The sequence below is a fragment of the Cryptomeria japonica genome, chromosome 5 (assembly GCF_030272615.1).
Source record: "Cryptomeria japonica chromosome 5, Sugi_1.0, whole genome shotgun sequence".
Taxonomy (NCBI): domain Eukaryota; kingdom Viridiplantae; phylum Streptophyta; class Pinopsida; order Cupressales; family Cupressaceae; genus Cryptomeria; species Cryptomeria japonica.
Genome location: NC_081409.1, coordinates 305,042,974 through 305,187,152, shown reverse-complemented (window position 1 = coordinate 305,187,152; position 144,179 = coordinate 305,042,974). Strand labels below are relative to the sequence as shown.

At 35.8% G+C, this 144,179-nt stretch overlaps 2 protein-coding genes and 1 pseudogene across 5 annotated transcripts; 2 read left to right on the top strand and 1 right to left on the bottom strand.

Annotated features, from left to right (window-relative positions):
* The first annotated feature begins 50,886 nt into the window (after window positions 1-50,886).
* Window positions 50,887-51,621, top strand: LOC131066545 (putative ripening-related protein 1). The gene has a single exon (XM_058001329.2). The coding sequence runs from the start codon at window positions 50,887-50,889 to the stop codon at window positions 51,619-51,621; it is 735 nt and encodes a 244-aa protein (XP_057857312.2).
* An 18,035-nt stretch (window positions 51,622-69,656) lies between these two features.
* Window positions 69,657-141,219, bottom strand: LOC131066556 (uncharacterized). 4 transcript variants are annotated; one of them, XM_058001350.2, is made up of 16 exons: window positions 140,976-141,219; window positions 137,308-140,662; window positions 137,071-137,199; window positions 136,766-136,951; window positions 136,615-136,667; window positions 122,986-123,704; window positions 122,607-122,840; window positions 122,247-122,321; window positions 122,062-122,160; window positions 107,125-107,321; window positions 106,727-106,942; window positions 106,161-106,436; window positions 105,849-105,996; window positions 105,581-105,714; window positions 70,697-70,783; window positions 69,657-70,600 (listed from the first exon to the last, which is right to left on the bottom strand). In XM_058001350.2, exons 2-16 carry the CDS (start codon window positions 140,224-140,226, stop codon window positions 70,511-70,513), a joined length of 5,562 nt encoding a protein of 1,853 aa, XP_057857333.2. In that variant the 5' UTR covers window positions 140,227-140,662; window positions 140,976-141,219; the 3' UTR covers window positions 69,657-70,510. The 4 variants fall into 4 exon arrangements, with proteins under 4 accessions (XP_057857333.2, XP_057857330.2, XP_057857332.2 ...); XM_058001347.2 differs by having other exon boundaries at window positions 136,760-136,951; window positions 140,976-141,218; XM_058001349.2 differs by having other exon boundaries at window positions 136,760-136,951; window positions 137,308-140,644; window positions 140,976-141,218.
* On the top strand, window positions 90,484-95,088 carry LOC131066557 (small ribosomal subunit protein uS8z/uS8w-like; annotated as a pseudogene).
* Window positions 141,220-144,179: the final 2,960 nt, after the last annotated feature.

The following is a 144,179-nucleotide window of genomic DNA, read 5'->3' as shown; positions in this document are numbered from 1 at the left end:
AACTCGGGCACATACAACACATGTCTCAATCCCATCTCCTCGATGGCAGCTTTGTCCTCAAACAACAACTCAGGTCGCAACCTCTGCGTCGACAGGAATCTCTCCCGTGACTCCAGCATCGGCAAATACTCCTACAGTCAAGCAAATCACTCATGTCAGTCATAGTGGCATTCACTGTTCATCACAAAATGCTACTTTTTATCTAAATGCATATTGCTATCTACCCTAGTGACACTCACTGTTCATCACAAAGTGTTGCTTTTATCCTAGTGGTACTCCCTGTTCATCACAAAGTACTACGTGTGTGACATTCCCTGTTCATCACAAAGTGTTACTCACATTTGCACTCCCTGTTCATCACAAAGTGCTGCTCATACTCTAGTACTCCATGTTTATCACAAAGTACTCTATCTTGGTACTCACTGTTCATCACAAAGTGCCTTGATCTATCCTAGTCTTCCTAGAGGACCTACCTGAGTGTATCCTCTCAGCAGCTTATCCAATCGACAATGTATGTTCATCACAGAACTGCCAATTTGACCTAGAAGATGCAAATTCACACTTTTTTAAAACACAAACGCGATTACCTGACATAAACGCGCTTTCAGACTGCACAGACGTGCCTATGCTCTACACAGACGCGCCTGGGCGACACAGACGTGCCTTCTTGGCACAGACGCAACTAACCATCACAGACGTGGCTGCAATTGACACAGATGTGGGTTCCAACACAGACGTGCCTGGCACAAACACAGACGCGCCTCGCGAGCACAGACGCGCTTGGCACCAACGCAGACGCGCCTAGACATTTTTGACACTTTTTGGACCCTAGTCTAAGCGCATTTATTACCCTATCTAGCATGCATTAATGACAAGAATTAAATGTGTCAAAGTACGAGGAGGTTTGGTGGTACTTACCGGCTCTCCTGCCTCTGCTGGCCTCTGAAATCGACGAACGCGGTCGAATCTAAGTGAAGGCCATCGCTGCTGACTGCTCCTGCTCTATTTTCGCTCTGCAATATGCTCTCGTGGATGTGTAGATGACAATGAGGATGTATTTTCCCCCGTGGTCTATCTTATAGACTACTCCTAGCCCTCGCCTTCGTTTCCCGAGTCAGTCTTCGTTATCCCGTGACTCTGTCACTTTATCCGGTCAGTCCATTCTAGCCTTTCTTTCTTATCGAGAGATTGTCTACAATCTTTTCAGACATTTTCATCCAATCTCTCGAGGGGGCATATCATTCCCATCCTGGGGCAACTCTGTATCAGTTCATCTTATCTTCTTTGAAACAACACGACAAGCCGCATTGTCTCAAAGAGGGGCAAAATGTAGACACCCAAAATTGTCATGTCTAATTAAATAAATATTTTATTTATTTAATTATCTAAGCCTAATTCTTCTATTAATTAAATAAATCTTTATTTATTTAATTCATTCATTTATCCTCTTCTAGCCTTATTTCTCATTTAAATAAATACATTTATTTATTTAAATTATCCTTTTCCTAAATTAAATAAATATTCTTATTTATTTAATTGATCCCACTTCTTCTATTAATTAAATAAATCTTTATTTATTTAATTAATTCATTAACCTTTTCTACCCATGACACATGTCATTCATCTCTTAATTCATACACTACCTGCCCCTTTCATTATTTTATTATTTCTTTTACCTACCCTCTAATCATAGCCTACCTCCTTTTACACCTCTCAATCTTATCCCTCCATTTCTTATAGTGTCTTCTATATAAGGAGATGCTTCCTTCATTATCAAACCCTAATGATGCATCCAAATGACCTAAGTACTGGATTACTTGACTACACTACGATCCTACTTGCAACCACATTTCATTCTTTGTTGAGCTCTTGTGCACATAAAATCTGAGAGCAAATATATCAAGCAAGATCAATGGAGATAGGAAGAATGGAGATCCAAACCCTATTGGACGTATGATGGTATAATCTTTGTGATTTCATTTGATCTACATTGTCTTAGGTAATCTTCATATGTTATGGTGGATCTTTGTTGATTGTTAGGCTAGGGTTTTATGGTTGAATTCATTTAGCCTTTCAATATTGTTATTATTGTTATCCATTTTCACCATATACAGTATCCTGAAAAACCATCCATGAGTGAAAGCATGGCATGTCCTGTCGTTAGGTCTATGATTATGTTGATGTTTGGTAGGGGGAAGTCATCTTTAGGACATGCCTTGTTCAAATCTCTGAAGTCAGTACAGATACGGATCCCCCCATTTGGTTTGCCGACAAGCACAATATTGGATATCCAATCTGCATAATCAATTGGTCGAATGAAACTAACATCCAAGAGTTTCTTAAGTTCTGCTTTGACTAGCACCGCAATCTGGGGATGCATCTTGTGAAGTTTTTGCTTGATAGGTTTGGCTCCTTCTGCGATAGTGAGGTGATGCATGACTAAATCAGGATCAAGCCCAAGCATGTCTGCATATGACCATGCAAAGTTAATCTAGCACTTCTGGAAGAATTATACAAACTTAGACTGTTCCTCTGGAGTTAAAAGAGATGCTAGATGTATGTGGTGAGGAGTTTCAAGAGTCCCCATGTTGTATTCTTTGGTTTCCTTGATAAGAATTGTTGATCGTTCCTGTTGTGTAGTAGAAGGGAGAATGTCAAACCTTTCATCCTCCAGTGCCTCAAAGAGGTTTTCACCATTGGATACGCTCTTTCTTTTTACTTTTGTGGAATCAAACAGTGCCACAGTGTGGTTTTCACTAGAAGATCCATGTTTTATTGTTATATTTTTGTAGCTGAAAGGTTTGGCATCCACCCCAAACTATGTTGCGCTATTAAGTTCAATGGTGAATCTAGATTTGTGATCCTTGCTTGGTATGTTATCCCGTAGTTCCAAGAAGTCAATGAGCGCCTCATCATTTTGGAAATGGTCAAGACATGGGGGATTAGGTTGGTTCCATTTGATGAATTCGGGATGGATAATGGGCATTACCTCATCAATTAGGTTGAGTTCGTTAGATGTGTCAGTGAGGCTTAAGACATTATGGTGAAGGTCATTGATGGTACTCTCCCTGTCAGAATCAGATGTAGCATGTGACATAGGGTCTGTGGAAGAAGTTTCCAGTTCAAGAACCCAAGAGGTCTTTATCTGTGCTTTTCCATAAACAGGGATGTCTTTGTGGGGTGGAGGTGGTGATGTGTCTTCCTCATCTGAAGTGTTAAGCTGCAATGAATCAAATTCCCACTCATGCGAGTTGGTTTCTGAGTCACTTTCTAGGAGCTGATTACTGTACCATACTGGGATATCTTTTGAGTTAAATACTGCAGGTGTGATCGGTTGATGTACTTTTGTAGATGAAATGATCGGCGTTGTAGGAAGAATTATGGGGATCAATGAATCTGATATAGGAAGTATTGGTAGTGATGAATCTACTACTTCTGCTGGAATTGCTAGTGTTGTCAATACTACTGGGAATTCTGATATAGTTGTTGTTGCTAAGGGGACTACTGATGTTATTGCCCCTGCTAATAGTGTTGTTGGTTCGATTGATGGGATGACTGGAGTTGCAAATGGTTTTGCTAGGACTTTTAGCCTTAATGGGGCAATTGCTATGGTTTTGGGTGCTTCTTTTATAATCAAAGGTGGCCTCTTTGTAGTAGGTTGATATAGTGGTTTGTTGGGTTTCCCTTTAAATCTGAGCTTAGGAAGGATCTCCTTTTGAAAGCCTAAGCCTATGTTATCTTTGGGTTTTAATTCCGGCTGTAGTGACTCATGTCACCCTTGCTTACAATGCCCCAAAGCACTTTGACCATCATATCCCATTCTTTGCATAATGAGAAGACCTTTGCCATATTGATATGTGGGAAGCTTAGCTTGCGGAATGTCGGTGGTGATAGGATCTTTATAGATCCATTCTGCTAAGTCTTCATCTCTGGTTTCCTCTTCTTGACTCTTTCTAAGGATGAAAGGTGTCAAAGTACATGTTGGTTGGACCAGTGACATTTGTAGTACCTATTGAGGTTTTCCATGTGTTTTAGGAGAAGTAGGCATTTTCCCAACACAAAAGAGTTGGCTTAGATTGTATTCTCCAGGACCTTCCTCTGCTATTTTAATCTTGAGCTTCTCTTGCTTGGGTATAGTTGTGTTTAAACTGGAAAGAGAGGCTGGACTTATGTATGATGTGGAGGAGATGGCTTCTCTATTGTTGGGAAGGGTAATCTCTAGTTGATGACTTATGTTATGACAATATGCAAAGGGGTTTACATCACCCAGGATCATGATTTCTACACCATTATGCAAGAACTTGATACACTGATGGTAAGTGGATGGGACGGCTTTCATGGCGTGTATCCAAGGTCTTGCCAATAACAAATTGTATGGTAGAGGAAGGTTCAGAACCTGACATATGATGTGTTTCACCACGGGGCCCACTCGGATTGGTAGTACAACAACTCCTTTTGATGAACGCTCTCCATCATCATAAGCTTTGATTGTGATCTTCTTGTGGGGATCCACCGATTCAATTACATATCCCAATGCAGTAACTAATTGTAGTGTACAAATATTTAGGCCTGCTCCATTATTGATCAAGACTCACTTGATCCTATGCTGGTTGATAAACCCTTCAATATGGAGTGAGGCGTTATGAGGTTGCTGGAAGGATGTATTGTCACTTTCAGAGAAAGTGAGACAAGGTGATGACCTTAGATTTCTGACCATGGCTTGGAACTGATCTATATTTAGGTTTGCAGGAACTGACACCTCTTGGAGAGCTTGATCCAAGATTGTTTTATGAGATGGAGATAGGCGCAATAGCTCTAAGATAGATATCAGTGCAGGCATTTTATCTAATTGGTCCACAAGGTTATACTACTTTGGGATAAATGTGATGCCTTGTGGAGCTGCTTTTATGGTAATCTTGTCGCGACGTGTAACAACATTGCAAGTGGAGCTAGGATTTTTTATGGTAATAGTTGCAATTTGTTCACTGGCATCATATAGGTGATTCACAGTGTAATTATACGTGGCTTGTGTATAATCGGTGGTATTTGTGTTTCTCCCTGAAGTGGAAGGACCCCTTTGATCTTGTGATGGAAGTGGATTTTTAAACATGAGATGATCATTGTTTTTTGTATTTGGGTCATGTCCTTCGATTTTGATTTCACCTCGGTCAATAAGATCTTTCAATCTGTGACAATTGCATGTCTTATGTCCTTTCCCTTGATGGAAGTCACAATGCTCAGTATCCCTCCACCATGAAGGTTTGACATGAGGTTCATAATTTGATGTCTTGGGTAAGGTCACTAGATTTTGAGAAACCAACTGACGTAACACTGTTTCAATGGGTTCCCCTAAGGGAGTGTATGTTCATTTAGGTTTAAAATTTTATTGATGTTGTCTGGGTTCCTCATAAGATTTATTGTGTCCTTGACTTGGAGGAGCAATTGTGTTATTCTTGGGTGGGGGGTTTTGTCCTGCAAATCGCACCGCAGGTTGTGTACGTTTGATAGTTCTTGCATCCACAACCCCATCGTTGACGACGTTTTTGTTTTTGTTCCAGAAGTTAGGCTTGTCACTATTGAAGCGTGGGCGAGGGTCATCCTTTGTATCATTATATATTTTGATAAGCCCTTTTTTTATGAGAGCCCGCTCACATTTTAAGCCTTTTGTGATCATGTCATTGAAAGAGTTTGTGTCTTTTACATCTAGGTGAAATTCCATTTCATCATTTAAGTTGGAAATAAATATTTCCACTAGTTCTTGTTCAGCTAACTAAAGAGAACGTCTGCTAGACATTTGACGCTATCCTTGCAGAAAGACTGAAAATAGCTCACTTGGTTTTTGTTTAGTCTTACATAGATCAACCATTGTGATATCACGTTCAATGTTGTGTGAGTAATGTGCCAGGAATTTTTGGATGAGTTCTTCAAATGTCCTAATGCCACCTGGTAATCGAGAAAACCATGATGTGGTTGTTCCTCCCAAGCTTTGGGGAAAAAGTCAGATTAGGTATGTATCCTTGTATGCCACTTCGAGGTAAGCTGAATGAAATTCTCTAACATGATCATGAGGATCTCCTTTTCCTCGGTACTTTTCAAACTTGGGTGTTTCAAACCCTCGCGGAAAAGGTGACATATGAAGATTCCTACCAAAGGGATAGGGACAAATGTCATTAAGTTAAAACTGATTAGTTTTCACATCACTATGAAGTTGTTGGGCAAGATTCTCAACTTGTTGCCGCAACATTTCTATTTCATTTGGAGGAGGAGGAGGTGGGGGATTACCTTGATGAAGGTTGTATCTGATATGTTCTCAACCTCTTTCATCCTCATTACGACTTTGGCATTCTAATGCTTGTCTTAGTTGTGCAACATCAAAGTTAGAGGGTAGTTTAGCCCCCTCTTGAGCAAGTCTTAAAAAGTGAGCATTGGCATTGCCTGTGAGTATTTCATCAAAAATTCTATTAAAGAGAGGGTTGTGTTGTGCCCTTTCTATTGCCGCCAGAGTAGGAGTGCCTAGATTTTCATCATTTATATTTCCTCCTAGGGCTTCTATAAGGAATTTTCTTACAAGCCTAAAAATTTTGGTTTTCAATTACAAGGAATTTTCTTACAACTCTCTGTTACAATAGCTCTACTCTGTGTGAAAACAGAAGCTCTATTTAACACAAAAGAGAAACAGTATAGACAATAGCACTAAAATATCAATTTGTGAACGCACTAAACTGACAACAAAAGCGCAAGAGCATGACCTGTGTGTCAATTAAAACATTCAAAAGTTAGTAGTCTTCAAAATGGTTGCTTTTTGATTCACATCAGGTTCACCAAATGATGCTCTGCAAAAAGGATTAGAAAATATGTTTGATGACAACACACACAAGAGCACAAGAAACAAATGTTAGTGTTAGCAACAAAAGATTATCCTAAATAGGCATATCAAGAGAGATATTAAGCATGAAATAGAAAGCATACAAATATAGAATAGATAAACTATACTCCTCCAAATGCTAATCAAGATGCTCATAGTTTCTCCTCCCTTGTTCCTCTCCTCTCCAAGTTCCACATGAGTGTAGCTCTCAACTTTTAGAACTAGCCATGGATGCCATATGGAGATTCAAGATGGTTGGATGTGATAAACAAATGCTATGCAAGTGTAGATAGTGATGCTATGAAAAAGATCTATGCTAATACTAGTATAACAACAATACTCTAATGCTTCCTTCCTTTGCTTGAGGAGAAGGGTTCTATTTATAGAAGAAATGGGGAAATGAAGGGTTAAGATTGAGCAATCTTAACAAGGGTTAGGATTGAAAGATATTCAATCCATGTGATAATTTCAACCCAATCCCATGTTGACAAGTGTCACCATGAGGAGGCTCGAGAGGAGAGATAAGGAGCATTGAATGCTTGAGGGGACATGATGGTTACCCTAGGGGGTTGGGTTAGGGTTAGGTTAATGGATATTCCTTTTATCCAAGGGATAAATGAATGTGCAAGGGTTAAATGGTTACCTTAGTCAAAGAAATAAATGATTTTAAGAGACCCATGAGTCAAAAGGATGGTTAAGTTAGAGGAAAGTCTCTAACCAAAGGTAAAAGGTGAGTTAACCATAAATGGTTATGTAAGAGCCTTTAATGGTTTGGAAGACTTTAGAGGTTAACCATTTGAAGACATAAAGCCTTAAATGCCTTTCAAAGACTTTGAGGGCTTTGAGAAGTGACTTCAAGTTGCTTAGGAATGTGACAATATTTAGGGGATGGATTGGGCTAATTAGGAAGGGGTTAGAAGAATCTAGAAGGGAGTTAGGATTGCAAGTGGGTTTTGTAGGAGAATGCAAGTGGGAGGAATTTTGGGATTTTCAATTGAAATAAAATCATTTATTTCAATTAAATGGTGTAATTTGTATTTGGATAGATATTTAAATAAATATTTATTTATTTAAATGTGAATGTGAATTTTGCATTTAAATAAATCTTAATTTATTTACATGAGAAAAAGGAAGATAAAGCATTAAATGCTTGAAGACTTTAAGGGAAACCTTTAAAGGCTTAAGAAGACTCTAGAAGGAAGCCATTAATTTTGAAGACTTTAAAGGAAACCATTAAAGGTTTGAGAAGACTCTAGAAGGAAGCCATTAAGTTTGAAGACTTTAAGGGAAACCATTAAAGGTTTAAGAAGACTCTAGAAGGAAGCCATTAAGTTTGAAGACTTTAAGGGAAACCATTAAAGGTTTCAAGTGGGTGAGGATAAATAGGATTTTAAATTTATTTATTTAAAATAGTTGTGCAACTTGCATTTGTAGGAAATGCAAGTGGGTGGAGGATAAAGGTGATTTAAATAAATGTTAATTTATTTAAATGTGAGAGATGGGATTTGGGGGGATTTAAATAAATATATTTAAATGTGAGAGAAGATTTAATTAAACAAATATGATTTATTTATTTAATTAATGGTTTGAATTTGGTTAAGTGAATTAAATCAAATAAATTGAATAATTTATTTAATTAATAGGAGAAGAGGGTTAAGATGAATTAATTAAATATTAATTTAATTAATTATAGATTCATGGTTAAATAATCAAATAAATACTAAATATTCATTTAATTAAGTGGACAAATTTATGTGACTACATGACCTATTATGCCATGTCATGGTATGATAGGACCAATTATGGAATTATTATGCCATGTCATGGCATAATAGGACCTATTATATCATGTCATGGCATAATATGATCTATTATGCCATGATGGCATAATAAGTCCCATTATGCCATGAACCTACTAAGCCATGACATGATTTTCTTGAATTGCCAACTTCATCATCTAATTCATCTCCAACACTAAAGTACTAATTCAACATGTTTACTTAGTAAATGACCACTTAGAGAGGTTACCATCTAATATATTAGTACTTTTCCAACACAAAGTATTAATTCAACATGTTTACCAAAGTTGTGACTAATTATTTATTATATAAATTAGTTTATATATGTTGATCTTATTTTACTTTTTTTACAAGTTCATGTATGGAATATTTTATATTGATTTTAATAGTTGATGCATTTTACAAGAAATGAATGCATTAAATTGAATATATAATAGATTTATGAAGTTTCAATGAAATTTTTTATTAAGTTTTGTGCGCAAGTTTTATATTTAAAGATTCAATAGTATGTACATTTATATTTTTTTAAGTTCAATATTATATCATATTTCATGTGTATCTCATTTAATAACATAGAAATGCTACTATTTATAAATATTTTTTTCAAAACTAAATTAGATTCTTCTTTGACATAGAGTTGTATATAATTCATGTATATCTTTATATATGCAAGAGCTCTTTGTTAAGATGGATGTGTTTGACATAGATGAATTGTTAGGTGAAAATCCCCCACCGCACTCCCCTCCTCCTCCACCTCCACCACCACCACCACCTTCACCCCTAGATTAGATGAAATTCGTTTAAGAGAAAGAATTAAAGAAAACCTACAAGTTATTGAACAAAATATTACTTCAATCCAAAATGAGCCAATCACCTCCCCTACCCCCCTCCCCCCATCTTCTAGAGTTTGCAAAATCAATGCAAAATATTGTCGATTCAGTTAGATCAATTGATTCTCAATTAGTTCAATTTCATAGACGACAACAAGAGTTGCGTGATTTATATGCTAATGGATTAACTTATAGGCAGGTCACTGATCTTAGAATAACCAAAGCTCATTTATGTCCATATTTTACTAACCCAAAAACAAGAGAACAAATGCAACCTACCCAGAAAATAATTTCAATTAGGTGGTGTGATCATCCAAAAATGGCTAGACACTTTTGGGATAGATGGTGGATGGTTTTTGATTATCCACCACATCGTAATTATGAGGTCCCTTTATATATTTTGAAGAAATTAGACTGTGAGTTTGTATTGCACCAAAAACCAAATTATTTTGATATTATGTCATTCTAGGGTGTTGGTGGTGCAATGCCACAACATAGATTAGGGGCACACAGTAATAATCCCCTACCAGATCCACCCATGGTTCCACTTTTTGCTCGATCGATTCCTGCAGATGTGCAGAATACATCATTCATTTCAACATTAGATGCTTTGACTTCCCTCACAAGTAACCTGAGTGATCAAGCTACACACATGGCATCTTCTCCTCGATTGATGCCACATATGTGTACGAGTTGTCATCAGATGTGTGTAGGTCCTACTGCTGATCCAGGATCCGCTTCAGTTGCAGTTGAGCATGATGCAACAGATGATATTATGATGACATCATATATGGATTTTCTTTGCTCTGATGATCATCTTGAGCAGGTATAGATATATATGTACATGCACAAGTCAAAATATAAATTAAGTGCATGTCTTTTTTTAATACAATCTAATACTTCACTAAATAAATTTGGTTTATGTAGATATGAACTACACCAAATGTTCAAGTCAATATTGCATCTACTCCTACATAGCTTGGCACACCTTTTGGGGTTTAGTATCAATTTCTATCTAGACATTGTACTAGCTTTTTAAGTTAAAATGTTATCATCGTATACTATATAAATTTTCATGTTGATACATTGAATGCTTCTTTCTCCAGGCTTCAGGTCATGAGGGACCCTCTACATCACATCAAGAAGAGGGTGTGACAACTGTGACACCATCTATTGTATGTATCTTAGAATTCATAAATTAAATATGTTCTTACAACATTGTAACTTAACTTGAAATTATTTAATACACATATATATGTTCAATAAATATGACTTCATTAAATGCATGTTTGCGGGTGGACACTACTATCAGGATAGGTTATCCTCATCATTTTTATCATAGCCAATTTGAACGCCCATAAACATCCTTTGAGGTCTTAATATGTAATACTTAATTTGACCTTATTTTGACTCTTAATTTGACATTTAATTGGACACTTTGAATTTGACCTTGTACAGAACTTAGCTAGCACTACATTTGGCATTGATTTCAATGTACATACACGTCAAGGTGCACAAGATACTACTAGAGGAGATGAACAACCTTATGTACGATATTTTATTATATGATTATTTAATCAAATTATAAATGTTCATTTTTATTTAATAAATAAATAAATAAACATGTGTATGTGCTCATGTTCAATATATCATGTTTCTTATCTTGTATACAAGATGGCACAACTCCTAAGCATATAGTACATGCAAAACAAGTTACTAGAGTTGATGTGCACACGCATACGGTAAGTTTGTAACTTAATTTATGAATTCCAACTGTATTTGATAAATGATTATCTTTTAATTGTTAATCAAGTATTTTAATGTTATTATTTCCTTGTATAGCATGAGACGGGCCGATCTGGTCCACGTTTCGGGGAGAAGAGACCACGAGATGTTATCGATGATAGCACTTAGATTTTACTGTTTATTTGGCTTTGATATGATGTACATGTATTATTTTATATGATATGTACTTTTTTATGGACTTTACACATTTGTTTACACGTGTACTTATTTTTTAACATTGTATATATTGTCTTGGACATGCACATACTTTATACATATGGATAGTTGCATAATAGGATTAGATCATATATATTTTTTGGACTACATATATATATGCAGATTAGATATTATGTGGAGTTCATCATATTACCATCCAAATATATATGGATTAGATATTATATGGATTATGAGGACTTGAAATTTTATTTATGGAATTTTATTTAAATAACTTGTGATTAGATAAAATAAAGGTGTACATCATGAACTAACTTTGATGATAAGACCAAAGTATCAAAACATATCTTATAATTATAACATATTTTAAACTAAATCAAAAAGTATTAATCATCATAGATACACAAAATATATAATCAAATATATAATTACCATTACAATAATAATGATGATAAGAAAAAAGTATCAAAACATAGGTTTAAATATATAATTGTCATTTCAATAACAATGATGATAAGAGAAAAGTGTAAGGAACAAAGTAGGTGGTATGGTGGGGTCCAACAAGTAGAACTAGTGTGCTATGTATGAAATTAAATTTACCCCATAGAATATATAATATATTGAATAGAACTTGATTAAAAAATAATCATCTCATTCATAAATTTGACCAATAGTCCCTCATTTATGTATATTACACAAAGTGTAATCAAGCAGACCTATCTAAAATCTTTGACTTCATCTCCTAAGGGACCTGCAAAAAAAAACATATCGTATAAAATACACAATCATAATTCAACATTAAAGTGCAAGAATATTACTTTACTCAAGTAATGTTCAAAAATTTAACCTTAAACATATTTGTAAATGCACAAATAATAGTATTCATTGATGCCATGTACATGTGGAAGACCTGAAATAAAATTAAAAACGGTCTAGATTTAAATTATAATAATAAGGATATATCTCTCAAAATACAACATAAAGTATGCACAAACAATAGTAGTCATTGAGGCCAAGTCTACTCTGAGAGACCTGGAAAAAAAAATACATATGATGTTTTTATAATGAGGATGCATTCAATTTAAAATACAACATAAAGCATATATCATGACTCTTCAAAGGGAGTTGCCTTAAGGTTACAAAACTTTAACTTACTTGTAATTATTCAAAATGAAACATAAAGTATGCACAAATAACTTAGTTTTCATTGATGCCTTCTACTTGTGGTAGACCTGAAACAAAATTACTAGATTAGATTTTATAATTAGGATGCATGATTTAAAATGCTATATAAAATATACATCGCGACTTTTAAAAGGGAGCTGGATTAAGGGTTCAAATTATAGCTTACTTGTATATATTCATTCTTCTATACCATTTGCATCCTCTCTCTTTTGCAAAGCATCTATAGTTGTCATGTGCTCTTCCATAGAGAGAGTCCATAAATGTTAGCAAGTCTGCCATGATATCTATCCAATTTTATATTAGTTGCCACTACCAAATGCGAGTAATGCATAACCTTCTTCTCTAATTCATAATCTTCAAACATGGGCAATCCATTCTTTCTTGTTAGATATTTGCGTAGCCAGTTGCCACCAACAACCACAGATCATGTTGGATATTCACAACCATCATCATCTACTCGAGGAGTGGTTAGCTTATGTTTTGGCTCTACACATTGAGCCAACCAATACTTTGTCCCCTCTTCATTGTCCTCTGGTGCAACAACATCATAGACATGTCCTATGCACAAAACAATTTTATTTTAATAATTAATGAGATATAAAAACAAAAATATACACTGTAAGATTTCATATATGTACTATTTAATAAATCAAAATAAATTTCAAATTTTTTTTTACCTTGTTATATAAGATCTGAAATACGATCATGGCCATTTGATGCAAACATCTAATCCATATCTTCATCAGTTCTTTCATCTGAATCATTTGCATCTATGGGTGTCAATGATCTTTGTTGGCATTCTTCAACCCATTCTTTATTCTCACAAAATTCCCAATCTCTATGTAGACACCTAAAATTGTCCAGTCTAATTAAATAAATATTTTATTTATTTAATTACTTTAGCCTAATTCTTCTATTAATTAAATAAATCTTTATTTATTTAATTAATTCATTTATCCTCTTCTAGCCTTATTTCTCATTTAAATAAATACATTTATTTATTTAAATTATCCTTTTCCTAATTTAAATAAATATCTTATTTATTTAATTGATCCCACTTCCTCTATTAATTAAATAAATATTTATTTATTTAATTAATTCATTAGCCTTTACTACCTATGACACATGTCATTCATCTCTTAATTCATACACTACCTACCCTCTCATTATTTTCTTATTTTCTCTACCTACCCTCTAATCATAGCCGACCATTTATCTTTTACACCTCTCAATCTTATCCCTCCATTTCTTATAGTGTCTTCTATATAAGGAGATGCTTCCTCACTATCAACCCTATGCATTTTTCAACCCCGAGACATATACATTCTAATCAAGCATCCTAGCATTCGATTTTTCATATGCGATCTTACTTGCAACCACATTTCCGTTCTTTGTTGAGCTCTTGTGCACATAAAATCTGAGAGCAAATATATCAAGCAAGATCAATGGAGATAGGAAGAATGGAGATCCAAACCCTATCGGACATGTGATGGTATAATCTTTGTGATTTCATTTGATTTGCATTGTCTTAGGTAATCTTCATATGTTATGGTGGATCTTTGTTGTTGTTAGGCTAGGGTTTTGTGGTTGAATTCATTTAGTCTTTCAACATTGTTGTATCCATTGTTGTATCAACTCCCACTATCTCCTAAGACATTCAGTCGACAGGAACAACCTACAAAAAAATTGCAATGCCAAGGAAATGGGTATGAACCACCTAGTATTGTAGCTACTAAGTCTGAATGCAAAACTCCTCTAGTGGTGCAAGAAGCTCTTGATATCAATAGTCCTAAGAGTGGTTCCAACAAAGAATCTATTGAGCATATCACCAACCCTCTTGAGAACTCACATAGCTTTACCATATCATCCACTCATTCCATTTCCACTCCTCTCCCAGACTTGGATCAACAAGAATCACAAAAGCCCTTACTAATTGGGGATAAAAAATTAAGCCTTGAAAAGAAAAATCTAAAAGTAAAAAATAAAGAAAAGTCCTTTAGTCCGAATCAAAATCAAAAGCTACTGGACTCCACAAAAATCAAAGTCAAGGATAAAAATCCTATGAAGCAAAAAGAGCAAGAGTTGATCTCCCCTAATATCAAAATAACTAGGGGCAAAAGTTCAAGAATTTCAAGTCAAAAATCATACTTGTTGATCCTAAGTCTCCATCATGCTATCCTACTTTCACTTCTTTTCACAATCATAAGCCTTCATCACTCATCCACTTGTTCCACACATCCTTTCCCTTCTGGCGATACATCATGGACCTTTAATGGAGCTTCTTCGAGGGACTTTGTTATCAAGGATGCCCAAACTTCTTTAGGTGACATGCATATGGGCAAACGTATTCCACACACTAGTAATTCTATCCCAGTTCCTTCATCAAGGAAGACAGTCACTCGAGATACACATCATTCAATAAAGGAACGTTGTAGTTACAATCATAAGGTTAAGCCTCACACATTTGAGGTGGGTGCCTTGGTTCTTAGAGAAAATCCTAATAAATAGCAAGACAGAGAGAAGAAGGGCAAGTTCAAACCAAACAAGCTTGGTCCTTACATCATCACAACAGCATATGGATTTGGTGCATATTAGCTCTCAACCATAGAGGGTGAACCTTTGGAGGATCCTATCAACAACATGCACCTTTGTAGGTTTTACACATAGCTCTTCAGAGTATCCTAATTCAAAAATACAAAAAAAATAAGCAATAATAAAATTGAAAAATTGAAAAATTGAAAAATTGAAAAAGTAAAGAAAAACATTTCGTCCAACGGTGAAAACCACTTTGGTGGCGCCCTGGGCAAGTACCATGGTGAAAATTGGGTCACCGGCACCATGTGTAGAGACATTGCTCCTCCCTCCTTCAGGATTCACTTTCATCCCATCTCTTTGCACACACTCACAACCTATCCAGCCATAATAAACTTACCCATTCCCATCATGGCTTGTTATTGATCTACCTAAGATTGGTTTTCTATTCATAATAAATTTCCCTTTCACCCCTTTCCATCCATAATAAATCAGCTCCTATCTGTGGCTAAGGCAAATCCTACGTCTAGTGATGGGTGTGGAACTGAGAACATCACACGTTTTGAGGAGTACAATTTCTTCCAATTTTCTTCAGTCTATCCACACACACTCCATAATAAAGCAACATTTGCATCGCCAGTCCACAATAAAGTTCTGTCTTCTTCACAATAAAGTATCAATTTCATGGATTTAGCCAGTTTCAGATGACACACCGCAGCAACAATGGGCTTCAACAAATCAAATCTTTCAACAAGACTCAGACAACATTATGGTTTAGTGTTATCTATCCTTTTGTGAAAGTAAACATTGTGACCACAATCAAATAGACTTATACAAGTGACAAGAGACACTAAACTTGAGGACTACAGTGGATGTTGGTGTCGAGTCTTTGTTTTCTTTTGACTTTAATTTTCTGGTGACATGTCTTTTAGCTTTTCCAGGATGTCTCTGACTAGAGATTCTATCTCCAAGATGTCTTTGCTTAGAAAGGTGAGGATGGGGTATCATCACCTATTTTCTTTGTTGTTTGTGGATTGTCTCTTAGTAATGCTATGACTTGTCGAAGGATGTGAGGACATTGTGAGTCTAGTGTGAACTGGGGCATTCCTTGTTTGAAACTGTCTTATCTCCATGCAAACAGGTACAATGACTTTCTGGGTCGAACATATACCTCGATTTTCATAACCTACTTGCCATAATAAAGCTCAATGATGATAACACACAAGAAGCTCTTTCACTTTCATATCTTCTATCTTCCATCCCCCTTTCTTGATTGACCTCCATCGCCCTTCCTGAGTCTATGTAGTCCGCTATCACATGACTGAGTATAATGACACACCAAAAATGTTTGCATTTCATGTAGTTGCACCTGCATTCCCACATATTAGTGTTTCATACATACATATAGATATCACAATTGCATCATATCTTGCACATAACACATGTTAGCACATTTTACATTCTCATCATGTCAATAATCATTTGCATTATCATATTCATATAAGCATTTCATACATTTACATTCACATATGCACAACATATTAAAACATAAAAAATAAAAAATATTTCATTGCATCATGTACATATTCACATCCTTATCATAACCATCACATAGAAACATACATCATGAAACATCTCATCACATAGGTACACATGCATATAGCTGCCACAAGGATGAATCTCATATGATGAACTCCCTCCCTCAGAGCCACTTGGCCTCGACGGCGTCTGAGCCCTGGAAGGACCCGCCCCAGGATCATCTCTCCTGTCCCCTCTGTTTGGTGGTGGTGGAGGACCCATGACCCCACCGCTAGATGCTTGTCTCTTGTCCCTCCCACCAGTGGTCATTGTTGTCCATGATGGTCTACAGAAGCTCCTAGCTTGCTGCTCTGGTGGCACGACCCCATAGTATAGGTCTCTCCAGTAACCTATCTCCTCCCCGGCTCGTAGAACATAAGCATATCCATCTCCTATGTCCTTTATCGCCTGCATCCCTGCCCTCAACGTTGTCTCAGCCTCTATATAGAATTGAATAGCCTGATCCCACTCCCGCTCAGTGTCCCTCAGTTGTCTCCTGAGCCTATCCCTCTCCCGCTCGAGATCCTGGATCTCATCTGCTTGTCCTCGGTAGATCTCCCTCAACTCCAGTAGCTCATCCTCCTCCTCTCCCCCCTGTACTTGTGGCTACTCCTATGGCTACCCCTACCCCTTTCCTTGTCCCTGTCCCCCCTATACATGTCTAGGACCCTATGTTGCTGGCACCTGTAAAGGAAATCCACCTCTGCCTCTCACCACGCGAGCCTATCTCTCCTCCCCACCCTCTCTCCGTGGAGCCACTCTCCTCTCTCCTATCACACCTCACCTCCTCCGTCAGCCTCTACCTCTACCATCTCCCTCATCATCCTCATCACCCCTACCATCTCCATCTAGCTGCTCCCCTGGGTCTGTCAGTCGTGGAAATGGATGCTCAACCCAATATGCAGTATACTCTGCATCCATCCTTGCATCCTCTATCTATGGCCACATATCCCAAGGAAAGGGAAGTATCTCTACCAGTTGCATCACTGCCTGATCATATGACAATAACGGCCCGAAGTGTGCCTGATCCCTCATTGTTCAAGCATACATCCCGGAACCCCGTGGCATCCGCTAAATCCTGCCGAACTGCCTGCCAACCCTGTCCACCAACTGCCTCTCCAGTACATAGGGCGTCCACCCAATCAAATACCTACTTCTGAATGGGTATGACATCTCCACTGCATCATCATCCCACTCCTCGCACTCTCGGTATGGTCTCCATACCACAGTGTCAATCTCATCGATGACCCGACGCCAATACTCCAATCTCCTGATCTGCAGCTGAGATGTAATCATATCATATAAGTGCACAAAATTGTGCCCATGGCCCCTGCCTCTGAAATGAATCGGTCGGGCAACCAGCAGATGCTCATAAGCCCATACCTACAATAATGTCACCCTGCAACCCAATCCTATGGATCCATGGTATACAAATTGATGAAGCTCATAGTACAAATGTGCCAGGACGCATGGTCCCCAGGCATATCGGGTATGATGTGTCACTAGTGTCTCCAATGTGCTCCCCCAACCCATAGTCAACCCTCATGTCACCCCGGACACAGAAACCCATTGATCACTCCTGCCAATACTGATGGTAGTGTCAATCTTGTATGTGTCATGGTATCCCAAGCCACGTGTCCTGCTCTCATCTCCAATCCCAAATCCTGAAACACTCGTCTTAGAGCATCCCTGTCTCTGTCTCACTCATAGGGAATCAACTCCCCATCGATCGGTATCCTCAAAATCCTGTAAACATCCTCTAAGGTGACTGTCATCTCACCCATCGGCAAATGGAAACTACAAGTCTCTTAGTGCCATCTCTCAGCTAGCGCAGTCAGCAATCCCATGTTCACCTGAAACTCAGGCACATACAGAATATGTCGCAAGCCCATAACCTCAATAGCTACTCTATCCTCAAATGTCAGCTATGGTTGTAAACTTTTAGTCGATGAGAATCTCTCTCGTGACTTGAGCATAGGTAGGTACTCCTGCATTCAAGCAAATCAACAGTGTCTGTTAAAGTGGCATTCACTGTTCATCACAAAATGATGCTTATTATCCTAGTGCTTATATCTATCATATGGCACTCTATCCTAGTGACACTCACTGTTCATCACAAAGTGTTTTTGTTTATCCTAGTGGTACTCCCTGTTCATCACAAAGTACTACGTGTTTTTGCACTCCCTGTTCATCACAAAGTGTTTCTCATGTTTGCACTCCCTATTCATCACAAAGTGTTGCTCATATTAGTACTCCTTGTTCATCACAAAGTACTATGTCTTGGTACTCACTCTTCATCATAAAGTGCCTTGACCTATCCTATCCTAGGGCCTCTACTTGAGTGTATCCTCTTGAGTAGTTTCCTAATTGGCAACGTATGTTCTATCACAGAATTGTCAATCCTAGCCCTATCTACTATCCTAGTCTTCCCTAGAGGATCTGCTTGAGTGTATCCTCTTAGCAACTTATCCAATCGACAGCGTATGTTCATCACAGAACTGTCGATTCAACCTTCAAGACACAAATGTGCCTGCACAACGTAGACGCATTTGCATTTGACATAGACGCCTTTTCCTACACAGACACACCTGGCACAAACACAGACACACCTAGCTAACCTAGACGCGCCTGGCACCAGCACAGACGCGTCTTGGCATTTTTTTGACCTTGTTTGACATACCTAAACATGCATTTATTGCTATACCTAACATGCATTAATGACAACATTTAATGCGACAAAGCACAAGGAGGTTTTGTGGTACTCACCGACTCTCTTGCATCTGCTAGCCTCTGAAATCAGCGAACGCGATTGAATTTGTGAACTAATGCCATCACTGCTGATTGTTGCTGCTTTATTCTCTCTCTGCACTCTGATCTCTGGGATGTGTGGATGACAATGAGGATTTTTTCCCCTCGTGGTCTATCTTATAGACTACCATAGCCCTAGTCCTAGCCCTAGCCCTCGTTTCCTAAGTCAATCTTCTTTATCCCGTGACTCTATCACTCCATCCGGTCAGTCCATTCTAACCTTTCTTTCTTATCGAGAGATTGTCTGTGATCTTTCCAAACATTTTCATCCAATCTCTTGAGGGGGCATATCATTCCCATCTTGGGGCAACTTTGTATCAATTCATATTATCTTCTTTGAAACAACGCAACAAGCTGCATTGTCTCAAAGAGGGGCAAAATGTAGACACCTAAAATTGTTCGGTCTAATTAAATAAATATTTTATTTATTTAATTACTTTAGCCTAATTCTTCTATTAATTAAATAAATCTTTATTTATTTAATTAATTCATTTATCCTCTTCTAGCCTTATTTCTCATTTAAATAAATACATTTATTTATTTAAATTATCCTTTTCCTAAATTAAATAAATATCTTATTTATTTAATTGATCCCACTTCCTCTATTAATTAAATAAATATTTATTTATTAAATTAATTCATTAGCCTTTTCTACCTATGACACATGTCATTCATCTCTTAATTCATACACTACCTACCCTCTAATTATTTTCTTATTTTCTCTACCTACCCTCTAATCATAGCCGACCATTTATCTTTTACACCTCTCAATCTTATCCCTCCATTTCTTATAGTGTCTTCTATATAAGGAGATGCTTCCTTCATTATCAACCCTATGCATTTTTCAACCCCGGGACATATACATTCTAATCAAGCATCCTAGCATTCGATCTTTCATATGTGATCCTACTTGCAACCACATTTCTGTTCTTTGTTGAACTCTTGTGCACATAAAATCTGAGAGCAAATATATCAGCAAGATCAATGGAGATAGGAAGAGTGGAGATCCAAACCCTATCGGAAATGTGATGGTATAATCTTTGTGATTTCATTTGATTTGCATTGTTTTAGGTAATCTTCATATGTTATGGTGGATCTTTGTTGTTGTTAGGCTAGGGTTTTGTAGTTGAATTCATTTAGTCTTTCAACATTGTTGTATCCATTTTCACCGTATACACTCTGGAAACACAAAACTGACAAAAGCAAGCAAGCTCCCTTGTGAGTATAGTCCATGTGTTTGAATTAGAACTCTTAAATGAATGCCATTTAGCAGATCCAGTGATGTTATTACAATCATGCTGAATAGGAATACTATCTTCCTCTACCAACCAGAAGAAATGTTGAATTGCAGAGTTCTCAGTTGATCCTTTTAACAACTTTGAATTGCACCAATCTACAATTGCACGAGCATCTCTGAATTTCACTGCATCTTCAAATTTCAATTGTTCTCTAGCAAGAGCTCTTTTTACACATGCACCAGCTCCATCGTGTTCCCCCTTACCATGTCTCGCTTCAAAAAAACTCCATAAATGTTTGACATTGGTTTTCTTGTGAACTCTGCATAGCTAATAAAACATTCTTGCATTTTTGAATTGTCCAGTGCAGTTATCTGACCATATCATATGTTGTTTCATGTCAATTTCTCTTTCTTGAAGATTATCATGAAATACCTCAAAGCAATGTTGAACAAACTCTGACGAGTGTAATCGATTATCACTAACATAGAAATGATACTCCCTCAAAAAAATTATGTTATCTTCTGTACTGTCGTGGTCATGTCTATATATAATATGCACAAATATGGCTAGTTGCATTGAGTTGTAGTATTGCGATTGAGTTTCCTCTTCTGGTTTTAGAGTATAATTTTTTGCAAAATCCACAACTGATACTATTGTTCCAACTGGAAATGTGTTCTTGCATATGCAAAACTGTCTATTAAGCCATCAGGCATGTTGGGAATATTTCACATATTTTGGAATAATATGACTTTTAAACTCACTGATACACTATTCTGTTTTGTAATCAATTATAAATGTTTCCCCATCTTTCCATCCTTTAGAGGGTATTCTATATTTTTAAATCTCCTAACATCAACCATTTTTTGTCCAAACTCAGATGAAACATGTTCATGCAAACACTCACCTATCAAAGAATAGTTCCCACATAAATTGCAAAGGCCATAAATGCATGAACTGGAAAGAAATAATTGCTCATTAGGTGGTTTACAAAATAAACTTGCAATAAAATCTTTTATACTTTCAGGTGGAACATAAACACCACAATCCTGCACAAGATCATTACCATGCAACATACAACATATATATTGAAAAAACATCATAATAGTAATGAAACTGAACATGAGTTTTACAACAACAAGATATTCTTTGTTCATTGATTTTAACATACCAGGGTTTGCATTTTTCAAATGATCTTTGACTAATTCGTAAATTCATTAACAAAGATTCATCACTAAATTTTTTAAAGAATTCAGTTTGAGTCATGTCAAGAAGATGTTTTGGATGAGGATCATGAATTTTTTTATCTCACCCTTAACTTTAAAACATCTCTAGTATTTGATGAAACTCTAAAGTTATCATGCCAAAATTTTGCGATTAATTGTTTAGTTTCATCATTTAATTTCATGTTCGACCTTTGAAGTCTACCACTAAAACTCCAACAATGGTTTAGTGGATCAATTTCAATTGTGTCTCTTCTTTTGACCGCTCTTGACAAGGTTCTACAATGTAAGTTTAAATAGCCACTTATATCAATTTACATTCTTTTACTAACAATTGTTTTGTCAACTATAGCAGTTGTTATAACTCTACGTGTCGCATTCTTATCTTTAGATCGACTTGTTTTTCTGATAGAATCGATGGCACTGGCAACAGTAGATACAACTTGCTTATATGATTCATCTTTTCTTTTTGGTTTTGCATAAATATCTATTTTTTTCATGACTTTACACATTTTTAACATTTTTATTAATTGTAGCATTAATTGACATTGGAATCCTAACTTTTTATTATAGAGAAATTGTTTATATAATCTGTTCGCATGTGTTCTGATTTGTCTCCAAGAAACTAACCCATTAAGATTATCTAGCACATTGCTATCAATAGTAAACAAATTACATTCATTTTGTTTCAGAGAGGGTGGTGTAATATTTTCAATTTTTATTTCTTTTTGTATTGGTGTATTAAATTTATATCCAGCTTCAGTTAAATCAGCAATTTGATTGGCATCATAGTCTTGAGGATTTAATAACATACCAGGATTCACATCCACATGAACATTTGTATCAATAGTCATACCCATGTTTGGTTCTACATTTCTTGTGTCCATCATGATCTCTTCAATGGTCTCATCTACAAAGGGCACTGAACTAGATGCTTTGGTTTTCTTCAATTGACGTTGTTGTGATCTCCGATCTCTTTGGTGTTTTGCTTCCTTCTCTCTTTGTGTTTGAATTTCGTTTGTTGTCATTGTCTTCCTTTGTTTCTTTTGATGTTGCTTTGAACCCATCTTTACAAACTCCTCTTCAAAAAATAATATTTATTTTTACCAAGTTCTTCTGAAATTTGTGTAAAAAAGATAAAAAAAAGTAGTGCCAAATGCTGTAAAAAAGGTTTGTCAATACGGATTCCAATGATAATCTGGTAAATTGATGCAATCTGTCCTTTTTTTTATAGTAACGGTAATTTTAAGAACGGGTCCTCGTTTTAAAAACGAGGACCTGTTCTGAAAACCAACAGTTAAAAAAAGGAACGGGCCCCCGTTTTCAAAATGGGGCCCGTTCTATGGAAGTTGATTCCACAAACCACCACTTGTCTCAGGATTAGGTCCAGGATAGGCCTGAGATGGCTACACCTGAGACATGGACCTGCAAATTCAAATCTCCATGAACGAAAGCACAAATATGAACTTCTAAAATAATTTACGTGCCTCTAGTTAGAGAATTTTTATACGAAATTAAAACCCATTTCAGATTATATTGTCTAGATTCTAAATATGTAAATTTATTTAAAAATTGATTATTTTAATTATTTGTCATTTAATTTATACTAAATCGGGTCCATAAACTTGAAATATTAACTAATTTTGTTAATTTAATAACTTTTTTATTTTAATGAATTTTAAAAAAAAAATTATGTCATAAATCTACACAAAATTATTTTCTATTTAAAAAAAAAATGTTAAGTTTACATCAAATTATGTGGGCCGTACATGTCAAATTTTTAAAAAGATAATTATGGTCATTAAAAAATTAATTAAAAAAAAATACAGAAAAATATGCTCATCAATCTTCAGTGTGTTACAAACCATTTCCCAAAACGGTTTGAGAAAATAATTTTAATTTTGTCAAAAAGCACGGGTCGTACACATGCATGGTATGGCCCTGAAACAGACATTTTCAGAACATAGTTTTCAGAACTCCATTCAAAAAGTTATTTTTTATTATGTGGGTATTAAAATAAATTACATATTTGGAAAGTAGACTTAGAGGGTTATCTTTTATATTCCTGACTTTTTCCAAGATTCAATCTCCAAGTGTTTCAAAATTTATGCTCAAATGAGACAAAACCAAAAAAATCGGGGAAGACACTTCCACTTTTTGGCCAAAAAGTGGACTCATCTTCTTGCACTGACCCCCCAGGCTCCCTTAACCTGTAACAAAGTATCCAGCCTTCCAAAAACACAACTAACTCTTAACCAAAAACCACAACTAGCCAGATTGGGCCCTTTAAAATTGCTAGCATCCAACTTGCTTGTGGGAAGAACAAGACTCCCACAACCAGCATACAAGAAAAAGAGAAAAAAATTGAAAGCACAAGCAACAAACAACCAACCTATGGGTTTTACCAGGCTCCCATAACCTGAAAACAAAAATCCAACCAACTGATTCCAAACAAAACTAGGAGGGATTTGAAAGGGTCCCTCAACCCACAAAAAAATCTAGGTAGTAGCTTCGCATAGAGAACCCAGACCTTGCCATGAAGAAACACATGAGAGATATGAAAGGCAACTTCAACCAACAACATGAGCAACAAAATCATCTGAAAAGCCTCCTCACATTATCTCCCCACCTCAATAGGGAAGAGGTCCACCTTGATAGGACAAGAGAGAAGACAAAATATTAGCCCAGAGACCCCTCTAGCAGGACGTTGAAACCCGACCGCTCCCAACCACCGAATCTCCACCTCAATAGGAGAAAGGGCCACCTCAGACAAGAAAGGAGGTGAGCAACCCAAAAGCTCAAACATTTTAGTCATAGTCCAACATAGAAAAAGTCCCTCCACCTCAATAGGAGGACAACCCAGATAGAAAAAAAAATTAAGACACCAGATCTTCCAAAATGAAAACCATAGATGCACCAGATTCGACCCCAAGGGCACAAGGCATCCCAAAGAAAGAGGGAAAATCGAAGACCCACAAAAGAAGAACCTTGAAATTCCACCAGGGTCCCATATAAGAGGAATCACCACCACACCCAAGGAGGGAAGAACCACCAGAACAAGAAACATCCCCTCCCAAGCAGATATGAACCAAGTAGCTCCTCTGCTCCAAGATATGAACAAGGCCGAGGAGAACACACCTCCCTCCACACCACTCACAACCCCCACACTCTACAGACCATGCAGAGCAGCATAGAAGCCATGACAACAAAGAAGGGCCGAAGGGAAGAGCCCCCCACTCTCACCATCTTCTTCGTCGTCCTCGCCTCCAACACCTGAGTCTTTAGGCGTCGAAACCCTCGCCTTCCTCGTTGAAACTCTCCCGCCTCTCCCGCCCATCACCTAAGTCTAATGGGGTAGCCAATGTTGTTTATGGTGCAAAAAAGAGATAAAAATGAAGCTTAATTTCTAAAAAAAAGATTAATATTAATGAAAGGAATCAAAATCTAGAAAGACCTATAAAAAGATAATGTAATTAGAAAATTGTAAAAAAAAACCTAAACTAGTGAAGGTATAAAAAAAATTTAAAAAACTTAGGATGGTGATTGATTAATGACATAAATTAAGTGTAAAGAAATTTTTTTCTTTGGTTATATTTTTAATAACTAATTAAAATTGTGATATACCCATAATATTAGATTTAATGTCTTTAAGTAACAATAATAATGCAAAATTTTAGGTTGAACTTACCTAGGTAGAACTTAGAAATATTTTTTATAAGATTAGAATTGTGTTTAAATGCATATACCACATCTACTAATGTGTACTTCTATATTTTCAATGGCTTTCAAGTTTGAACATCTCCTTGTTACAATTATCATCCTTATTATTAGTTTTTGTTAATACTTTTAAATTTATTTAATTAATCTCTTTAAATAAAGATGTTCAAGTACATACTATTATTTAGGGTTCGTGATGCATCTAGAGTGATATAGGTAAACTGTATGAGCATGCTTTCATGGAGTTATTTATTCTCAAATTTTTTAAAATTTATGAGGTTTTATGTAATATTTCAATTAGCACAATTTGTAATTTAGGAGTTTTTTTCTAGAATGGTGGAATAGATTATGAAGGAAAATAAATAGTTTCAAGTTCATTTAATAAAAAAATATAATTAGGTCTTTGTTAGATTAATTATAAGTGATAAGAACACAAAGAATATGCAAGGGTATGAATGGAGGGATAGAATGAGGGGCATGGTTTACTTTAGTTTCGCTAATGGTGAATATTTCACGTCAACGACCTGGAAAATGACGAATATATTATACCGATCGAGGGTGGCCATGTCGCCTGGACTTTATAAATATTTGTCAAATGTGCGGCCCAATCACCCATTGTTTTATGTAATTAGTTGTATCTCTATCAATATTTCACCAATAGAATCTACATTTTCCACATGGTAAATTCAATATTTTGGCCTACACTTTCTGAGGTTGTCTAAATAGACGACCATAATTCACCAATAGCCATATAAAGATTTATTGTCCAAGAGGACCCAATTTTCCTGGCATTTTACAGAAGCATATCTCAATTCACCCCAATTTTTGCCAACTCTATTATAATTGCCAATTAATTGGACGACCCATAATCGTCTCAAAAATGACATAAGACGTGTTATAGTTAGGTGTGATTCGCCAAATATTTGTATACCATATAAAATTATTGTTGAATTCACCAAATAAGGATTGGTATAAATACAGTCAAAGATAAGATTTATCTCTACACAATTTGGTCGGTTCTGAGCTCTCAATTCGGATCACTAGCGAAGTTTCAGACCTGGAACAACCATTGTTGATGACTGCATTGGCGACGACCTAAAGGTAAGTGATCATATTTTTGAAGTACTATAATATTATTCTGAATTCATCTCTATATGTTTGCACTGTTGAGTTCATTCTTATTCGGTGGGGACTCGTCAGTGGTCACCCAGGAGACCTCAGACATCTAGATTGTAGGTCGTAGGGCCAATGAATCATATAGTCTATTATTACTTATCAACAAGTAGATATATTTTTTGTAGCCTTTATTTCATGGGAGATGTCAAATAGGAAGAAGGGTAGGAATCCTGCATGTGGGGAAGGCCAAGAGAGGCCAACAAAATGCAGAACGTTGTCATCGTACTTTGGCGTTGGCAAAGATTGTGGTGAAAATCAGGAAGGTACATCATCACAAGTACAAGTATAATATTCACAACCTACACTATATATTGAACAAGGTGGTGAACTTGATATCTCAGATCATGATGAACTTGAAGATTTTCTGGTAGATACCCAGAATGATATAATTGACTTGGGTGATAATGCCACAAGTGATAATGCATGGAAGGGGAAAATAAAATCCAAATAAAAAAAGGATCAACCCACATAAAAAAAGGAACGAGAGTGGGATATGTCAGTGAGGAATTTTCAAATTAATTGGGTGTCAAAGTATCCATTAATTGAACCAGTGGAGAATCCAATTGAAGGCGAGCCTCTAATAGAATTCAGGTGTAAGATTTGCACTTGGAAACATAAAAAGGAAAAGAGGTTGCAACTAAAAATTGAGACCATAGAAAAGCATATGGGTAAAGTTTACGAAAAACAAATGATAGATGGAGTTGAAAAATCAGTGATAAGATGGAAAACAAAGGAGGAATGTAAGCATGTGAGGAATGCCGAAGAATTTTATTTTTAGGAGAAAATACAAACAAAGCCTGCTGAAGTTAAAGGTTCTATTGAAACCATTCTTAGAAAAGAAATGCAAATAGAACAACTAGGAAAATATGTTCAGTTAAGTGTTATTTTTTATATTTTCAGTAGAGGGCGTGCTATGATAGACTACCCATCAATGAGTGGTTTATTACACTTTTTGAAAGTTCCTAACTATCCTAATAGTCATTGGTCACTAAACAGTGGATGAGAATGGGCAAGTTGTCTTGTTGAGGTTGAAAAAGAAGATGTAAAGGAAAAAATAAGAGAGTCAAACTTTATTGCATTGTCTTTAGACGAAGTTACAACAATAGATAATACTTCGTGGGTATGCATGCATGTTTATACTGTACAAAATCATGTCTGCCAACCTCATCTATTTTCTATTTATAAAATGAAGGATAGTACGACAATGAAAAATTTATTTCAACTAATAAAGAGTTGTTTAATTGAATATGGAGGTATGGATGATATGACAATTGCTAAAAAGTTGGTGTGTGTTGGAGAAGATGGAGCTTCAGTAATGCAAGGTCACAAGAATGGTCTTTGTACAAAGATGGAAAGTTCTTGTGTACCCTACATTGCTGGCATTCACTGCATGGCCCACATAATGAATATAGCTTTTGGAAATGTGAGCAAGCATGCTCCAATAAAAAAAAATGAACATTTAATCAGAGAGCTCTACTCACACTTATGTCGAAGTCCCAAACGATTTATGGAATTTCAACACTTTGTTGATGGAATAACCAATGGGAACAAGCTTCTTAAGGATAATGATACTAGATGGATCTCTTTGGATGGACCAGTGCGTCGAGTTTTTTCATAATATCCATCCTTGATTGGACTATTTCACACAAATCATGATGAATCAGAGCAACCAAAATTTCCTGACCTGCTTCAGAGGTTAAGTAATATAGAGACACTCTTAACTTTAGTAGCTTTTCTCCCCATGCTAGAGGAAATGAGGAATATTGTGAAAAATCCTAGCAAAGAGCTATGTATATTGCAGAATATGCTAAGCTGCGTAAGATGACATGCCTCGCCCTCGATAATCTCTATGGATCTCAACCAACATTATTTGATGAAAACATTGCTAAGTGGCAGACACTCACAAATTTGAACAACCATGATATCTTTTTACATATCGTTGCAAACAGGGAGTTATGTGCTAGTGTACGCGGAGTTGAGATACCAATGCACTACTTTGCCATGGTCGAGCCCGAGGAACCAGGAAAGCGCCCCAAGAAGCGACTAGCAAGAGTTACAAGGGAAGAGTTTAACAATATTGTTGAGTCTGTAACTGTTTCTATGAAGAAAATTGCCTATGATCTTTCCTCACATATTAGAAGCAGATTCTCTCTTGAGAAACTACTTGAATCCATGTCTATTGTGTTTCCTCAATTTTGGAACCTCAAGAGTCCAGCTGATTTTTGAACTAAGCTACTCACTTTGATAAATCAATTTTGCAAATCCAAAGAATTCAATGGAGTAAGTATAAGTGGAATTTTAAATGAAACTCTTCTTAGAGAGCAATCAACCCATTTTGCATACACTATGAGGGAACAATATGACATAATGGAGAACCCCCACAAAGAGGGATCAATAACAAGGCTTTGGAAAAATCTAGTTCGGAGTGAAGTGACGCGTGATACAATATCAAATTATTTCAAGCTTGCCGATTTATGTCTTACCATGATATTGGGTTCGGTGGAGGATGAGAGAGTTTTCAATGCTTTGGGATTCCTAAAATCAAAGCTAAGAAACAAACTAGACAAGAATTTGGAAAATTGCTTGAGGCTCTATACATCTAGGTATGATGTCCACACTTTTCCTTATAATAGGGCACTGAAAATCTAGAGGTCCAAATGTGAAAGAAGAGGTTTGGGAAACACTTCAAACCAAAGTGGCAGTGAGACGATTGACTCATGTACTGGACCTACTAGTAGCATTGAGATGCAGTTCAGCGGAGGTATGCAGACTCAGAGTGAAGAAAACACAGACAAGAATCAAGGAAGCTCTGAATTTGTTGAGGAGGAATGACAACTTTAAGAGATTTAGCACTAGCAGTTCCTAGGTATTTATTAACCTTATTACTATATCTCATCATTCATATTACAAAAACTTATTATTGTGGTTGATAACTTGATGATATTTTATGTGTCTGTCAACTTTTTGCAATTAAAATTTAATATTGATTTGCAATTGCATTTTTCAACTTTCTAATTTCAGATAGAAAATAGAAAAATAAAACAGTGTAATATGTTTATTGATAGAGTGATGTTTATTTAGACATGTTTATATTTTCATTTAATTCTTTAAAATATATCCATATGATACAATCCATTAAATACACAACTTTGTGTGATTCTCTATGCAAAATAGTACGAAATTTCAGTTACCTTTGCAAATGGCCTTGAATTCCCTTTTATAGAAGCAAGGGAGCAACAAAAACTTTAGGTCTATTTGCAACATGTGAAGAATCAACATCAAAATAAATTACCAAGGCACTAAATCTATTGTCCCATCAATATCACAAACAGTGTACAATTTTACAAGGTTGGCGGTATCTATGACCATCGTAGACCGGATTGGAAATTTAGCAACTGCTACATGGTTCCTCATCCTGTTCAAAAAATAGAGTTCAAACTTAAAACTTAAATCAAGCTATGACAAATTAAATATAGAGAATAATAGTGCACAAAACCTAGAAATCAGAAATAGAGAAAGGCAGAAAAGTTAAAATTTGAGAGAATTTGAGACTAAAAATTTACAAGGCTGAAGGTGTGCATCATAGGCTGGATTAGTAATATTGAGTGCTGCAATTTTCCTATTCATAAAATAGAGTTATTTCAAGCGATGCCAAAAGTAGAAAACCTTGAAATTAAGAGTAAAAGTAGAAAACTATGCAATACATACTATGATTCATGAGATCTTTGTGCCAATTTTTGTAGGGTGCTCCACTCTCCGTTTGATGGAAGTCCAGTTTATTTTAAAGTATAGTAAGTCAACTGCAACTTCGTCAACAATCCATATTTGGAAGAGTGACTTGACTCCATTGTTTCATCCAATATTGCATACAAAGTTTTCAATGGTTTGATGAAATTCAGAAAGTTGTGAGGAGTTGTGTCCTGAGGAAGCAAGTCTAATTCAGACTTCATTTTGTCCTCCATCCTTTTTTTGAAAGCTTCTTTTCCAATGAATTTATTTGATGTGTTCACACTCTTCAGAAAACTGATATTTAACAATTTGGTTGTCTTTTCTTGCAGATTAATTATCTTTTTCCCAGCTTTATTCATAATTTCTTGTGCTTACCTTAGTTTCTAGCATTTTTGAATGATAGATGATGCCTTTACTGAGGCATCAATGCGGATCTTAATTCCCTTGGATGCCAAATAGTTGTCACTAGTACTGGAGACTTCTTGCAAAATCTATTTTGCAATATTCTCCTTTGAATAAACATTTATGTTCTTCTCAATGTAGTCTTTGAGCTTCCAAAAAAATACTCTCAGACTTTCATTCAATTCAAACCATTTAGACAACTTGTCACTCCTCTGCATTATTTGCCCCCAAATGTTTTCTTTTATATACTTCACTTTATTTTTCATATTGTCTTTCGAAGTTTTAATTTTATTATTTGCATTCTGCAACTCTTCTTTCATTTGTGCACATTTTTTAATTTCTTCCTCTGCATTCTTTTCCAAATGTTTTTCTTTTTTGTCTCATGCTCCTATTGGTTTTATAAATTTTTATTTAAGGCAACATCAGACTCCAGGCTTTTATATAATGTTGTTAAAGTGGCTCTTTCATTATCAAAACTTTTAATGCTTCCATCCAAATTTTCCCTCAGTTCCTTCAACTTTGTCTCCATCTGTTCCTACTCTGTAATTGTTGATGTAGAGGCCGAATCTTTATCATTCTATGTAATTCATTACACTTGTTTTCTACTACTTTCCTTTTTTTCTTTTTCATTTTCCAGGTTTGCCTGTAACTTTTCTATTTGTTTCTCTAGCTTATTTTTCTCTCTCCACCTTGAATAGTGAAGTGTAGATCACTTCGTTGGTCTTTTTTGACACACTAATTTGTCCACATTTTTAACTTTGGAAAAATCCATTTGGAGGGTGCTAACATGAAATTCAGAGGAATCTATCTGATTATGTGGTAGATTTTTATCTTTATTTGGGGGCATAACAACCATGAACTCCATCATATCTTTGTTTGGGTCATATGTGGGAATACCCTATTCGATGTAGGTTGTTCCTCTAAAGCTGCAGTAAGGGCACCCCTCTTCAATTTTTTATTTTTTTTAATTCATATTTGTTATAACTTGTGCAAATTTACTAAAGAAATCATTATAATGAAAATTTGGGTTTGCTGAAGCAATTGAATGTTTGAAAGGTGAAATAACACTTGCAGTGATATATGAGGCTCCACCTATGTGTGTGGTTCTAACTAATGCATTTTGAGGAGTACCAAAAGCCATTCCTAATCCTGTCCCACTATCACTTGCAAGTGTAGTTTTTATACTCTTTTGAGGGGTTTGTTCTGAAGGTATTTTTGTATTTGCCATTGTTGTCATAACCTTTTTCTATTCCACATTGCCTTGATCACTAGGATTCTGTATAGTATCTACTACTATTGTCCTCTTGCGAGAGATATCTTGTTGTTGCACTTGATCAAGAAAAATAGTATTAGTACCCATGCCATCCCCACAAATGGCAGTGGCACTTGCTTGAACGCTAATAGGAATACTATCCCAAGATTCCCCATCAGTGGCAGTAGCACTTGATTCACCACCAATAGGAATACCATGTTGTGGTAGTGGTTGTGATTGAATCTGAGTGTCTACACAAGGTGGATTTGAAGCTCTAACAAATTGAAATGGAGATGTAGGGTAATGAGTAGTACCTTTCTGTGACAAATCTGATGAACCAAGTCCAATGAATGGTTTCTCAGGACGTTTTGATTTTGAATTTGATGGAAGTGGTACCTCCAGTGGAAACCAAGGGTCTTCTCCTTTGGGACCTAGACCACCACCTTCAAAACCCATTTTTTCCACAATGTTCGCCCCTTTGCTATATTTTTCTTTCATGGAAGCATCGATTCCACTCAATTTTGCAGAGACTGTAGTAGCTATTCGAGTGACCTCAACCTCATACTCATTTTAATCATTAATTCTCTCATATCCTTCTATGGGATGCTCCATATTCTATAATTTGCTTAACTCAATATCCTCATCCATTTCATCAAAGTCTGTACTGGTCTTTGGTTCTCCGAGATTCTTCCTCATAGTCCAAAAATAATTTATTTTAGTTTGAGTCCAATGTCTGGCTTTATATTCTTGCTATATTTTTTTGGGAATAGATTTGTTAGATGGATTAACAAATTTTTGGTAGAAATTATAGGACCTCCTATTTTCATTTTGATTTTGGATGCCCTGCTATGTTGTTTTCTGTGTGTGCAATGCCATAATTTGTGATGACAATTCTTCCATTGAAATTTTATTGTCAGCGACAATTTTCTCCATCTCTTTTTTTACCTCATCCCAGGAGTCCATGTTTCTAAGCTTTTATATAAATGGTTTACTTTCATGTTGATATAACCTTTTAGAGTTCCCATTTTTCTTAAGCCTTGTTTGAATGATGCTGAGTAGATCATACTGCTAGTGTCCCTCAACACCAAAGCTAAAAATTGTCAAAAAATCATGTGCCACTTTGAATGCTTTTCTATCAATGTGAACCATCCACATGAGAAAGGCAAGGAAGGAAATATTCTCTTCTTTTGTTGACCATGAAAGAGTACATTTGTGCTCTCCAACTTCCGTACATATTCCAATGCAAAACCCCTCTGTCACATGTATTGGAAGTTTGTAGGGTTCTATTTATGATCCATAAAACCTTAACACAGTGTATTCTTCCAGGAAGAAACAGTCAACCAATTATATTTGACTTCCGAGTTGAATGCAATCTCTACAAGACACAAGCAATCTAGGCATTGGAGTGCTTGTAATTTCATTATACATTGGTGCCAAAAAGAAGTCTACAAAATGGTTGTAGTTCTTTCTATTATCATCTATCCTTATCTTAGGTGTCCATTCATATATTGGACACTCTGTTATGTTCTGAGTCTTCTCATCAATCCTATAGACCTCAATGTGAAGCTTGTTGGTCTAAATATTACAAGATAATTTGATAGAAGAAGATAGCACAAGTAGGATGTGAACCTAAATGTCTTACATGAACCTATTTTAATCATTAGTAATTGTGTTTGCATAGATTGAACAATGTGCTCAACAAAATTAAATCTTACTGATTTTGTTACACAATGGATATTAAAAATCATTTTAAGAAGGTTGGCACCCACTTCCCTATCATTTTCAAATCCCAGACAAAATGTTAGCAAGGAAATAGTATCATGAACCCATGGCAAAAAAATATTTTAATCATAAGGAGGCTTATTATTCCGATCCAATCGAGTAGGTCATGCACTATTAGACCTTTGATAAATGAATCTTTCTAATTTGCATCGATTCTGTCATATTCCTCTGCCAGCTTTCCTTGGTCAATTTGGATGTTTGAGTTTTGTGCTTCAAACACTAGGTTCAAAAAATGAGAAAATTATTCCTTAGTTATGGACAAAATTTCCTCTTTAGTATTTTTATTGATAATTGCTTTTCTATCTTCATAATAATTTTGGGCACAGACCATGACAATTTCTAGGCAAGGGAATACTTCAAGGTACTCCATGCTGGGAATTCCAACATACCACGATATAATTTTATTTGTACTTGCATTTAACATTATGTTAAAGACAGTATATTTTGCCCTACTTGGATCTCTCGCCTTATTAGACAATGCATATTTGATTTATGTGATTCACTTTCTACCATGGATAACAGGGTCATATTTATCATGGTATTCATCAGTGAAACTTGCTATTTTAACCAGTTTGGTTAAGTCTATTTTTTATTCACTCGGGTTTTAGCTGTACTATCCGGTTTCCCCATTGTTGGTACTGTTAATGGTTCAAAATAATGCTAACCCTCAAATTGAACCCCTAATTTTATTTCTACAATATAAACGGTAAACCATGAGATTCAAAAATTAAAAACGCGGGATGTAGGTGTTCTAGATTTTACCTGGAATTTCTATTTGAGTAGACTAGCATAGATAGACTCTGTTGCATTCCTCAATCTAGTAGTCATTTCTGAATCTCCCTGGATTTACTAGTTTGTCCAAGAATCGAAATACCAATTGATGCTCTGTGAAATGGGGGAAGGTTAGACTAGAACCTATGGTGGAATAACACACAAAACACAAGAAACAATGATCAAAGTTAGTGTTATTCAATCAAAGACTAATCTAAGCAGGCATATCAAAAGAGACACCAAAAACAAAGTAAAGCATTTAACTACGAAAGTAAATGCAAGAAGACATCTCCAAATGCCTTCTACCATGCTCTTAGCTCCTTCTCCTTTGTTCCTCTCCTCTCCAAGTTCCAAACTAGTGTAGCTCTCAGCAGCTTTTTGCACTATGGATGCTTATGGAGGTTCAAGATTGAAATGTTTATTCTAACATGATATGCAAATGTGAATAAAAGCTAATATTGCTATGATGCTAAAATGATTTATTTTAGGCCAAAATAACAAGATATTAGTGATTTAAGCTAAAATGCTCTCTAGAATTTACTATAACTTAGATGCACACAAGTTTTCAGGATCTGGATTATGAAGAAATGGGCTCTATTTATAGGAAAAAAGGAGCAATGGATGGTTGAGATTGAGTAATCTCAACAAGGGTCAGGATTGAATGATATCAAATCCATGTGAGGACTTTCAACCCAATCCCAGGATGACAAGTGTCAATATGAGATAGGTTGAGAGGAGAAGGAATAAGCAAAATGCTTGACATGACCTGAGGGTTAACTTGGGAGTTAAGTTCAAGGTTGGGTTGAGCAAATAAATTCTTTATTCAAAGAATAAAGCTTTTTATCCAATGGATAAACTCTTGTGCAAAGGTAAAAGGGATAACCATGGTCAAAGCAATAAGTGCTTGAGGAGACACATGAGTGCAAGTTGAATTAACCATAAATGGTTATGTAAGAGCCATTAATGGTCATGTAAGAGCCATTAGTGGTTTTGGAAGACTTTAGAGGTTAATTTGTTGAACACACGAAGCATTTAATGCTTTATAAAGACTTTGAAGTCTTTGAGAAGTGACTCCAAGTTGCTTAGGAATGTGACAATAATTAGGGGATGGATTAGGTTAATTAGGAAGGGTTTAGAAAAATATAGAAGGGGGTTTAGGAGTGCAAGTGGATTTGGTGGGTGAGGGAAAATAGGATTTTAATTAAAATAAATTTAATTCATTTCAACTTGTGGTTGCAAGTTGCATTTGTAGGAAAATGCAAGTGGGGGGATAAATGATTTAAATAAAAGTTTTATTTAATTTATTTAAAATCCTATTTATCCTCACCCACTTGAAACCTTTAATGGTTTCCCTTAAATTCTTCAAACTTAATGGCTTCCTTCTAGAGTCTTCTCAAACCTTTAATGGTTTCCCTAAAGTATTCAGACTTAATGGCTTCATTCTAGAGTCTTCTCAAACCTTTAATGGTTTCCCTTAAAGTCTTCAAACTTAATGGCTTCCTTCTAGAGTCTTCTTAAGCCTTTAAAGGTTTCCCTTAAAGTCTTCAAGCATTTAATGCTTTATCTTCCTTTTTCTCATGTAAATAAATTAAGATTTGTTTAAATCCAAAATTCACATTCACATTTAAATAAATAAATATTTATTTAAATATCTATCCAAATACAAATTACACCATTTAATTGAAATAAATGATTTTATTTCAATTGAAAATCCCAAAATTCCTCCCACTTGCATTCTCCTACAAAACCCACTTGCAATCCTAACCCCCTTCTAGATTCTTCTAACCCCTTCCTAATTAGCCTAATCCATCCCCTAAATATTGTCACATTCCTAAGCAGCTTGGGGTCACTTCTCAAAGCCCTCAAAGTCTTTGAAAGGCATTTAAGGCTTTAATTCTTCAAATGGTTAACCTCTAAAGTCTTCCAAACCATTAAAGGCTCTTACTTAACCATTTATGGTTAACTCACCTTTTACCTTTGGTTAGAGACTTTCCTCTAACTTAACCATCCTTTTGACTCATGGGTCTCTTCAAATCATTTATTTCTTTGACTAAGGTAACCATTTAACCCTTGCACATTCATTTATCCCTTGGATAAAAGGAATATCCATTAACCTAACCTTAACCCAACCCCCTAGGGTAACCATCATGTCCCCTCGAGCATTCAATGCTCCTTATCTCTCCTCTAGAGCCTCCTCATGGTGACACTTGTCAACATGGAATTGGGTTGAAAGTCTCACATGGATTGAATATCTTTCAATCCTAACCCTTGTTAAGATTCCTCAATCTTAACCCTTCATTTCCCCATTTCTTCTATAAATAGAACCCTTCTCCTCAAGAAAAGGAAGGAAGCATTAGAGTATTGTTGTTATACTGGTATTATCATAGAGATTTTTCATAGCATCACTATCTACACTTGCATAGAATTTGTTTATCACATCCAACCATCTTGAATCTCCATATGGCATCCATGGCTAGTGCTAAAAGCTGAGAGCTACACTCATGTGGAACTTGGAGAGGAGAGGAACAAGGGAGGAGCAACTATGAGCATCTTGATTAGCATTTGGAGGAGTATAGTTTATCTATTCTATATTTGTATGCTTTCTATTTCATGCTTAATATCTCTCTTGATATGCCTGTTTAGGATAATCTTTTGTTGCTAACACTAACATGTGTTTCTTGTGCTCTTGTGTGTGTTGCCATCAAACAGATTTTCTAATCCTTTTTGCAGAGCATCGGGTCCTATTATGCCATTACATGATATAATAGGACCAACTATGGACCTATTATGCAATGTCATGGAATAATAGGACATATTATGCCATCATGGCATAATGTGTCCTATTATGCCATGATGTGGCATAATAGGTCCATAATTAGTCCTATCATACCATGGCATGGCATAATAGGACCATAATAGGACCTTTATGCCATGACATGGCATAAACGGTCCTATTGTGTCATTTCATGTCATAATAGGACCTATTATGGCATGTCATGGCATAATAGGACCTATTATGCCATAATCATCCCTTAACCTAGCTACTTGTTCCTTATCATCCTTGTCATTTCAATAACCCACCTTCTAAAAATTGTCATCCTTGCTTCCTTTTTGAGTTGTCAAACATCTCTTCATCTAACACTTATTCAAGTTATGCTTAATTCTCTAGCTATATTGATTCTTTCATTATTTTTTTAAGTCAAACTTTCATCCATCCTCCCACCTTATTTCTCTTTCCTTGATTCCTTCTAAATATTTTGACTTGATAACTTGCTAAATATTTCCCATCAAAGATTGAGAATTAGAATTTCCTTTGAAATGGTACTAGGTATGAATCAAGCCTAAACTTTGATATCTAAAATTTGAAGAGTAATGTTAATTACTTAAGGTTATACATTTGGATTTCCCTCTTCTAAAATTAAGTTTTAGTTACCCCAATGTCCAATAGCTCAAATTGTGGTTTTAATTATAGATTTTATCTAATTCATGAAATTTAAAACATCTTGCCTATTTTTTTGACTTCCCATAACCCACTAGAATAGCCCAAAAGGCCACATGGTCACCTAAAAATGACCCAAGGCACTAGAAAGGTACCAATAACTAATAGTGGTAACTTTTGTATTGCCTAATGAGGATTAAGAACAATTTTGGTACATATGTGATTTAAAGAATTGGAATGGTGGCTTGCTAGAAGTGGTTAAATTTTTTCGTTTATTAATTGAAAGGCCCAATACCTAAAAACAAAAATTCCTATAAATTTTTAACCCAAGTCTCACAAATTCTTTAATTGAAAGATTCAAAGTCCATTTGAAATCTACTATAGTGGATCAAATCTTACTACAAGTAAAGTCTCTTGATGTCTCAGTAGTTTTCACTATGGATTTCATGAATTCATTGACTATCTTGCATGTAGATGGTGATGTGATTGGTGAGGAAACTAACATATCTTAATGGAAAGATCTTGATAGTTCTAGTATGGTTTTTGATGTCGGGTTATATTTTTGAGACAACATGGTGCAACATGCAACATTTTTTATAATGGCATAATAGGTCCATAATTGGTCCTATCATACCATGACATGGCATAATAGGACCTTTATGCCATGAAATGGCATAAAGGGACCTAATATGGCATGTCATGACATAATAGGACCTATTATGGCATGTCATGACATAATAGGACCTATTATGGCATGTCATGACATAATAGGACCTATTATGCCATGATGGCATAATAGGTCCTAATATGCCATGTCATGGTATGACATGACCAACTATGGACCTATTATGCAATTTCATGGCATAATAGGACATATTATACCATCATGAAATAATGTGTCCATGACATGGCATAATAGGTCCATAGTTGGTCCTATCATACCATGACATGGCATAATAGGAACATAATTTTCCATCATGGCATAATGTGTCATGGCATAATAGGACCTACTATATTCCTATTATGCCATGGCATGCCTTAATATGACATGATGGCATAATATGTCCTATTATGCCATGACATGCCATAATAGGTCCATAATTGGTCCTATTGTGTCATATCATGGAATAATAGGAAAATAGTTATCAAATCTATAATAATTTGACTATGTCAATGGCTAATTCTTAATGAATATTCATGTTTTGAAGGTCTCATTAAGAAATTAGAGATATTATACAAGAGGAGAGAATTAAATCCCTCTAATATTGGTGTATAAACTACAAAGCCTTTGATTTACCAAATGGAATATCTAAGTAGGGTCATCATGAATGAGACCCTTGAGGTTTACATTTAGAGCTATGGATGACCTTGAACTTGGTAGCCCACCACTTCCATGTGTAAGAATATATGTGTTAATGTTCAGTTTACACCATTAGGTTGAATTAAGTTACAATGTTAGGACTTTTAACATAGAGGAAGAGCACTTGGTCAAACAAGTTGATAATCATTATAAAGTGAAAGAAAAAAGGAAAAAAAACTATTGAGATTGAGACAGAAACTTTATGATAACTCATACACTAGCGTCTCTTTCATAATATTTAATAGACATGATTATGCATACATCACTTAACATTATCTATGCTCAATAGCATATAGTTCATTTTCTTTATTCGACACATTTGAGAGGTCATAGTTTGACTTTATTATGCCATATCATGGTATAATAGGACATATTATGCCATGATGACATGATATGTCCTATTATGTCATGACATGCCATAATAGGTCCATAATTGGTCCTTTTATGTCATGTCATGGCATAATAGGTCCTATTATGCCATGACATATGCCATGATATTTCATTTTGGTTTTGGTTTTGACACATCCATTTAGTTTCAGTTTGGTTTCGATTTGGTTTTGGTTTTGATTTCCATTTAGTTTTGGTTTTGTTTCGATTTGGTTTTGGTTTTGATTTCCATTTACTTTCGATTTTGTTTCGATTTGGTTTTGATTTTGATGTTTGTGAGATATCTTGTATCTTGTAAATTTGATATTTTGTTTTGTTAACTATCTAGATTTGGTTTTGATTTTTAAATTTGTTGATTTTGGTTTAGGGTTTAGGGTTAACTATTGAAGAATATTTCAAATCAAAATTAAGAATTTACAAATGTAAAAACAAATTTACTTATAGGCTACTTTTAAAAAAAATTAAATAATACCAAAAAAACTTAAATAATACTCAAAAAATAGGAAAAATATACAAGAAAATTAAAAATTTTGAAAATGGATGATCGAATGTGTACCTAAGATAGTGGTGGAGGCTTGAAATGGAATCCATGGCATGGGGGGGGCCATTTTTTATCTCCTTTTCTCACTTCAGTTGTAGGTAAAAATGACAAAATGCACCCGAAAAAATGGGTAAAATCGAATTTAGAAACGAGGGCCCATTTTTAAAAAACGGGCCCCCATTTCATTTCCAAGCGGGGCCCCATTTGAGAAAAAAATGGGGGCCCATTTATTTTCGCCTCAGGCCCCCGTTACTTTTTGCCTCAGGGGTCCGAAGCAAAAACAGGCCCTCGTTTTTTAAAAACGGGACCCTGTTTTTTTTAAAACGGGCCCCCGTTTCTAAGAGTGTGTTTTCCAACACGTGGAATTCTGCCAATATATGACCCATTACCTTGCACTTACCCTGGGAAAACCCTTGTTTGTTGCTTGTGAGAGACAATTTAAAACTCATGATGAAGGCTAAGGGAGCCCTTCAAAACCCCATTTGTCCAGATTGTGAGAATATATTGATTTATTGTAATCTGGTGTTGTTGAAGGTGATGGGTACTTGGAAACACCCATGGAAACATTTGTAGGTTATGGGAGCCTTGCGTAGTGTCATAAATTGTATACCTTTCTAGGGTGGTACAATTTCACACTTAGGTTAGCACCCACCTTAGTGTGTCTTGCATCTTGCATTTCTAATTTTCATTTGAGCATTTAATTAATTGATTTTATTAAATCTAAATTCATGTTTCATCACTTTACATGTTATAAAATTGGGCCCTTTACCCTAAGTGTGACCCTTTTCATTTTATTCCTTCAATAAATCATTTAATCATAAAACCTAATTATGTCCTATTTCGATCTTTAAGGCTCGATTTTGCATATCAAAACACCTCAAAATAGTTGTAACTTTGGGATTCACTCTAATATCATCATATCTAATGGCCCCAAAAATTTGGTAAAAAGTTGGTTGGACCGTGGCGGGAGTGCACATGGTCCTCGACTTTTTTCCCAAAAACTTTAGGAGCATAATTCTATGATATTATAATGCTTAACACCAAAAGATTGGCGGGAAATTCAATTCCTAGGTTGGCCTAAATACGGAATCAAGTTGAAATTAAGATCTAGGGTTTCATACATAAGAGCTTTCTTTCTTCATTTGAAGGGATCTAAAAATCTAAGAGCAGGTTTTTGGAGCATAAGGAGCCTTCTGTGTAGTGAAATAGAAACCTATGTGGAGTCTTCAACAACATTCAACAACATTCAACAATATTTCATCAAGCATTCATCATCAATTAGGATCCTTGAAGACATTGAAGAGTAATAGGAGATATAGTGGCAATATCTATCCCTTGGGGATTAATATGATTTCATGTTATTTTCATGTATTTGTATGAGCTTCTTTACATAAATTTGCACATTTACATTCATGATTTAGATCATTTATTATATTTGGTTTGAAGCATTTTCATTTACATTCACATTTATATTTAGGATTTACTCTCTTGCGTAGGGTAGCTCGAGTTTCTTTCATTTTACGATCTTGCATACACACAAGGTTCTAGCACACACATTTTCAGTATATTATCGGTTATTTGTGGAGATGGAAATCACCTACACAGGGTTTTGACTGAGGCAAAACCCTATATAGCCCCCCAAACCTTCCCTTTTTCAGTTGCAAGTGTAGAAACAGGTACCCGGAAGCGGTTTCAGATCAGGAAAAGGTACAGGAACCACCTAGAAGTCTCAAATCTGCAGAAACTTGTCAAGGACAGGGACGTTGCACCCTATTCCTACCTAGGACAGGGGCTTGGCACCCTGGTCCCCCTCAAAATTAGTCATTTTCAACAGGTTTCAGCTTCAAGACCTTCAAATTCCATCTCTCATGTTACATCTCTCTGTCAGATTCTCAAGGACAGTGGTGTGGCACCCTTGTCCTGGTTAGCTTGGCTCGGTTTGCAGCATCGGGTACACATCCAAAATCCTCCCCCTTTCAGGCTTTCAGTATCTCAGCTTCTGATCTGCAAGTTTCTGCAATTTCAAGTTCATTTATGCTTCATTATCTCCTAGTTTAGTTGATCAATCAAACCCTAGTTTTTCTCATCATTTGCAACAAGAGGAATAGAAACCCTTAGAGGTAATCCTTAGCTCTCTCTTTCTCACAAGAAGTAGCCAAAGTGATCTATCTCCCTAGTCTCTTTCGTATTCCCAATGTGTTGGCAAAAGTGGGATTAGGTCCTAGTCACCCGATCTCGCTTTTCCCACCTCCACATTTTGGTGAACCCGACATGAATCCAACCTTCTTCAATTATGATTTATGTTCTCAGATCTGAGTATTTTTTTCTATTTCAAATTCAAATTTACATTTACAAGTTTCAATTCCTTGCAAATTTCAAAAAAAATAGAGGTCAATTTTGTAAAAAACCCTCTTTTTTTTTTTCAAAATTGAACTTGTGGATAGCTTAATTTGGATCATTAATTTCAGATCTGATTTTGGAACACATTTCACTCACACATTTTTTTCTAAATCAACATTTAGATTGCTTTCATTGGTTAAAATTTAACATTTCTTTCTATTTTGCATATGTTATCATTTGAAAGAGGAAAAATTTTGTCATGATGCATTCATTTCCTAAATGTGATAATGGGTTAGCTTCCCTTGTTTTAATGTTTCCCTCTCTTAAAGAACCCCCTCCTATCTATGACAACATTTTAGTACCTAAAATATTTTTTACCAACCCCTTCAAAACTCTCTCATGCTCTAAGGATGAAAAAATTTGAAGAGTGATCTTGACAAATCTCCTAAAATGTGCCCTTCCCATTTAGCTATCTTAGAGGAAGAGGATGATATAATAAACACATTTCTTAGTGTTACTTTACCTTCTTTATAGTATGCCTCTCTAATTGAAAAGGTATTGATGGACATTGACTTATCATCTCCTAAATTTGGTCTTACCAATGGGGGCATGTTAGTGCAACAAGAGGTTATGAGCACTTCTTTCAAAGATCTCCTTCCTAAGAAAGAATCTTTAGAGAAAGATGTTCATCTCCCTCCTAAATAGCATTCCCCTCATGAATATCATTTTGTGCAATGAGATGGTATTTTCCCTACTTTTCCTAGTGATGGCATTTCCTCTTTTGACTTCAACAAAATTCCCACTAGAGATGATGCATTAATGAGAAATGCTTCTCCTTGCCCTGAAGCTTGTCTTGCCCATAAAGATGCCTTAGAAAAAGAAGATGAAATCATAATCAATTTCCTTAATGCTCTCTCCCCTAAAGATCCTATTGAACACAATTTGAGGCAAGAGGATTATTTAAACACATGTAGTGATGCTCTCCCTCTTAAGGATGAAGAATTAATGAGCAATGTTATCCCTTCTCCCGAAATTGGCAATAACAATCAAGACATCTTTGTGCAAGATCTTCCTTTCAATGACCTCACTATTTGGGATGAACCATTATAAGAAGGTGTTGATTACTCTCTACCCCATGAGAGAATCCTAGCCAAAGGGGATGAAATCATGATTGATAACTTCCTTGATAGCATCTCACCTTCCATGAATCTCAATCATTCTCCCTCTAAAAATAAAGCATCTCCCTCTACTCAACTAGGTTCTACTCATAAGGATATCGTAGTTCAAGGTAAGATTGTTGACATCTCTTTCAAAGGTCTCCCTCTCAAAGGTAAAATTTTAAAGAGTATTTTTTATCCTTCTCCTACAAAGTCTATTCCCCATGTAGATCCTTTGATGATGGAGGATGATATTACCTTTCCTACTAATAATCTTCCTTCTAAAACATCAATGTCTACTTCTAGTCTATCTCCTAACATTGATCTTATCCATGATAACATTTTAGTGCAAGAAGATTCTATCAATAATTCTTCCAACAATGTTGTCTATTATTCTTCTAAAATTCATAAGGACGCCTTTGATATTCCTAAACCATCTTCAATCAATTTGATACATGAGAATGAAACACCTAATAAACCCCTCTTCATAGTTCAAGGTGCTTGTCCTACTCAAAATTCCCAATGTAAGCCTATCTTAGTGGTTCAAGGTGGTTATGTCGATGATTATTTTTGTACTCCTAAGAAACCTATTCTTACTATGCAACGAGGTTATCCTACTAAGAGCCCTTGTGAGTATGCTAAGAAAATCACTGGAGAGACTTATCATACGGTTGCTCATACCTACAACACAAGAAACAATAAGCAACCTAATCCTCCTCTAGTTATCCCAACTTCTCTTCTTGATCCTCAACCTATTCTTCCTCAAGCACCTCGTATATCACAAACTCTTAGTAAGGAGTATGATCTCATTGAACAACTTAAAGCTACTCTTGCCAAGATTTCTATTTGGGATTTGGTTCAAACTTCACCTTCTTATCATGGGATGTTACAAGATGCTTCAAAAAACTTAGATGTCCCACATGCAATGACACCTAATAACATGGCTTCTTTTATTGATCCTACAAACTCACCCAAAGCTCAAATTGTATTCACACAAGATGAGTTACTTTCTCATGAAATTCAAAATCGATATGATCCTCTTATGATTGTGGTTAGTATCCACAATAGTGCTATAAAATAAACCCCTGTGGACAATGGATCTGGCCTTAATGTTTGTGGTGTAGACTTATTGGATAAGATTAAAGTGGATTGTTCTCTCATCAAACCTGCTTCTCTTACTATTTGAGGCTTTGATAATGTTGCTAAACAATGTCTAGGTGTCATAACCTTGCCTGTTAGGGTAGGTCATGTTGTGTTACCTACACCTATTCATGTTATGTCTGGTAATTTGAAATATAATCTTCTATTAGGGAGACCTTGGATTCATAGCATGCAAGTTGTCCCCTCAACTTTGCATAGGCAAGTCAGGTTCATTTATAAAAATATGACATACACCTTATTAGCTGATATCAAACTTCGAGAACCATTAAAACCTGGATATTCTTGTTCAACTACTTCCCATTCTTGTCCCAATCCTCCTACTTCTTCAAATACATCTATTTCCTTTAATGGTTTTTTTCCTTCTAGTACTCCTGATTCTTCTACTCAATCAGAATCTCCTCCCAAGGATATCTTTTCCCCCAAAGGAGTGCTCTTAGATGATGATTAGGGATCTCTAGACTTTACCCCTACTTTTGTAGGAGAGTATAGAGTATCTCAGAAATAATTTAAGACTAAGAAGGAGAAATCTAAGGAGGAACCTAAAGAGAAACCCACTTTGTCTAAACAACTAAGTAACCACTTTGTGGATGCTTCTAATTCAAATGAGTCTTCAAATACTTCCTCTAATTCATATAGCACTGAGACCTATGAGGCACAACCATCTCTTTCTGATTTGGCATCCCTTTATGGTCCTGGTTTTCACATTTTAGCTAAGAGTGGCTATGATGGCAATGGTTGTGGTGCAAATGAACAAGGAAATAAATTTCCTGTAGAACATACCACACACAAAGCTTCATTAATCTCACCAAAGCATGTAAAAAAACATCTCTCAATGTGAATTCTATATTTAGTAGTGATGATAACCTCACCTCAATTAAATCATCTTTTACTTCTTTCAACATGCATATTCCCCCTCATAAGGAAATCTTGGTGATGAACAATTCTCTTTGTGAATCTCCTCAAGAGATTTCTAATCCCACTTGTGATAATTTATCTTCTACTTATTGTAAAATCCCTTCTTCTAGGAATAAGGCTCTAATGAATTACACTTATCCCTCTCCTAATCTTTCTTGTGTGCAAGAAAAGTATCACTTAGTGGCCTATTCTACTACTATAAACTTCTCTCTTTGTAAAGACATTTTAACATTCATCATCTTATACAAGTTTTTAATCTTGCTTATAGTAGAGAATTTAACATGTCATATTCAAATACCTCATTCAATCTATCATGTCTTTAAATAGCATTTATGGCTATTATAATGCCCATCATTATGTGACATTGGTAGCTCACTTACTAGGGGATCATTGTCATTCATGATGGTACAATTTCACATGCAATAATACTTTTGGAAGCAACATAATAGCCTATTTCTATCTCATCTCTTCTCCCTATATATGGGGGGCAAGAGCGATTTCAAACATCTCTCCTTCTTGAGATTAAAATTTCCCCTTTGTGAAGTAGTGTCCTCTATAAGGATTTATTATTGATTTTAGAGGTGTATTCATATTTGAATTCCTTCTCTCATATTGGAACAAGCATCCCTAATGGGGATCTTAAGTACATATCCTTAATTGGGACCTCCTCCTTGGTGTAGGAAGTCTTTGATCATTCATCAATTTCTTTTCTTCATTGAGTAGTATCTTTTATAATAAACCCTTATATTTTGTGCACATGCATATCCCTGATGAGGATCTCTTGTCTTCTTTTAGCAGAGTGTTGCTATAAATAATCTCTCTTTGGTGTCATTTCAATTTCTTTTATGGAGTTGCATTTTTGGATTATATCTCTTGCATTTGTTCCCATTTAAATCTTTCATCTTGTGTTACAGAGCTCTCAAATCCTCACACTCTTTGTTGTGTTGGAATTGAGGCTTAGTTCGCTTTCTTACCAAATGATTCTCCATTAGTTTTTTATCTTGTATCGATTCTTCTTGTGAGCATTTGTCATCAATCTTCTTTCATAATTCGATGTGGTAAACGTGATACCCGATTTCAACTCACTAAAATTAGCAAGCCAAAATAGGGGTGTATATAGCTACCCGTGAATTTCATCACCTTCCTTAGTAAGAATTTAGGTGATTTTTTGATTTTATCTAACATGTGGTTTTGTAGGGTGTGGTTCCTAACTGTGTACCACAGATACCGATGGGGGCTTCGTCCGATAACTTATGGATATATCCTTTTTCATGAATGTTTACTTTTTTGTACTTTAGCTTGCATATACACGTAATGTCGTATGACTGCTAAAGTGGGGGCTAGATGTAGTGTCATAAATTGTACACCCTTGCTAGGGTGGTACAATTTCACACTTAGGTTAGCACCCGCCTTAGTGTGTCTTGCATCTTGCATTTCTAATTTCCTTCTAAGAACTTAATTAATTAATTTAATTAAATCTAAAGTCATGTTTCATCACTTTATATGTTATAAAATTGGTCCCTTTACCCTAAGTGTGCCCCTTTTCATTTTATTCCTTCAATAAATCATTTAATCATAAAACTTAATTATGTCCTATTTCAACCTTTAAGGCCCGATTTCGCATATCAAAACACCTCGAAATCGATTGTAACTTTGGGATTCGCTCAAATATCATCATATCTAACGGCTATAAAAATTTGGTGAAAAGTTGGTCAGACCGCGGCCGGAGTGCACATGGTCCTCGACTTTTTTCCCAAAATTTTGGGAGCATAATTCTATTATATTATAATGCTTAACCCCAATATTGGCGGGAAATTCAATTCCTATGTCGGTCTAAAGACAGAATCAAGTCAAAATTAAGATCTAGGGTTTCATACATAAGAGCTCTCTGTCTTCATTTGAAGGGATCTAAGAATCTAAGAGCAAGTTTTGGAGCGCAAGGAGCCTTCTATGTAGTGAAAGAGAAGCCTATGTGGAGTCTTCAACAACATTCAACTACATTTTATCAAGCATTCATCATCAATTAGGAGCCTTGAAGACATTGAAGAGTAATAGGAGATCTAGTTGCAATATCTCTCCCTTTGGGATTGGTATGATTTCATGTTATTTTCATGTCTTTGTATGAGATTCTTTACATCAATTTGCACATTTGCATTCATGCTTTAGATTATTTATCATATTTGGTTTGAAGCATTGTCATTTACATTCACATTCACATTTAGGGTTTACTCTCATGCATAGGGTAGCTCTAGTTTCTTTCATTTTAGGATCTTGTATACACACAAGGTTCTATCACACATTTTCAGTACATTATCGGTTACTTATGGAGGTAGAAATCACCAACACGGGGGTTTGACTGAGGAAAAACCCTATATAGCCACCCAAACCTTCCCTTTTTCAGTTGCAGGTGCAAAAACAAGTACCCAGAAGTCGTTTCAGATCAGGAAAAGGCACAGGAACCACCCAAAAGTCTCAAATTTGCATAAAATTATCAAGGACAAGGGCGTGGTGCCCTGGTCTCCCTCAAAATCAGTCATTTTTAACAGGTTTCAACTTCAGGACCTTCAAATTTCATCTCTCCAGTTATAGCTCTCTATCAGATTCTCAGGTTCAGTGGTGTGGCACCCTTGTCTTGGTCAATTTGGTTCAATTTGCATCATCAAGTACACATCCAAAATCACCCCCCTTTCATGCTTTCAGTATCTCAACTTCAGATTTGCAAGTTTATGCAATTTCAAGCTCATTTATGCTTCATTCTTCATCTCCTAGTCTAGTTGATCAATCAAACCCTAGTTTTTCTCATCATTTGCAACAAGAGGAATAGAAACCCTAAGATGTAATCCTTGGCTCTCTCTTTCTTATAAGAAGTAGCCAAATTGATCTATCTCCCTAGGCTCTTTCGTATTCCCAATGTGTTGGAAAAAGTGGGATTAGGTCCTAATCACCCGATCTCGCTTTTCTCACCTGCACACCTTGTAAGACCCTTGTTTATGTGTTAGGGGTGATTTTATGTCTATTTTATGGTGTGGTTGTTGGTATGTTGATTCTCTTTTTTTTTAGCAGTGTTATACTGTGGGTTCCAGATCCTGGTAAAATCTGAGGGTTTTGGTTCCCTTCAAAACCTATGGGGTTTTGGGTCCCCTCAAAACCTGTTGTACAAGGTTTCTGGTCCCCTTAAAACCTGTTTACCCTTAATCAAAAACATTGGCTACCCCATTAGAGTTTAATTTGCATATCTAATATACCATTGATTATTTGTCTTTTAAACTTAAATGCTATTTTTCTTAGCTTTACTGTCTTGTCTATTTCTTATGGCATGAGATGCTTGTGATACTAATCTTCTATAAAGAAGGAGTTCTTGTTTAAACTTTAGTTCACGATTACATGTAATACAATCATATGAATATTTGTAATGCTACTTTTATTGAGAATAAACAAGAGAATAATCAAGATTATGCCCGTGGGACTCACCTTATGAACCAACTTTTGAACAAATATTAGTACAATTTTGGTTAATGCTAAAACATTCAACATAACTAGGTTGTATTTCTTAATATTTTCATCAATAACCTATATGGATTATATATTTTACAAGTTGCTAGTGCTGTTTTTTATTCATCTATTATGGCTAATACATCTATCTCCTCTCCCTCTCCCAACATTGATCAACCTTCCAACATCATTCCTTCCACTAGCATTACGTATTCATATGGCACCACCCCTACATCTACATGTTTCCCACCACATATTGTCTTTCCTTCCTCTATATCACCTTCCTTATAGTTATATTCTTAAGATACTTGGGTTTCATATGTTGTATTAAACCTTCATACCTATTTTATGTATAATTAACTAACCTACCACCATTCATGTGAGAAAAGCTACTCCTACATCCACCAATACATCATATGCTATGTTGATCTCTCATTCTATCTATCCATCTATCCATCCATCCATACCCTTGCATACTCTTTCCCTAACTTATCACTTGCAATTAATTTAACAAATAATTAATCCAATTAGACCAAATCATATACATTTGATTGAATGATTCTGGAAGAGTTTATTTTCCTTCATAATAGATTCCGCCATTTTAGAAGAAAAAAAACTCCTAAATTACAAATTGTGCTATTTGAAATCTTACATAAAACCTCGTGAATTTTAAAAAGTCGAGAATAAACAACTCCAAGAAATCATGCTCATACGGTGTATCTATATCACTGTAGATGCATCACGAACCCTAATTCATAGGATGCACTTGAACATCCTTATTTTAAAGAGCTCAATCAAAGAAATTAAATATTAACAAAAACTAATGATGGATTGTCAGGAATCATCAAGAAAATTTAAATATAAATATAAACTAGTGATGGATTGTGGGGACTCGATATAAAAGACGCTGATATTTCAGAATCCTGAGAGCTCTGCAAAACTGCGGGATTAGTGTTCACAGGTAGAACAGATAGCTACTGAACCAGGCATAAATACAACTCGCATGCACATATCGTAAATTTATGCTTACATGTTTATATACGTTGAACCAATGTAAAAAAATATGGGAGACACCGTTCATCAGAACACTGTCCTTGAACGTTCCGAGCATTGAGAATCGAGAACAAAACATTAAAAAACAGTAGCAAATCGGGTGTTGAGCGTTAGCATTGATTTTTTGGCTGACGTAACGAAGGCCAAGTGATGTCTATAAAAGCTTGCAATCCGCCCTGCTTTTCCCACATCTCAAACATGACAAGAAACTTTTCGGTTGCGGTTTTCATATTTTTGATAATATCACAAGCAAATTACACAAATGGCGAGGAAGGAGAAGGATGTGGACAAAGTTGCACAACGCCGGACGACTGCCCCGGTGTATTGATTTGCAGTAACGGCAAGTGCATTGATGACCCCAACGTGGTAAGCCCCATTTGCGGCGGTGGCGGCGAGGGAGAGTGCAAGTCGAAGGGGAGTATGAACGGAAAAAACCCTCCTTCAGAGGATGCTTGTAACACCGACATCGGAGTGGAATGTTGCAGCGCCTCCAAGACTTACCCTATCTTCGACTGCTCCCCCACCGTCTCCTCTGCAACCCCGGGAATACTCACTCTCAATGACTTTTCTGAAGGAGAATACCCCAGCTGTGATGGTAGATTCCACACGAAGAATGAGCACGTGGTGGCGCTTTCCACCGGCTGGTTCGACAAGCGAAGCCGGTGTGGAAAGATGATAAAAATAAGCGGGAACGGGAGGAGCGTGATGGCCAAAGTGGTGGATGAGTGCGATTCCTTGCATGGATGCGACGACGAGCACGGTTATCAGCCGCCATGTCGTAACAACATTGTTGATGCCTCTGCTGCCGTCTGGAAAGCCCTTGGCGTGCCCACTAATCGTCAGGGAGATGATCTTCATATCACCTGGTCCATGTCTTCCTCCTATTCCTTCCTCACTCTTAATCATACCCATGCCCTTTCCTCTGCATCCTAATCACACGCACTTTTATTGTGAGATTTGTGTGCATGCCTTAAATAGATAGTAGTCTCTGAATCTAGTGTGGATATGTTTCTCTTTTGTAGGCATCAGTTTTCAAGTGCCCATGATGCCAGGTTACTGATATGCGGACACTAGCGGCTTGCTTCTTAAAATGAGTTTCTTCTTTTATTGTTGAATTCGTACTAGTTTCCTATTTTTTCAAGTAACTCTTTATTTGTAGGACAGGAGTTTGAAAACTTGTTTGCAAACCCAAAATACTAACACTAATCTCATTCCTAAAGGTTCTCTTAGATATATAAAACACTAATAGACCTTCATTTATTATGTAAACATCTTCGGTTATAAAAGGGAAAGGTTAAAATCTTCTTTGAATTGTTAAGACATAAATTGATTTTTAAAAATAATTAAAAGATATAAAAAACAGTAAACTACAATTTGATACATCACCAAACGAATATTAGTTAGGAAGAGAGAACATTTTTAGTTTTGAAATGTAGGGATGTAATTTTCTATATTATATATATTTTGTTTTCATTGTTAAACAAAATAATTATATTTTATAAAAAATTAGAGTTTTACGTGAGTTTTTTTTATTATAGGTAAATGACCTTTTCTTTAAGACACTATTAAAAGGTTCTCACAAATAAGGAAAAAAATATTTTTTTTATTTTAGAAATTATTTTCAAACTTAAGGAATATTTAAATGTGTATTGGAGAGCAAAGTAATGATTGTGAGTGGGATGGAATTTTATAATCCCCTGCCAATATTAGAAAAATTCTTTAAAATTGTCAAAAAAAAAATAAAACAATATTTTATAGAAATATTTTGACCAATCAATTATGTAATCCAAAGGTTTTTTTTTCATGTCATAAAATCAATCAAGACTATAGTTTAATTTGTAAGATAGGAGCTTGAAACCTTGTTTGCAAATCCAAAATACTAACTCTTATGCCATGCCTAAATGTTCTCTTACATTTATAAAATGCAATGGATAGTGTGAATACCAAATAAATAGAATTATGTTTTGATTATGAAAAATAAGGACTATGTAGGAATCTTTTTCATCTGAATTTATACCTTGTTATTGGAAGTAGAAATTAAACATCTATGTAAGGGTTGCAATCACAATTTTATTTCTGAAACTTTAATTTGAGAACGTAAATAAGACCTTCATCTTAATACAATAATTAAAAGTTATTAATACATACATAACAAGGTTACAATCATATATTTTATTAAATTATCATCAACCCATTTTCTAAGTCTTAACATTTAGTTTTGACTTATAATTTCTTAAAATTTAAAAAGTAGAGTTCTTCCCTCTATATAATGTATATCCCTCTATATAATGTCTATCCCTATGCAAGAAACAAATCTTTAAATGCATTTTTTATTAATGGTAGGTAAAAAGAACTCTAATTTTTATTGATATTAGATAAAAAGAAACTCTAAACAACTTTTTTTACATTTGATTATAACACCAACGAACAATAATCTACATGAAAATTAGCTTGAGTTATCCATCTATGAAATTGCACCCATCTAATTTAATAATTTCATTCTACTCCAACTTCCTAAATTTACATGATAGTGGCATATATATCACATGTTCTTATTAAATTATTTTTCTTTCATATATACTCTCCTTCCTCTTAACATAGATACTAGCTTCTATATACAACATACTTGTGTAGTGACTGTTAATTAGGATAATGCTAAATAATATATTCATTACAATAAAATCTTATTTCTATTCTTTTTAGGAATTTATTGAATCCAATTTATTGAAAAGATGAGATAGAAAAATAAGTATTATAACCATTTGAAAAACAAATCATTTTTGAATTTTTAGGACTTCTTAAAAATGTGAAGTCATATTTAACCATAATTTATAAAAACTTAATTAGAAATTTTATATCTCAATCATCAAATCAACCCTTAACACTTAATAAGGATGATAATTGTAACAGGGAGATGTTCAAACTTGAAAGAGCATAAACATTTATAATCTTATAAAAAGTATTTCTAAGTTCTAAGGTAAGTTCAACCTAAAAAATCACATTATTATTGTTAGTTAAAGACATTAAATCTAACATCACTAAAACTAACATCATAAGTATATTACAATTTAAACTAGTTATAAAAAATATAACCAAGGAATTTTTTTTCTTTACACTTTGTTCATCCCTTTAATCAAGCACCATTGTAAGGTTTTTCTTTAATTTTTATACCTTCACTAATTAAGGGTTTTTTTACATTTTTCTAATTACATTACCTTATTATAGATCTTGCTAGATTTTCATTCCTTTCATTAATATTAATCTTATTTTTAGAAATGAAGCCTCATTTTTATCTCTTTTTCCCACCATACCCAACATTGGCTACTCATTAGAAGATTTTTTTTTTTAACATATCTGATATTTTTAGCTTTTGATTCTAAAAGCTATTTTTTTTAGTTTTATCTTCTTATCTATTTTTTATGGAATGAGATACTTGTGATTCTAATCTTCTATAGAGGAGTACTTGTTTAAACTTTAGTTCATGATTATGTAATGTAATCATATGAATATTTATAAGGCTACTTTTATTGAGAATTACCAAGAGGATAATCAAGATTTTGTCCATGAGACTCACCTTATGAACCAATTTTTGAATAAATATGAGTACAATTTTGGTTAATGCTAAAAAAAATGCAACACATCTAGGTTGCAATTCTTAATTTTTCATCAACAACCCATATGGATTATATATTTTAGAAGTTGCTATTGCTAAATTTGATTCATCTATTATCGTTAATACACCTATCTCCTCACTCTCTTCCAATATTGATCTATCTAGATTATTTCGTTTTCAGTTTATTATTTATTTTTTCTTATTTTTCGTTATCTATGTCTTTGTTTATTGTTTATGATTTTTTATTTTCTTTTCGTTCTCTTTTGTTGCTTTTTAATTTTCTTATTTTTGTTTGTTTTCTATTATTTTTCTTATTTGCATCATTTGGGTTTTTGTCTATTTACGGTGTGTCTTTCTTTCTTTTTCAATTTCTCTTCTTCATGTTCATTTTTAGGTATGGTTTTCTTTTCTTTTCTCATTTCATAGTTAGTATTTTTAAATTATTAGTTTAATATTTTCCACCTGTAAGGTGTGAGAATTAAGGCTTCACCACTTGGATTGATAAAGCTATTGATTTTACTTGGGATCAACCTTACATTGAGGGAAAGAAGTTCAATTCATCCAATTCTAAATAGATTGAATTCGGATCAAGTTAATCCTTCCTTTGTTAGAGTTAAACTAAATAGTAATTAGGGTTAAGTTGCAATGCTAGATCTAGGGCAACCAATGAGAATTGACATAAATCAATAGTAATAAAATATTCCAGATATCATGCAAATCTATGAACTAGGATCTAAGCATGAAAAATAAATCAAAACTTGTGGCAAAAAGATCAGGCTCAATTGTCGGGACTGAGGGGATTAGGTTGTCTTGGTCCTCCAAATGTCAAGGACTAATAGACTCGATATTTTTTGAATAAGCATGATGCACAAAATCCACTATCGGAAGGTCGTCTGAAATTCCCAAGACCAAGGGGAGTTGATCATCCTGGTCCTTCACTTTATGCGCCTTCAAACTCTAAGTCTGATTATCATTGTCTACACTACTGAATTCCTTGCTTCCAACTTCTACGATAATTTACTACACACACAAAAAGAGAAATAGGGTTGTTGATGGGGGTTTTCCTTAGGTCAAACACCAATTTAGGAATTAACCTTAAATTAATTTTAAAATATAATTGAAATATTGAAGTAATCTTGTATTATAATACCTCATATCTGCAATGGTTGATTGAAGATTGATGATACAGTGTTCTTTAGATGTGATCAAAAGTATTGATGCAATAACATGACAACAAATACAAAACTCAAACACAAACATATGCTTGCATGAAAGTTGACATGATTTGCTCCATGATGTTTGAATAATATGGTGGGATGAAATTCTACCTTGAATGCTTGAGAATTCTTGATGATGAATGGTGTGCATACACAAATGCTATGGTATGAAAGTGACATCAAAGTGAATTGATAGATTTCTTTATATAGGATTCCCTAGGTAAACTACCAAGTAGGTGGACCTCCAATGGTCACACTAAGGCACGGGGACCAAAATCCATCAAGAAGGGAGAGTGCCCTTATCTATTTAAATTGGGGCCTATTAAAGGGGGTCCATAGTGCCTAGGATGCCCTAGTCCTAGCAGTGTTGCCCCAAGCACCCTGGTCCCAACAAGGGTGTTTTCCTCCCAAAATAGGACAAACAAGGTGGCAAAATAGAGGGCATGGTCCCAAGATGGGGTCCACTCAACCATGCAGCCAGGTGACATTAGATCTGGACTAAATTATACCAAAATGGGCCTAGGAGAGAACTAAGATGAGACAAACTAAAGTAGGGGCACAAGAATTAGGTGTGAGTTGTGTCGGTTGCAATTTGCAATGCTACACTACCTTTATGTTTCTTCTAGGTATACCAAGTTGTTGTTATCCATATGCTACATATAATCAATTGAGGTTGTCATTTTCTAGTCTTATCGGTTTGTGTATATGGTGAAATTTGGAAGATTAAAAAAAAATATTGTAAAACCAACAAAGATCCAACCACACTTACCCTAGTTCTACAATCAAGAATCCACCATACACCAATGAAGAACCTAAAACATGTAAAACATTAACAAAATAAAAAGATTATACCATTCACATGCTTAGTAGGGTTTGATCTCCATTGCTCTTGATTCAATATGATTGCTCTCATATTTTATGTGTGCACAAGAGCTCAACTAAGAACGGATTGTGGTTGTGAAGTCACTTGATCACTTGAAGATTGATTGATCTCTGATTAGTTAAATTGTTGGATTAGGATTATGAAAGGATGAAGGAATCCTCTTATATAGAGAACACCTTAGAAAATGAAGGGATACAATTAAGAGGTGAAAGGATAAATGGTCGGCTAGGATTATAGGGTAGGTAAGGAAAATAATAAAATAAGGAGGTAGTTAGAGGAAAATTAAGAGATGAATGACAAGTGTCATGGAGAGTAAAAGCTAATGAGTTAATTAAATAAATGAAGATCTATTTAATTAATAGAGGAAGTGGGACCATTAAATAAATAAAATATTTATTTAATTTAGAGAAAGGATAATTTAAATAAATAAAATTATTTATTTAAATAGGGAAAGGCTATAAAAGGCTTAGTGAACTAATTAAATAAATAACCACTATTTAATTAGTAGAAGTTTTAGGATAAAATAATTAAATAAACAAAATATTTATTTAATTAGGCTAGAACACTTTTAGGTGTCTACAGTTTGTTGTATTATTTTTTCTTGTTTTTTTAGTTTAGGTTTTAATTATTTTTAGTGTCTTTTTCTTCCTTCTTTTATCTTACTCTTTAATTTTATCTCATTTTCTTTGTTTGATTTCATTTCTTTTATATGTAGCTTAGGCTTCTTTTTTCTGAGAAAAAATAAATAAATAATATCCTCGATCCTTGTGCCACCCTCACCCTCTAACTAGCTTCTAAATCTTTTTTTATTCTTGGTCTACAACTAATTCATTTCTTCTCCAATAGCACTCTCTCTTCATCTTGAAGAAGGATCACAGACTGTGATTCAAAACATTCATGACAAAAAAAAACTCTACACAATCAATATCCAAAATTTATAAATTTTCATAACTATTATGGATTGAGGAAACTTGATATCATTAATCAATGCCCTACATGGAAGGGAACTAAGTTTCAAAGCCAAATTTTTGGAGTTTCTAAGATCAAACTCTCAAAGAAAGTTGTAGACCTTGATTTATCATGACCTTCACCAAAATCTATCACCCTCGTTGGAGCCACAACACCAAATGCATTTTTTTCTCAAGCCAACCTCTCGCTCCTAAGATCAATTATAAATCCACGAGATGGGTCATCAATCAGTTGAATTTTCCCCTCCTTCTAACTAAGATGCATATAGTAGTGCATCTATCCAGGGAGAGAAATTCAAGACATGTCTTTAGTCCTGGAATGATGTTGTATGTTTCTCTCAGGGGGGAGCATTTGGTTGGTTTGTCGTTGTTGTAAGAAGAATGTTTTGAACTATTACAAAGAGAGATTTTTTTATTTTTTTTGCTGATAAAAGAGGAAGAGAACTATTTTTTATGTTGAAAAGATGTTTGTTTAGTGCAGAATTTGTCCTTGATGTTAAAGGGGAAGAAATGTTACTGATAAGGGGAGGTTATGCAATTATGTTTCCATCAATGAAAAAGGGGCAAATTGTTGGCAATGTGTTGTCATTAATGGCAACCTAATGTCTGACAATGTGTGTTGTCCTTGTAGATGTTAATGTTATTGTTGTTGACATTGTTGATGTACTGATGATGTTACATATGATGTCGGTATGCGGTCATATGTAGACCTTGTACGCAGTTCTGAAGGATAATTTTTGTAATTGCTTTTGGTTGTGGATGTTCACCCTCTTTCGTGTCTGATGTCTACACTTGGTTTGGTTTATTGTATTGTTGTTGGCAAATCTATTGTCTTGGTATAATGAAGATATATTTTGGGTAAAGACTAATGATGATGGTTGAGGATGTGTTCTCATTGGTTTTTACACTCTTTGGTTGGTCAGTGATGTTTTCAAAAGTTTTTGCAATATGGTGAGTTATGATATGTAGGAAAGAGTATTTAATGTCTAGCTGGAAAAATGCTTTGCATTCCTCCGCTATTATGAATTTGGTCCTACATATTTGGACTTAATGTTTATGCTCAATAGAATTTACACTACTATTTTTTCAAGTCCCTAGTTTTGCAACTAAAGTGGACTGTGATGGTTGTTTTTTGACAATTTAGTTGTCTATCAAAAGTGGTTTAACTAGTTTTTAAAATGCTCTACATTATTTTGCATTGATGTTTCACGTGTTATGACTTGGATGACATGTTTCTAATGTTCATGTGTTGTCTTAGTTCCAGTTTTCAAGTGTTGAAGTGTTATGTAAGAAGGTTTATTGATGTTTTGTTCAGCATTGTGTTTCCTGGCAACTCGGTGACGACGTGTTTCGTATCTATTTATATTGTTCCAGCATGTATCAATGTGCCAATGAGAAAGAAGTATTCGGATGTTTTTTTGGATGTTCTATGAATATTCTTTTGTGCTATGAATGGTTTCGTATGTCTAGTTTGGTGTCACATTGTATTTGATGTTGTGTTTCTAGGTAATTATGGTTATTTGGCTAACAGAAGTTTTTCTTGGTTTGTGCTTAATTCCTAATGATATATTCCAAAGTTGGAGAGTTTTTTTATTCATATTTGGATCCTACCTATGGCTTGTAGGTTTCCACATTGAGTTATTTCATTTGGATGATGTATTTTGGGTTGACCGGTTGTGTGCTAGATTGTTTATTTACATGTGTTACCTTGTTGCCAACCTTGGATGATGTGCGCTAGCATGTACATTGTTTGGAGCTACTTAAAGATTTGTAATATGATATATTTTGGTCCTATATATCTCCAGGATTGGACCGCATTCACCATAATTGTGTTTGATGGCCAACTTGATAGGACCCATGTTTGTCCCTTGTTCTGGCCAACCTAATTGATGTTTTTAATGAAGAAGATGATATATATAGAAGATCAAATCAATACGATGTTGACTGAGTTGTGAGGAGAATTTAGTATTGGCGAAGACAATGAAGTAATGAGTGAAGTGTGTCATGTGCAAGTGCTTTCATGGTCATTTCATTTGCGGTGCATTGTGATTGTAAGATAGTGAATGTGGTGGTGATTGTTGTTGGAGTTTGTTGCTTGTACCAGAGGTTCAAGAACAAATTTATAATTGGAGAAAGACTTTGTTTTGATGATTTGGAGATTTGTTGATTCTGTATCTTGCACTGGAGCAATGAAATTCAGCTTGCAAGTCCTTTTGTATCTTACCCTATGATAGTGCATCTTAGTTTGCAAGTCTTCTAGGTGCCAATGTGCTTCCTTGGTAGTGGTTGCCTAAAACAGATTTGTAAAGATTTTATATATATTGTGAGTTGACTCTCACCATGGTTTTTCCCTGTTTAGGGGTTTCCACGTAAATCTAGCGTTATCTTGTGCATTGTGTTTTGCGGTTTCATATTTCATTATTGATGATAAAGTTAAGAATAAGTTGATTATGTTTAAGTTATGCATTAATCATAAATCTATTTCAAACAAAAAATAAATTATTTATTTTATTTAGAAAATATTATTATCATTCAAATCATTTCCCTAATCACAACCTTGCAATGAGGTAGTATGTAGAACTTTATTTTAAAATAGTAAGGTATGAATAAATCTTAAACATAAATAAAACATGGAACAAAATATGTATTTTTTAATTAATATTATTGCACTTCAAGAAGCCTATAAGCTTGATTTTATGGCAAATTTCTTGCTAAAACTAATAAGAGAGAGAAAATAAAATTAATATTTGGACACATTGAAGCACTCTAAATCTCATTAACATAATTTGGTTAATTGAGTTCAAAATGGAGAATGAAATAGGATAATATTATAACTCAAGGAACATAAGATTGTTATAATTTATCTTTTTAGTATTTTTTACTGTTATTTGTTGAGTTATGAATTGTAATTGAAATTTATCATTTTTGTTGGGGAAGTGAGTAGTCCAATGGAAGATATCAAATTATCAACACCAATTAAGATATTTATACTCGTGTAGTTACTCTTTAAATCTTTATTCATCATAATTATTGTGGTTCTTTATTTTATTACAATTTATAATTAGTCAATATTAAAATACTAATCGAAGACTTGATTTTACTTTTGTAGTGTTGTAAATTGTAATCCCTTCATAATTTTAACTACTTTTTGGGCCCTTGCTTTAGTGTGCCCTCGCATAGCTCATTTTCAGCCTATTTTTGGCCTTGTCACTACCAAAACTTTGTCATGTGCTCATTTTGGTGATCAAAGACTAAGTGGTTGAATGGTTGTGAAGGTGTTTCTATGCATCTCCTATGTTTTCAAATTGAATACCTAAATACACATATGACTATGTGGAGTACATTATCAAATTTATTTGAGCAAATTGACGAAATCCAAGGACATTTTGTAGAAAATTAAAGTAGCCATCTATAAGTTTTTGATAATATACAAAACTTATCATCAAAATCAAATCACAAAGATGATAATTGAAAGATTGAAGTTTTGAAAAATCAAGTACAAATAACACTTTGGGAAGTGAATTTAAAATGTCTACCTTTAAGGATTTTGTTATGTCACTCACAAAGAGAAAAATATGCTTATTCAAATGAACACCTTGAAGTCTTCAAAATCACAAGCTTTGCTTGCAAAAGACAAGGACTCTAGCAACAAAGAGAAGAAATAAAACAAGCCTAAAAAGGAAGCTTAGGCACATGCCATAGTAGAATATAAAAAATCTTCTAAAGGAGAATCATCTAAGAAGGAGAAGCCCAAATGTGCATATTGCAAGAAACCTAGTGATGATGAACATTAATGTTATTCAAACAAATTGCCAAATTGAAACATCTTCTAGTACTACAACATTTCTCTTGCATTAATAACTAGGGTCGAGTTAACTCTCATTCCTTTGTCTGCTGTGACTGGTGGGTCGAAGATGGATGTCAATGGGGCTCCTACCGGTGATGCTACGAACGGTGGTGCTCCGCTTTCTGCCATTGGGGTTTTGGTGTCCTCTACTGCAGATCGGGTTGCCTGTGGCTTGGTGTATGTGGTTGTTCCTGTGTGCAACTCCTTGGCTTTCAGGGTGTCTACTGACACTGAAAAGGAGATCATCCATAACTCCTCTGTGTTTGGGTTTCATGGACTGATTTACAGGTTTCGGGGCTTTTGGCCAAGCCTTCCTCAGCTGCACACTTGGGTTTCCCAAAATTGGGAACCGATCGTCAAGGGTACTGTTAACATTTATCCTTTAGCCAAGGGTTTTTTCATTGCTAAATTTGAGCAGGCAAAGGATAGATCAAAAATTTTATGTAACAATCCTTTCAGCTAGGAGGATAAATTTGTATTGATGGCTAAACCCTGGTTCTCGGATTTTAACCCATCCACTGATTCATTTAACAAGATTCCTATTTGGGTTAGGCTCCCTAACCTCCCCCTTCATCTATGGATTGACTCTCTGCTAGAGGAAGTGGGGGAGGCTTTAGGAGACTTCCTAATGATTGATAAGGACTCTTACTATATTTATCATTCTACTTATGCTCAGATTTTGGTTGATACTGATGTTTCTAAAGGGCTCTCTGCTGAGATAAAGATTGACTCTTCTTTGGGAACTTGGGTCTAATCGCCCGACTATGAGGGCATCCCCTTCAGATGTTGAAATTGCTTCCATAATGGCCATGTCACTGCATAGTGTGAGTCAGATAAAAAGAAAAAAAGATTTGTTTCTTGGTGGAAGGGTGCCTCTTCTGAACACTACTTTGTTTGAAAGAAAAGCTTCTCCCGAGTGGTTTCTCAGGTTCCTCCGGCCGATGATGGTGATGGTATTGCGCCTCAGGTTGTTACCCCTGTTATGGCCCTTGTAAATGGAAGTTTTGTTGTTGCTTCGCCTCAGGTGTGTGTGGATGCTTCTCTTTAGCATTCAATTTTAGGGGTCTATCATTGGTGTGGTATAGGGTAGACAGGGGATTGTATGCTCTTTCTTTTTCTCTCTTTTTTGGAGGTGAGAGGGAGGAGAGGGCTATCAAAGTCTTATCGCATAGGATTTCTCCTTCTCATCTTCTAAGGGATATCATTTTGTTCATGGATATCTAACAAGTTTACACATTTGTTAAGACCCATCCACTTATCTTACCTAAGCTATGCTAATGGGAGATTTTGGTGCATTTTTTTTCTTGCATTTAGATAATAAATTCATTGCATATTTGTCCATGAGATTGAATAAATTTGTTTAGGTAGGCATTCACTTAAGCAAGTATTGCATTTGTATCATGCGACTTGTACTTTCTTAGTATAGGAGAGATGTTATGCACACATATGACTACATCTCTTTTATCCCAAACTAATTGTATGATTCATGTCTTGTAGTTGTACATTTTATGAATATCCATCTCATGTACTCTTGTACATCATTTCATTTATATATTTTCAACCTTTGATAGAATAAAATTATTCTGATTTGAAATTTTTTTGTGCTTTCATTGAAGCTACTTGATTTTGGATGTCTTACATTGGTAGTCAAATCTTATAAATTTTAGCTATCACCTGTCTTCAATTGACTAAATCATGAGATTGATTTTTGTTCAAAGAAGGTGATGGTGGCATCTATGTCTTGTGGTGCTTGTACTTCCTTTAGAGGCATTAGTTTGGGGGGGAGGGGGGGGAATTCATAATCTCAATAAGCGATTAGTTATTCTTGATCTTTGTTGTTATTGTTTGTTTGAGGTTAGTGGCTAGTTTAGTTTTTTATGTTTATTATTGACTTTCTATTCACATATTTCAGCCTTTTATACATGGCTATAATGCCACTTTTAATAGTATTTTCTATTTTTTGTGTTTCACGATTTTGAAGGCCCAATATATACCCTTTTTAATCTATCAAAAAAAGAACAGTAATAATAAATGTACAGGAAATGCCTCCACAATCACTAGTCTCATGAAAAATAGTTGGTTGCTTCAAACAAACTTCAATACAAATTCTTAATTTATTTTTTTCGTCTTATTTTTGTAACTCTATACTGTAGTTGGTTTTAAGGTTAGCAAGCTAGAAAGAAATTTAATAGGGAATTAAAGATTTTTTTAATAAAATAGTGCTATCTATTATCAAATTTAACGTAGAGACTATTGATTCTCAAAAAATGTCGATCAGAATGGTATCACGCCTTGAAATCACATATAAACTAGGCCTAGACTAAGAAAAGATCATTATTTTTTTTCATATCATCATTACATTAGAGCGTACAATGTATACACTGGAAATGATACATGAATTAACCACAAAGAACTCGCCTAATCATCAAAATTGGGCAAAATGAAATAAACAGATGCGCACATCTTAACCATGATCAGCCACCAATTCAAAATCAAAAAATTACTTTGCCTTACTCTCCAATTTTCTAACGCTATGGAATTTCTTTCCCTGTCATAATGTTAATTTTGTTATTTTATATGAGCTTTTGAATTGTCTACACAATTGATGTTTAAGTTAGTGAGATGAGATTTCCACAGTCTATGCTAAATTTATATATATGCTTCTGAACTTAGTTGTGTATGAGTTTTTTGCATCAATGTTTTTGGAATCACACTTTGTGATTCATCATCAGGATGAGAACGGTAGGACAAAAATGAATGCAATTATAGACCAATGCAAGATAAAAAAGAGAAGGGGATGAGTGGCACAAATTCCCAAGAGAGGGACACAAAATCCAAGGAGGGAAACACAAAAAAACAAGAACTAAAAAAGAAAAAAAGGCAAGACCAATAAAAATAGAGAGGTGAATGAAGAATGAAAAGGGGAGAAAAAATAACAATAATAAAAACCAAAAAATATATGAATTACTATATATATATATATATATGATGGGGCAATTACATAAAAATAGATAAGAATAAATAAATGAGTAAAAAATAACAAGAAATTAATAAAAGAAGAGTTCATAAATAAGAGTAAAACAAGAGACCAAAAAAAAGAAGAAAATAAAACTAAACAAAAGAAAAGACAAAACTGATATATATATATATATATATATATAGCTTAATCTCTTATAAAATCAATCAAAAAAATTATTTATATATATATAGAGGAATAAAAAATAAATAAATATATACATAAAAGTGGATCTGAATATAAAGAGAAAAAAAAAATTTTAAAAAGAATAAATAAATATATACAAATAAGGGGTGTGAATATATATATATATATAGCTTGATTGATATAAATATCAATCTAGCTTAATCTCTTATAAAATCAATCAAAAAATTATATATATATTAAGAAAAAATAAATTAATTTAAAAATAAATATATACATATATATGGGTGTGAATATAAATATAATCATACTCATATATATGTATATCAACATGAAAAAAAAAAGGAAAAGAGAAAAAGAACAAACTCAAAAACAAGAGAAAGCGAAAATAAAAGAAAAGAGCACAAAGGGTACCCGAGAGAGAGAGAGAGAGAGAGAGAGAGAGAGAGAGAGAGATGACCTAGCTAGACTCGAGGGGACACGACCAGAAGAAAGAGGGAAGAGGGAAACAAATAGGAAAACGAAACATGGAGGAAGAGAGGGAAAGGAAAGAGAGGGGGAAAGGTAGAAAACGGGGGAGCTAGGGAAGAGGAAGGCAAGGGATGAAAGGGAAGAAGAGGGCTAAGGAGGGGGAAGTTGAGGGGATCTAAGATTGGATATGAGAGGATGCCATGATGAGCTTAATGACCATACATCATCACGATTAAAGTTGGAAGGATGGTTATAGATTTCTATGGCTACCTTTAGCTTCCTTTTAAAAAAATTATCCTCAGTGGATAGGACTAGGGTCTTCTCAAGGCAAATGTGGTGTTTGGTGAAAGAAGAATGCTCAGCTAGGGCTGACTTGAGAACACGATCATATTTGATGTCTGCACCATGTTCTTTGATTCTGGTTTTGAACGAACGCCCAATTTCACCTATGTAAGGGATGTTGCATGATCACACAACTTTGTAGACACCAAAATCGGCAAAACAGTCCCTAGGGTCTTTAAGATAAGGGATGTGATTACCCAAGGTGGAACAAGGTTTGAAGGCACAATGAATATTCTTATTAAGGAGGATTTTGGAGATTTTGTTGGAAATGCCTCAAGGTACGAAAGGGTGGCAGAGGGGGTGATGAAGGAGGCAAGAAGCTTGGGTTTGGAGAAGAAGCAAGATTTGGCTTGGTTGAAGGTTCTAGAAATTTGCTTATTACTATAACCATTTAAAAGAAAAACATGACACAGATAAGCTAACTCCTGGTTTAAGTTGTCCTCATCGTAGATACGTAAGGCCCTAGCGGTTAAGCTTTTGAAGACACTAGCCTTTTGGGCAGGGTGGTGGTGAGAAGAGGAGTGAACGTAAAGATCAGTGTGGGTGGATTTGCGAAAAATGGATCGAGCTAAGGTCCCATTAGATTTTTTGGTGAGCAAAATATCGAGGAAGGGGAGTTGGTTATCAGATTCAATCTCTTTGGTGAACGAGATACAAGGGTTCAAGCTATTGAGGTGGTCATGGAATTCTTCAAGTTTATCCAAACCATGCGGCCAACAAACATTGGTATCGTCTACATAACGCTTCCACCACTTGGGATTGAGTGGGAAGGAGAAAAGGGCCGATTCTTCAAATTGTTCCATGAAAAGGTTGGCGATGATGGGAGAAAGTGGGGAACCCATGGCTACCCCATCTACTTGCTCGTAGATAACTCCTTGGAAAGAAAACAATGTGGATCTTAAGCAAAGCTCAACAAATGATGCAATTTCATCATTGGTCTTGCGCTTAACGATTAAGATGGAATCAAGAAGGGGAACTTTGGTGTTTTCTTTTTATACAGGTCAGGTCCACAATAGTGTATCAAGTGTGTTAATGTGTGGTCTATAGAATAAATGGCTAGAGTTTTTCAACCGTAACGTTTCCTAATAGTTATACTTTTCAAATCTAAGATAGGTAATTGAGTTTATGGGAGTATCTTTGTATGCTAATTTCCTACAACACAAAATTAGAAAACACATATGAAGTAATACTTATAAATTGAAACATATACAAATGAATTAGATTGAGTGATACAATTCTTTAATGTATTAATTACCATTAGTATTATACTTGTTAGATAAAATCTGATTGTAAGTTAGTTGTCATTCTTTATTATCCAACTTTTAGTGCATTGGGGTAGGCTAGTTGGACATTGGGGTAGGCTAGTTGGATAGGGTGTCCTAGAGACCCTCCACCCTAAACCCAAGAGTAGATGCTACATCCCTCTTGGCTCCATGTGGTAGGTGTTAAGCATCCATCATGGAATGGCGTACCCGGTGAGGTGTCCTATCATTGTTCCTCCTCATCACAACCACCTTCTCTCTTAAGCCGAAGAGCAAATGCTTCATCCCTCTTGGCTCCATGTGGCAGGGATTAGGCATCCACTACGTAGTGGCGTACCTAAGAGAGGGTAATGGTATGCAGAGAATATTATCAGAAATGTGCACAAAACTTCATACCAGAATATAGTCTTATCTTAACAAAGTTGTAGATTTGTTTTCTTTATTATGTTCACCTCTTCCAGCATTGTTCGATGCCTTTCCTTTGAGTGGTCATTATGTTTTATATAAACCCTCGATTTGCATGGAAAGTTATGTCTTTCCAAACAGTCACTATCCTTGCAAAGGCGGTGACTCCTCATATCATGTCTTTTGCATTCACTAATTAATATATTTCTGATTATTGCACCTGATCAAGGATTATTAATACTACTTGTTAATGTAAACACGGTTCTTATCGTTTCATTAATCCATTTGCTAGCATGCTAATGCAGCATTGACGTATAATAAGATCTTTGCCTGGATAGGTATCACTGCTCCGCAATGATTAAATGCACCTTTTTGTATAGTGCTCGTTGTTTTTAGACCATCATATGCATCAACCTTCTATATGCCTTGGTTTGAGTATGTAGACGTCTATAACTTCATAACAATCTGCTCGATGGTGTACTCTCTGGATGCTTTGATTCATTTCCTTTATATCTCTCAATGAGAGGTTGGGGTCACCTCCCTTCAACAGGGTCACCTCCCTTCAACAGGTATGCCCTTTAGCAAAAGACACCCCCTTTCATCATTTGCGCCCTTTTGAAAGAGTGCAACTCTTAATTATTTCTGCCCTTTGAAAGGGACACAACTTTCCACAATCATATCTGTACTTTTATTAAAATCAGAACTGTACATCTGATTCCCCAAAATTATCCCCCTCAAATGAGGTTCTCTTCTCCCTTTTATATCTCATTTTTTCGAGAGACGCAACTTTTCAGTTCATATATTTTGACCATTCATTAACTTAATTAAAATTTAACAATATTTAATTATATTCTTTTATATTTTTATTTTTATTTTATTATTATTTTTGAATTCTATTTCAAAGTGGGGACATTACATCAACATAACTACTGAAAACTGCAAATGAACATTGACAACTTTTAATCCACAAGACTAATAAAGTTTTTGGTGATGCTTGTAAGAATTATCAATTTCCCAAGACTTGCAAACAGCTATAAACTTTCACAATAAAGAATATGATATTTCACCAATAGATAATGATATTGAGATTGAGATCAAATAAAATGTACATAAGCTCTCCTTATAAGGGAAGAGCCGATTTGAGAGCACCAATAGGTGCGAGGGTAGTTACAACTACTTGCCAACTAATGGCACAAATATTAATGTAGGTAAATAATAAACTTTACCTTCTACCTAGGAAAATGGTATGGCTAAGTAAACTTAAGATTGTGAGTAAATATATAATTTACTCCAACAATGCTCAAGCTTCCGTAAAATAAAATCTCTCGAGACAATTTAAATGCAAATCAAACCACTTAACTTGAGATAGGAAATAGAAATCTAATTGAAATTATCAAAAACATGGTGAATTCATTCTAATTTTGGAGTGATGGAACGAGCAGCTCACATGCTACCAAACTTATTGCGTGCTCATGTTCATAAGTATGGATTAAGGGAACGGAAGAGCTATTGATAATAAGTTGACTCAAGATTAAATAATAAGCTATATTATGAAGGCAGCCACCGACTCAAGATAAAACCCATCATGATAGGCGTATGCTAAAAGCTTGGAGATGAACCAAACCACCATGAGTTTCCCAGTAACTCTAGGTAGTTATCCTATACTATAGTCTGTATTGAATAAAGTGCAGTGTCAAATTTGAAAATTCATTTTTCACGTTTCGGTATTAATGTTAAGCCATTGTGTTCTCTCTATAGAGATCCAGGGCCAAATCCCCAAAATAGCACCTTAGTGCCGCAGCACATGGTGCTAGTGGTAGTCCCACAGTTGGCCCTTAGAGGACAATGTTTGAGATTGTAGATTCCACGGTGTACTTGTTGGTCGTTATTGGACAAATTGTAGACAGTGTGGGCCTGAAAAACAAACCCTCACTAATAAATCTTAAAAAATAATTAATAAATTGAACTGTATAGTCCAAAGAAATTAAAACATCAGAAAAAAAGCGTTTGTGAATAATAGCATGCCATAGCAGATGCAAGCCATGTTTTCAAAAGTAGACAAATAGGCATCCAAAGGGGATTGGCGTTTATAGGCCATCTTGAACCCATCATAAAATAACAATAAAATTTTGACCATGCAGAGGATCGTGCCTGTGAGAGCTCTAACATGTATTAAACTGCTGTTTGACAATTAATGATTCGGGTAGATTTTTCTTTTGAAAGAAGCAACACGCAACTCAAAATTCATTAAAACTCGAAAGACGGAAAAATCTATGCTAGGAGCAAAAATGTTCAAATGAAGGCTGATTTAGGCTGATTTCGTGTTTCAAACTTAAGTGCATGCATGCATTTGCCACTGTTTGAAGCATTGATGAATTAAGAATTTAAGAGTCAATGAAAGGGTGAGATAACCTTTTGTGCTCATATCTGCAGTTATGGGTTGGAAAAATTGTGTGGCTTTAAAAAAGATCCCAAAATGAATATTATTTTGAAGGTATAACATGCGATACTCCAAGTTGGCAATGGATCACCATTTACAATACACAAATTTAAGAACAAGCAAATCTGACCTCTTGCATCTTGTGTCTCCAAACCATGAGAAGACACTCTTCTGGTTCAAAAAAGCAATGACTGACACATTCTGATTAAGAAATTTAGCCATCTCCAAACATGCCAGCATTTCAGTAGAAGTGGATTAATCATATCAAGTAATTTCATTGAATGATGGATGCGAAACTAATTTATATATTTTGAAATTGTACAAATAAAAATTTTGACAAAGCATATTAAGACATTATAATTGATACATGAACACGACTATTGAAAAATTGAAGCACCTCCATGGAGTTTTGGCACAGCTGCATCAGTTTTCCTCATGTGGAAGATGTTACATTCTCATTAAGGTTCTAAGCCAAAAAGTGCAACGTACATACATTAATCATAAGATGCAGAATTAGGTCTGCTGAAACTCAAGTTGAGGTTTGAACGCTTCTGTATTCTGTGTTGATCTATGCAATATGATTCAGTCAAAAAATAGGGTTTAAATATACAGACTCAAAAAGAATGGCTGATATTCTTTATTTTTACTTATGAGAAGAAAAAACCATGGAGCCTCTAAGAAAGAACATGTTACTTTAAACATAAGATCCTCCTGAATGCCTCCTATAAAAGGAGCAATTGCAACCTTCGATGTAACTCCTCTCTCTCGGTACAATTCGTGGCTAGCTTTAAAAAAATTGCTTTGCCATCACCTTTCCTTCCTCCCTACAATTCCCAATTCTATTACAAGAAATTGCTTTGTCATCCATCATGCCAATCTTATTCCAGCTTTGATCAAATCACATAGCAAGTGATACAACTTCTAACTGGTAAAACAATCCCAGTTGAGAATTGTCTTACATAAATATGATATCCATCATGCAGCTTCACTTCAGGGTGCATGTACATTTTAATAACAATGCAACCAGGTAACTAAATATCAATAACTTCTCGTGTTGCCCGCTACACATATACTCTGCTCTGAGATTAAAGCAGAGATCTTCTGTTCAAACCATAATCGCCCAATCACCACCCTCAACATGTAAGTATGAACTTTTGGAGAAGCATATAACAATTTGACAGTATCATGCCTGATACCAATCAGCTTTATCAAAATTAATTATCTGTTGCCTCATAGAAAAGGACTTGCGGTTGTAGATGACCCCTTCGGCATGTGTCGATTACCTCATCCCATCCACCCACCACCTGCATTTAGTGTTCATTTCAAATAGTCAGAAATAATATTTTACAGGAATAACCACCCTTCCCTCTCATTTTCTATTTGTGTACTAATGATGTTACCTTGACAGTCCTGTCATCATACATGACCCATCTTGCATGCTCGAAGCTATAAGCAAAGCAATGATAATGCTGACCATAATAACAAACCTGCCAATGAAATTTAGCATTAAGTAAGCTAGAATAAAATTATTATTTTTTATGATCCTAGCAATGAAAATTTCTCATTCAATTTGCAACATCCACCGATAATAGTACCCCATACTTCAATAGAATCAATACACTTTATAGTGACTATATTGCCAACTCCTATGCGAACAAATTACTACGTTAAAGATTGTAGTTTGTCAAATGTCAGTCTAGCTAACCACAGACTCTAGATCATACCTTGCTTCTAACAGACTATTTAATCTGATGATGATGCCAATTAGGCACTGAGACATTCAAACAAACAAGGTTGTGAAACAATATAAATTGGTTGGATTTAAAAATTAGTTTCACAGCTTCACCTTTTCAAAACATATCAGGAAACACCTAGAAAAATAAATTGGTGCTTTTGTTTAGAAAATATATTGTATTTGCTTTATCTCGCATTCAAGTGTGCACTGGCTTGCTCTTATATTTGTATTTACAGGTTTTTTCTCACATCCAGTAACCTGTCTTTAAAATTACTTGAACACATGCAATAGAAAATGAAACTTACTGACAAAAAAAACAAGTAAAGACAAAAATTTCAAAAAAAAAAAGGCCAAAAACCATTCCCTAGATAATTTTGTGTAGCAATAGAAAAATTAAGAGCACATTGTGCAAGATATTAAATTTTCTTGCACAAATAAAATAAATTAAGGGGTAAAACTACCATACAAGAAGTAAAATGGAAAACTTGAGCACAGTAATTCCATTAAGGATCAAACTTTCCTATCTTGAAATGAAGATTGTAGGTGAACTCCTGTTTGAATAAAGCTAAGTTGCCGATTCGGGTTCCAGAACCCAGTTGGCTGGTTCAGTAAAATTTTGTAAAGGGATTTGGATTCGTTAGTACAAAAACAATGTAAAACTTATATATATAATAATAATAATAATAATATATTATATTATACAATATTATATAAAAATATATTATATATATATATATATATATATATATATATATATAATAGTATATTATTATATTATAAATATAGTATATAATAATATATCTATTATATAATATATTATAAATATAATATAATATAATATATAATAATTATAAATATATTATATTATATTATATTATATTATATTATATTATATATCAATGAATTTCAATTTATAAAAGACCTTATAATTAATAAACCCGTATAGCTACTTTGACCACTGCTGAGATACTTTGACCAAGAGATGCCGCAAATACAGAGACAGAAGCAGGCAGCAGCTGAGACAGACATGAAATGTCAGCAGGAGGAGGCTGAGGAGCTGGAGTTGCCAAACAGAACTTAATACCGAACACGAACCACAAACCACGAACCTTATTTAGGCAATACAGGGGCCTATATAGCCAAACCCGGTAACTTAGGAATAAAGGCTAGAATTTAATGATGAATTTGAGCCTGCAAAGCCAGGGAAGTGAGTTTGCCCAGAAATACCCTTACCACAACCATTTGGCAAGAAAAATTATAGGAGATAGTTGTGAGTATCAAGGCACCCAAAACATAATTGCATCAGATAGCAAGTTGTCTGGATATCATTTTGACACACAATACAAATTAGGCTGGATATAGCAGAATGTACTTCCAGAATTAGGGGGGCATATATAGCAAAAAAATTTAAATAATAGACATTTTTAAAATACCCTAAGAAAAAATAAGAATGTTTTGCATCAATTCAAATACATTAAGGGAAAAAACTCACATCCTGTAGTCAAAGACAAGGAATAGAAGATAGGGAGATAGGGCATAATTGTGGTGTTCCCTGTCAAACATTAAAGACAATAAACGACACGATTCAAAGGATGGAAAAGGAGAACAGTCTGGCCATCCATCAATGCATTCAATCACAGTATGCTGCAGGAGACAGGAAAGGGGACATTTGAGCCATAAAGTAGGAATAGTGACCCTGTCCTGAGCAGAAAAATGGTAGGTGAACAATCAAAATGGCACACAAAACCCAATCCTTCAGGAGGAGAGGAGGGAGAGAGAAAGATTAGATGGAGGAGAAGTTAGGCACAAAATGGATTTGTGGAAAAGGCTTCAAAAACATTCAGACAAATGCAATGGACACATGGAAAGCTATATTCCACAACCTTTGCTAGCAATCTCCTTGCTTACATTTAAATGAAAGCTTTTACAAGCATTAAGGCAGAAAAAGAAGAGGGAGATGGGACATGAGGGAGAAATTTTGTCAGACGTAAAGGAGAAGAATGTAGAGAATGCTGAGAGTGAGGAAGAGGTAAGAGAGGAGAGAAGGGCGTGGTAAGGGCATATTCGCAGGTGTGGAAGAGGCAATTTTCACAACCTTGCTCATATCCTCCTTTCCTGCACTAAAAAGGAACTATCGAACAAGATATGGGCATCCATCAAAGCAGAAAAGAAGGATGAAATTCCCCTGATAAGGCAGAGTGTTTCTGTTTGGGGTTCCAAAGGCGACAAGTTGATCAAAGAAAGATGTCTGGATGAGGAAAAGGTGGTAAAGGGCTTGGGCAGGGAGGTGTGAAGAGGCACACGATGGTCCTGTACGATAGCAATCAAGTTATTACCAAGCTTGTTATCAGGAATTTGGCCAGAACAAGAAGTGTCAAATGCATCAGCTGGCATCAAATGCATCATCGGCCTCATCTATGAAGAGATGTGGAGTATGTCCAAGATCTTCATGGAGAATGTGATATGAGATGTCATCACATACAGTAACCATGCTCTCCATAAGACCATCACTGCCATGCATGCTGTCTACACTCTCGAGAGACAGGGAAGGACTCTCTGTGGCTTCGGTGGTTAAATGGCAAGCAGATAGTATGTTTAGAACGATAATCAGAGGCAAAACAAGAGGCAATATCATATTCCAAAACCTCAATCAATATTATTTCCTTTCCAAAACATATTTTATTTGGAATTATCTACTCAGTTAAAGCCAAGGTAATCAACCTAGATTGACTCTTTCTCATGATTATCATTGATATTGTGGAGGTGTTTGGGCTTACCCTGGCTAATTACATTTGTTTGAGAGCTTTTGGGACCCTTGCTATAAACCACCTCAACTTACTTTGTAAATGAGGCCTTTTTTCTTTGAGACATTTTAACAAACATTCTTGACACCCTGTAAATTTATCAACACATTGTTGTTCAATGATTCGATAGGGGAATCTTAACCTTGAGCTAACCATAAATACAAAAAGGTGGGATATTACGTTCTCATGAATGGATTTCTCACATCATAGTTAAGGATAAATTATTTATTTGCTCCAAGTAGTTCATAACATTATGTTTTACTCCATTACCTTAGTGATGACCCATATCCTAGACATCCTAAAGATAGCCATATAATATGGTTAGGGGATTGTCTCCTTGAAATCTATATTTCTAGTAAGGTCTATATCATAGAACAAGCCAATAGATTTAGTAAGAAGGCATGGTATAACTATACGCAAATCCCACACTTTATGAATGTAAGTTTCAGAATCATAGACAAAGTCTTGAATAAATTATGATATTTATAAGGAAACGCTTTTGTAAATTCAGAGAAAGGGTTTATAAACTTGTATTGTTTCACTATCATGATATTAATTCTCTGATAAATTGTACACCCAATTTATGTTTAAGAAAACGGACACGATACATATATTCCCTTCTTTGGCTACATCGATTCGGCTTACATAACACATGCTTTAAGTCACCTTATTTAGTAAAGAATAATCCTATACTAGTACATTGCATGTTTATTTGAGATATGGGGAGAATGTTGAAAAATTGATTGCTCAAAATAATCAGATTAATTATTCAACGATATACAACCATTTATAAAGAGTTTACAAGACGACATTCTAAATTAAGAACTAGTCGTTTAACTGAAAACTAAAAAGCTAAATAATAAAAAGCTAACTATGCGTCTTTAATAAAGAAGCAATAGTTTCACTTCACACACTAAAAAAGCTAAATGAGTCAACTAAAAAGCTAAATAGCTAAATAAGTCGACAACTAAGATGACCACTAAGAATAGAAGATGACCATTATAGAATAGATATTAATATTATTTTAACAAATGTCACTATGAGGTATCAGAATGTATGGGGTACTATACTTTAGAATTTAAAATATGTTGAGATATCTTAGTATATAATTTGTAGTATAACAACTGGATATGTATACAGTGGACTTGTCTCATAGGAAGTATGCTAAACTATATGTTAGCAATAGTAGGATGCACCTACATTTTGATCATATTAGGTCACTTATGAGTCATTGAGGCCATAATTAATAAAAATGGCACGGTAAAAACATTATCTAGACCATGAACTGGATAAGACCTAAGAAACCAGATTCTCCTGGGCAGGCTTGGATTCGGGTACTGGTTCGCTTCTAGTCCTAGTTCGAACCTGGTCCTCCGTGGATTCCCCCCGGGTTCCACAGAGGACCCAGCCGCCTGGGTGGAACCTGGAGGGAATCCACCGAGGACCCGCGCGGACCAAGGCCCGTGGATTCCCAAAAATGCAGAGCCATTACTGCAAAATCATTAATTCTGGTGAAAAGAATTTGAAATTTGTTTGCAGTAATGCAGTATGTAAGGCAGCTTATGGCTCTTCACACACATGTAGCAAGGTTGAAGTATAATGATCGTTAGTTATATCATAATATAACATTTATCTACAACTCTTAAGAATGTGATTCAAAGATGCCTACATACTGCATTACTGCAAACAATGTTCAAATTCTTTTCACCAGAATAAAGTAACCAATGACTATAATAGACATATGGCAAGATTATATTATAATGACTATGGAGTTATTTACCAGGCTTTCCAAATCTTAAGAATGTTTTAAAAGATTGTCTGCATATGTCACTACAGGCCACCACTGCTCTATGTAACCTCAAAATTTAGGAGAAATTTCAAATACATGAAAATACTTCTTTATCAAAATTAGCAGGTTTAAGGCTTTGGTACATTAGATCCAAAATCATTAATATATACTGCATTAAGGGTTTATAATATATGTATATATATATATATATATATATATATATATATTGCCAATTCCGGGATACCGTACCCGTACCCATACCCAGATCAGTAACTTAGGATAAGAATTATTCAATTGCACCATAACATAAATAAGATCTAATGGTTAAAAATATTATTATTTACATTATTAAAGGTAAATATTCATATGATGATATAAAGAATTACCCATTGGTTTCAAGTATGACTCAAATTTTGATTACCCTCAAAGCAAGTTTGTAACCATTGCCAGTAAAGTGACAAGTATAATTATTCATTTTAAATAATCTGAGTAACGTCTTGTTACTCTATAGAGCGAAATCGACATGCAATTAAACTAGTTTGAGAGGTGGTAATTCATTTCTTTGCATTCCACACTCTAATAGGATGGAATGCTCTTGAGTACCTGTTGACGTGTATTTTGTACACTATCAAACACAGAATAAAATACCCAAGGGTACCTTATCCTCTCTTGAGTAAAGCCTCTGAATGCTGAAGATATCGCGAAAGGATCAATCAGGGTGACTTCAAGGTTCTTCGTTGTAGGATCTCTACGTGTGGATAAGCACCAGCGGTCCTTTTAAATGTTGTTTCTTCAAGGGGTCTTACGCACTTTGAAAGCTGGTCCGTGTTGCTCTCACTCGACTGCAGGAACAGGATTTTTCCTAATACTAACAAATTCTCAAAAAAGATCAAAAGATAGGGGTTTTCAAGAGATGAATTCTAATCTAATCCTAAGAATGACTCAATGTAAGCTAGACTTGGTAAGATTCTACCAATCTCAGTATTGCCAAGGAATTACAACTCTACTGGAATTGATGCGATCTTCTAAGGTGATTAATGATTTTCAAATCATCAAGGATTATAGATACTATCATAAAGATACATATCAATATCTCAATAATGATTGAATGTTCAAGCAATCTCAATATCTCCAGTTGACCACACAAGGCGTCCTTACAATCAGTAAGAAGCTAGTGGTTTGGATACGAATCTCACCAAAGATCAAGCACAACACTTAGTCCTTCAAACTTAAATACTACTTCGACTGAGAATGATTCAAGAAGATAAACAACCATGAAGATAGCCACAAGTATTGCAATAAAACACCATAACTTCAATATTTTATTGATCTCAAAGCCAAATGGACAACAATTGTTCAAAATTCTTTCTTCACTACTCAATCTTGCTACACAATAACTTTCTCTCTAAGCTCCTCTAATTTTTAATATCTTCTTCTAATTTTCTAATCTGATCTAATTGACAAAATGAAAATGAGTGAGGGTATATATAGCATCCTCAATTACAATGAACGGCCCAGATCGAAAGAAGATCAATGGCTGAGATTTTGACACCTAAACCCTAATTAGGGTTTATTACAAAAAGTTCCCCTTTTAGATGAACATTATTAAATGCATAGCCAAATATTTAATTGGCACAAAAGTCGAGGAAACATAGACCAATGATAATTAAGATGCCACATCATCCTATAACAACCTTTCTTCTAGAACCTTGTTCCCTTTCCTATGCTCTTTCTTAGCATATCCAACGAATCTGGACACAATCCCTTCAATCTCAGCAATGGGAATCTCGGGAAGATTCTTCATTCGTTCCTCCAAGTGAATGACCTGATCAAAAGCAGTGAGAAGAGCCGTTTCCCATCCAGGTTCGAGTTCTTTGATCTTCTCAATCAGGAGCATGGTAGTGAACATCAAGTCCCGTTGCTCATCTGTGATGACATTCTCCTCTTTGCAAAAGATGACCTTGACTCTATCCTCCAACTCTTGGATGTCCACATCTGTCTCAATCTCGATCCGTCGGCCAAGGATGGTACACAATACTTCAAAGACTTTATCCTGAATTGGATGGATGACACCTTCAACTTGACTGCATTTGGTGTTGATGTCTTCAAAAAGGACCTCTTTCATCTGGAGCAGAGCTGACCACTGTAGCAGGTTATGAGTTCCCCCATCCATTATCTTTTCTTGTGCTAGGATCTGCCTTGGCGTTTGCCTTATTACTTGCAGGACAGGAATGATAACATCTCTAGTATGAGCGAAAGCGGCTACAGTTATCAATAGATTATGGATAATCTCAAGGACCTGGATAGCTCGATGAATTGTCTTCATCATCCTTGTTACAAATTCAACGGCTACCGTGTGGGATTTATCAATCCAGGAACTCATAAGTTGAACCAAGCTTTTGACCCTTTCTGCTTCGCCAACTGATTCAAGAGGAAGTGCTTGCACAAGAGATACTGTTGGATCCTGACGTCTCAAGGGCTGATTGAGATGACTAAAGTAGCCTCTCCAAGCACCAACCTCTCTCTCAAGCTTCATATTCTTTTCCACCTCTTCCTTGAGTCTGTCCTTAAGTGCTTCAAACGAATTGGTTGCCTCATCCATTGCCTGTTCAATAGTGAGTGGACCAAGCTCAAATGTTTCTATGTCATACTCATTTGCAAGAATTTCACCTCCATACTTGTCCACCACTGGTGTAGCTATTTGCAATTTCCTTGATCCTGCTTCATCTCTTATCACCTTGGACATCCTGGTGGCCTTCTTCTTTTCCGTTATCTCTTGAGAATCCTATAAGGCTCTCCAAATCAATTACATTCTCTTCTTCTTCAATCACAATCACCTTTGTCAGTCTCTCTTTCAACCAATCCGGGATGGCAGATCTTGTTTCTCTAACTTGTATTTCTTTAGGCAGGGGTTCATCTTCTCGGAGAGGAGATGTCGCTTCATCATCATTTCCCTGATCTTCTTGTAGCTCATTAATTCGAGGAGATTGACTTGATGAATGTTGAGGTGTCTGTCCCTGGTCTGGTTTATCATTTTGTACCATGGATTCCATAGATTCATCAACCTCAGGTACCATCTTCCCTTGACCTTCAGCTTGACTTGCCTTCTTTCCATGTCGAGAAGATGTGCTTGATGGGCGATCTCGATTGGCCTCTTGCTTCTTCTTGGAAGATTCTCTTTTCTCAGGTCTTTCTTTCCTCTTTGCACCTCTAGGATGAGAAGTGTCCTCACTTACGCTTGCTTCCCTTCTTCTGGTCTTGCCTCCAAAGTAAAAGTCATTGGTACATTCTGCTCTCTCAACTTCTGATGTTGTACATCCACCCATCTGCGAGTACATGATAAAACCGGAGCCATCAAAGCTCTCAAGTCACAAATCTTAGGCTCGCTCCAATCTATCTTCACTCTTTTATCTTCTTTGTCATAGGACGACTGGAGGTATCTACCATTGTCCTGGGCCTGATCGGCTACTCTGTAAACCTTGCATTTCCTGATGAAATCTAAAGGTAATCTGGAATGCATCTTTCTTTTAACTTCTAAATCACTTGAGAGATTCATCCAAAAGTCTTCCACCTGAAACTCATGTCTGTACTTCCTAGCAACTGTCTCCTCCATATAACCATAAGGATCAAAATTCTCCCACGGGGCAAAGAAGGTGAATGAATACAAGGCTAATTCCTTCTCTGCATCCTTCGAAGCTTGAGTATTAGGACATACCTCAACTGAATTCCCCAATATGATAGGTACGGGAACTCCATTTCCATGCTTGTGTCTGGATACCTTTGCACAAGCTGCCAACTGTCTGGTTACCTTAAGTAGCACTATCATGTTTGTCGGATATCTCGGCAACATGTAGGGAGGTGAAGGATACCCATGAACTCTGATGTATGTAAACTTTTGAAACTGGATGAACCATGCACCATACTTCTTCACAAGCTCTTGTGCATCCAGAGATAATCGATTGTGAATCCCGCCTTGCAATATCCTAGTGATGTTCATCGTGAAGGTATAATTGACTAACTTGTAGTCACTTCTAGGCGGATGATCTAGATGAACATAAGAGTCACAAACTCTCACTTCTCCGGGTCCTCTTCCGATCACTCCTCTGTGAGGTAGCCCTGCATACTCGAAACTCCTGATCAAGGCGTATATAACATATGAGCTCATATGAAATGATTTGGTAGGCCTTAGTCTTCTCAACTGCACATCCAGGCTATTGCTAATAATTCTAGCCCAATGAATCATTCCTTTTCCTTGGACTATCACTTGAATGAAGAAGAAAATCCACTTTTCGAAGTAGAAGGCTTGAGGAGCCCCTGTGACTCGATTGAGTAATGTTATCAAATCTCTGTACTCCTCCTAGAAGTCGATCCTATGTGGTGTGTTGGGAATCTTGTTCAAGCGAGGACGACTTTTGAGCAACCAATTCTTGTTGATGAGGTTCAGACAGGTGTCAGGATCATCTTCATACATTGACTTGGCTCCTTCTAAACTTTTGTAAATCATATCTTTATGCTCTGGAAGATGAAGAGCCTCACTTATAGCCTCCTCTGAAAGGTAAGCTAAGGTGTTCCCTTCCTTGGATACGATCGATCTTGATTGTGAGTCATAATGGCGGGCACACTCGATCATCAGCTCATGACACTGGACTGCTGGAGGGAAACCTGCCGCCTTGATGATGCCACTTTCAATTATCTTCTTCGCAACAGGCGATGGCTTGTCAATGTAGGGGACCTCTCGAAACTTCTTCACATTGAAGTTTCCCAAGTTGGTATCTCCGATATTACTCCATTTGGACACGATCCTGGTCTCCAATTCGTCGTTCTTCTGATCTTCTCTGATGAGAGCTGGACGACTAGTGGATGCTCCTGCCTTTGAAGTCGCCATCTTGACACCTACACAACATTTCACAATTAGTAATATATCTTGAAATGTAGAAATATAGACTTAAAAGGAAGATTTAAGATTTTAATTAGGAAACTTCATGATAAATCTTGAGTTATCATTTCCTAATGGTGTTAAGATGATTTCGCCATACCTCCTCTTGAGTATTAAACTCTAAGAAATGATGCAAAAATAGATGAATTTCGCTAGGCAAAGTGTAGATCAAAGCCTTCTCTTGAATGAATTGCGCCTCCTCTAGTTTGGAAAAGAATAAACTCCACCTCCTTCTAGTCTTCAATACTTGAAAGAAATTCGCTCCAAGCAAACTAGATTTCGCACCTCCAATTAGCTCTCCAATTTCGCACTTAAGGCAATGATTGAATGATTTGAAATGTGAAAAAACTCCTCCCATATATAGAGCGCTCACCCCTTTGCTCCCTCTAGGCCGACTTGGCAAAAAGGAGGTAAAAAATAAATAAAATTCCAAAAAAGGGGGGCCGACTTGGCAAAATAAATCAAAATAGTGCCTTGAGCGCTTTGTATTTAATTTTAATTTAATAAAAATTAATTTTAAATGCCTTCAAAATAGAAGTTCGATTTTCTAAGGCTTAAAATCAATTTATTAAATGCCAAAATGCCTTTAATTTAATGCTAATTTAATTTTAATTTTCCAAATGCCTCAAAATTAGCAATTTTGGCGATCTAATGCAAATTGGAGAATGTTAATTTTTAAAACAAGGTTTGATTAAACTCCATGATGATTTCACCCTGGACCCTCTCTGAGGGTCAGGAGCGATTTTTGAATTTTAGCCTTGAATACTTCGCATCTTGACTTCAAAATCTCCTGGAGGGTAAATTGATATCCAGTTAACGTGTTGCACTTCAAATTTGGCATTTTGTGTGAGGAAAAATAGGTGGAAATGTCAATTTCGCTCTGGACCCTCAGCAAGGGTCAGGAGCGATTTTTCATTTTCTACTCAAGATTAGCATTTTTCAACATCCAAAACCTCTTCAAGACATTTCAACTAGGCCTTCTCACTGACTTGCAAACTTAGCATTATCAAATTTTGGAGAAAAGGTGTGATTTTGAGGTTTTTCGCCCTAGACCCTCAGCAAGGGTCAGGAGCGATTTTTCATTTTTTGACTAAAAGATCTTCATTTCCTCATCAAAACACCTCTCCATCAAGCTAGATCGTGTTAATGCCTTCAAAATAAGCAATAAAATCCTCTTTCAAGGTTTTCGCCCTGGACCCTCTCTGAGGGTCAGGAGCGATTTTTGCAAATTGGGCTTAATTCTCTATCATTTTTCATTGAAACTTCATTCGTCATTAAGCAACATCCTTCCTTTATCCACTCCATCCAAATTTGCTTCGTTGTTGTAAGGAAAAACGAGGATTTTCATCATTTTCGCTCTGGGCCCTCTCTGAGGGTCGGGAGCGATTTTTCACTTTGTGACCAAAATCATCAAGTTTCTAAGGCAAAACAATATTCATCATGTTTTTGTAGGTCTCTTCACCTTAGCCAAACCTTGCCTTAGCACCCTTTTGAAGAAAACATGCAGTTTTTGTGATTTTCGCCTTGGACCCTCAGGAAGGGTCAAGAGCGACTTTTTGGTTTTAGGCATATTTCTCCATCCTTTGGACTCCAAATTGCTTCTAAGGCATAAAACATCATCTCCTCTTCCTATCCACACAAGATTTTGTCTCAATTCCTCAAACAAAGGAGAGAATCCTGGAAAATCGCTATGGGCCCTCTCTGATGGTCAGGAGCGATTTTTGTAATTGCCTTCAAAATACTAACTCTCAACAATCTCTTTTCACTTCAAGGCAATTTAAACATCATTTCGAGCTTATGTCTAGACTTGTCTTTTCTCAAACTTGGATGAAAAAATCATATCTTAGGTTTTTCGCCCAGGGCCCTCTCTGAGGGTCAGGAGCGATTTTTTGATTTTGGGTTGATTTCCTCTTTTGTTGATCATCCAAATTATATTCAACAGGTAGAACATGCTTTCCTTCATCCCTTCCAATCATAAAAATCACTTTGATCTTGCAAGAATAGTGCACTTTTGAAAATCTCGCTCTGGACCCTCTCTGAGGGTCAGGAGCGATTTTTGCTACCTAGACCAAAATGCTTCACTTTTCATCTCAAAATTTCTTTGCTAAAGAAGATGTCATCTTGTTTCATGCTATGAATAAGTTCTCATGTCCAAGAAAGGTCAAAAAATGTGCACACAAAGAAAATCGCTCTAGACCCTCTCTGAGGGTCAAGAGCGACTTTACCTTTCCTGGGCAAAACTCCTTCATCTCATCCTCTTTAATCGAGTCTGGATACTTTATCATGCTCACTTCATCCTCCACCATGCCTTTGACATCTCAAATCGACCAAATAAGGCTAGCAATGACCCCTATAAGATTTTTCGCTCTGGGCCCTCTCTGAGGGTCAAGAGCGATTTTTCTGTTTTCAACAAGGTCCTTCATCATTTCAAGTCAAAACTTCTTCAGGTGGCTGGAGAAAGTCATTTATTTTCCATTCATGATCAAAACTTGGCCTCTTTCCATTGCAAAATGAAGGAAATCAAAATTTCACCCTGGGCCCTCAACAAGGGTCAGGAGCGATTTTTCCTTTAGTCTCCAAAATTCATCAGTTTTCTTGCCTTCAAACCTTCAATTGCCTTTAGTGACGTTCAATCATCCTTCCGGGAGACCCTGCACAAAACACATTAGAAAAGTCAGTGACAAATATGACTTAAACAATATTTTTGCCCTGGACCCTCAGCAAGGGTCAGGAGCGACTTTACCCTCTTTGGCCAAACTGCTTCAAATTTAAGTCTCAAACCACTTCACAAGGCAAAGTCAGGTCATTTTCAAGGCCAGGAACTAGTTAGCAAGTCCATCAAAAATAAGAAATTGCACTTAGGATAAAATTCGCTCTGGAGCAATTTCTCTGTTTCAGGCATCATCTTACTTCAAAAAATTGATCAAAACTCGCCCAGGCAAGAACACACAATTTCTCCTTCAAAAATGCTAACACTTAGTCAAAATTGGATTTCACCTTAAAAACCCCTATTAGACCTAACCTAAGACCTATTTGACTCCCCTGAAAGACTTACCTTATTTCAATCCTCTCAATTCTTCGAGAGGACACTTAACAATTCCCCAAAATTTGACTGGACTTAGCTTGAACGACACCAAAAAGGAACCCCTAAGGTTTAGCCCTAGCCCAGACATACCACTCACTCACTCAAAACCCTAAAACAGAGAGAAGAACAAGCAGAGAGAAAGCAGAAAACGAAGCGAAAAGAGGGGGTCCCCATTTTAATGGGGCGATGTGTGAAATGGTCACAACAGTACCATAACCAACCTTAAAGATTAACAAGGACAAATCCTAACAAAAAATATCTTGTCAACAATACAGTAATATGGCACTAATTTCTTTGAGGGTTGTCATTTCATGCCTAAATGAATGAGATAGCAAACCATACCTACTAGAGTTTGTGTAAAGGTAATTTATCATTTCTGCGCATTATATCCATTAACCCAATTAAACTTTGGAGCTTTGAATAATTGTTGAATTATGAATAATAAAGGTGGTGAGCTCTAATCAAAGATCCTAATGTCCTTGGATGAAGATGTCACAATTTAGGCTTACTAAATTGGGAATAGTATGAAAATTCCCTGCTTATCACTAAGCACTTTTAAATGTTGGGAATCATTTAAGAAAACTCTATTGGAATAAGATATAGTACTTAATGAAACCCTAGTTAATGAAAATTTCTGTGTAATTGTCATTTAAAAAACCTTGTGAGGAGAATTACATGTGACTTTGATCCCATTTCGAAGTGGGTATGTAGGCAGTCCTCGAGCGAAATTGCCCTTGTGACCTCAACTCCGTAGGTGGAGAGTTAGGAGGTGGGGTGAGGTGGGCAACTCCAAGGTTTGGAGTTGTTCCTAACCAGTTTGACCCTCCCTCTTTGATAGGCTTTGATTGGAAGCTGAAAGTAGTATTAGATGGTTATGAATGCATTAAGAAAACTTGATAACATGTATTTAATATATAATGTGCTTCTGAATAGTAAGGTGAACAAAGGGAATGGATTTGACTATTGGTAGTGGGTACATTTTGAGTAGAGGCCATCTCTTGTTGGTTCTAGGTGATTATTTTGTGTTGCGAAAATTAACCTCAAATCTATAGGCTAATAAATTAGTCGTTTGTGATCTACTTATTCCTAATTAGGAATCTCTTTTCCAACTATAGTGCTAAGCAGGGTACAGGTGCTAACTTTTACAGCAACAGATGGAGTAAGGACCCTAGGGACGAATAGGTAGAAGTTTTATACCTCAGATATGTAGGCTTATCCGAGGTGACTAAAAAGCTAAATAGCTGAATAAGTCGAGGTAGAAGTTTTATCCGAGGTGATCGCCAATGGATATATCCTATGACACACTCAAAGATAAGCTTATTGATGCTTGAGATTGATAGTACTCAAAGAGTGTACTATGCTAGAGGACTATTAATCATACCACTTAAATGGCCAAATGAATTCCACCAATATCATGTATGCTTTGGAGGGAGTGGCATGTATTCGATGAATAGCATGTGTTTCTCTAAAGGCTTGAAAAAATTCTGCCAAGAGCATGTGAGCCTTGGGGCCAACGACATGTCATCGATGTATGCTAGAAGGGTTGGATGGTTTTCCGCCAATGGCATGAGGGTCTTAAGGCCAACTGCTTGCCAGCGATGGACCACCTTGTTTGCTTAGCCGTTCGATTGACTACAGAGAAGAGAGTTTCTAATAAATAATAGGTATGTAATAATTGGACCAATTAAGAGCCAAAGTTTTAAGAGAGATCAAGATCTCAAACCAAAAGAGAGAATCAACTCCCTCTAACATTATAGTTGTGAACTACGAATCCCCTAATTTTCCAAAGGGGATAAGTAGGCAAGGTCATCAGTAATGAACCCTCAAGGTTAGGTCTATGTCTCAGACTAATCCTGACATCAAGAGCTTGCCATCTTTGAGTGTATGCATAAGTGGTGGCTTAGAGTTGTCACCACAATGATTGAGGAAATTATGAAATTGACACTTCTAAGCTATAACAAAGATGCTTGGTCAATTAAGTTGGTACTTGTTGAGAATTAGATAAATAAATAAAAAACAATAGCAACCAAGGGGTAGTTGTCACAAAACTCTATTTAATATTCAAACATTATATGTTATTTAATAATGTGTGTTTTTCTACCATTCATGGGCTTCCCAAATCAACTCATACTTTGATTAATCTTTCACAAGTCAAATAATTACCGCCTTAGCCTAGCATGTGGAAGTTATATTTTAATGGCACGCCTCAAGATAACCTAGGCCCTTTAGGTGTTGGTTGTGTCATCCATAATTCCTTTGGAAAAGCATTAGAGGTGGTGGCAAAAGTGCTTCATCTTATCACTAATTACGGTGCGGAGGCTGAAGCTCTAATTCTTGGCCTTCTTGACAACATTATTATCGCAGGTGGCTCAATGGTAGTCACGCCATACTTAAGAAGTCCACCCTCTACAAATTGGAAAATAATGAACAACTCGAAAGAGGCTATGATCATATCGGATAGCATTTCAAATTATTCTATTAAATATTGTTATAGGAAGGGAAATGCATTGGACTTTCTATCTAACAAAGGAATCAATCAATAGCATGTATTAATGATGGTAAATGATATGACAAGGTAGCGAAGCTGCCATTTATAATAAGTAATGATATCATGCCACATTGTCATTAACCTCGAACATTCCGACAACAAAATGCGTGTCGGTATGGTTTCAAGGCACTTACCTATATTCATTTTCTTTCAAGTGGATAATGTATTAGTCAAGGGGCGGTATTCTCTCAACTCATTCCCTCAAGGCTATTTTGGAGTACTGTTCGACGTGTCATGGAGCCCTCATTACAACTTCTCTCTACTGTGAGGCAGATGGCATTTTGTGAAGAAATCAAAGTTTCAAGATTTAGGAAGGTCTTTTTTTCGAGAAGACAAGTTCATGGAAACAATTGTGGAGGTCTGGGAAAATATTTCGTTGAGGAGGCCACCAATAACCCAAGTAAACTCTGAAAGTTCTTCTCTATTGAAATTTTACTCTTGCTAATCAGTGATAGAGCTCTCCAAGGCTTTGGGCAGATATTACAACTTAGTTAAATTCAGGGCAGGTTTGGACAAGGAGATTGATAAAGCTTTGGAGGAGAGATATAATGTCCCTATTTTGAAATAGAATTTAATGGTAAATATTAATAATAAAATTAGCATTTAAAAGAAAAAAAAAATTCAAATGAAAATATAAAAGAATATAATTAAATATAATTAATTTAATGAATGGACAAAAGGCATGAAATGATAAGTTGTGACTCTCCCAAAAACAAGGTATAAAAGGGGAGAAGAGAGCCTCATTTGAGAGGGGATAATTTGGGGAATCGGAAATGCAGATCTGATTTAATAAGAAGTGCAGATCTGATTGTGAAAGGTTGTGTCCCTTTCAAAGGGCAGAAATAATGAGTTGCACTCTTTCAAAGGGTGCTAATGGTGAAAGGGTGCGTCTCTTGCCAAGGGGCATACATGATGAAAAGGTATGACCCCTCCCTCACATTGAGAGATATAAAGGAAAGGAATCAAAGCATCCAGAGAGAACATCCATTGATCAGATCAGAACAGAACCGTTATTAAGATTCAGGGAAAACCAATAATGATATCTACTATTGATATTAATTGATTCCTATTACTAATTATATTCTTTTTATATATATCCTTAAGTAATAGTGATTATTATTAATTGAGTCTTATTATTATAATATCTTGATTGATGTATTTGCATTAATAATTACTGGCATTCATGATTTGTCATGAATGGTTGCCATGGTTTGAGGAATGCAATGAAAAGGGAAAGTCAGCGACCTTTCAAAAGGGTCGCTGCCACTAAAAGGCATGACCGTTGGTAGCGGTCTCTCCACCCACGATAGGAAGGATAAATACCTTCCAATAGACATGAGGAGGAAGAAAGGGGAATCGGATAAGATAGGAAGGTTGCCAACAAGGATTAATAGCGAATAGTGTCAGCAACAGGTATGTGAGGATTCTGACTTAACATTCTGATTTAGCATTGCAGCATAACAAGTCATTCATATTGTTGAAACTAAATTACTACATATGATCCTAATTAAGATAGATTTCATTAATATATTAATATAATTACATACTGTAGGACTAGTAATTAAATAACTAATTTAACATAGTGTGTGTGTATATATATATATAAGGTTGCCAGCAAGGATTAATAGCGAATAGGGTCAGCAACAGGTATGTGAGGATTCTGACTTAATATCACCAAAATCTGTTTATAATCTGGAATAATACTGTTTTTCAATGCAATGCTGATAATATAAGGGACAACGTAAACAATTATAATGAAATAATGATAAATAAAGGACTAATGATGATAACATGATATTATTAAAATAAAGCATTGATGATAACCTGATATTATTAAAATAAAGCATTGATGATAACCTGATATTATGCACCAACATAATATAATGGAACTTGCGATGACAATGTTAAGTATAAACAGTTATAGTAACTGTATATCTGTGATGGACCGAATTGGACATTAAACATAATTTCATTGGAATATCATAAACAAGATTGATCATTGTATATAAGGGACCCTCTCTTAGGTATGCCACTCCATAGTGGATGCTTAAAACCTGCCACATGGACCCAAGAGGGGTGTAGCATCTGCTCTTGGGCTTAAGAGAGGAGGTGGTTGTGATGAGGCAGAACGGAGATAGGACGCCTCATTGGGTACGCCACTCCATGATGGATGCTTAACACCTGCCACATGAGCCAAGAGGGATGTAGCATCTGCACTTGGGCATAGGGTGCAGGGTCTCTTGGATACCCTATCCAACTAGCCTACCCTAGTGCTCCAAGAATTGGATAATACAGAATGGCAACTAACTTACAATCTGATTTTATCTAACAAATATAAAACTAATGATAATTTAAACATTAAATAATGATATCACTCAATCTAAATCATTTAATATGTTTCAGTTTACAAGTATTACTTCATATGTGTTATCTAATTTTGTGTTGCAGGAAAACAATACACAAAGGTGCTCCCATTAACTTAACTATCTATTTTAGATATGGGCAAATTTAGGTTAATTTAAAGTATAACTAATTGGGGGTCATGTCATTGGCTTTGAATTTAAAGGTCTTTCCTCAGTCCACTTGGAGATGATCAATGGAAACCAAAAGAGAATGGAGGAGCTAATTCGGGAGTGGCTGTTATTCAGAAGTTTTTCAGCTTTGAATGGGATGCGTTCAAGGTATAACCAAGGTCTCAATGTACTCAAGCTCCTCAGGCCAGAGAAATCCTCTCATCTGCAGTAGAGATTTAATGTTGCCAAAGCTGAGAAGGCAGTCAAATTCCTGGCTAAGCGCAATGTGCTGGTAAAATTGGAAGATATATCTTACAGCTCAGATTGCAGTGGTCTTATCTAGCTTTCCTTTGGTCACAGGTTTGAGTTTTTTGGCTCATGGTCAGTTTCTCTTGACATTTGTTATAGGGTAATTGTTATCTATTTCTAGTTACAGTTTGGGCATTTTGCATGTTGTTATGCCCATTGCTAAAAAGCACCTGCATAATTCAGCTTTTGAGCTATACTTCTCTTCCGGTCTGTACTGTCTACTGGTAAGTGGGATGAACTCTGTAATCTTTCTCATTTTGAATATATAAGAAGGAAAGGGCCCTAACCCCTCAATCAATCGGCCAAAAAATAATAATATGTTTTCTTTTGTGACCAGTTGCTTCTTTATGTCCAAATTAAATTAGATCCAGTATCTAAATCTTTATAACATCCATATCCATAAATCCTAAATTATACCTGGGATATATACAGATACATATAAAGTTAAACCTTATATTAAGGTCGCATACAGAATTTGACATATTATGGGTAGTTATCAATATAGGTCAATGAGAAAATAAACATTTCTAAATCAGATGAGGCCAGCAAAGATATTAAAATGAGAATCTAGCAAGGCAAATTGTTTAGAGTTTTTTATAAAGCCCAAAGGACAACTACAAAAAAGAGAGATCATTACAATTAAATTTCTGATACCCAGTTCAGCACTTTTATGCGGCATATTGGCTGGGTCCAGTTCAAGTCCAGATAAGGCGCTGAGACATTGCACGCGCCATAAGGCCAGGGCTTGAGTCTTCCAAAGCATATAAAATGAACTAAGAAATACATGGTGTTTTCTTAAACAGCAGTGATGAAAACATCTACATGAAGGATAATGCAATTGATTTGCTGGAGTGGCTTGATGGCTGACTGGCACTGCCAGTGCTGATGATGAAATTGAATGGCAGATGGGAGTCATACTTCATATTATCTTTACCTTCAACATTTTGTGAATATGTGGTCCAAATCAGCCAAATGTATGAAAAGAGTGACAGATTCATGGGATCACAAATTGAATGGCAGATGGGAGTCATACTTCATATTATCTTTACCTTCAACATTTTGTGAATATGTGGTCCAAATCAGCCAAATGTATGAAAAGAGTGACAGATTCATGGGATCACAAATCTAACTCATTGGCTGAATCTTTGGTACCCTATGCTTACAACCCAACTTCTAACAATATCACTGCTACGTGTCTAGACTTCTCTGACCACGTGAAGTTGGTTTCATCTCTTTTACTGTTGAAAACAGTGAGATTTATTTTTGTTTTTCAATTTTATCCAATAATTAAATTTTCTCAAAGTCCACATAAATATTATTTATTCTTTATAGAGCCACTTTTGTTTAGAAAGAACATTTTCCCCTTCAATCTAGACAAGAACATAAGAAAAATGAAGGCATGGTCCAAGCGTCTTTATATTTTCTAGGTGATAAACTTCGCTAATAATAACTGCATTAAAAAGTTATAATGGTAAGGATTAGAGTTTTGAATGATGCTCTTAGAAGCATGTATAATGCAGAAGAATGCAGGAGGCACCAGATACAATCAAGCCATCATCAAAAGTTATCATTAAGTTTCTCCAAGTCATGCAAAAGTATGGCTATATTGCAGAACTTGAATGTAATATCCCTACATAAATTTAATTAGATTTCTGATCTTCTTATCCTATCTTTGCACTTATTATTTTTAATTCATTAATTTATTCTTATTATTGTTAATGGTTAATTTATTATTTTTTAATCCATTAAATGTATTGAATTATTATATTAATATCGCATTTCATTGTATGGTATTAAATGATATTATTAACTGCATACATTGTATTGTTATTAATTAATATGCTCTATGGGGATCGGACCCTTATTTCCCAACGGCTACCACCAAGCATTGCAATTGTTGCCTTACACGTGGATGAGGGCAGTGGTCAAAGGAAGGGATGTCTCTTTCCCCAAACATCACCACCAGTTGTAGGAAGAGACACATAAAAGGAGCGTGCCAAAATTCAGAATGGAGGGAAGGAAAGGAAATATCGAAAGAGGACTGCAGGTTATTCTGGTCTGGTCACTATAACTGGAGGGAAGGAAAGGAAATCCGGAAAGAGGACTGCAGTTTATTCTGGTCTGAAGTAAGTGTGTGTGTGTGTGTGTGTGTGTGTGTTGGCTCAAAGATGATATGAATAAATTAATAACAGAATAATAATTCAGATATATAAATCAATCATGTTTAGATAATTCTTAAACTATTATGTAATCTGGAATACTTAATAACAAGATAGACAGTAATACAATTCAGAATATCAAGACTACTTATAATATCCATAATACAAGTAATATTTCCATAACTTGGTCCTAAGTCTTATATCTATTCTATATACTAAGGTGAACAAAGGGAATGGATTTGACCATTGGTAGTGGGTACATTTTGAGTAGAGGCCATCTCTTGTTGGTTCTAGGTGATTATTTTGTGTTGCAAAAATTGGAAAATAATGAACAACTCGAAAGAGGCTATGATCATATTGGATAGCTATGATTATTTTGAAATAGAATTTAATGGTCCTAAGTCTTATATCTATTCTGAATAGTAAGGTGAACAAAGGGAATGGATTTGACTATTGGTAGTGGGTACATTTTGAGTCGAGGCCATCTCTTGTTGGTTCTAGGTGATTATTTTGTGTTGCGAAAATTAACCTCAAATCTATATGAATGTGTATAGGCTAATAAATTAGTCGTTTGTGATCTACTTATTCCTAATTAGGAATCTCTTTTCCAACTATAGTGCTAAGCTGGGTACAGGTGCTAACTTTTACAGCAACAGATGGAGTAAGGACCCTAGGGACGAATAGGTAGAAGTTTTATACCTCAGATATGTAGGCTTATCCGAGGTGACTAAAAAGCTAAATAGCTGAACAAGTCGAGGTAGAAGTTTTATCCGAGGTGATCACCAATGGATATATCCTATGACACACTCAAAGATAAGCTTATTGATGTTTGAGATTGATAGTAGTCAAAGAGTGTACCATGCTTGTACCATGCTAGAGGACTATTAATCATACCACTTAAATGGCCAAATGAATTCCACCAATATCATGTATGCTTTGGAGGGAGTGGCATGTATTCGATGAATAGCATGTGTTTCTCTAAAGGCTTGAACAAATTCTGCCAAGAGCATGTGAGCCTTGGGGCCAACGACATGTCATCGATGTATGCTAGAAGGGTTGGATGGTTTTCCACCAATGGCATGAGGGTCTTAAGGCCAACTGCTTGCCAGCGATGGACCACCTTGTTTGCGTAGCCGTCTGATGGACTACAGAGAAGAGAGTTTCTAATAAATAATAGGTATGTAATAATTGGACCAATTAAGAGCCAAAGTTTAAGAGAGATCAAGATCTCAAAACAAAAGAGAGAATCAACTCCCTCTAACATTATAGTTGCAAACTACGAATCCCCTAATTTTCCAAAGGGGATAAGTAGGCAAGGTCATCAGTAATGAACCCTCAAGGTTAGGTCTATGTCTCAGACTAATCCTGACATCAAGAGCTTGCCATCTTTGAGTGTATGCATAAGTGGTGGCTTAGAGTTGTCACCACAATGATTGAGGAAATTATGAAATTGACACTTCTAAGCTATAACAAAGATGCTTGGTCAATTAAGTTGGTACTTGTTGAGAATTAGATAAATAAATAAAAAACAATAGCAACCAAGGGGTAGTTGTCACAAAACTCTATTTAATATTCAAACATTATATGTTATTTAATAATGTGTGTTTTCCTACCATTCATGGGCTTTCCAAATCAACTCATCCTTTGATTAATCTTTCACAAGTCAAATAATTACCACCTTAGCCTAGCATGTGGAAGTTATATTTTAATGGCACACCTCAAGATGACCTAGGCCCTTTAGGTGTTGGTTGTGTCATCCATAATTCCTTTGGAAATGCATTAGAGGTGGTGGCAAAAGTGCTTCATCTTAGCACTAATTATGGAGCGGAGGCTGAAGCTCTAATTCTTGGCCTTCTTGACAACATTATTATCGCAGGTGGCTCAATGGTAGTCACGCCATACTTAAGAAGTCCACACTCTACAAATTGGAAAATAATGAACAACTCGAAAGAGGCTATGATCATATTGGATAGCATTTCAAATTATTCTATTAAATATTGTTATAGGAAGGGAAATGCATTGGACTTTCTATCTAACAAAGGAATCAATCAATAGCATGTATTAATGATGTTCAATGATATGACAAGGTAGCGAACCTGCCATTTATAATAAGTAATGATATCATGCCACATTGTCATTAACCTCGAACATTCCGACAACAAAATGTGTGTCGGTATGGTTTCAAGGCACTTACCTACATTCATTTTCTTTCAAGTGGATAATGTATTAGTCAAGGAGCGGTATTCTCTCAACTCATTCCCTCAAGGCTATTTTGGAGTACTGTTCGATGTGTCATGGAGCCCTCATTACAACTTCTCTCTACTGTGAGGCAGATGGCATTTTGTGAAGAAATCAAAGTTTCAAGATTTAGGAAGGTCTTTTTTTCAAGAAGACAAGTTGATGGAGACAATTGTGGAGGTCTGGGAAAATATTTCGTTGAGGAGGCCACCAATAACCCAAGTAAACTCTGAAAGTTCTTCTCTGTTGAAATTTTACTCTTGCTAATCAGTGATAGAGCTCTCCAAGGCTTTGGGCAGATCCTACAACTTAGTTAAATTCAGGGCAGGTTTGGACAAGGAGATTGATAAAGCTTTGGAGGAGAGATATAATGTCCCTATTTTGAAATAGAATTTAATGGTAAATATTAATAATAAAATTAGCATTTAAAAGAAAAAAAAAAAGTCAAATGAAAATATAAAAGAATATAATTAAATATAATTAATTTAATGAATGGACAAAAGGCATGAAATGATAAGTTGTGACTCTCCCAAAAACAAGGTATAAAAGGGGAGAAGAGAGCCTCATTTGAGAGGGGATAATTTGGGGAATCGGAAATGCAGATCTGATTTAATAAGAAGTGCAGATCTGATTGTGAAAGGTTGTGTCCCTTTCAAAGGGCAGAAATAATGAGTTGCACTCTTTCAAAGGGTGCTAATGGTGAAAGGGTGTGTCTCTTGCCAAGGGGCATACATGATGAAAAGGTATGACCCCTCCGTCACATTGAGAGATATAAAGGAAAGGAATCAAAGCATCCAGAGAGAACATCCATTGATCAGATCGGAACAGAACCGTTATTAAGATTCAGGCAAAACCAATAATAATGAGATGGGTGCTGTTAGGGAGAGGTAGAGTAAATCCACCCCAAGACAGCCCCAAGGATGAAAGGACTCAGGTTCCTGATATCTGGGCTGAATTAGGGAGGTGTGTTGGCCCAGTTTGCCGTTGCGTCAAAAGACTGATCTGTCAATGCTCGATACAAACTGTAGAGATATCGATCGCACGGGAGGCAGTTAGTCCCTTGTCACGAATCCCGATGGGAGCATTGACCATTTTGCCAACAATCTCTCCCTCAGCGTTACCTGAGGGGATTCGAAACTGTGACCCAATGCACTGATACCATTTGTTGGCCCAGTTTGCCGCTGCATCAAAAGTCCGATCTGTCAACGCTCGATACAAACTGTAGAGATATGGATCGCACAGGAGGCGGTTAGTCCCTTGTCACGAATCCCGAGGGGAGCGCCCTAGACAAACCAATGCCCTCTTCTGGGATTGAGAATTAGAAGGGTTTAGAATTAGGACTGGAGTAATGACAATATTAAATTGTATTAAGAGCAACTTTAATTATCTACTCTGAATTAATGTAATACATTAGGTAATAATATATGTTTCCCTTTGGGAATTGGCAGCCTATAAATAGGGGACATTACATTGAGCTTATGGATGACAACAGATTTGGAAAGGTCGTTGTAGATCTTAATGGAGGGCTCAAGAAATGTGGTGTAATTAGCCCCTGATTTGATGTTGGGGTGAAATAAATTGAATCGTGGACTGCTCGATTGCTTCCATCTTGACAGTTTGGTTTCATTGTCTTAACCACATCTGCTGGCACCATGGGCCATGATGAGGCTAGGTGAATGAATGGTAGTGGGAAAGCGTTGAGGATTTTTTACTAGATTTAACTCATATTATTGATTTTGAGCCTGGGGTTGAAGGACAGGGTAATTCTGCTAGTGAACCAAACTTCCTCCTATTGCAGGGTAATTCTGCTAGTAAACCAAACTTCCTCCTATTGCTCTGGATCTTTGGATGCAATATATTTATATATATAGCCTCCAACTTAGCAAAAATTAGCTTACAATAAAAGACTGCATGTTATAAGGTTGAGATGACCAACTATAAAAACAATAAAGAAGCAAACAGTGATCAACATATTTTAATAGTTTTCAGGCTTGTATAGAAGAATTTTACTTGTTGGCTTCCAAAAGTAAAAGCAGCAGAGCTGTAATGTGTGATTCCTAAGATCCAATCAACCTGCCTATAGAAAATGTGCTCCTCATATTGTAGTTGCAATCTATGCCTATGTTCCACCAATTTTCTAAGACAAATAGGGGACAAGATGACACATTTCGGGGAAGTCTTTTCTTAAGGCCATTTTAGGTATGGCAGGGGGCAGCTATATAAAAAATAAGGAAAATTGTAAAAATATAGGAAAATTTCAAAAAGACACATGGAAGATAGATTGGGTGCAGCAAGTGGTTGTAGACATTCATTTGCAACCACCAAACCTCACTTGTTCTCTTTAGGATTTGATTCAAAAAAGGAATTCCTCGAACCTATGTAGACTAGGTATGCCAATTATTTCTTTTTGTTAGAGAGAATGCTCGGAGTGTAGGATTAGAGTTCCCAGACTCGCCGCGAGTCTGGCGAGTTTGCCGAGTTGGCAAGTCAAGCCAAGCTCGGCGAGTTTTGCTGACTCGAGACTCGGACTCGGCGAGTTTTGACCAAAACTCTCCTGACTCGCGAGTCAGGCGAGTTATGGCAAAACTCACCGAGTCCGAGCTCCAAGACTCGGCCATGACTAGTCAATGTTTTGACTTGCAAAAAACTAAAAAAACATGAAGTTGTTTGACAAGTTAGTCTCTCCGTCAGGATTCATATATGGAATATAACATTTAAGTATAAGTGACATTTCCTTATGTCTTTTCTCTTTCTTATACTTTAAGTTATATTCCATATATATTGTCAGGATGTTTGAGAGTGGTTTCGAACCTCCATGAGTAATAATGCAAAATCTAGTTTTTGGAGGATCCTTCAAATTTCCAAATAGTCAAATTTCAGGCCATTTCAGGATCAGGATGTCATTCCAGAGTTTTAAGGCGAGTTCACTCTGACCTTGATGTAAGGGAAGGGACCTAGGAGAACACTATGCATTCAACCAAGGTTTGATTTAGCAACTTGAAGTGTGACCGGATAGTACACAAAAACCCTAGGAATGATCTAAATAACCCCTAATCACTCAACTGACCTTACCTCCTTCACTCCACCTTGAGGAGATCCACTTGACTTGATGACCTTTGAGAAACTCAATCCCTTCAATGCAAAGGCTAAGACACTAAAACAACCAAAAATAAAACTAAAAGAGCTAACCCTAGAAAGCAAAAAGTGGGGGTCTTCATTTGCAATGGGGCGATGTGTGAGTACCTCACAACAAGGATGTTTCTTAAGTTTTGAAAAAAGGGGGTGAGTTGGGGACATTTCCTACCTGTCCCCACATCCCAAAAAATCCCCCCATGGGGCACAAGGTTATTTTTGGCAAGGGACATGTCTCTGAGGAGCATATTTTCAAACCCTTCTGGCCTCACAATTCCCCCTTCCATCCAACATATATATATCGTAAAAACTAAGAGGTCCAAGAAAGACCAAGGTCAACTATAGTCCCAAGGTAAAACCTAAGTTCAACAAGCACACTATTTAATGCTACCATACACAATCACTCCTTACAATTTCCAAGTGAAGATGTTCATGATGTCTCATGTTGGTGCTCCCAGAATTTCAATTTGGCCAAACAAAATTCTAAAGAGAAGCCCCAAACAAGTAGATACTCTACCAGCATGCCTTTCATGGCATAACAAGCTAGCACACATTATAATTGGGCTTTATTCAATAATGGGTGCATGAAACAAGTTTTAAATCGTTAAAAATCTCTTAATTTCAAGGGTTTTTTATTTTGCCAAGTCATTGCCGAGTCATAGCCGAGTCACGAGTCGAGTTGGCCTTGCCGAGTCCGAGTCTGGGAACTATGTTTTAAATGCATTCATTATAGATACTTAAAACACAATAATAGAGTTGAATTGCGAGTTTAATACTTCAAAAAAATATCAAATGTCAAAATTTAATTGTTTTCATACTTTATTGTCAATGTCCATAACAAAAACCATAGAAAGCAATCCGTTGCCCCTGATTATCATCCACCTAGATTGCATCAAAATGAAACCCCAACCAATCCCTCCTATGCCACCTCCTTATCAATCTAAGTCGCCTCTTCAAGATCGACATCCCATTGTAAAGCTGAAGTCTATCAATACTCTAGAGTTTGATGACCATAAAGTCACAAAGCACTATCCATGGCCACTAACTTCTCTCTACTCAAATAGAGATAAACCTATTCAGCTATTCCCCTTGATACATTGCATGAGGTTGTATGTGGACCAATTTCTCTTTATCGCAAAAGAACTAGCAACCTATGAAAGGAGATGAATGGAAAGCACCTCAACTCTAATGTATCTATGTTGTGCCATGTCCACCATCCAATAAAATCAATTTGAGCCAACTTAGCTATATCTATCTTCACATGTGGTTTGTTGAATGTTGGACTATGAAGATTAATAAAGATAAGTCATTGTGAGCAAAGTGTATTTTACTCATCACTTGAAGACATTTCAAAGTGCCTCTATTAACCCTTCTTTCACCTCTTCATTGCCAAAAGAATCCAACCTCCCAACCCCTAGTGCATACCATTTGAGATTTAATGTAAAGGCTACCATATGAAGGCAAGTGTTCATAGTGTTCCACTATTGCATCACAATATGCTTAACATATTATTTATATAATCCCAAATTCAAGATCCCTATAATAAATTGCTTCCTTCATCCCCCCAAACATGTTGTCAAATGTCTCATAAATCTCTCCAAGAATAGGAGAGGTTATATTAGCATATCTAAAGACATTTACAATATGTGAAGTGAAGGAAAAAACATATATGAAAAAGATAATTTTTAAAAAAAATGTCTCAGGAGAAAAAATTAAATGGCTTAAGAGAAAACTCAAGGAAGCCATCAAAATTCATAACCACCCATCCAATCTTAATAGAGATGAAGGATATAACCTAAGTTTCTCTTGGCTTCCTCTCTTGGATAACCTCAAGACCCACAACCACCACCACCCCTAGCTTTCCCTTTCTTCCTTGTCGGTCCCCCTCCTTTGTTTCCTCTAGCCCCCTCCCCTTTCCCCCCTTCCTCGTCGCATTTTTTCCATTTTCTTCTTTGCCTTAGGCTTGTGTTCTCTCCTTTTCTTCTTAGTTTTCCCTATTCCCTTTGTGTTTTGTGTATTTGTTTTATTATTTTATTAGGTGGGGCTTTTTGGATGAGTTTTCATTATTAGGACAACATTAATTAGATAAGAAATCATTAATAATGATCGCTCGTCTAATTAATGTTTTCTTATTTTTGTGTTCATTTTAATATTTTTCTTTCTTTTTGTTAAGTTTTTGTTGATCTAGTTTTATGTTTGTTTAAATTTTTGGTTTTTCCTCATTATTGCTTTTAATTTTAGATTTCCATTCTTTTCTCTTAGTTTTTCCTTTTTTGACATCATTTGATTAGTGTTCTTTATTTTGACAACATTAATTAGGCTTGTCAATTATACCTTATCAATGTTGTGCCTTTGTAAATAAAGGTTATCTATTTTTATTTTACTTATTTCGCTTGTTTTAAGTTTTTAAGTTTTTAAGTTTTCTTCTTCATTAGGTTTATTTAAGATTTCTTCTTGTTCCTCTTTTAGCTTTGTTTAATTAGGCCACATTAATTAGAGAGATTAATTTAAAATATCTTATTAGTGAATTCTCATCTAATTAATATCTTATTAATGAGTTCTCATCAAATTAATATTAAAAAGTTCTCATCTTATTGATCATGTCTTATCATTTTGCTTTTATTTCTGCTTTCTTTTATTCAAATGATTTTATTTTGTTCTTTCCTCATTTTTTTTCCTTTCCTTTTTTTCTTTTACTCAGTTTTATATATTAGGTATTAGTAGATTAGCTTTCTTCAATTAGTCAATTTTATTAAAATTACTAATTAATTAATAAAACAACATTATTATTATTTGTATTTCTATTTATTTATTTTCTTTGATTTTGTTTATTTTTTAGTTTTTGTTCTCTTTTAAGAAAACATTAATCAAACAAGATATCATTAATAATACCTTACTAATGATATCTTATATAATTAATATTGTCTTATCAGTATTATCTTTCATTTTTTAGGTTTTTAGAGTTTTTTAGTTTTGCATTTGAATTTTTTTTATTCTTATTTTTAAATTTTCATTTTTTATTCTTGTGATTTTGTTCTTTTTGTTTCAATTTATATCTATTTTTATGTTTACCTTCTATTTATTATTAACCTAGCCTTATATGTGTGGGTGTGTCTTTCGGTTCCTTTCATTTACTATTAACTTGGCCCTTTTCATCTCGTGTTTCCTCCTATTTTAGGTTGTTGTCTCCTTAGGTTTTTCTTTTTAATTATCGTTAAGTCTTTTATTTTATTTTATTTTGCCTCCTTCCTTGAACTGTGTACACACTACCCACCCCCTTCTTTTAATTTTAGTAATCAGAGTGAAAGTAACAACAGAAAGCACAAATGCAACACATAACACAATGATACCCTGGGAAAACCTCCCACTTGGAGGTGAAAAACCCAGCTATAATCTCAGATCTTATTATGTAATAATCAGTAAGTATCTTTACAATCTGCTTCAACACTTGAAGCAATCAGAACAGCAGTACTATGGAGTATTCAAACTAGGGCATATACAACAATGGAATGACTTATCTGCAATACACTGGAATGCGGATTCAGAATATCATTTGCAGATCAATTTGCTGCCCCAAGAAGGTTTGCTGCCCTTTGTATATAGTTTGCTGTCCTTTGAATAAGGTTCGCTGACCTTTGTATATGATTCACTGACTTAGGAGATGATTCGCTAGCTTCAGGTGATATGCGCTGATCACTGGGGTAATTCACTGATGAATGCTGAAGGAGAATGTATTCGCTGTGTATAGAGTGACTTCGCTGATTGTGTCGATACACTGATTGATGCTTTGAATATATAGGTGACTTAGCCTCCCGATTCACCTAAGTCGGCTTTCAAGGAGAGCACTTTTAATTACAATTCAATGCATTAAGATTGGTGCCAAAAAAGAATCAGCCCCACACGTTACAAGTGACCTCAACATAGGTCAGCCTCAACACGTTACAAGATACATTATGTTTATTGCATAAAAGACATGACTAAGGCCGAAGGTCAATTAGTCACAGACATGCTAGGTCGGCCCTAGAAGGGATCCGACCTAGCTATAACATCAACACCTTCTCTTTTTAATTGGCCTTGGTCTCCAAAACCATCAATTTTCTCCTTCAACTGTTCTCTTTCATCCTAATGATGGTTCATGGAGTGTGACCTGGAACATTGATGCAAAAGTTCTTACACGGTTGGATCCAGAAGCCAATTGCAATCATCAAATGACCTGTTAGAAAATTAAAAATAATAAAATCAGCAATTTCTTACCTCCGCAACTACCAATCGTCACCAAGGATCTTTTATTTGATAGTTTTTCCTTCAGCAATGTTTGCAATAGGTCATCTACTCCAATCTAATTTAACAACCATCATCAACTATCGATGATCCTACACTCCGAGCATTCTCTCTAACAAAAAGAAATAATTGGCATACCTAGTCTACATAGGTTCGAGGAATTCCTTTTTTGAATCAAATCCTAAAGAGAACAAGTGAGGTCTGGTGGTTGCAAATGAATATCTACAACCACTTGCTGCACCCAATCTATCTTCCCTGTGTCTTTCAACGTGTTGTTCAATGCATGAACACATGGGGTCCAAAATATGTTCTTGTAAACACCCTCCACCATCATGCCAACTAATTTGCCCACACATGCCAATTCAGTGATGATTTGTGCAGCACATGGCCCCAACATCCTCTATGGTCTCTAAATATGTGAAATTGGAAATCCACATCTTTGCACTTCCTTGAAAAATCAATAGCTCTAAAAAAAAATACAAGCAAATTGATGAGTAATATCCGTCTACCCATCCATGATAATAGAGTCACCCATCCTAATCCAAGTCTACCCATATCCTCCATTGCCAAACTCACCTTAGAATATTAATTGTCAAAGAGGCAGTGCATAGTTTATGTCCTAGACAGAGGTGAATGAAGGACCAATAGAAATTACATCCTTGAACATTTGTTTGAAGAAGAACACGCCACATCAAATGAGATGGCATGGCATGGAAAAATTTGGCTGTGGAAGACTTACATTTTTCACATACTTGCAATGTCCCTAACTTCTCACTACCACTAATCTTTCTCTTCCCTCTTGTCGAAACATCAAGTGACCATGAATGGCATAGACATAGCTGATTGTACAGAATTTACTAACCTTGGCACACCCTTAGGCCTTGCTTATGCCCTCGCATGCAATCTATTAAAATCTACCTTCTCATCCTAACACCTTAACCTTATGTCTAATAAAGCACAAGAGATGAAAATATATCTTAGAGCAACTCCCTCTAAGATCTGTCTTACAAATATGATACAACTGCACTCTACTACCCCCCAAATTTTTTGTTTCGTCTGTCTCTAAAGTTGTCACAAAATGGAGAAGAGGTTTTTTTGGAATTAAAAGGATCTTTTGTATAAGGTTTTAAAATGGTGTAAGGGCACTCAAACGGGTTTTGTAACCAATATCCTTTACCTACAGGCTACAGCACTCCTACATCTTGATGGACCCCCAGCTGAGGCTAAAACTCTATAATTTCATTTTTGCATTTCATGTTCACTACTCCCACTGCTGCTGCCCATGTTTTGTGAAAAAATAACACAAGTGCAAACTGAAACTAGAAAAACAAAACATTTCTTTCTTAAAACATTGAAAATAAACAGAAAAAAAAAACAAATGAAAGAATCACTTAACTCTTATACATATCTGGCTACACCTATCTCATAACTCAATGGTCATTAATGTTGCCCTAGTGTTGATTTCTCCAGCTGCACCTTCAAACCCTGCTCAAATTGTTTTTAAAAAAATTCTCCCACTTGGCTACAAAACATTTTAGCATGTAAAAATAAATTAAAGTCGAAGAGGGAGGCTTCTTTTGGGTCGTTTAGGGCTAAGTGTGGCATGGAGACCTATAAAAAAGAATATTAGAATATTTTTTATTGATTTTGGGCTTCTTTTTTAAATTAAGTGTTTTGTCATATGAAGGGTCAACCATCCTCAAGCCAGGGGAAAGCATCCCAAAAAAATCATCCTATTTCATGGTCGTTTTGGGTCAGCTAGGGCAGAAAAAAGTTGGGGACAGCAGGGGGCGTTTACTAGGCATCCCTATGTCCCAAAGGCATCCCTGGTACAGGAATGGACAAAAAGCTGCTGGAGACGCATCCCCAAGGAACATAGATCTATGACGATTAATTCAAAGAATCTATCAAAGGGCATGTCAATGCTTTTAATGCTATGTTACCCCAAGTTTCCGGGACGGGGATGGCAGGGGACAGCAGGACGAGTTTCCGAGACGGCAAAGTTTTTTGCCAATTTTGGGGATGACGGGGGGACAGCAAAGGGGACAGCTATATAAAATATAGGGAAAATTTAAAATATACCGAGAAATTTTAAATGTTCATATGAAAAATAGATAAAACAGGTATATGTACATTATAGAACCCTAACATACCACATTTGTGTTCAAAATTCATTGTCGATACTCAATATGCATTCATAATTCAGAATTCATTGTCAATACTCAATATGTATTCATAATTGAAAATACATTGTCAATATGCCAACAGTTGTTTGCATCTATTTCATTGTTTCTTTCTAGTTGGAGGATATTTTGATAGTCTTCCATTTCTATTATGACCTACAACCGCTTGTTTATGCACTACAAAGTTTTGGGTGTTTGTGAAATTCTATACCAAGCTGTTATTCATATTTCTGAGTGCTTTTGGCTATGATTCAGACCTGTTTACCTTTCATGATTGTGAAAAGACCAAATATTGCAGACCTGCAACCACTTTTTTACGCACTACCGAGTTCTAAGTGTTTGTGCAATTTATTACCAGGCTGCTGCTCATTATTTCTAAGTGCTTTGGAGGTGATTGAGACATGTTTACCCATCATATTAGTGAAAATCCAGTTTTGCAGACCTATAATAAAATTAAAAAATGTTTTTTTGAGCATTTGAGTCTTTTTTTAGATGTGCTGGGAAAAGGGGGACGGCTGGCCGTCCCCGGGATGGTTAGGGGATGGGGGGACATCCCCTTTGATAATCATTGCCATCCCCAAGTTTCTGGGACGTTTCCCACAAATTTTGCAACATCCCCCTGCCATCCCCAAGTCCCCAAAACATCCCATAGCCGTCTCCAAGTCCCCAAAACATCCCCTAGCCATCCCCAAGCCCCTGAAACGTCCCTGGTACGGGGACAGGGGGATTTTAGCCCGGGGACGCGTCCCCGGGTTACGTAGTTTTAATGTAATCTTGGAGACAACAATCAGCACAAGCAGGATTGTTCCACAACTCCTTGAACACTCAGAGTGTTGAGTATTAAATCCTAGCATAGTTTCAAAACTCTTAGTACTTCCAAGTTATTTTGTCAACTGAGTAAATCAGGCATTAACTCGCCTAGCCAAGTCTTACCAAGCTTTTCGCAAGTTTTTCTGAGCCTTGGATGGTAAGAAAGCAAAAAAAATACATCTAAGAAAAGTATAGATTAATTTTTGAGCATTTATTTTATTTTCAAGGGGCCTTTGATTGGCAAGATGCATTGCTTTAAACATAGGATGGATCCCCATATGAAACTTCATGACCTGTATGTGAAATTTTGAAAACCAATTCATCACACTATTAGTGGACTATAACTGTGTACAGATAGTCTTGGCTTAGTGGCAAAATGGCCATACAATTTCCTAGCAAAAAACGAATTCTTTCAAGACGGGCACTCAATTCATTTTCACTTACAGTATGTCAAAAAATATGAGACCCCTTGAATCTAGATTCACAGCATTCCTAAATCATGTCATGCCTTTCAGTCTAAACCATAGTTGTAAAGCTTGCAAAGTACTTGTGAGATTTGTTCACATGCAAGAAACTCGCTCATTTAATCATGGCCAGTTTTGGCAAGTCTTCCACTGAGAATCATGCTTTAACACTCAGAAACATGCAAGAGAAAATCACATACACCAGGTTTTGCTAATTCACAAGTTCTCAATCTTTGAGTTTTGCAAATCCGCTGTCCTCATGTTAAATAGCTCATTACAGTGATTAAATGAGTTTTGTACCCATCATACATGCTTTATTTCATAAACATCAATTTTTACATTTAATGTTCCACTTTTATTGTCCCTGTTTGGTTTAAAGTTTTTAAACTTTCAACTTTATCATTTCATTACTAGCCATGAAAGCATCAATGTAATCTGATGGAAATAACTACCAAAAGTTAGAATATAATTTAATGCACCTGACATTATCAGACTGCTGTCCACACGCCTGATATCCACTAAAGACCACTAACAGCCAAACTTCAGGTTAACAGGTAAGCAAAGCGAAAACTACAGGTTTTGCTGATTCACAAGTTCTCAATCTTTGAGTTTTGCAAATCCTTCTGTCCTCATGTTAAATAGCTCATTACAGTGATTAAATGAGTTTTGTACCCATCATACATGCTTTATTTCATAAACATCAATTTTTACATTTAATGTTCCACTTTTATTGTCCCTGTTTGGTTTAAAGTTTTTAAACTTTCAACTTTATCATTTCATTACTAGCCATGAAATCATCAATGTAATCTGATGGAAATAACTACCAAAAGTTAGAATATAATTTAATGCACCTGACATTATCAGACTGCTGTCCACACGCCTGATATCCACTAAAGACCACTAACAGCCAAACTTCAGGTTAACAGGTAAGCAAAGCGAAAACTACAGGTCATTTAAACAGAAAGCGGTAGTGCAGATATACATATAATGGACAGCTACATTAACAATTCAAGTATATCAGAAACAACTAAGAGCTTTTGTTAGTAAAGATATGGATGTAACATAGAATTTCTTAAACATTTTAAGCATATCAGAAACAACTAATTGCTTCAAACGGAAGGGAAAAATCTAAAAATTCAACTTGTAAGCTACTGACCAAGATAACTTACCATAAATTCTCATGTACCAATCTAGTTAAATAGATCTATAACTTATGCAATTGGCAATAAATTTGCATGAGGCTGTAAGTTTATCATTAAAAGGGTTGAAGAAGATTATAATTTTAAATATATACATACCACAGATACCAGACGATGTGTGTAGCCTTCATCTAATCCCCTATAAATGACGCCAACGTCAATTTCTGTAGTAATTGCATCTAGAGTAGCTAATATGTCCTCAATATTTTCACAATTATTCTGCCAACCCAAAACTGACAGAACATTCATGGATATTAGCTTGTATCCTAAAATGTATGGAATGTACAGAAAGGAAAACTAAACAGTCACATCAATAACAAGCACTCACAAATGCAACAAGACATCTATTAAGAATGGTGTGAATTACCAGTTGTAAACACACGTGGTGCAGCACCAAGAAGATGGTGAATGTAATTTAACCGTCCACAGCCACCAGTCTCAGCATCACATGCTAATTGATGATTCATCTCCACGAACTTGAGAAGTTCATCAAGGGAACTCTCTATGTACATGATCTGAAACAAGTTGGTATTGTAAATAGCATGCTTCTAATGAGAGGAATATCTTTGCACAACACTAAATTGATGGCATATAAGGGGAGGTATATACATCTCACCAACATTGCCCCTTAAGTAAAACCTGAATAACAAGAGTTGGATTAACTGAATTTATGACTCACCTTCATTGTGCGGAGTGCACTGGCATTGATATTATGAAAGAATGAAGTGTATTTTAAATTCCGTGACTCTAAGCCACAACTCTTGCAATTCATCTGTTCAGAAATGTCAAGTCCAAACAGCCTATGAGCAATACAAGTTTGGTTTTGGCAATCCCACAATCCTATGTTGGTACTCCCATCTGACTCTGAATCTGAAGTTGTGCCATTTGATGTAAATGCACGATGCATGCAGTCAAAGATCACACCCAATACTTCAGATGCATCATTCATCTGTGCCTGAGACAATAACAATACTCAGAGAAAGCTAGATAAATAATGAACACCAGAATAGGGTTGCATTGTGAATTCTTAATCTATATTTGAAGCTAAAGCAAAGACTTGAAATCAATAAATACTTACATTAAAAACCAGCATTGCTGTTTTTATTTCTTTATCAGATGGTATGTAGAACTAGTTGGCCATAATTACAAAATTCAAAGCCCTTACACTCATAAGTATACAAACAGTAGCAGAGATACATTTATAAAACTTAAGACTATTGCAGTTGAAAACATTCTGATTATTACCTGCTGAAAGAAATTACTCTCAGGGTAAAGTGTACTGAGAGCAATTCTCAATGAAGTAGGTGCAACAGTTTCATGGTTTGCTTCTGTTGTCACTGAGCTTAAAGCAACAAAAATACCGTGGAGTGCACAGACAACACAAGGATCGCCCACATGGACATGCAGGGACTTTGACAGTGCAAGAAACTCCTCCCGAAATCTCCGTAAATGCCATAGTGACTACACATTCAACATTCTAAATTTCAAACAAATATCGAACAATATAGGCCCAAAAGAATTCTCATTTACATGAGAACTGTAAATTAAAGCTGCAATATACTAAATGAATTTTATAGATCTGGTGCATTGCAAAAGAAATGTTTTCAAGTCATGAAACATTAAAATGGCATTACAATAAGTACCTGTATGATAACATTTAAGAAACAGTTGTACTCGCCAACTTCATTCTGTAAACCCTTCCCAAAAGTTTCCACTTCAGTCCCTACTTTTAGAGGCAAAACACTCGAGGTTTGTATAATGCCATCAGTCATAGGGTATCCACCTTCAGTTTTGGTAGCTTCATGTAAACTCAAAGAACTGTGCTTGGCATTATAGGCATCTGCAAAAAAAAAAACAGAGTTTAGATCTTAATATTTCTGAAGCCTAGAGACGCAACCGACTAATACAAAAGATGTATCACAATATTAAATGTTCTTGTGATGTAAAAATATAGTTTGATTGAGACTTATATATCCACATGAAGACCGGTTAAATCCATTCCAGGGAGGCCTAGAAGATGAAACTCATCAAGATGTGTGGGTAATGAGATACTTACCATGATGGGAGGAATGCTACTTGCATAAACAAAGCTGCAGAACCTCTAAGATTAATTAGAGGTTTGAAATTTCCAATCAAAAAGCAGAAATAAAAATCAATGCTTCAGTGACCATCATGTCATTGTTAGAGCTCATATGGCAGAAGGACTCCAAGAATGCACTCTTATCGGCCCAATCAAAAGAAGTTCACTTTCTAGATGTAAAAGGAAAAGATAACCCATAATCTTGTAAGCTGGCAAACATATGCCTTATCAACTCAATAGAACCATAAGATGATAAGAGCAAAAAGCTTATAGTGAAAAAATCAGCAAATCAAATGATTTATATTTTTATAAAAAATTGGGATTTAATCAAGAAAAAAACAGATTTTCAAAATATATAGAAAAATGAAGAAAAAAATGAATAAAGAAAACCTGCTGTTTTTTATATTTAAAGGCATTTTAATCGCATAGAGCTGTACAGAACAAACAAACAAAAAAGATTAAATGGAGTTGAAATTCACAATAAACGCAACCCTATATATGTCTTTTTCTAACAACTCCATCTAGTATCTTTTTCTTAAATGGGTTGTGGAAGGAATCCATCATACACAACTCATTTAGTACCACAAGGAACCCCCCCCCCCCCCAAAATCCTCACATTTCCGGGATGGGGGGCATCTCCAGGACATTGGGACTTGGAGGGGACACTGCCCCACCACCAACATTGCTGTCCCCGACACAACTCCCTTAGAGAAGGATCGGTTCTGCCATGCTAGGGACACCTAGGCGTCTCCCATGACCAGCCGGCCATAAAGTTTATTTAAAAAAAATGGAACTTTGTGCCTGAGCTGAACCCTAATAGCCTATGGGCCCGACCCAAACCCCAAAAACTCTATAAATCTGCCTTCTAATCTCATTTCAACTCACAAAAACAAATCAACAATCTATGAGTGTGAGAGTGAGAGCTACAAGTGCAAGGTCAAGTGTAAGGTGAAAGAGTGAGTCAAGGGCAAGAAGGTTGAGGAGCAAGAAAAGGGTTGACACTAAATTGCCAACTCAAGGAATTGAAACTAGCATTTCTCAAACAAGAGGTAGCTTCTATAGCTCATTATTTTAATAAGTTTCACGATTTATGTTGATAGAATCCATAGACATAACTGTATATTATCATTTATGTTGACAGAATCCATTTGCATGACTGTATATTGTCTTCAACATTGATAAATTTTCATATACCAAATTGCAAATTTCAATTTTAAAATTTAAATTCAATAGTTAATAGTTTAGTTTTGAATTTTGCAAACAACTCTCTGAATTATTCTATAATATTAATGAATGATGATCAAATTTTGATTTTTTAATTATATAACAGCAAACTATCATAGTTTAATTTTTTTAGTTTGAGTCTTTATATGTGCAGATATTTTATTTTGTCAAATTAGGATTAAAAATTTTGTGTATCCTCTACTTCTACACTTTGTGCAACCTAAAGTAAGAAAAACAAAAGTGAAATCCTTGTTTGACAAAAAGATAAAGAACAATAATTTTATTTGTGTATCCCCTACTTTTGCGCTCCATGCAACCTGAAGTAAGGAAAGCAGAGAGAACTCTGTGTCTTAATCCCTTGTATTATAGACAGTTTGAATTTCAATTTTAAAATTATAAACTTACAAATTTTAAATCGTTTATTGCAATGTCACTGAGTTTCAATGGCATGAGCATGGATGAGGCTAAGCCTCAACAAGACGTTGAAACTGAAAGTGAAACTAAATCCAATTATGCACTTGATGAAAGTGAAAAAGCAGAGAGGGATAATCATGAAACCCAAACCTCTAGTTCCATTGTAAATGCAAATACTAATTGCTCTTCCAGAATACTTTAAAATAATCCCAAGTGTCTCTTTGAAACTAACTCTACTCTAAGACAATTTGCAACGAAATTAAAAATAAAACCTATGCCATCTGGGGGAACTATGTTGTAGAAGTGCCACTTTTGTAAATCTTGAATTTTAGGGCGGTGTTACTAGATTTAATTCCCACTTGCTTCAAATCGGAGGAAAGGGTGTAGAAGTATGTGAGATGTTGACCACAAGACTAAAGTATAGGGTTAAGATAAGTATGTTATAGGCTGGTTCAAGTAGTGAAGACATTGCACCTACATCTGCTTCTTTGACTCAAAAGGTCGAGGGGTCATCAGGGACAAGGTTCTATTTCTGCTATTTTGCAAAGGCCAATTGCACATGTGCCAATTTATTCTACTTCAAGAGCAACAAAGGCTAGGGGAAAATAAAAGATGGCAAGTGATGCTCCAAACCTACTATGAAAAATTATTTAATGTATAATTGACAGATGAGGCAGATGATGCCATTGGCAAACTATTAATGGCTTTCCATTTTATGTGGCTCACTCACATAATAAGGAGGCAATAGCAAATATGGGAAGAGAAAAAACATCATATGTGCCACCAAGGGAGATAAAATTGGAGACCACATTCTTGGATGAGAACCACTCCAAGATTAATATATTAATAGACAAAATGAAAGAAACTTAGCAATATCATGGTAACATGTACAAAGTGCCGCCCGTTAATGGGCTTGATCAGTTTAATCCGGTTGCTCATGGAAAGAGAGAGGTAGAGTGGATTCCCCCTGAATTAGGGTGGACAAAGATTAATTTTGACGGTGCATCCAGGGGTAACCCGGGACCGTCGAGTGCAAGGTGTGTGGCGAAGGATTACCAAGGCATAAGAGTGGGAACAGGATGGCAATGGTTACCAAATGGGTCAAACAATGAAGCCGAGGCAAAAGCGGTCGTACTTGCAATTCAACTAGCAAAAAGATTAGGGGTGACCAAGCTCCACTTGGAAGGTGATTCCCAAGTGATAGTTAATGCTATCATCCGTGGCAACTCTCTTAGCTAGAGAGTAAACCGAGACATTGAAGAGATCACGTTGATTATTACACATTTTGAAGATTTCAAGATATCACATGTATTCTGAAGTGGCAACGCAGAGGTTGACAAATGAGTGAATGAAGCACTGGAGATGGAATTTGGTGATACAAGAATTATAGTGTATGAGTGGGATAGGCATCCTAGTGTATCATGTTGGCCGATTATACCCATTAAACTAGAGGTGGCGAGTAATTAATGAAGGTGGTTGATAGAATTTTGCGGTGGTACGGGGTGGCAAATAGAAGATCTCTTCGAATCCTCTACCTTGCATTAAGACTTCTCGCGCAGGGTGGTAGAGAATAGCTCTATGGTCAAATGTGGAGGTGGATGAGAAAGGCAGTACATGCATTAAAGCCACGACATAGGAGAATGTTTCAAGCATAATCAAACGAAGATTAGCATTAAATGTGGAAGTTATTGAGTTTAGTAAGCTAAGTTTGTTCATAGAATAACGGGTGGAACGAAGAGAGTCATTTGGAAAGGCGACACAAGGAGTGTAGGTTGTGAATGCTTTATGCACACATGGAGCCGAACTTTTCACTCAAGGCGTCGCGTCCAATGGTGGCATTTTGGGGTGCCATTTCTGATGAGCGCCTCTCAAACTTCTTCAGGTTTGAAGACGAAGACTTTCTAAACAAGGTCAAGATAGTTCTCGGTGAAGAGTACATGCGGGGGGAGTATAAATACCGCACAAATGTGGATATTGCATCTATGTTTGCTGCATGGGCTTTTGAGCTGGTTGGGGTCAATAGAATTCATTGGGTGGTTACAAGCAATGTGAAGGTCTGGAGGGGTGGATTGGAGAGCTTCATCCGGATGGCGCGGGATGAAGAAGGTTTCGCATGCCCAAATAGAGTGTGGCTGCACTCCAGTGAATTTCAACCTCCATTGCACCCTTTTCTACTATGGAGCACAAATTGCAGTAAGGAAGTTTGAAGAGCATCGACACAAATTGGGACGCTTGGAGTGCAAGAGTATATTCGAGCGTGGGAAAGGATGGAAATTCGGAGGGAACTAGAGAAATGGGATCCTTCCAATGCAATGAGAAAGGGGGGAAAATCTAGTTCGGGCTCATCCCCAAAAAAAGAAGAGAGGGTGGCCAAGAGGATCCTAGAAAAACCCGGGTGGCAGAGCAATGTGGATTGGCTTCCCCCCAAATGCACATGACGACCACGAAGATGAAGAGGACCAACGCGAGTGCGACACGGTAGGAAGTGCCAAAGGCAAGGAAATTGTGGTGGTCGGTGAGCCACAATAGTTTCTTTTTGTTTTGTTGATTTTGTATGTTTCTACAGACTTCGCATGTTTTGACAGACTTAGGATGATATGACTTGTATATGGGGATGGTTAAGAGGATGTTTTTTTTTGGTTTAGAATAGTTGTATATGTGCCAAACTATGAAGAATGTAACTTTTTTGAAAAATTTATACATTGAAACAATTATCGATCGAAAAACAAAAAAACATGTACAAAGGGCCCCATTATTTTCTTAGGATTGTTGATTATTCAGGGCATCACAACGATGTTGATTTTCAATTTCACATCCTCAAAGATGCTACTAAGGAAGTTGGGCCACAAAATGTGGTCTGAATAGTAATAGATGCAATCCATGTGTGCAAAGTTGCAAGGAAGTTAACTGAGGCAGCTTACACACATTTGATGAACTACTTATGTGCATGCTATGAATAATGTGCTCAAAGACATGGTGAAGATTGATTGGATCAAAAGAATTGTGAATGATCCTAGACATAGTTTGCAATCTTTACAAGTACTCAAAGAATTTTTTAGTACTTTCTTATTTTTACTATGCAAGTTTTACAATTTTAACTTGCAAGTTTTTACAAACACAAGAAAAATGAAGATAAAAATGCCAACATGAATAAAACACTCGTTAAAATGTTTTTTTCACACTTTTTTTGCTATAAAACCATATATTATCTCTTTGCACCCCCTATCATCAAGGTTCTTCAAAATCTACCAGCCCTTCCTCATGGATCTTGTTTTTCAAAATTTGCTAACCCACCCTTATGGTTTAAGTTGCTAAGTTTTGATGGAGTACTTGTTGATCTATTCTTGGGTAAGAACTTTTCCAAGATAAATATATTAATGAAGGAAATGAAATAATCTTAGCAATATCATGGCTACATGTACAAAGAGCCCTTGTTTTCTTGGGATTGTTGATTATTTAGGGCATCACAAGGATGCCAATTTTCGATTTCACATCCTCAAAGATGCTATTGAAGAAGTTGGGCCACAAAATGTGGTCCAAATAGTAATAGATGCAATCCATGTGTGCAAAGTTGCAAGGAAGTTAATTGAGGGAGCTTACACACATATTTGGTGGACTCTTATGTGCATGCCATGAATAATGCACTTAAAGACATGGGAAAGATTGATTGGATCAAAACGGTTGTGAATGATGCTAGACATAGTTTGCAATCTCTACAAGTACTCGTCGAGTTGTTTAGTACTCTATTTTTTTACTATGCAAGTTTTTACTGTTGGTGTTGGAAATAAGCCACACCCAGACCGACAATGGACTGGTCCAAGAGGGGCGAGTAGCTCAGTGGTAGAGCACTCCAGCAGCATATGGAAGGTCCTAGGTTCGAGTCCTAGCTGGTCCATGTCTCAACATGGTATCAGAGCCAGGTCCAAGCTAGGAGTCCCAAGCACACAAGAGGTGTGGCTTAAGGGGGGGTGTTGGTGTTGGAAATAAGCCACACCCGAACCAATGATGGATTGGTCCAAGAGGGCCAGTAGCTCAGTGGTAGAGCACTCCAGCAACGTATGGAAGGTCCTAGGTTCGAGTCCTAGCTGATACATGTCTCAACATTTACATTTGTAACTTGATAGTTTTTACAAACACAAGAAAAATGTGAAGAAAAATGCCAATGTGGGTAAAACACTAGGTTAATAAGTGTTTTTCACACTTTTTTTCTATAAAACCATGTATTATCTCTTTGCACCCCCTATGATCAAGGTTCTTTAAAATCTACCAGCCCTTCCTGATGGTTCTTGTTTTTCAAAATTTGCCAACCCTTCCTCGTGGTTTAAGTTGTTGAGTTTTTGTCAAGTATTTGTTGAGGTTTTGCCAAGTCAAAAATTGTGGGATTGCTAAAAACTCTCCGAGTCCGACTTTGTGGCTATGATGCTAGAGATGTGCAGATGTTTATATATAACCACCACACTTCACATGCACTCTTTAGGACTTTCTACATGTATTTTGACCAGCTAGCGTAAGGTTGGTTGAACAAGTGCCAAGTAGCTTACTGCACAATGACAACCCATTTTATGAGGGCCAAGCACATGTATGCAATCAAGGAGCACCACTACACCAACTAAATATAGTTAAGTAAATTGTTTCCCTTCACAATTTCACATACACTTTGCACCCACTTCAACAATTGTGCCTAATGTGTACCTATTTTATGTCTGATTGCGCTCAGTTTCAAGACCATTTCCAAAAAATTGGTGCATTCACCTTTTCATGACCTTTGTTCTAGCTCAAACTGCTAGGACTAGGGGACCCAGTGCCCCAATCCAAGCAACATGGCCCCAAATTTTGAAATACCAATGTCAACTTTGCAAGTAACGAGAAATTGCTCTCTAATGTTAGTGTTGTCATTTTATGACACCCTTGGTCCATCAGTGAGAACCGATCAGAGATATGTTCCATGGACCAGCGCTGCCCCAGTTGATCAAAGAGAAAACAATGGAATCATGAAGTGTGAAGTGTTGTCTTGTCAGATGGAAGCTCTTAAGACTTCCCTTCCCCGGAACTCCGCAACCCCCAAGTTCCTAAGTCTTCCCTTCCCCGGAACTCCGTAACCCCCAAGTTCCTAAGTCTTCCCTTCCCCAGAACTCCGGAACCCTGAAATTCCCAAGTTCCTAAGTCCTCTTCCTCGGAACTCCGAAATCCCGAAGTTCCCAAGTTCCTAAGTCCTCTTCCCCGGAACTTCGGAACCCCAAAGTCCCAAGTTGCTAAGTCCTCAACCCCGGAACTACAGAACTCCCAAGTTCCCAAGTTCCCAAGTCTTCCCTTCCTCGAAACTCTAGAACCCCAAAGTTCCCAAGTTGCTAGGTCCTCAACCCCGGAACTCCCAAGTTCCCAAGTTCCTAAGTCTTACCTTCCCCGGAACTTCGGAACCCTAAAGTTCCAAAGTTCCTAAGTCCTCAACCCCAGAACTCCGAAACCCTGAAGTTCCCAAGTCCTCAACCCCGGAACCCCCCAGGATCCCAAGTTCTTAAGTCCTCAACCCCGGAACTCTAAAACTCCCAAGTTCCCAAGTTCCTAAGTCTTCCCTTCCCCGGAATTCCGGAACTCCGAAGTTCCCAACTTGCTAAGTCCTCAACCCCAAAACTCCGGAACTCCCAAGTTCCCAAGTTCCTAAATCTTCCCTTCTTTGAAACTCCAGAACCCCAAAGTTCCTAAGTCCTCAACCCCAGAACTCCGCAACCCCGAAGTTCCCAAGTTCCTAAGTCTTCCCTTCACCGAAACTCCGAAACCCCGAAGTTCCCAATTTCCAACTTCCTTCCGACTTGCAACACTTCCAGATGGCGTGATCAACACTCAAAGCTCTTAATGCTCCAACAACTCTAGTGACTTGTACGCCTTCTTTTGTGGATCTACAAGAGCGCATTTAATGATTTTTGCAGGATTTCCATCAGGTGGAGTACAAGGCCATGCTTACTTGTGCTTACTTATGTCATGCCTGCATGCTCTGACTTTGGAATGTCAGACAATCCACTTTCTAGGAGTCCTTTCTTCTTGGGATTGTGTTGTCGGGGTATGGCCAAGTTGCTTGCATGTACACAATGTCAGGTGCATGCACGTGCCTACATTCCCTGATTGACATTTCCCTGCACACACAAGGGTCAAGGCTTCTCTTCCTTGACCAATGGTCTCTCCTATGCGACCGGTTTTCTATATAAGGTTGTTATGCCTCATTGTAAGGGGTTCTCTCCCTGTTGGCTTGAGTTATTCTATGCTCTTTCACTTCTCTTAAAGACTTGTATTTATCTTGCATTTCTACAACTGTAAGTTTGACCATTGGCCTTGTAATGAATTGAAATCATCATTCTTGCCTTACTTCAACTTATGAATGTTGTATATGTATTTTTACCTTCATTAAAAGTGTATGTTTGTGGCTTTCTTTCACATATATGTTGCGTTAACCTGTTTCTGGGTGTGACTTGTGGGAAGCCTTCTCCCCTCTTGACATTCAACAAGTTCTAACCTCCGTACGTGCTTTAAGGTCATTCATGCAACTTAAGTTTGTGCATCTCCTAGGTATTTCAGTTGATTCTTTGTGCCATTTAGGGTGGGGAGAGAAACATCTCTTCTCTTGGTGGATCACCTCCTTTCATTTTAAGCATTTCTCTCTTCCCTTTTCATCTGCAAGCTGTTAGGATAGGTTTAGAAGAAAATTTTGGGGTGTTGAGTTGGTTGAACACCTACACCTGGATGGAGAAGGAAGTTGGCCTTCTCCGGAGATTCAACCCCCTTGCTCAAGGTCCCACACTTTGGGGTTGTTTCCATGTTTCACAAGGTTGCTGAGTTGATAGCTCGGCAAGGGTGCAAACTTTTGTGACAACAGTTAGCGTTGCCCAAAAATTAAATCTGAAAAGGTAAGTTTCATATAAATACAACTTTCATTCTCATTTCAAACTATAATCTACATGTTTCATCTAAAGGCAATTGATTACAGATCTGCAATTAAGGAGACAAGCATTCAAGTCAACATCTTTGCTTCAGCAATTATGATCAATTTCAATGTGTTCCTTCATGATGAAGGCATGCATTAACCACTTTCAAGCAACATCAAGCCTTGTTTGAGACTTCAAGCCTAGGGTTTCATATTTATGGTAGCCATTTATCAATTCAAGAATTTCCATTATTGTTTCAGCCTCTATCCTTTCTGAGGATAAGCTCTCTTTTCATCAATTATTGTAGTGGAGATGGGAACACAAAGGCAACGTTTGACTTACACAAGCCCCTATACAGCATAACCATTTTAACTCATTTTTTTGTGCGCGTGTTCAGATTTGACAACAAAGAGCATTACAGGTGTGTAGAGCAAACACCAACATACATTCCTAGATTTCAAAGAAGCAAAAACACCTGGATTAGGGCACCCTCCAAGCGTGACTGACACTTTTCAGCTGAATTTCGAAGAGACAGACCTAAATGACCTTCAAACTATGAATCTACAAATTTTGTGTGTGCAGACATCATTAGACTGGGGTGTCCTCCAACCTTGTCCAGCATTTTCAGGACGAGTTTACAACTACATGCTGCTTTCTATCTCCTCTTTCCAGATCTGAGCTACTATGTTGGTTTTTTGTTCTATATTTCACTGTTATTGCTGAAAGTTATCAATTTCTTATAATTTAGCCTAGATCTTAAACATGCAATTCGTAATCTCAAATCTATTGCAACAAAGGAACATCAATACTAGTGTTTTAACTCTCCTAGCGTCCAAGTGAGATAAAATTTGAGCCTTGTAGCTGGTTTTTCCATCCATGGTTTTATTATTTATACATATTGTATTGTAACATCAAGCATATAAATACTCACACCCAGAATAGGGTTAAGCACAAGTGCAAAATATCTTATTGTATTGTAAATGAACGAGTTAATACATTAAATAGTGTTGTATTGCTGAACATTTTCCAAGAGGGTTTCCCAAGGTAAAATCACTTATTATAAACAGCGTGTGCCATTATTTATTTCTGCTGAATCTAAAGACTATGTTACAATTGCTTCTCCTACATAGGTTTATTGGTATATTTCTTTTCACTAAAATGACCAATCGAAACTGATAAGCCAAGATACAAGAAGAGAAGCAATATCAACATTAACAAGAGAAAGCAATATAGCAAACAATGTGAAAAGCTCAATCTGGTGAATAAATCATAAAGAATATATGAGTTAGAATCAAATAACTAGAAGAGTGGGATGGTTCCATAGCAACATTAATCTTTTGTCGAAAAAATCGGCAAACCAAAAGTATAAGATTTTTTGAAAAAATCAGGAAAAAATCGGATTTATAAAAACGTAAAAATTGTAGAAAAACAATCAAAAACTATTTTTAATATATATTTAAGGGCATTTCCATAGCATAGAGATATTCAAAGCAAATAAAATAGAGAGCTCAACCCATGAATTGTAGAAAATAGATTTTTGCAGTTTACATTCATATCACTGATTACATTGCACAAAACATACCACAACAGCATAAATAAGAACTAGATAGTGACAGTGGTCAAAATGTCAATTATAATTTTGTGACTTTCTAAAGTCAACACAAAAACTAAGTACAAAGTTTGTGGTTTTTCTCTATGCATGACTTTTATATTATGAACATTTGCAGAGTAGAATAGATGATTCTAGGAGATGGCATACTATCTAGTTTGAGGTTACATTTATTGATTCAGTGATATGTCAATTAAGTTAATCAAGAAAAGTATTATAAAATAGCTAAGATACTAGTACGGGTACAAGTACGAGATCACACTAAGTGGGGGGTTGGGCGTGGAGACCTTAATGGGTTTGAGAAGCAACAATGATAAGTTGCACAAGGTGTTAGATGTGAGAAAAAACCTAACGATAGAAGAGGTGCAGGGAAACATTCCGTTTCCCCATGGGCCGAAAGGGGGATTCGGAGGCTATGCCCCCCCCAAAAAAAAAAATATATATATATATATAAGAGAAAATGAGAAAAGAGAGAGTCAAGAGACAAAATGATCTTTGTATTGGGTGAAATGATGCTTTTAGAGGCATTTTAGAGGTTTTCAAATGAAAAAAAAAGTCAAAAATGATCAAAATTGGACAACAAAAGGGAGATGGCAGGTAAAATAATATCTAATATTACAAACTTATGAGTTCTGCTATGAATATTATCACATACAAACATCAAAAAGAATCACATAAGCTGTTGAAACCAATCTCCATTTTCAACTAAAAATGTTCACAATGTCTAGCACATATTAGGCTTTAATATGAACACTTGGAATGTTATCGTGTTTCTTGGGAAGAACATTTAGGTATTTGTTGGCCAATTGAAAAATAAAAGGGCACAAAATAGAAAAACAAGGGATCCTTCAGTTGAATAACTAAATCATAGAAAAATGCAACAAAGAAATAGGATTAACAAAGATGAATACCTGGAATTTCTGCCTATCACGTCACTAAAAAGCCCTCTAATTTTCAACGATTCTTTGCTCTTCTGCAATCAAGAACGCACTGAAGATGTCGCATGACATCATTTATACGACATCCGTAGGGTTTTTCACTATTTTGAAGGTTTTTTGTGGGTTTCACGCCAATTTTAGGGTTGCTAATATTTTGCTATTTTTGCAGCCAGTTATACCCACGACGTAAATTGCGATTTGAACGCAAAATATTGTGGAAAATCGTTGACTGATTTTTCTACGATTTTTTGGGGAAAAAATCATACCCTTGCTCAACTCACGATAAATCACAATCAGTTGCGATTTTTCGACAACTATTGCCTTCAATCATCCTTAATTATAAACTATGTGAATTCGCTCCTTCCCCGTCAAAGTGCCATCTACAATAGTGCATAATAGTATTAATTTTAAAGCTAATGTACAATATTAATTATATACTTGTTCACAAAAGAATCCATGGGGCAAGGTGTGCAGAGAGATTAAGTCATATCGAAGCCACAATTTAAAGCAGATTTGCGAGTTGCTTCGACACTTTCTCATATGCCCCGCACAATTTAGGATGATTGAAGGTCTTCCAAATTCCTTTATTTAGGGATTTTCAAAGCTCGGAAAGAAAACTAAGGAACAAAATAACAAACTGTTTCAACATTGATTCCACATTGACTCTGATTCCATCTCAGATCGGCCTATTTATGAGCAACTCAGTATCACAAGCATTTCTAGGGTTTTGCAACTTTTTACAATGATTTTTCACTTTTTTCAAAGAATGTTGAAAATTGGGTCAATGATTCTTTCGCGAACCAGGATTTTTTCAGGGAATAAATCGGCTGGCTCCAAGATTCAAGATTAATAGAGTATAATCGCGATTTTTTGCAAACTATTGTTTCTTTGGATGGAACAAAAGAAAGCTAAATAAAGGGCACTGTAATATTGACCTCAAGCCCAACAAAAGACAATATAGATGAAATTGAAGAAGCCAAGATGACTACCTACCTTCCAGCCATTGAAGACTATTACAGCAAGTACGTCAATAATGACATATCATTTAGAGTCTACTACTTGTGGTTGTTGCCTTATGTCCTTAGTGAATACATACATATATATCTGAGGTGTTGTTGTGGTTAGTTTTCAATATAACTCAAGCATGTCAGTTCTAAAAAGATAAATATCTAATTACCAGTTTCCATATCATTAGAGCAACTACTTTATGTCATTAATTGTGCTCTTGTGGCAATTTGGAGCATTGAAAAGCTTTCCACAGAAATAACCATAATTTGCAAACTTGAACTTAGCAAAAACTCGACAGACCAACTTTCACTCAAACTTGGTGACTCATCAACTTGAAAAAATACTTAAATTAATAATAACTTAAAAACATATATTTTATGATTATCCAATACACTCCAAAATAAAATAGTCAATCAATCGTAAGCCAAAATGCCACTGAAATTGTGAAAGTAGACCTCATTAATTAGGCTACCGAACCTGCAGAGCTACAGGCCAGGGTTGTGTTGAGAGATTAATGTAAATTAAAAATTGCAGGCCTTGGGTTGTAGTAGTAAGTAGTAAGACAAAAATAGTTCCTGCCCTGAAAATAACTTAGATATAGCATAAAACAAGTTCAACAAAAATGGGTTATGGGACATACAGACAGAACAAATGCAAAGTAAAATAAAGCATTTAACACCACTTTGAACTTGGTACTAAGATGAATGAACGTATTCTTTTCAGTAGCCCCATTCATAAATTTGTTAAGGTTTCCCATTAGGCATATCAATTAAATTCTTTGTGACCATTAACATAATTAAGGAAAATGGCGTACAATGTACTAAATTTCAATCTATAAGGTAATAAAAACATCATATAATTGATAGCATTCATGAGAAAAAAAAATGTATTGTCCTCTCTCAGATTTACCTTATATTATACCCTAGAACAACAATTGCAACAAGTTAGGGTTAGGGTTAGCTTCCTTCTCAAGTAAAACATCTTCTTTAAACAATAAGGGCCTGAATTTAGATCTTGCAACCATGACCAAGGATTCACATACACATATATCCCTCCCATTATTCGGCTTAGATAATAACATATAATAATCCTTAAATCAACACATACAATATCTACATTACTTCTTACTATGGGAGAATAAGCATGATAGGTCCACCCAAAGCCATCCCACACTAAGCCCAAGAGAGGCACTTTGGCACTCTTGGCCACGATGGCTAGTAACATGGACATCCACTCAGGGTATCCTACCTAGTGGGGTATTGTACCTGCTTTCCCTATCCATGCTTCATCTGCTAAGACTAATAGTCATCATTATAGAGTCCGAGAGGAGATTGTTATGGAGGTTTCTCGATTGTCATATCTAAGCCCAAGTGCAGAGCTTTGGCTCTCTTGGCTCCGGTGGCTGGCAATATGGACATCCACTCAGGGTATCGTACCTAGATGGCAATCCGCATGATTCCCCCTTCCTTACACCTCCTTCCTTCTATACATGATGGGGGTTAATAAACAGATTTATTAATCAGACATATGCAGTTTATATCCAATCATACATGTATGTATATAAGATAAAAATATTGACTATTAATGCATAATCTAGATCTATGCCACAAGAGCAATTATTCAGACTATTAGATGCTGATAATAACAGGTCTCTATCAGATTAGTGAGAGTCTGATCCTAAGTATGTGTCTTCTGTTTACACGTTTCTGATTCTGATTATTGTTCCTTGTTTGCCGATTACTGTAATTGGTTCTTAGTAAATGATGATTTTCTGCCTTGGATCTTCCTGAACTTATATCTTGACGATTTCATGAAGAGAGCCCCACTTTAGAAAGTGGCTGCCCTCTCAGCAAAGACGTGACTCTTCAGATCTGCCCTTTTTGGGGATCTCTTCATAACCAAACATTGTCCTCATAATGACAAGTTATAATCCTCCATCAGTTGCTAATTGAATGTTTCATGGCTTCCTAATTGCTTGTTTGCAATCGTTGTTCCTTAATGACTTACATGCTGTCCGATTTACCTTCACAGAAAATCGTGAAGTCCTAAGGATGAGATGATTTTCTTGTTATTGTTATCTCCTTCATGGCAGGATTAATTAATCACTAATTGCAGTGATTTGAAATACTATGGTAAGCCATGAAGGATATTACAATATCCCTAAAGATAAATCACCGACTATCAAGGTTTGTATTATCCATACAATGGGACGCGACAAAAAAAAAACCTAGAAGACTGCTAAAGATACATGATACAATCGATAATATATGTTCAAAAAGAAGCAGCCTAGAAGACTGTTGAATTGCTAATAGAAAGAAACTCTTGGAAAGGAAATGAACCATCTGCAATGATTTGCAAAAGAATAATAATAAAGAGAATCGAATTATCACCAAGACTTTGCCGAACTGCTTGCTCCAGCTCTGCCTGAAAACGTTCTTCATCATCTTCTTCAGCATGAAGCTGCCTTAATGTCTTTGAGTTGTTTTCACCTATTAAATAAACCACACTTAATGTGCAAAAATTATATATTTCTCATACAAATGAAATACTAAACAAAGCTAAAACAATCATTCACCTGACACAACTCCAGATTTCTCACTAACACCTTGATTTAAACCTGTTCTTGTTTGTGCTGCAACAGTTGTTCTACCTGCACATTAAATATTATCTACCAGTTTTACAAAAGTAATACCTAATAGACAGGGAACTTGAATTCTTTGCAAATATCTCACATAAGCTAATAGGCCAAAGTGAAATCTCCCAGTTTAGAAAACTACCTTGTTAAGTGAAATCTCCAATTATAGGAAATTAACTTGGTAAATGAAATCTCCAATTTTAGGAAACTATTAATTTGCTGAGTAACACTCCAATGCAGAAATTTCCACACAAAATTTGAATTAACCAAATTGGCCAACACACTTGAAACCTTACTTACCATGTCTATTGGAGCCAGGCATAGGTAAAGGATTATGCGGAAGTGAATCTGGCATTTCTATCACACCATTCTCAGCAAATTGACTGTTTTCATGTTTTGAAGATGCTTTAGGGATGTAAGTATATGTGCCACGTTCTGGTATTTGGGTGTTAGACTTCTGCCTACTTCTATGCCCTCGTGACTTTTGCCCAGATGAAGAGAACTTCTCACGTTCTGTCACCTGTAGGGATTTATCTGTGCAGAAAACCAAGTGAATTCACAAACCTCGACTTAGAGACAAACACAATCAATTCCAGGGAAAAAAAGGAATCACAAATAGCTAATTACAAAATTTTACAACATAATGTAGTGCCTTTACAATTAGGTAATAATATCTGACCTCCACCACTCCTAAAATTAGAATGTGAATTGGAGTCCTGCAATCTATGTCTCTCTTGATTCATTAAACTGTTATCAGGGACTACAGCCTCTCCTGCAATTTTGTTGTCCATCTGCATTGTTGTCAATCTGCTCTTGTCAACCATCAATGAACCTTTATCAACATGATCAGAGACCTTCACTGCCTGGTGATTTTGTTGCCCAAAAGAACCAAGATAAGATTTATCTTTTCCAGCACTTATATGTTTCTCTTGATGTATTGAATAATTCTGACAGTCGTCTAACCAAAAATCTCTCTCCTCAGGAAATGTAGATGCCTCTCCAGGATAACTGCCAAAAGAAAATATTTTCTTCCCTGGTGGCACAGAGTTGGCATCAACCAAGAGTTGCTGCTGATAAGTATAGCTATCCTTGCACTCGTTCACAATATTTGTAGTCTCCTGTATATTGAGATAAGGATCACTACTAATACTTGAATTGGAATCTTTCAGCATACACCATCGTCTTTCTTCTTCTGTTTGTTTTTTACTTATTTCTGCAAGATGCTTTTGTTTTGCCTCCTCTTCAATTTTTCTTTGTAATTCCAATGTTTCCTCAAGCTTTCTTTCCTCAGCTTCAAGTTCAAATTGCCATTTTAGTTCATCTTCTTCCTGTCTCTTTGACTCTTCTTCTCTAATCCATCTTTGGCCTCCAGTTTTATCTTGCTCATCTTCAGTAACACTGCAGATAAGGGAAAATAAGAAAACATTTCTGGCAATGCCAACGGTGCAAAAGACAGACACCACAGCATTAAGTATAATAAAACAATCCCATATAAAACAAGAAAGTCAGTTCAGCATATACAAAAGGATAGAAAAGCTGGGCTAGAGTGGTAAGGTTCTCATTATTATGCAGAATCAAACCAGAAATCCAAGTTGTGAATCTTACCACATTGGAACCCACACCCACGCCATAAACCAGAAACAAGCGCAGCATAGCCATAATGAAGAGCCAAAAGGGATAGGATAAAGGAGTAAGTTAAAGCTATAAAATTCTGATATATGTTCTTTCAGGTCTATAGCCACTTAGCGGACAAGCAATAATTTAAAACCATCAATTGAATGTAGAATAAGGTTGCCCTCAACAAATGTAAATAAATAATACCCCAGAAACTAAAAATCAATCAAAAGCATTTAGAACAAAAACATGTAAATTCCTCAATGCCATAGACCAAAACTTGACAAGAAAGCTTTACCACAAAAAAAGGAAGACCAGAAGAGATAGAAAGCTCTGTAATTTTTTTCAAATCTGACAGCAATGTTGGAAGTCTTCAAAGCACAACAGATGTCATTCCCTCCTAAAGGAGATAAACAAATGCAGTAAACAAAAGAGCAAAATATGCATTTAAATATCATCAATGAAAATTATCACTTATAATTACCAAAATAACATACATTTAAAAAAAGAAAAATTGAAACATAAATAGAAAAATGGAAAACCTACCACTAAGCAGTTTTAAATCCATCACATATTATCTCCTGATTATTTTTAATACATCTTATCCATTCTGATATCAGCTGTGATTACCAGGTTCATGAAGTTCAGTAGGTTCAACAGGGGAAGCTTTGCAGAAATAAGTGATTTCAGCAGAGTGAAGCTTGGAAAAAAGGCTTGAAAATTGGAAACATTAAAAATAAAAATACAAAATAATGCCATCAAGATCATTTCTAAACTTTGGTTCCTTCAAATTTTCAATAGACACTTATGAATCTTTTTGGTAACTTGAAGCATCTTTTCTGTTCGTTGAAGATGCAAGGAATGAGAGATCAGACTATGAAAATAGAAAAAGAATTAGGTGAGAGGTGCAACACTTGCCCCTTTGTTATCCATTAATCTTCCCTGAAATATGCAGTGGAATAATGAACAATGTAGCAAAGCAACTTTACAAGACCCGAGTGCTGAAGAGTCAGCAAAGTGTCACAGACAAATGTACGAGTGTTCCACAAATTTACCTAGAAGACTTGAATTACTAGAAATTTTACCCCCCTCAGGTATATCATATTATTCTGGGTCAAGTAGCAGAATATGTCCTAAAAAAATAAATTTTGGCAGTCTTGTTGCAGTGTACTACATTGTTAAATGTTTATGGGAACTAATGTTAAAAGCTTGATTAATTATTTCCAGAGACTTATGATAATGTCCCAAAGTAATTTTAGCTGGAACATTTTTGTTTATATATAAAGTTCTAAACAGTAAGGGGTTGTGGGTTTCCTTTTTCCTTTCTTGGCCAAATGTTCAATCCAAACAAGTTTGACCCACACAATGATTAGTTTCTAGCTTGGATGGGAACTCCGCTAAAGATGGAGCAAGATAGAAAGATTAGACATACTGAATATAGTAACTTTCCTTGTAGCTGTGAGCTAAGTCACCAGGTTCGAATTTAAATTCGAAGTTCGACAGCTTTGAAATTCGAATGAAGTTCGATGAGGAAAAAATTCAAAATGTATAAAATTCGAATTAAATTCGTCATATGTAATTTTTAAAAAAAATTAATAAATATATGTAATATGTCTATAAAATTGCCTAAATAGTTTAACATTGATAAATAGATTTGAAATCATTACAAAAAGATGACATATTTATAAAATATAAACCATAGGGAACATATGCTTTCATGATTGCAAAGATGTTCTTTTGTCAAAAAGGTACAAATTACAATAACAGTCAAAGACTTTAGAACTTTAAAATAACTCTAAGTCGTCAAGAGCACTTGGCTGGGATGTTTTTTTCTCAATCCTTGCATAAACATGACTCACAAGTTACAACTATTTCAACAGAAAAATATTAACAGAAAACAAAATCACTTTTTTGACCAATCGAACTTCAACAATTTTTATTGCATGTTTTAAAGTTCAGCGAATTTCGAACTTTAAGGATGAAATTTGGTCGAACCTGGTGACTTAGGCTGTGAGTAACATCAGTTGTGGAGGTGTAATTATCTGTGTATGCTTCCGCATTTTGAAGCTTTCATTATTGTGTGATTTATCTAATGTTATTTAACAGTAGGACATAATCACCAAAATTTTGAAAAATTATTTATGTTATCAATGCCAAAAGAGTGGTAGAATAAAATCGCATAGCCACAAGAAGATATTTTGGGGTTTGTTATTTAAATTGTTCACAATTTTTTATTCTATTTTAATAAAATCGCATTTGTATTTTTCCCAAGGAGTTGCAGGATTTTTACTAAAAGATTGCAACAAAATGGAAAATCATGGCACCTTGGAAGAGAAAAATTGCAGGCTATTCTTTAGAAAAAATTTAGAGATTTGTGAAAAAATTGCAGGTTGTTTTTGAAAGAATAATAAGCATTTTCAGCATGAAAATCGTGCCTTTTTTAATTGTGCGATTTGCATTGGATTTTCATAGTTAAAATCACAGCCAAAGCAAAGCAAATTCATGGCCGATTTTTCTCCTATTATGTGAGCGTCTAGGGCACATACAAACAGCAACAGATTTCAGTATTTTGCAAAACTTTTTCTGGTTTTCTAGAAAATCACACTGGCTACGGTTTGAACAACCAGAACCAAGGTTTTTGAGTTGTACAGACCGGAAGCTAGGGTTTTGGAACCAGCAGGCTAGTATTTACCGGCAGCAACTAGGATTGTAGTCCGGGTGTGTTTTTATCAAGCAGTTCTTTTATTTCTAGACCTGGGGGCTTTATTTTGAAAGGAAAAATATTATTTTTATGGCATCAGCTAGGATCAAGATTGAAGATAGATTAGATGGTTTATTAAATGTCCTATCTTCAAACCTCAGAGTGACTTTGTTATTGGAAGAAAATGATCTTTGGGAGATCGTAAAGAATATGGTGCCTACACGCTTAGATGTTAAGTAATCAGAAGCTCACAAGAAGAAAGAAATTACAGCCAAGCAGATAATCATTGATGTTGTGAAGGACATTTACTTCCTCATTTGTCATAAAAGAAAATAAGCAAAGAGATTTTTGATGCTTTGGTCAGTCTTTTCCTAAAAGAAAAAATACATAGGAAAATGATATGAGAAACAAACTCAAATATATAGGGATGACTAAATCAAATACAGTTTACCAATTACTTGATGAAAGTCACACAACTTTGTGATCAACTTATAGTAGTTGGAGAGAAGGTTGATTACCAATTACTTGAGGAAAGTCACAAAACTTCGTGATCAACTTATAGTAGTTGGAGAGAAGGTTGAAAATGCAGAGCTTGTGAACTTGGCTTTGAATGGGTTCTCATCTTCCTGGAAAGAATTTGTTCAAGGCGTTTGTGCCCAAAACAACCTTCCTTCCTTAAAAAGACAATGGGATGACTATATCCCAGAGGAAACTTAAATGCAGTCAAATGCCAACAAGAAGGGTAGTGAAAAGAATTTAGCCCTCTATGGACAGGTGAAGGGAAATAAACAATAAGGGAACAAGGAGGGTAAGGGAAAGGATGAGGAACGATCGTCATAGCCATGAATGGACTTGAGTAAAATATAGCGCTTCAGTTGCAATAAGTTTGGTCATTATGCATCATGGTGTCCAAACAAGAAGAAAAATCAAAGGGTAGCAAAAGGAAATGGAAACCTCTGGAATCAGATGAATGAGTTTGCTACTTAGTTTGAGAAAGATTTCTCAATAATCTCATCTTTCTATCAACGTGATTCCAAAGAATGCTTGGTATGTGGATAGGTGGGGCCTCTAGACCCATGTCATCAGCCCCCAAGTATTTTACCAGCTTAAAGAAACATAAACGTAGAGTTAGATTGAACTTGGTAGAATTCCCTTTCAGCTACAAGTCTGGTAACTTTTTGGAGTTTGATATGTGTTGTTTGTTTCTAATCTCCACAGAATTTGCTTTTAGTTTCAATTATGGAGGATAAGAGCTTTGCAGTAGAACTCAAGGATCAACAAGTTCTTATCAGGCCAAAGGAATTTAGCCAAGTTACAACACATGTTATAGGGGTTAGTTTAGGCAACCTATACAAGTTACAGGGTGAACCAATCCAAGCTTTAATTCATAACAAAGACATTCCATGCAGCATTGCCTATTTTGAGTGGGGTTATCACAAGATTTCCAAAGTTCAATATTGAACAACAAAGAGTTTGTAAAGGATGCACACTAGGCAAGCATGTCAAGGTTGCTTTCCTAAAAAACAAGCATGAGTGTATGAAAAGTCTAGACTTAGTGCATTCAGATGTGTGTGGACCAATGTTGGTAGGATACATTGTGGAACGCATGTATATGTTTCTTTTATTAATATTTATCTCTCATGACATGGATCTTCTTCTTAAAGACCAAGGATGAGGTCTTCAGTAAGCTTCAGGAGTTTAGTGCTCTAGTTAAAAATCAAGCAAGGAAGAAAATCAAGGCCTTGAGATCAGACAATGGGGTAGAGTGTACATCCATGGAGTTCAAGGGTTTCTACAAAAAAGAGAGGATGAAGAGGGAGTTTACAGTTCTATACAACCCACAATAGAATGGGGTTGCAAAAGTGGAAGAATCAATCCATTATAACGGCTGATAAGGCCATGATTCATGACCTAGACTTGCCAATGATTCTTTGGGCAAAAAATGTCTTACAGCAATGTGCATCCAAAACAAGTGCCCTCACAACATCTTGGAGGAAAAGACACCAATAGAGGGATTCAATGGTATGAAGACAAAGGTGCATCAGTTCTGCAACTTTGGTTGTCCAGTTTATATCCATATACCTGAAGAGACGAGAACAAAACCAGAACCTTCTTGCAGGAAGGGTTTATCTCTGGGTTATAATAAGAGTTCAAAGACCTACAAGGTCTTTATTCGAAAGCAAACGAAAGTAGTAGTCAATAGAGGTGTGAAGTTTGAGGAAGACTTTGCATCCAGGAAGACTCATGAACCACGGACAGAGGATGGTGAGCAAGAAACATTGAAGGTTACATCTGTGTCCCAAATACTCCAGTAGCTTCCTATTTAGGACAGCAATCTTTAGTGAGGCAGGAGAGACTTCAATGCGTTCTAATTCTATCAGATGACCTTAAGGATTCACGCAAAGATTGAGGTATGCTCAAGCAAATGTTAAGGCTACTAAGAGAACATTCAAGGATAGTGGGCCTCTATATTAAGTTTCCCAACTACATAAGATTGATGAGCAGCATCATAGAGCCTCCCAGTTTTCAGGAAGCAATAGCTCAGAATATAGGTAATGGATTGGTGCAGAATTCTTCCTTGCTAAGAGGGAATGTTGAGTTTTAAGCATATTTTGCATTTCACTTTTGGTGTAAAAGTGATAGTTTTTTATTTAGCTAAATAAATCTAATTAAGTGTATATATGCATTAGTTATTTAGACTTATCTTCCATCTTGTCCTTATAAATGATAAGGATGATTTTTGTAAGTAAAGCTCATTTTGTACAAGATTCAATTTTAGGCTTTAGCTAAATTAGTAAAAAGATAGAAGCAAGATGGAAAGACTGAACATATCAAGTACAATGAATTTTCATACAGCTGTGAATAACATCAGTTGTGGAGATTCCCTTGTTAGTTTTTCTAAGGAATGTAAAACTAATTTGGAGGTGTAATTATGTATGTATGCTTCTGCATTTTGAAGTTTACATTATTGTGTGATTTATTAATGTTATTTGACATTAGGACATAATCATCAGGGTTTGAAAATTTTCTTTGCCCAAAAGGTTCAAGTGTCAGCCAAACCTAGCAAATATGGGCATATGTATGACACATCATTTGAACATTTTAATCTGATGGTAGGGCAACAAAGGATGCAAAATTGTACCATAATCTCAACAGCTCACAGGCATACAATTTTTTCCTGTTCCAGTATAGGAATAGATTTAGAATGTCAAGATAACAGTACCTCATCTGTTGCATTTGATGTGGACTACACTAAATGTATGTATTGATACACAATAGCTTTAATGTCATCCCTATAGTGTCATTACATCTTGCTAAGACTTCACTTTCAGAGGTTAGAGAGATTTCATGCAATCTCAATCTTTTATGATAACACTATGCTTCTATGTTCATGCAAACATGGCATCCTAACCATATAGATTTATATACAACAGCTTTAGCACTCTCCCTCCTTCCTAATCCTTCATTATCATTTGTAAATATTAAAAATAATTTTCAATCTTCTACAAAAACAATATGCTTCTTTTGTGCATGCACAGATGTTACCTTCAACAACTATATATTGTTTTGCATAAACCAATATTTTCTTAAGTTATTGATAATGTGCCATGTTCAGTATTCAATATTTTACTTATTAGACCATTGGTACTCTAAGCATTCAACTGCAGAATACAGCACTACCACTTTGCATGGCTCTCTGTTAATTAGATAATTTGGACTAGAGCTGAAATACAGGTATCTTCCTGAAGATAAATGATTTGTAATCATCATGATCATCAACAGAAAAGGTCTTCTTAACAATACATGTACAAATATATTGACTTACATTGATCTTGTTAGTTTAATATACACTGCTGCTTAGAAAATCTATATACTTTAGTGTTGCATGTGCACTAGAGGCCTTCCCCTGCCCTGCATCTACATAGAAAAACAATTGTCTTCCATGAATTAAACGCTTAGCCAATTGAGAAAGCGACTAGAGGCTGAAAAGCCCAATCCAATGAATTTTATAATCATTGTTGCTCGTCCCTCATACTAACAAAAGCATAAGGGTTGTTGAATGCTTTGGGGATTCCCTTGCAGTAGGATTAGTACCAACACGGATGAAAAAAAGCTCACTGAAGTGATGACTACTCATAGTAATTGGTCATTGAAGAGATAACATAAATATACATGGGTCAAAATGCCACAAATGTTTAAAAATCTGTCTTATGGATTTGTTAATGTTTGTAATACCTTTTTCTGGACATTTAAGGATAACTACATAGCAAATTTTAAAAACGAATAATAGCAATTCTTGTTATAGTGAAAAAAATTAAAGTTTCAGAAAATCAGCTATGATGGAACAAATGTCTGAGGTATTACTACTTAAGGGTTTCTGCCATATGGAGCTAAATTAAGTTTTTGATCAGATTTCCATAAAACGATATGTCAACCAAAAGAGTTTTTACAATAAATATATTTCCCATGTAGATTTTCAACATCAGCATGCATGGCATATATGAAGAAAGGACGTTTTGTGTACTTCACAAATGCACATATGCATTAACATAGATGCCTCGGCTCGCCTCTTCCTGATCCCAAACTTCGCAATAAGTAAGTCCAAGGTAAGGCAGACTGGGTGCTGGGCTGGGTCACGAGGATACCACTGGCATATAAAAAAATTTTAAAAAAACATAGATGAAATCTCTTCAATAAAAAAATGAAAATTTTAAAGAACAAACTAGGGTCACAGGGATACCACTAGTGTATAAAAAAAAGACATAAATGAAATCTCTTCAATGAAAAAATAAAAATTTTAAAGAACAAACTACCCTCCTTTTGTCAAATCCTTGTAAAGATCAGTAATCAACAAACATCAATCTTTCAAGCAATTTTAGATTGGGGCACACTCTTTGAACATTAGATTATTTTAATAATTTAGCTACTGAAATTATCTAATCACATATGATAACATAAGAGATCAGGTTCCATGATTCCACACCCATCTAATTCCATGACCAATTACATGAGAAACTTTGCACCAGATTACCTTTTCTAACTAAAGAATAATTGCCCATGTCATCCATGGTGGAAAATATATAGCCACATACAATGTAAAAGTATCCTCACAAGAAACATTCATTTCTGGGCAAAAGATCAAACACCCATTGAATGCAATGTCACCAAGGCAAGTTAGCAAAAATGAGTAGTTCACTTAAACAAGAAAGTTGTCCATTCTAATCCTAAAAAGGTAACTTCCACACCCATAAAGCTATATTTCGGTTTATATGTTAAACATGCAACTACTATATTTTTATGTGGAACTATTTCTATACGGATGACTCTTCATGAACATAATCCGACGACTGTTGATGGATGGAAGTTGTAGAATTGTAATGACAAATGTGTGCTAATATTAAATGCATTATCATCCTAGAGACCTTTACGTTTGGGTGAAGATCACTTATGTGGAAGCATGGAGTGAATGGATTTAGGGCATAGTTTTGGCCACATCATATATACCAAAAAATCTAAATGAGTTAATAAAGAAATGGCATAACTTTCCTACGGCATGATGTACTCAAGTAAGATTATATTAATTTTGAGTTATGGCACCTTGACCATTGTGGCTAAAAATTGCACCTACCCTGTTACATTCTTTTGGTATTTGAGCTGTTCAAAGATCTCCACCATTGTGTATATTGTCAGAAGTAGAAAGAACATATGTGAATCAGGCCTAAATTTGGAAAATATATTTATCATGATTGATCAATTACATGAGAAATGATTTTCAAATTCAGGGATCTCTTAAGCCACAGAACATTTCTTATGAAATTTTAGAAAATAGAATGATTTCTTTCGGTCAAAAAAAATTAAAAACATAAAATACCTTCAAAGTGCAACCCAACAAAGGCCACCATGTTTGTGCAATTTATTTCCTAACCCTAAAAAGAAATAAAATATAAGTTACTTGTGGGATCACCATGTGATAGTTTGTTTCCATGGTCTACATATTTTCCATAGTTTGCCTATGGTATCCCATATGAAAGAAAGAAATTGTATTTTCTAACAGTTTGCTTATGGGATTCCCCTGGGAGAAGAAATAATATTGTTCTCAACTTACTTAAAATGGCCAATAGGGACATGCTAATAAAACAAGGTTCGTTAAACCATGAGAAATTTGATCCAAGCACGCTATTGTTGAATTCAGCTGTGAAGCCACCCAAGATCAATGTGACTAAAGGAAAGCTAGACAAGAATCGAGAGATGATCAAAACTCAGCAATCTCCTAGCACTGAACTAGACTCATAATCAACTAAGCTAGTGTTCTTCTTCTTAGCATAGGGAGAGGCAAGGTTTGTTTATATAAGAAAATATAGGCATATAAATCCAAGAGGAATACTAACTCCGAATAACCCAAAATAGGTGGGAGTTTTACCTACTTGGTAAATTCCAAATACACTATGTTACCCCAAGTTTGTGGACAAATACGCATTTCCGATACAGTGATTTTTTTTGCCAATTTTGGGGACAGCTAGGGAACAGCGAAGGGAACGGCTATATAAAAATAGGGAAAATTAAAATATATAAGGAAAGTTAAAATATTCATATGAATACATGGATAAAACATGCGCATATACATTATAGAACCTTAACATATAAGAACTAGCAAATTTGTGTTAAATTGAGAGTCAAAGTCAAATTGCTTATAGAATAAATTGTCAAAATTCACTGTCTATATGTAGAATTTATGGGCACGTCCACTAGGAGTCCCTTGTCCCCGGGACGGGGAAGCCTGGAAAAAAAAACCGGGGACATAGCAAATACATGGTTATGCCAACTCAGGTAAAGACAAACAAATGGTTATGGGGAGGTGGCTAATAAATCCAAAAGAGGGTGTGACATTCAAATACCCAAATGTGAGTGTGAATGACATGTGATTGTAATATTATGCCACGTGCCCTCATCCTAACCATTATAATATAACCTAAGAAAGCTTAATAATGTGTAGGAAAAATAAATATCTCCTAACATAAGAGAAAATAAAAACCTACACTAACAACTATATCACAGCATTCGCCGAATTTCAAGGAAGAAATTCCAAATCCAACAAACTTCATGAAAATATTAAAAAACCGACTAAATTTGCCCCCAAATTCATACGGAGAAGGCCCTAAAGTTTGTTTATTAAAAAAAAAATTAAAACACAATGTATATTCGAAACCTAGTGTAGCGATTCCAAACCAGCAATCAAAACCTTGAAAGTTGCTCCCCTCAATTTGGCATCTGCAAGAGGGTCTTCGAGTCAATTGAGCAACTCTTCTTCTCTGCTGACTAAAACTCGCGCTATTAAAAGGGCCCTGTTAATATATTCTAACTATTGAAAATATTTTATCTATATTTGTATGGTCTTCTTTAGCCTTTTCATTTCATTTTATCATATATGAATAAACGGGAATGGGTGGCTATTAAAATATGGCCCCTATTTTCTAGTTTATAAAATTTAACATATTAAAACTTATCAATATTCTTTTATTTTGTTTTGCTTTTTTCTTCTACTATAAATTAATGTTATAAATTAAGATCTAATATTTTAAAATATATTCTTTAGATTTTTAATTATTAATATATATAAAATATAAAAGTTAATATATTTATTAAAGTTTATTTGTTTTAGTAATTTTATAGAATTATTTATTTATATTAGTCGATTTTTTTTTAACTTTTTCCTTTGCCGAATTTCATTGGAATTTTATTGTTGCCGAACATGAATTCGAACCTTGTGACTTAGCAAGCCCATATCAAATAGAAAAAATTGAATAACAAAAAAGGTCACAACATACACATGAATAACAGAAAAAGTCACGGGATACACACAATAGTGAATAACAAAAAGATAAATCACGGGATACAGACAATAGTGAGGCCAATGACCAAAGATAAGTTTACTAACCATCTCCAACCATCATCTGTATTGATTTTCTTATCAAGCATCTCTCCCCCATAAATATTCTTACGAACAAGAACTCTCTTTCCAAAACTTTTCCTACAATTCCTTTTGAAGCAAATGATGATTTTTCTAAGTTATAAGGAAAACTTTGTAGTTCCTCTCCTAAGTCACTTCAATGTTTCCTTTTTGTGACTCACTTTATAGCTAAAAAACTTGTATTTGTTTGTGCATACCCCAATTACTTGATAACAAATAACATAAAGTTGTCTATAATTCCTAAACACTAGCGCACTTCAAAACCGGTCTATCACTAGAAATTTTATCTAGCCAAAACAATTGCTGAAGTTTGATTTAGCAATTGTTTCCTCCTTAAAATGACTAAAAAATAATTAATTTGCATCACATGAAGATAGCTCAAAATGAAATAAGTATACTTCTCACCATCTAGTACCAGAAATAAAACAAACAACAATATAACATTGCTAAAAAAATCCTGAAGTTGCCACTTACATCATCTTTAACAACAAGTAGTCAAGAGAAGAAGAATATTAGGTTTCTAACTTTTATCCTTCCTCATTTCTCATTTGAACCTCAATAATATTCCTCATCTTTCTCCTTCTTTTCCACCCTCCTAAATGACAGGGAGGCAACAACCTTTACCAACTCTCAAATTTTCCCAATTGTGAAAAGTGACTTTGATGAAATAAATGGCATGCATTTTGCACACCAAAGCTGTCATCGATGTGTAATAAGAGTTATAGTTGTGATCAAACACCCCGTTGATTTCTCAAATTCAACTAAATGCAAGAAAAAAATAAAATGCCATCATAGGCTTAATGGAAATTTGATTGCCAAGAAATTGCATTTCAAACTTTTGGCATTTAAAACACCATAAGCAGCTAGGAACAGACATATTGGGGCTTACATTCTTGTGTACTTTACAAAAATATAATTTGGTGAATTTCCCACATCCTGAGAGCACTTATAGCTTCTCATACTTTAACTTCTTCCTGAATCTTCTCCATCTGCATCTTTTGCTAATTAAAGAAGTCTGCAGCAAATTATCAAAGTCAATAAGCACTATATTTCCTCTTCTCTAGGTTGAGAAGAGGACTTTATGATTAATCCAGGAAACTCTTCCCGATTTTCATCAGATCAGCTTATAGAAGTAGTTCAACAATAAGCCTGAAAAGATTCTCCTTCCTGTTATCTGCTTTTATGAGTAGACCTTATGCTCCATTCGTAAAGAAAACTTTCAACAAAAATACTCAATACTTAAACAAATTCAGGATATATTACTAGAAATAGAAACCAAGCTCCACTTCTAGCACATGAACCAGCCAAACTGACCCTCATCATTAGTTACATAAAAGAAAGTGAATGCTATCACAAAAACAGATTTCTCCACAAACAAAAGGAGATGAAAATGCGATAGACTCAAACAACTTACAAGAAAGAAATTGAATTACACTGGCAGAAATAAATATGCAATCCTTAACTATGAAACTCCATCAAGAAGAGCCACTTGCCATCACAAGGCAAGCCTGCCAGGATTTGTGCCCCAAAATTTGCCAGTAGGCATCCCTTCAACCCAGTCACACTCTACCCCCGCAGAATATACCACAATAAACAATCATATAGAACCGTCATGGTAAATAAGTGTGGAAAAAAGGTTTTTACCATTGAGCATGTATATTTTCTTTTTTCGCAACTATATTTCCCTCACAAAATGATTCGAGTATATACAAAACTGAAAGCAAGTACTTTCAAACTCATCAAAATCAACCAAAAATACAATCACCAACATGGAAATAAAATCACAAAAGCTTGAAACAAGAATAGGTTTTTTAAAGCTTTGAATCCATTCAAAATCTTAAAAACCTAAAATTTTCTATTCAGGTTACTCTGAAACACGTGCCCTGAGAGAACTGCATAAAACTGGTTTATGGCACAAACCCCCTTAGTTAAGTATAAACAATTGGCGAATGTGCATAAAAATTTAAAATACATAGTAGAAATAGTACAACATATAATCAAATTGAAATAAGTTAATAACCCACCATTCACAAATGTTTTCCTCGAGAATGTTCTGCTGCCCACCATTACTGGTTCCCTGCAAACAAGACATGCCTTTCACATTTCAGTTACAAACGACGCATGTGAAATTGAAAAAATTGGTTGCCTTTGTTAATCTAGTTCTTCAACCTTTACATCTTTGGTTCTCCTGTGATCCTTGTTCTTTTTCTTGTCCTTGGACTTTTCCTGGGGGTGCTTTAATTGATCAAGCCCCTTGTCATCATTCCTTTTAGCATCACGTGCTAGCTCTGCCAAAAATGCTTCTCGTACAGCATCAGATTTTTCTGTCGCATCTTTCTCTGCTGCATCTTCTAGGCGGGACTGCATTGATACCATGAAGCACAAGGGTTTTATATTATAATGGTATGTCACAACATTATAAAGAAATCAGCTAATAAATTTGAAAAATGAGAGATAACTGACAATGATTAAATTCTAACCTTTAAAAATGACTTGATAAGTGGTAAAACAACTATTCGGTAATCAAGAGATGATAAATGACCCAACTTAAGTTCCAATTGTTGCATGCCAAAAACATTCCTCATTATTTTAGCATCAAGTTTGCTAACCTGCAAAAAAACAAATTATATCCAATAATGAGTATAACATGCATGTCTTACCATACATATTTGAATCTGTCACTCAGATTAGCAGAAACGAAAAATGCAAATACAAACCTCAGTGGAATAGTGATCTTTCTGCCTCTGAATAGCCACTTGAATACAGGAATCTGACAGTGGCAACGACTCCTGCTTTCTCCACTTGTCATCTTCACCAACATCTAATTCACTCAAATCATATCCAAATCGAGGTGGGCCTTTAGCTTCCTGAAGAATATTTTTAATTGCATCACGCTCAATCGTATATTGAGATAAGAGAGAATCATTTTGCCCTTCAGAAAGCTCTGACTTTCGCTTTTCCAGTATAGCATCATAGCTTTGAGAAGCAACCTTTCCTGTCTCTTCCCTCTTCCTATGTTCTTCAAGACAAAGGTTTTCTACAGCATTCAGAGCCTCCTCATAACTTAAATTTTCAAATTTCCTCTCACAAAGATTTTGCAATAGCTTAAACTCATTATCTAGTGTTCGAAGAACTTCCATGCCTTGCCGTGATTTCTCTTCTTTCAGTTGCATCCATCCCAGGGGTTGAAGCTCATAAGAACAACTCCCAAAAATCCAAGCCAGCTGTAAATCCACCAATGGGATTTTGTCTTGCCATTCATCAATACTGAATCCCGTAAGCTGGGAAATTACAATGCTGCTACTTTTCTCCAAATTGCCTCCATTACTGATATGTGTCAATAAACGTTCATCCAAAACAAGACTAGTAAAATCATCATTTAGAATAAGCCTCTCTTGAACATCAGCTTCTTGACAATCTTCACTAATATTTTGTGTACTAATTTTGTCTGAATATCTTTCTAATCCACAAGAATGTGCTAGGTCACGTAAATATTTGACTACATTACGAAGTTGATGGGCCTGCAAGAATCGAATGTAAACAGGTGACTGCTTGATTTCATAATGCATAGATGCTTCAGGTATGAGAATTTGAAGCTCATCAACTGCATACTGAATCACTTTAGAGAGATGAGAAGCAGCAAGGCATTTATGAGTAATTAGAGCACGAAACAGGCTATAGATTCTCTCCAAAAGCTTCTCGCGTTCAATATCATCTACCAAAGGCCAAAGCTCTGCTAATGATTGAAGATTAATCCCTCCTTTGTGGTCCTCAGCATCCATATTAGAATGTCTTTCCTCTCTCACAAACTCAACATTGTTGAGTTGCTCAGATTGAGAGGCCCCTCTTAGTTTTAGATCATCTTCCCCCTCTACCTCAGTAGGATTGGACGTTTTGGATATGCAGTCAACATTGTTTTCCAAGCAAGTTTCTTGAGAAGAACTACCGGTATCACTTACATTCCCAGAACAGTCAGAGCCACCACCAACAGAATGTAGTTGTCCGGCCATATGCTCTTTGACCTTAACACCACATAAGGATCTTACCAGCAACTTCATTGCAGCAGGACCATCAATAGGCCTGCAATCTCCATTCATAAGCTGATCAGCCCAGTTGCTATCAATTTCTTGGGGTAGAACTGCTTGAAACTTATGTGAAAGACTTTCAACATGCTCACGAACAACATGCTGCATAAAAACTTCATTGTCAACAAACTTGTCATTGCACTTGCGACAAAGCCAAAATCTCCATGTTTTGTTGGCATGAGCAAATGATAAGGCCTCAGATAGTAACTCTGTGATTGTGTTGTCTTTGGATGACATCCAATGAGATTTGAGATCCTCCACCGAAATTTCCAGCATTTCCTGCCTTTTCTGGTTTTCCATTGAATACCAAAATGGCTTCACCTGCTCCATTTTCTCTTCAATAGAAACTGCATGAGAGAGCTTTCGAGAATTTGGTGTTTTCCTTCGTTCTGCACGCTGGTTACCAGTGGCAAGTTGGTTGGATCGCTGATCTGAACTTTCTATAGATGTCTCGTTCCTTTGTTGCAATAACCTTGCTGCAGCAACCCTAACTTCTATTTCCTTTCGGCGTTCTTCAGGAGTTTTAATGTTCTTCTTAATTTCATGGGGCCTCTTATTCTGTAACATCCGCACCTCCATAGGATCATCAACTCTCCTCATTGGTATTATACGGAACTTTTCCTCCCCAGACCCATTTCCCAAATTCTTTACCCAACTAGAAATTGAAGCAATATTAGATTTCTGAACAAGTGTCCTGAGCTCCTGCTGTACCTGACTGATTCTTGCCTGGGGTGTCCCTTGTTTTTGCTGGCTTTCATCTTGAAGACTATCCTTTGCAGGGTCTACCGGATTTTCTATAGAAAGAGCTCTCTCGCACTCTTTAACCACTTCCTCATAATCCTTGCTGTCACTGGATGCTTCATAGAGTAGCTGTGCATAGTAGTGAGCAAATTCAATAGACTGAGGAGAAAGCAAAACAGCTTTCTTTGCAGATTCAATAGCAGTTCTCATGTGCCGTTGCTTCAAACTAGGATCTTCAATAAGAGCTGCAATTTTCATGCAGATATTACCCTGTAGACGAAGTGACAGTGGAGAGTTGTCGTGCCTTGCACAAGATTCCTTCATAAGCCTTAGAGCTTTGTTGTGGTTTCCCCTCCTAAATGCCAGGAGGGCTTTCTCATAATCTGCTTTAACGGAAGAAACATCCCCATTTGCCCCTGCTCCCACACCATTCCCTTCTAAGGCTTCGCCTACATGTTCACTTGTTGCATTACCAGCTCTTGTACCTCCGACTATTACTCCATTTCTAACCCCATTACTTGTCTTAGCCATTGTTGTCGACATCATCTCTGCTGCTACAGTGGAGCGCTGCACTGCCCCACCCCCCACTTCTGCATCCAGTTTATTTTCGTTTGGCTCAACTCCATCTGCATCCACACCATTATGATCCCTGGACAATGTACCAGCTCCTTCTGCCAATCCATCAGAATTAGAGGCTGGATCAGCAAGACCAGTCGGCTCCGGCCCCTCTGGGACTCTGGCCTGGGAGGCAGCATCAGTGGGCGTTGCTGCCCGGTTACGGTTACCGGAATTCCGCTTCTTGTGCCCCATCCCCAAACTGCATATCCACTTCAGACGTCCACACGTGATGTCAACACAGCCTCTCAGTCCATGCGACCCCGTGCACCTTGATTACAAAAACCCAAAAACCTGGGACAATCCCTTAGACCAGATTTACAACATCCACAACTACTTGCGGAATCTTGCATAAGATTTGACCGGCTCAGTTCAAATCCCTAACCAATCAAGCAGTCGATTCTAATTATAACCCTCCTAAATGCAAATGCACGCAGTTCAGCAATATTTCCAGCCTCCAGGGGTACCACCTGAATCTTCTACAAAATTTGCCAATATATAACACCAACTCTTCCCTTTGTTCAAAACCCTAATTAAAATAGCACGCCTGCATCACCTTTTTCCTCTAAAGCGTGACTGAAACAGCGTTGCCAGATCGCCTTTCTTCGAAACCCTAATTAAAATACCGCAGCTGAAGCAAACTACAGTGAACCTTGCTGAAATCTAACTAAATCAAGAATCTGTCCATTCTTCACCAATTACTAATTGCAAAAATCGGAAATGCGCATAACTGAATTACCAAATGAAAACCGGAAATACAAACATACAAAAACAAAATCTATACCATATCTGCTATACATAACATTTCTAATGCTCTGAATCTACATATACTTCCCAATCCAAAATAGACGGCAAATTTTAATCACACAGTAAAATTTTCGAACGAACTCGTGAATTTAAAGGTGCAAAATAAATCAAAAGGCAATAAAAATCCCATAGCATACCTCAAAATGAAAATGAACATTCACAAGCTCCCACCACGAATCGAATCTGTACAGAGATCGATCGACTAACAAAAAATTAAACAATGTTTTTAAAGGGTTTTATGAAAGAAACAAATTTAAATGAATAAAAGAGGACCAGTTCTCTCTTTTCTTCTCTTTTTTCCTTTTCTCTTTTATCCCTGTTATAGAGAGTTCGCCATGCGCTACTTAGTTTGGACCCGCTATAAATGAAAAGTATATTTGACGAAGTAGAATATGCAATCGAATCGAAACGAGACAGAGAGGGTCACGTGCCTTTATAGTTAAGTACAGTTTTTTATGACATGGCTTTCAATGAATTTATCCCTGCTGAGTCGGATTGCCTGGCGAGAGATGACAAGGCCTCCATTATTGAGGGTACAATCAAAGGAAAGGACCTAACCAGTATTTTAAAGTTTTATCATGTTATGGACCTCTTAATTATAATGGTGAAATTAGCATATACCATGGGAGTGTTTTGATTTGATAATATGAAAATAAGAGGTATATTTTTATGTTAAATTTGACTTATATCTTGATTTTACTTTGATTTATTTTTTATATTTATTTCTTATTTCAATATCATCATTTTATCTTTCAGGATCGTATTAGTGAGATGTGAATTTGATAGAAGCCAATTTCATAGAGTATGGAAATGATCCCCAAAATTCATATTTTAGTGTTCCTAATGTTTTTTTACTAGTAATTAAGAGAACCTAGAACATGTTTCATGCAACATATTGCTATGTCATCATGTTTAAAGACATTCGTTGTACACTTAAAATCATGTAATAAAGAAATCTAATTTGTGTCATCATCATATAGATCATATATATGTATAAATGTTGTATTTGATCTTTCTCGTCATCATTTAATTGGTTCACTAAGGGCTATGACCTAGGAGAACCCATTCACCTATCTAGTTGACAAACTCCTTAATATTGTTCCTATACGCAACCTTGACATATACAAATATCTAGAAGGCAAAAGTGAACAAATTCTCAAAAGCGATGTCAAATCAACTCCGCAAATCTCAAATTCTTACATATATGAAATCAAGTCATAGTAGTTAGGATCAACCTCACAAGGTGCGAGATTGGTCTATATCAAATTTTTATACAATAAAAATTCCAAAGAGCATAACAATTTATTAAGTAATAGATTTTTTAATAGTGACAAAATGATCTAGCATAGAGTCAACAAAAATCTTCATTGTTGATTCTAGAGATAATTATGCTTATTTATGTACATTTATTTCAATTATATATGTCAGCCCTTATACCTAGGTTGACTGTTTGCTAATCAACTACATTTATTTAATTATATTAGATATTTTAGTGTGATTAAATCACTTTATAATAATACAAACTTTTAGTTAACATAACTTTGTACAAAACATGGGAGTTAGTTGTCCATGCTCACTTGTAGAAAAGGGTAAAATTTGCATGCCTTCCATTTTTTCTCTTTATTTTGAATTCAATTTGACTAGGTTGTTCCTTAGGTAATTACCAATCTACAAGTAAGATGTTTCTTGCATGAAACCTATCAATTAACTTATTCATACCTCCACAAGTCCTAAGAGTCTCTAATCAATAATCATTTTATCTATTCATCATCGCAAGTCAAATCCATGGCAAAAAAATGACCCTCTTATTCCCAAATTCAAATTTCAATATGAGCCCACATTGAATCCCTTCTACTAGTTGTCACGTGTCAACTTGAGTGAAAAATGTGTTAATTTGTCAGTAAATGTGTTGTATTAAAGAGAAAAAAAATGGCTTTTAGGAATTTAGGGAGAGAAATCCAAAAGAGCATTTTAGCATCATATGGCATTGTCGACTTACATCCAAATCCACATCAATAGTAACAAATTAGGCACGGTGCATGGTTGCTTGGTGTTTTTATTTTTCTTCAAAATTACTAATTTGGATCTATGGGTTTGACATGAGGAGAAGATATTCAATTTGTTTAAAAATCAATGGTTTTGTCTTGTTGCCTATTCTTTAGATATAAGTTATAAACATTGAGACATGCAAATTTGAGGTGTTGAAAATATGCAATTCATAAGTATATTGAATATGTGAGTGAAGATCATTTACAGAAATACATATAGCAATTTCACAAGCATGGTCTATGATATTATCCCAAGTTGATCTACCTATTGGAGTCACTGGTTTGAGTATGAGTCCATACAAATAAGGAAAAAGATGTAGCCACCCGAGATGTGTTAGGATGCAATGATGCCAAGAATAATAATTTTCCTTTGCTAAGAAAAATTGTGTATGATGAATTTAAACCTATTTGTAAACCCTAAATGATCCAACCACTAACCTGTATCTACAAACTAATTCAACAAACAATCAATATAGCATTGAATCGTGAAATATAAACAACCAATTTGATCATTATACCATATACACATAATTTGCTTGACTTCATTGTTCTCCTATCTTCCAAGATCTTATATTAATGATAGTTGCTCTCAGCTATGTAGCACGTGCACAAGAGATCATGAAAGAATGGAGTGTGGTTGCTTGATGAGGGAAGCTATGATGTAAAGATGGTGTGATGATGTATGATCCTACAATGATTTTGGTAGAGTGTAGGTACTCTCAATGATTGATTGATTGATGTCCAAATGATAGGGAAGAAGCCTCTTTTGTAAAAATCACTATGAGAATGGAGGGTTTAGATTAAGAGGTTAAATTATTAATGGCCATCACATTGAAAAAAGATAATGAATAAGATTGAAGGTTAGGTAAAGATGAAGGGAGGAGATTAAGAGGTGGAAGAATGGAGGATGAGAGTGAATAGGATTAAGAAGTTATTTTGAAATGGAGGGATGTGATTAAGCGGTTGGTTGACTTTTAGATTCAATGGTTGTGGACATTAGAGAAGGACAAAGTAAATAAAGAGGAATTTGACACTTGTCAAGTGGCTACAAATTTAGATTTTGATCCATGTGAACAAGTTGGAGGGTTGGGATTAAAGAGGAAAAAGGTAATGAAATTATTAAACAAACAAAAGTATTTATTTAATTAATAGTAGAACAAAGGGATGGATTAAATAAATAAAAAATATTTATTTAATTTAGAAAAGAAGTAAGATTAATTAAATAAATAATAAATATTTATTTAATTAGGTTAGGAAAATTTTTAGGTATCCACTTTTTGCCCCTCTTTGAGA

Bases quoted from the DNA above. Each gene is read 5' to 3' on its own strand.
- LOC131066556 (XM_058001347.2), bottom strand. From the start codon at position 140,226: ATGGGGCACAAGAAGCGGAATTCCGGTAACCGTAACCGGGCAGCAACG. The intron at 122,322-122,606 runs GTAAGTAAGGTT...TTTAATGTGCAG, and splicing joins GCCTGGCTCCAATAGACATG to GTAGAACAACTGTTGCAGCA. The intron at 106,943-107,124 runs GTACTTATTGTA...TTGAATGTGTAG, and splicing joins TCTTAAATGTTATCATACAG to TCACTATGGCATTTACGGAG.
- LOC131066545 (XM_058001329.2), top strand. From the start codon at position 50,887: ATGACAAGAAACTTTTCGGTTGCGGTTTTCATATTTTTGATAATATCA.